The 144179-nt window shown below is 40.2% G+C and overlaps 1 protein-coding gene and 1 pseudogene across 1 annotated transcript; one reads left to right on the forward strand and one right to left on the reverse strand.

Moving 5' to 3' along the window:
• Positions 1–15496: 15496 nt before the first annotated feature.
• On the reverse strand, positions 15497–45844 carry SPTSSB (serine palmitoyltransferase small subunit B). The gene is made up of 3 exons (XM_086674657.1): positions 44942–45844; positions 34168–34263; positions 15497–17099 (listed from the first exon to the last, which is right to left on the reverse strand). The coding sequence occupies exon 3, from the start codon at positions 17064–17066 to the stop codon at positions 16836–16838; it is 231 nt and encodes a 76-aa protein (XP_086530783.1). The 5' UTR covers positions 17067–17099; positions 34168–34263; positions 44942–45844; the 3' UTR covers positions 15497–16835.
• A 45-nt stretch (positions 45845–45889) lies between these two features.
• On the forward strand, positions 45890–47218 carry LOC147577271 (uncharacterized; annotated as a pseudogene).
• The last annotated feature ends 96961 nt before the right edge of the window (positions 47219–144179 follow it).

Consider the following 144179-nt stretch of genomic DNA (forward strand, 5'->3'; position numbering starts at 1 on the left):
AAACAGGGATGACAAGGCTACATTGCAAAGATTCCATCCTCTGCCTCGGCAGACAGCTGTGAATGGGTGCTTTGGAGTTATAACCTGTAATTAGAAAACTTTCATCTTTTATAACCATCAGTTAGTGAACAACCTATAGTTATAGAGGTAGAATTTCAGACCAGCAGAACAGGGATTTTTTTTTTTTTCCATCCTACTGAAATGGCACAGTGTAAGAATCTTCCTCTGTTCCCTGGTCTATTGAGATTTGCAGGAATTGCCACGGGATGCTTCCTGCAGTCGAGTTGTCTGTATTGTGCTAGATTATTCCCTTGGAGCCAAACTACAGAACAGTGAATGTGTAGGAGTCTGGGAAGAAACAGGTGCTACATTCCAACTGCATAATTTGAAAAGAGGGTAAGAAAGGGACCATTTTACAGAGTCAGGAAAAAAAAAAAAAAAACAAAGAGTGCAGAACTCTAAGACGAGCAAATTTAGGAAGATCTGACCACCCTAGGCCTGGGAGGTAGAGCTTACCAGAACCCAGAGAGGGCTGAGGACAGAAGCTGTGGGCTTTGGTACAGTGGGCACCCAACCCGTGGTTCTCTGGTAAGGAGTGAACTGTGAGAACGAATACTGTACTTCCCCACACTCCCCACTCTGCCAGTGCACCCACTGTCAGAGCCTGTCTGGAGGCTGAAAGACACAGGGATCTGCTGATGTAGTTCATAAAGGTCATCCTTCCCAAGACACAGAGCAGGTGGAGTCCACAGAGGCATGAACCTGAAGGGGCAAATAATGGATGTCCAGCAGAAACAGAAAACCATGGCATTGGCCAAGCAGTGCATTTTGCTACTTTCAGAGTTAACATAATCTCATAAAACAGCTGTGATTAATATTAATAGTAATAATTGGTATAGTAAAAACATGCCTTTTATCTATTGGGCACTGTGCTATGCCTGCATTGTGCTTAGCACATTGCATGCTTTAATTCATTTAATTTTCACAATATTCCTACAGTCACTACCACTGGTATTTTGCAGATTAGGAAAACTGAGGCTTTAGAGGATTAGTTGATTTGTCCAAAGTACCATAGTTCAAAGGAAACACCTGAATCAAAATTTAGTCCCATGCTTTCTGAAACCAAAGTCCGTGCCCTTTTTATCACTTGAGTAATCTACTGATCCCTTTTATTTATGCATTTACTTATTTTCTACTCTCTCAGATGAATAAATTTACATATAAATTGAAACAATAGAGAAATTATAAAGTCGAGGTTCAGGTTGCTCCTTCCCATCTCTATCCCTCAAAACACCTCCTTGGATCTCAGAAGTCTGTTAATGGTGTGGTATGTCTCCTTCCAAACATTTTTGATGCATTTACAAATATACATGTACGTATGTTGCTCCTCTATTTTACATAAATAATATCATTTTGTTTATAATTTTCTTCAACTTTAAAGAAATTAATGAATTTTTTGATATATAATTAATTGACAACACAATGCTATATTAGTTGTACAACATAGTGGTTTGATATCTCTATACATTATGTGATGCTCACAAGTGTAACTGCCGTCTGTCACCATATGAAACCATTACAATACCATCGACTATATTCCCTATGCTGTACATTTCATCCCCGTGACTTACTCATTCCATAACTGGAAGATTGTACTTCCTGCTCCCCTGCACCCATTTTGGTAACTTCTTTTTTACTCTGCCTACCCCCCCACCCCAACTTTAGACCCCTTCATAACATAGTGACTTGAATTTTTTATGTAGTGGCTTCAATACATACAGATATATAATTAGGTATAAATTATATAAGCACCTTGTGCTTCTAGGTGGTACACAACTATAAAACCCAAATGAATTAAAGACCAACAAAATTTCACAAAAATAAAAAATTATCAGCATTGATATAATGCAGTTTAATGTAACTTAAATGATATAGATGTTTGGGTTTAATGTAATTTACATTATAAAGATGGTTGGGTTGAATAATAGGGAGATGTTTGATTATTTATTTATTTATTAAAGTTTATTTGGAGTGAGAGAGAGACCATGCGCACATGCACACAAGTAGGGGTGGGGGGCGGTGGAAGTGGGAAAAGAGCAGAGAGACAGGAGAGAAAGAATTGCAAGCAAGCTCTGTGCTGTCAGTGTAGAGCTCACCAGTCTCAACTTGGGCTTGATCTCAAGAACTGTGAGATCATGACCTAAGCCGAAATCAAGAGTTGGATGTTTAACTGACTGAACCACCCAGGTAACTCTTTATCTTTCAGTTGTTGAGCCTTTTGATTCTGAGTATGGTAGACTATTCTTTATGTCATCATCGTCATTATTTTTATTTTTTCTTTAAAAAAATTTTTAATGTTCATATTTATATTTGAGACAGAGAGAGACAGAGCATGAGCAGGGGAAGGGCAGATAGACAGGGAGACACAGAATCCAAAACAGGCTCCAGGCTTTGAGCTGTCAGCACAGAGCCCGATGCGGGGCTTGAACTTGTCAACCGTGAGATCATGACCTGAGTCGAAGTTGGACACTCAACCGACTGAACCACCCAGGCACACCTGTTTTTTCTTTTAAACAATAAATAATACACTCTCTTTTGATCCTATGACCAATCAATGTAATAAAGCATTACCGTTTTACAAAGGACAATTGAACAAAAATATTTTCCATGTATCTCTTCAATTACACGTTCTGACAACAAACTTCTGCAAGCAGATTGGTATAAAAGAGGATACATACAAAAAATCATCTTGCTTCTTGAGTGGTGCTAACAATCATACCATTACATCTAAACTGCTGTGGATAGTATGACTTGATTCTCCAGATGTTAAGCTTTTGCATAGCACAAGATGAGGTAATTTGACCTCCTGTTGAACTTGGTGCCTCATTTCCATTCTAGGTCTGTTTGAATTCTTTCCTCATTAGCTTGCTGCATTTGAGTATGTTACTGCACATTCATTTTCATGATGTCATATCAAAATCCCAATTTATTTTTAAAAAATTTTTAATTGTTTATTATTTTTGAGAGAGACAGAGACAGAAAGCAAGAAGGGAAGGGGCAGAGAGAGAGGGAGACACAGAATAGGAAGCAGACTCCAGGCTCTGAGCTCTCAGCACAGAGCCTGACATGGGGCTCAAACTCACAGACTGTGAGATCATGACCTGAGCTGTAGTCGGCTGCCCAACTGACTGAACCACCCAGGTGCCCCCTCAAAATCCCAATTTATTAAGTAAATTAAGAAACTCAAGTTTTAGGGGGGCCTGGGTGGCTCAGTTGGTTAAGCATCCGACTCTTGATTTTGCCTCAGGTCAAGATCTCACAGTTCTCTGTGAGATCGAGCCCCTGGTTTTGATCATTGTGCAATGGTTATACACCATATTAACAGTAAAAGAAGGTGGGTGAAGGGTATATGGAAATTCTCTGTACTGTTTTTGCAACTTTCTGGTAAATCTAAAATTATTTCAAAATAAAAAGTTAAAAACAAGAGAAAAAAAATACTCAGAACAGAGAGTCTTTCTTGAGAAGGGAAGAAAAAATTCAATCTTTAGGACCATCTTTAAAGTGTCAGGCAGGTTGAGGAGATAAAGATCTTTGAGAACACTTGTATATTTAGTTTGTGTGAAGATGTGTGAGGCATTGTACTGATTTGATTTTGTCCTCCCTTTCCCATTTTTCTGCCAAAATAGCCTGTTTTTCCTTGATAAGTGTGATTTGAAAATTGTGTTGTATTTTACAGTTGTCATTATAAAATTCTGAACACACAATTTTTCCTGTTGGGGACTCATCTCAAACTTTTATAGGGAAATAAAATGAGTTTTGCTTCCCACAGTTATCTGTGGTAGTCTGCTTTTAGTGACTATATCTCATCTTTTAAATGAGTCACAGTTGCATCCAAATCTGATAAAATTAATCAATCAGCAAATGTCCACTTACCACTTGCTGAGAACTCAGAACATAGCTGCAGTCCTCAGTAAGTTCACAATCTCCTTGGAGAAACAAGGTGAACACAGAGAAAGCAGGAAAAAACCCTCAATGAAACCCTGAGTGAGGTTGTAGTAGAGAATTTAAATGCTGTGTTAGGAGAGGTGGTCAGAGGGTTGGAATGGTCACAATAACTTTCCTACAGAAGAAATTATTTCAATATCCAAACATCAATTCGTACAGATTAAGTATATACAATTTTTATATGTCAAAGATATCTCAATAGAGCTGTTAATAAAAAGCATGATTTGATCTCAGTCTTGAATTGTGGGCAGAATTCCATAGATGGTAGAGAAGGGAAGGATTTCAGACAGGGAGAGAATAAGCCAGCAAGCCACCACTTGAGTGATCAATGACAAGCACAGCCTGTCTGGAGTGGGCAGTAGCCAACAGTAGGGGAAGGAGGAGGACTGGATTATGTAGATTCTTGAAAATCAGGTCAAGAATATTAGATTACAAGCCTATAGCAGATAATACAGAATCTTTGCACATTTGGGAACACAGAGTCTGTCGTAACGATCCAGATGGGACCTGAGGCCTTGCGAGGTTTGCATGTTGATAGTGGGGATGGAGAATGGACCTAGAATATCATAGGAAACATTCAAGATTTGATAAATGTGAGGGAAATGGAGAGGAGTCATAGAGGACTTGAAAATTAGGCTCAGGTAGGTGGATGTCAGTACTATTGACAATAGGAAATTCAGGAGGCAAAAGAATTCAGAGGCAAAGGACATCATTTTGGTGTAAAGTCTGACATATTGTAAGGGAGTCAAATGAAAATGTTTTGGTAATAGTTTTATAAACTCATTCGTTCATTCAAAAAACTATCATGTGCTTTGTGCCAGGATTTATGCAAGGTGCTGCACATTTTATTCTAAGGGAGTCTGGTAGAGACAGATATACATACATGCTGTGATTGTAGAGAGGATGAAAAGGCTCTAAGGGCATCAAGGAGGGGCAAGTTTCTCAAGGTGTTGGGAATACGGGACAACAGGTCAGACAAAATATGGAGGATCTGAAAATGTTAAAGTCATCTGCAAGAAGTGATAAGTAGAAGCCTTGATTGGCTAGATCCAATTTTAATGAGAGCCAAAAAACAGGAGGTCAAAGTGTGAGTCCTGCTGTGACACAGGGAAAATAGGAGAAAGTCGAGTGTCAGTGACAGGGAGAGAGTACTGGAAAAGTTTCCGAGAATATGTAGTGGTGTCACAGACACTAAAGAGAGAGTTTCAAGGAGTTTTCCAGTTCAGATTTTGAAACAGCTTTGAGCTTTAAGGGGATGGTTTCAGCAGAGCTCAAATGGCAGAATTTGGAGAGGAACTAGAGAAGAAGTGAAAGCATTCAGCACTTATGTGAAAAGTATGGTAATAAAAGAAACCTAAAAAATAGGGAGATAACCAGAAAGAGCACAAAGAGAGAGTGAAGTAAAAACTCCTCCGTTCATTCACTCCATTAAAAAAAAAAATGTTGATTTGGTTGCCAGGCACAGTGATGGGTGCTTCATATATATTTTCTCTTTTAGTCCTCACAACTTCTTGAGTGGGTAGTGTCTCTTCAGCAAACATTTTTTGAGGGCTACTTGGTGCCAGGTAGTGTTTCCTGTGACACGGATATAATAGTGGACAAAAATAGACAGAGTTCCTGCCCCCTTGGCACTTACTGTCTAAGGGGGAACTGACATTAAATAAATCATGTCACACGGTATGAAAAGTTGAAAAAGAAACAAGGTGTACTTGCTATGGGACTTGTAATCAAACAGGGCTGTGTTCCAGTTCACCTTTGTACTGTGAACAAAAATTTTGCTAAACAAATTAATAAAGGAAAGGCCATGACACATCTTTATGAAAAATGCTCTAACTTGCAGAGAAGTGTGCAAATGAGCACACTGGGTTTGCTGTAACTCTGATTGTGGGCACTGATGTTAGATGACTTCAAGTGGAAACTTGTTCTGCTGCCCTCCTGAATCTTCTGACTCATCTGAGGCAACGTATCAAAGTCAAGAATTAGGCTCTGTGTGTGCTCTGAAAGAGTGGAGCTGGTGTTTAGCATTGAGCCTGGGAAGCGGGATCAGGTTGACCAAATGTCCCCTCCACCCCAGCCTCCCAGGGGCAGTGTGAAATTTAGAACCCCAGACATGCCTCACCAAGAGTGGAGACCATGGGGTTTCCAGACAGCATTCCCCCTCCAGCTTCTGGTGTTTCTCACTGGGTCTTGACACCCTATTTCTGTTCTCCTGGTTCCTGATTATTATTTGTTTTTGCCCAGATCTTGATCTTGGTTTTTCACTCTGGCCCAGTAGACTGAGATCACCTCTGACTGATTTCTTGTCTTTTCTAAGTTGGTTTCTGTCTCTGGAAGAGTCTGGCTCCCACCACCCAGATAGATTGCATCCTTTTTTCTCCTGCTTCCCATCTGGGAATTTAGAGGATATATGACCATCTTTAAATCAACTTTTTAGCTCCGTTTGAGTGTCCCATTAGGATAATTAACCCAGAGTCAACCCAGGCTTTGAAGAGGTGAGAAGCAACCATGTCCTCCTTGACCTTTCTTCCCTGAGCTTCTCGATGCTTTCAGGTGCTACAGGTAAATGTATCTTATAAGGCTGGTATCTTTGCATGTCTGTGGAATAAAGTCACCATCATGGTCAGGTTGAAAGTTATTCATTATTATAATTAATCTGAAAAATATGGCTGTTAAATAAAAGGCATGATCACTAAACCAGAAATAAGTAAAAACAGGATTCCAGTGAAGTCCCTTTTTATTCTCTCTGATCAGCGTGCTTTCCTATCTGCCCAACCATCCCTAAACTAGGGCTCAGAGTGTATATGTGGAACCAATCTTTATTTGTCTGAAACTCACCAAACTATAGCATCTTTTCCTTCACGTCTTCATGGAGTTACCGGCTCATTACCTTTGATTTATTGGAGATTCTGAAGCTCTTGGCTGTAAGCGGAACAATTTTCCTCACTTTCTGGTGCCCTGAAATATTTTCTCCTTTCTGAATCAAGAATTTTATTAGATCTTTCCCTCCCTCTCTACTCTAAGAACCCAGAACATCACCTGGAAATGACATTTTAAGCCTTTTGTATGTAAAGCAAATTACCACAATTACGATAGGAATGCACTTTAGTCTTGCATGTAATTTAATGGTGTGGGTTTTCTTCTTTTTGAGTTTTGGGGAGGGGTGGTCACTCCATTTATAAAATAATGTATTTTGGGGTCCAAGCAATATAGCCAACTAGAATGGAAGAATTTTTATATTAGAAAATAAGCTGATTTTAATTGCTGATTTTAATGTGGCCCAATTGCTATTTATTCTTTAATATGTAACTCAGATATGATCTCAGGTAGACAGCCTCTGAATTTTCCCACCTCCACCCGAAGACACTGGCTGGACAAACCAGGATGTATGATTACCCTGTATAAAATTCTGCCTAAATCTCAAAGTGCTTACCACATTGATTGATCTCTGGTAATCACATGGAATCAATAAATAATAGAATGCAATATGGTGAATGGGGATGGTTGATACAGATGTTCAGAAGAAGATACCATTTCATCCAATGGTTAACCACATTTTCTCCGCTGCAGACTGCCTCAATTCAAATTCCAGCTCTCTCATTGACTGCGTAACCTTAAACAAGTCACTTAAACAGCCTGTGCACCAGTTTCATCCATCTGTAGAATGGGGATAATAATAATATCTACCTAAATGGATTGCTGGGAGGGGTAAGTGAATTAAGTGCCTGACACATAGTACATGCTGCACAAACGTTATCATTTATTATTTGGCATGCGGTTGACCTCTTCTAGTAGAAGAGATAGATTTGAACTGGAGCTGAAGGGTAAGTGTGACTGGGTAAAGACAACTATGTGCCAGTATGTGTGTACGCATTTTTATATGGCTATAAAGATTAGCAGTAAGGTGGTGTAAATAGCTGTTTTCATTTTATTTCCACTGGTTTCCATCCAGTGTATTTTTTTAATGTTTATTTATTTTTGACAGAGAAAGAGACAGAGTGTGAGTGGGAGAGGGGTAGAGAGAGAGGGAGACACAGAATCTGAAGCAGGTGCCAGACTCTGAGCTGTCAGCACAGATTCCGATGCGGGGCTTGAACTCATGAACCGTGGGATCATGACCTGAGCCGAAGTCGGATGCTTAATCGACTGAGCCACCCAGGCGCCCCTCCATCCATTGTAGAGTTGGGAAAGTAATTCTCTGGTGTTTGGCCCAGTGGAACTTTAGCTTCACTTTCCTTCTTCTGACCTTGTGATAGACACTGATATGTTGATAATGGATTTCTTTCCAGTGAGCTGATACAGCCTCAGAATGCTTCTCAATGCCCTCTCCAGGAAGGCCCTGCCAGTGCCTGAAGAACCAAAAAAGACAAAAAACATATATGCCATCCCCAGGTGAGTCCCTCATTTCACAGCAGAGAAACCTGGAGCGTAGAGGAAAGTGACCTGCCTAAGGTGACACACAGCTACCAGAGCAAGGACTAGAACTTGGGCTTTTCTACTCTCTGGTTGGTATTTATCCTTTCACCATCCACGACTCGTATTTATTTTTCAGTTACACATTTTCACTTGGTTAACTTAGTTTCTAATTAAAATGGCTTCTGTTACCACCCACACTGCTATAGCTTTAGGTGGTTTAAAAATGTGTGTGTGTATAATTGTCAAGAGCTCGTAAATAGCAGAAGTAAAACCAGGAATCACCTAAGTAGTAACCAGTAAAAGTTTATTGTGCACACACCAGAAAGACAGTCCTCAAACTGAGAACCCTCAAACCAAAATATGGAATGAGACTCAGATGTGTATCATTATAAAGCAATTTATATTGTAGAAAGGCAGTGACTATTTATTCTTCAACAGTGATTGGTTTATAATATTATAATTTTCTTAAATGATAAGGAATTGGTTAGTGGTTACCTCATATCAACTTTGGGAAACTTGTTTATGATTTCCACAGGCATAAGCAAGAAATGACCTGGTCAAGTTAGTCTTGCCAAAAAAAAAGCTAAATTAAGCTTTGCTTATATTACTCAACTGGTTTTGTCTGCTCAGAGAATTTTCAAGGCTGGTCTCTGTTTGTTTTTGATGTTTAACAACATCTTATGTGTATATTACATGAAAGACGGGTAACTACAAGTAATTGAAAACAAAAGGAAGCCAAGGTACCATCATTCATCCACATGATGCCTTGATGCCTTCCAATGTTCTGGTGAAATGTCTAAACCTTGCTCCACCCTCTGCTGCAGTGTTGATGGCACTATCTATCTGGCTTAACCAAATTCTTGTGACATGATCTTGTACTCAGGTTGCAAATGAAAAAGCTCCACCAAGCCCATCAGTGGCAGATTGAATGTACTTAGAGCTTCAAGCCTCTAAGCATAAATTGTGATCTTTTACTGCTTCTAAATTATGCATGATGAAATGATTGAAGACATCATTATGTGGAACCAAACCCGGTGGGGAGTGTGATGTTCTTAACTATTTCGCACTTCGAGCTCTAAAGGGAGTGTTAAGTACCTTTACAGAAAAACTGTAGGGAAGTAGTATTTGTTGCGATTCAAGCTGTATCTAGAGAAACAGTGGAGCCTTGACCCTATCACAGACATATTCAGGAACCCGGCAAGTGGGAGAGAGTAATGGAGAATCCGGATCTAAATTGGATTTTAGTGACTTAATTAGCACTTCATGATGACCTGGTAAAGTGGTCCTTAGTCTGGGCTGCATATGAGAATCACCTGGGGAGCTTTTTAAACTCTCAGGCTGGGGCTCCTTCCAGGGATTTTGATTTAATTTTGGGGGTGGGGCCAGATACCGGTGGTTTTTAGAGCTCCCAAATGATTCTAATGTATAGCCACAGATGAGAACCAATGGTGTAGTACTTGAGGAGGAAATTCATCAATTAACCTTTAAAAACCCTCTATCTTTTAGCAATGCGCATGCGGGGATTGCCACGAGAGGAAATGTAGGAGCAGAAGATGAGCAACAGGTAGGAGAATATAAGGAAGGGTCAGTAATTTCTCGAAAACTTCACCTCCTTATTCAGAGTTTAAAACTCTCCCTTATAGGGGCACCTGGGGTGGTTCAGTCGATTGAGCATCCGACTCTTGATTTCTGCTGGGGACATGATCCCCCAGGTCATGGGATCTAGCTGGAGTCATGGGATCCAGCCTGGGATGGAGCCTGTTTGGGATTCTTTCTTTCTCTCCCTCTGCCCTTCTCTCCTGCTCAAGTGCACATGCATGTTCTCTCTCAAAAAAAAATTTTTTTTTTTAAAAAGAAACTCTCTTTATATGTGAATCACTCAATACAAACTCTAATGACAAATCATATCTGGAATATTACTCTATGCCTTTCAACCTGGAATTGTAAAAAGGACTTATTTATTCATCAGTTCATTCAATGAGCTTTTACAAAATTACATGAGGAAAACCACAACAACATCAACAAAAACCAAACACACACGCAAAACACGTGGTCTGTGCTCTCCAGAAGCAACACCCACATACCTCTGTGGGAACTGACATAGGAGAGGCATGGAATATGCATATGTGAGTAATGGACCTTCCTTTTTCCCCTCTCCTTTGGAGCCATTTACTTTCTCTGGCTCGAAGAAATACAATTCAGGGCTAGGAGGTTGGTAGTGCCTTTGCATAATAAGGTGCACAAGATAAGCTACCAGAGGTTACACTGACAGCTGATTTTTTGGACACTTTGTCTATTGGCTAGACCAGTAGACATGAACCGCTTCTCTCTTTTTGGATTCTCCTCAGAGCCGCCCTGCCTATCCCCAGTCCGTTGTGTTCATCCAGTGGTGAAAACGGAGGTTGCTGAGAATGACAGCAAACCTTCCTGGGGCTCCAAGTAGGCGTAGGCAGGAGGACCTTGAGAAGGTCTGGGAGGTGATGGGGAAGGTCTGTGCAGTAGGGGTGGCTACTGAAATGCAAGATGCAAGCTGAATCCCCCAGGAAGGCCTCTCCCACCATCCATTCAATGAACTAGATTTTCTCAATTGAATCTAAGGTAAAGGACTGACCGATTACTCTTTGGGATTTTGTGTGTTTGTTTGCTTGTTTGTTTTTATGTATGGATTATATTACCTTTCTCCCACAACAATGATGGTCAGTGCTAAGGTTACAGAGACCATAGAATTTCAGGGAAATTCTGAATTTCCTATCAACAACCAGGGGATGAGGTGCCTGGGCGGCTCAGTCAGTTTAGTGTCCGACTTTGGCTCAGGCCGTGATCTCACAGTTTGTGGGTTCAAGCCCCACAATGGGCTCTGTGCTGACAACTTGGGGCATGGAGCCTGCTTTCGATTCTGTGTCTCTCCCTTTCTATGCCCCTCCCCTGCTTGTATTCTGTCTCTGTCTCTCTCAAAAAATAAATATTTAAAAAATTTAAAAAATAACCAGGGGAAGCTTCAAGAAGCTGAAATATTGAGAGTCACTAGAATTTCATGGACTATAGACTTTAATTTGAAGAATCCCTGGAGAGACCCAAGTCCATTCTCTAATTTTCTAAGGAGGTTATTGAACTTTGAAAAATAGTGACACAATAGGCCTGGGATAGGGTGAGGCAGAGTGAAACTTAGAAGCCAGGCGATAGAGGAGGGAAGACATAAGACCCACTGGAGGATGGAGAGAGGATCAATTGCCTGATTATTCAGAAGACTTATTTTAACTGAGGGAAAAGGAGAATTATTGTGACAAAAGAAACAAATATTAATATGAACAAGATGTAAAACATTTGGATATTGCTCATGTTAGGAAAAAATATGAGATCAGGGAAGTTCTTTGAGGAATGAGGACAGAGAAGGATTGCACTTTGCTTGGAAGTGAGACTTTCCCAGTATAAACTTAAAGAACAAAAGGATAAACTTTCTTCCCTCCCCTTCCCTCCCCCCAATCTCTCTCTCTCTCCTTCCTCTTTGTCCGTTTTGATCAGGTCAGTGCCATCCAGGGACTTTACTGGCTGCTCGGTGTGGGTGTGGCTTTGGCAGGTGGAGGCTGGGAGGGTGGAACCTGGGGTGCTCTCCTCTGTTTTGCAATCTCCCCTCCCCCATAATCAGACATCTGGGTTAAATGCTGCCTCTTTTAGGAACAAAAGTACAATAATAAAAAGCAGCAATTTGAATTTTGAATTCCATCTGGAAATGATGAGAAGTGTGAATATTGTTAATGGAATACATCATCATTTTGTTCACAAAAAAGCTACAGAAATAGGCTTTGCCATAATAGTAAAGGCAACTGTCATTTTATTTTGGAACTCCTTCTGTACCCTATTTCTTCATAATTTCCAACCAAATAGCTAAAATTAAAAATTGGTCAGCCCAGTATGATAAGACCGCCATTAAATCTTCTCAGTACTATTACTTTCACTGTTGTCAGCTTAATAATTCAGGAATGAATCAAAGAGACCCCAAGCCCTGAAGTTTTCTTTCAAAGCCTTTTCAAGCTCTAGAATTAGTGTTGGGATAATTTAATCCCTTGGAAGAACCATGCTACTGATTTTTTGGTTTTAGTCTGATGATGCAAAGTACCTAGAGAATAACATTCTGTTTCATGGTGGAAAATAGGAGTCCTTTCTTCCAATCAGAAGTACAGACTCTTGGTGTGCCTGGGTCGCTCAGTTGGTTAAGCATCTGACTCTTGGCTTCGGCGGACGTCATGATCTCATGGCTTGTGTGATTGAGCCCCGTGTTGGGCTCCATGCCAACAGCGTGGAGCCTGCTTGAGATTCTCTGTCCCTCTTTCTGCCCCTCTCCCCTGTTCATGGTCTCTCTCTCTGTCTCAAAATAAATAAACTTAAAAATAAAAAGGATAAGGATTCTTGATGAGATATAGTGAAACTTTAAAAGCTGGAAAAAATAGTAAAAATACATGAACTTGGTTTCCTTCAGTCTCTCTTAGGACAGTTTATCATTTCCTGAAATTACCAAAATGAGAAGGAAGTTTCTGTTGGGTAGGTTAGATGTTTAAAGAAAAAGGTCTTGAGGGGCACCTGGGTGGCTCAGGTTGGTTGAGCATCCAACTTTGGCTCAGGTCATGATCTCACACTGGTAGGTTCAAGCCCTGTAAGGGGCTCTGTGCTGACAGCTCAGATCCTGGAGCCTGCTTTGGATTCTGTGTCTCTGTATCTCTGCCCCTCCCCTGCTCATGCTCTGTCTCTGTCTCTCAAAAAGTAAAATTAAACATTTCAAAAATTTTTTAAAAAAGTAAGAAAAATGTCGTGAGTATTTCATGGAATTACTCCTTTGATCCAACCTATAATCAAGGCATGTTGTCTTTTTAGCTACAAAATACATGTGAAATCAGACCATCTGTCTCTCTGCTTCTGATGCTTCCACCTAGTCCAGCTCTCTCCTGCATGGGGTATCCCGGCCCTGACCCCTGCCCATCCCATCTGCCCTCACACAGCAGCCAGGTGTCCCCATCTTACAAGGTAAGATCACCTCTTTCCCACATCGTCCCTCTGCTTAACCTGCTACAGTAAGAGAAGTTTGGATTTAAGTCTCACTGGGTCCCCCAATTGCTCTACCTGCCTCGACCCTCTGTTTTCTTCCTCTCTAGCACTCTGCTGTTCCTTTCATAAGACCTTACCACAACTCGTAAATATTTTGTTTGCTTATTTTTGTCTTTGTGTCTTCTTGCCTGCCAGATTGTATGATTCATGAATTTGGGGATGTTACTGTTTCTGTCTCATTTATCTTTGTTTCCTAGTGGCAAGCTCAACAACTAGCACATGGTAGACTTGTCCTCCAATGTTTTCTCAATAAAAACTTTCAAACATGCAGTAAAGTTGAGAGAATTTTACAACAAACATGTGAATACCTACCACCTAGTTTCTACGATGCTTTCTTCATAGAATATCTATCCATCTTGCCATTCCTCTATCAGTACATGGTTGGCTTTTAATACACTTGTTGAATGAGGAAATAAACGAATGAGTGTTACTCTTTTGGTTGATAGAAGGAAATTGTCCATTCTGAGGTTGGCTCAATACAAATACTGAGTTTCCTTGTTTCTATGTGGATACAGGATATGGGAAACTGTGTAATGTTCTCTAGGAGGTGTATCTGCTAAGCTCTGTATTACACACTGGGCTAGACACTGGGCATTCAGAAAGAATAAATTTCCTGCCTTCCAGGGGACACATGCTCTACTAGTGAGATAATCTAAATATGGTAATGATGGAAGAAGAAAGAAGTAGAAAATGTGAACTAGAGATTTTTTTTTTTTTGTACACACAACTTATTAACAAAGACTGACCAGTATTATCTTGCTGTTAAAACTGCCTGATTTCTTAGCATTTCATATTTTTTTTGTTGCTCAAGTAGGTGAAAGCAATTGTCGACTTGGCCAATATCAGTGCAGGAACATTTTATGATTCCAAGTTTAGTGAGTGACAAACATAAGCCCATTTTAACCATGAAGGTTTTGGCTATTTTTTTTTTTTTTTACAGTTCTGTGACCATCATTGAAACATACATATAAAAGAAATAAAGAAAAAGCATATAAACAGTGTTTGTAAACTAGGTTAACTGTAGTCATGGTAAAGAGCATCTCTGCCTAGTCTAGAAAATTGACAAAGCAGACACGGCAGGTAGGGCTTTCTTGCCTTCTGCATGCAGATAGGTTTTTATCCAAACTGTTTGATTGTATTTGTTGGACTCTGTGTTTATCATTTTGATTGCTCAGAGGAAATGCTTACCTTCAAAGTGACATCCTGGGGCAGTGCTTTGCAATATCTTTTATTAAGCTTTGCTGTGTCTATTCACATTTATTTTAACTCTTATTTTTAGAAGGAGGATTTTAAGAAGGTCAATGCAGTATCTTTGTAATTGAATTCCAAGAGTACTTAGTAGGGGTCCATGTATATAAGGGTGTTAAATCATTGTGAACTGGGAATGTGTCCAAGTTCATGCTTAACTGAGAATCCTCTGTTAAATATTTAAAAGTGAAAGCAATCTTTCAAAATAGGCAGATGGGCCTGGACAGCATAGAAATGGGTGAACACAGCACTTGGGTAACAGCAAAGGTGGAAGCTGGGACTTGGGCCTGTTGTTCCTCTGACCTCAGCTGTCTCCTCATACCTTGCCCCTTTAAATTGATGTGGTTTTGCTTTCTGACATGTTGGTGACCGTATCCCATCAACTTTCATTTGCTCACATTATCCTCCCATGGGCTTGCATATGGCAAATATTTCAGGGCCCTGTGTGGTCCTGGATTTGCTTTCTTGCTTTGCCACTAGTAGATAAAGGATCTTAAACATGAATCTCATCTTTGCCAAGTTCTACTTTCCTTACCTGTAACTGGGAGACCTTAATACCTACTTCAACATGTAAAATGTGTTCACTATGGAGAAGGCTCTTGATAGATGTTAGTTTTATCCTACTGTTTTAAGATCAGTTGCCACAATGGATTAGTAAGAAACAGGAAGTCTGGGGACAAATGAGGACAGAAGCACCTGGATATTTAGTGTAATATGAGGAAAAAGCAAATCTGGAGGTGAATATTTTATTTACAAAATTAAACCTAATTTTATTTTGCAAAAATCAACAGTACATGTTCAGATCTGGTTTATCTTCAAAACACGTTTTTGTTTTTTAACAAACATGCATGTTAATTTGGCATGCCAAACATCTTTCTCTCTGGGCTTCCTGGGAATGTTTTCTTTTTTTTTTTCCCCCATAATACAAACATAGGTGCAAATATTGTCCAAAAACTATTTCCATTTTTACCCTCCAGAATTACTAACCTTACTGGTTATTGGAAGGAAAGACAAACTATAAGGTTTGGTCTTTGGCATTCACATCTGATTCAGCAGTATACTTAAAAACTTGTATTTGTTTTTCAGATAAACACTTTGAAGGAAATTGAATAAATCTTGTTTTTGCTCTGCAAAGGAGTCACTATATCAAAGCATTTAACTGGAGCTGTCGAGTTCCTGCTGGTAGAATATTACTTCCAGTCTATTTATTAGCGTTTCTTCCTGTAGCCCAATACGTGCTTCCCCCCAACCCTCCACTGAGTGAAATGACAGAAAGAAAGCAGTTTCTTTTCCCTCCCCCTTCTCCCCCTGGCTCCCCAGCATCACGCAAGGCCAGGCAGCATCGCAAGTCACAATATCTAAATTTACTTTGATTATGTTTTGTTCCTTACACTTAACATTTTTGTGTCATAATACTTACTGGGTTATCTAAAATCAACATTGTTGATTTTAACCTGTTATAAATCCAGACATTTAGAAGGCATTTGAAATAATTCATGAACCGTGTCTGAAAAGAGATAATTGCCTCCAGCCTATTCTTTTGCACTTGAAGTAAAAGAATTTTAGTTATCAGCAGTTTACTAGAAAATAAGACTTTAGGGGGCCCATATAATTTATTCATATCTTTTCATATGTTGTAAACAAGGATAGGATACTTTTGACAGGAGCTTATGAACAGATTTTTAAAAATAGACCCTTTAGTACAGAACAAGTATCAAGGGAGCATTTTAAATATGATTCTGGTAGGTCTCTTAGGAGCCAACTTCCCAGAAAAATTTTATATGAAATTTCTGATTAAAAAAAAAATTTGAAGTTGTAGATTTAAGTTGAGAGAATACGGCTGGTATGTGAGGTAAGGTCTTTGTGTTATCCATGGTCCGATGCACAATGCAGAATGTACAAAAGAACCTAAAGAGACACCTATCTCACATTTCAGGCAAGATACAAGAGTGCATAGAGAAGGGAGCTTTTCAGATCAGAGAGTGGAAGAAGACACAGTATTCATGTAAGTTGGTAAGTTGTAAGCAACATTTACAGAGGCAATGCTGATTCACAGAATGCAACTAAGATCAATTAGAAATTGAACTGTGATAGCCACACATTTTGGAGAAAAATTCCCAAGCCAGACGAATGTGGATTGGGATGAAAACATAGGCGGTGTATACCACCATAGCAAAAATGGTTAGTAAGATCGTATTGAACATGGATCGCTCCCAGGGTTCCAAGACAGCACAGCAGCTAATGATTTGGTACTGATAGTAGAGCCAGGAGAAATAGTCCTTCACACGTCTGAAATCCATGGTTGGCTCCTTTCAAGCTGCAGAAAGTCTGTCCTGTTAACAGATGAGAAGAGAAATAAAATAAGGAACCAAACACAGAAGCTCCTTAGGTTTTCATGGTCTCCGCACGTTAACACCTTTAAAAACATGTTAGTGATCACTGAATGGATTAATATGAGTATTATATAGAAATAATACCCAATATGTTAATCATAGGAATTCATAATTTTGCAATTATGAATAATAATTAGTACTAGGATTAATGGCAACAATATTAGTAATGATAATATTTATCTAAAAATGATAATTGCTAGTAATAGTCTAGTGAAAATATCTAAAAATTGAGGCTAACCACATTTTCTTTAGCCATGTGTACAAAGAGTGAGAAGTGTGAACTTTCTATTTCCTACAATATGTATTCTGGAAGAAGATTTAAAGAATGGTGTGCAGAAAAGAGTTAATATAGCAAGCCTGAGGCTGCTATCTTTAGAAGGATCTGCTTGCAAGTTTGGCCCTGGGCTGGCATCTGGGAACTTGGCTTTTGGAATGTTCTCTCCATTCCCTAATGGATAAGGATGATTCACTACGCCTAAACTGTGCAAGTGACATAATTCATGGTGAACACCTACTTTATTCTGGAAGTCTGGAGTTTTGGTAATTGTCAGGCAAAGGATGTCCATGGAACAAGCCCCAGTGAAGACTTCAGTGCTGTGTCTCTAATGGACTCCTCTGGGCAGAAATATTGCATGTGTATCACTGCACTTTTTGCTAGTGGAGAAAGAAGAGCACTTGGTCTGTCCACTCATGGGAGAGAGAGAGCATCAGAAGCCTCTAAATGAATTTTTTGGGATACTACCTGTATCTTTATTCCTTGCTGATACTGTTATACATCTGTTCACTGTAATAATCCTTATCTGTGAGTATAAATTATATTGACTTCTGTGAGTATTTCTGGTAGGTCACTGAACAGGTGGGTGGTCTTGGGGATCTCTAAAACAAACGGGAAGCCCAAAGTTGGATGGTCATTTGATTTTTGGGTAGAGAACTTATGAAAACCACATAAAAATGTTTCACTGTGATTAGATGGATCACAGTTACAACTATATGCATCTAAAACCTCCTAGAAAGAAGGGCATCTATCATTTCTAAAAAAGATTCTTGGGAAGATTCTATAAAGTTTCATAGACATGATAGGTGTCTATGGTAATACAAGCTGACCTTTGTGCCTCTTCTGCTTACTCCTAAGAATATAACGGTGCCACATCATCTAATTCCACTTTGAGAACGCTTCCTATTCAGATCACAGTTAAATTTTTTAAAGATCATTTCTATGTTCTGACCTGAAAATGTCTCTTTTCTTTGATTCTTTTTCGTGAAAGTATGATGTATTTGCTCCATAGGACTGTGGACTCCTCAGGCTATGGTCATAAGTAAATATGCGCTGAATGAGTGAGTAAATGAATGACAAGCAACCAACTTAAAGAAAAATAATAGTTATAGATCTCAGAGTCCCAACCTAAGTAGGATATAGTTAGCTGTTATTGACTTTCAACAGTTTGGCTTTGATAATAAGTAACTCTTTCTGATAAGTGTAATTTCTACAAAAAAAAAAAAAAAAAAGAAACACCTGAAAATGAAAAGTCTTTGTGTTACCAGGTTGCAATTATCTGTAATAATGGCCAGGGTAATTCAAATAAATGGATGATACAAACTGAAGTCATTGCACTTTCTTATGAAAAGTCAGCCTCCCATCTTTCCTAAAAGCCAAAGTAAGAACTAAGTAATTGGATTTAAATGCCTTGTCCTGGTAGGTGGACCTTGGTAAGAGCTGACTTCCACATTATTTTTCATTCCTAGCTTTGGTTGCAGAGAAAGAGCAAAGGCCAATAGAATTAGGTGTTGGAGGAAATGAATGACCGAAGAAGTGGTAATTTCAGTGAGTGATATTATCCAAACAACCAACATTTTTCACTGATAGGCTGAAATGGAGAAAATGAGGAGGTCTCACCATTTGAGCTGTTAGGGTGTCCCACTAGACAACTGTATATATTATATTTAAAACTCTATTCATGACCACCCATACTTGCTTCCTCTTCATTACCTACATAGGATTCAGGGTGGCACCAGGTAACTGTTGGGGAGTGTGAGAATACCTTCATCAGGTATCATGTTCCAGGTTGTACTGGGAGAAGGTGGGAGAACAATGACTCAGACATAGGCATAGACCTATGGCATAGATCCCTTAGGAAACTTGGTTGAGGAGACAGGTAGCAATCAAATAATATACACAAATATGTAATTTCCAACTACATTATGCCCTAAAGGAAAAGAGCAGTGTATAAGGGGCTGTGGGAAACCTGATCCAGTCTCAGCATGTCTTGGAGGAAGAGCTATTTGAGATGAGATTCAAGGGATGACTATAAGTCATACAGATAAATGGGTAGTCAGGTGGGAGAATGGCCAAGATAGGGATCAAGTTGTGTTTGTGCCAAAGTTAAGGTGGGAAGAGGGTTGATGGATGTTTGTGGGAGGCAGGGAATGGAGCCATAGAGATCTGGGGATGGAGGGTGGGAGTAGGAGAAAACTGAAGAGAAGGGAATGGCCAGAGTTAGGCAACCACTGCAGGGCCTAGGTGGATAAGCTAAATATTTTGTCTTTATCCTATGAGTGAAGGGGTCTCTAAGGGTTAACAGGGGATTGCTGTGGTAGGTTTGAGAGAATGAGGAGTTAATTTCATATGGACACATGGCCTTCCCTGCATTCTAAAGCCAAGTTGAAATGAATTTGAAGCCCAGTGATTTCAGAAAACCTGTCTCTGTTCTCCCATGGGCGTTACTCATTCAGGATCAACCTTGTACTAAAAATCTGGTTAAAATATTCTTAATACTCTTTTCACTTTTACAAATGAGATAAATTACTCATTTACAAATTATTTATAGAAATATCATTGACTTTTTCTCTCTACGTTTTAGCTTTTAAAAATACACACAAGCCATAGCTTTGTTTTCTAAAATTAAATTTCTTGCTTGAGCAGCCCCGACGGACACCTTGACTGCAGTCTTGTGAGAGACCCTGAGCCAGAGTTGCTCAGCTAAGATGTGCTCAGATTCCAGAGCCACAGAAACTGTGAGACAGTCAATGTTTATTATTTTAAGCTGTAAAAAATCAATCAACCAGTCAATCAAACAATAGATCTAAAGCATACCAAATGCATTACACCAAAGGTGGATACCTGGTAGGACATTGATTACACATTGCTAACAATTTAGAGAATTAAGATTTTAGAAGTTTTTCTTGTCTTGCTAGTTTTTCCAGTCCTCTGTATAATTTTCTAACCCTCTCGGTAGCCATTCTGACATGTAAAAAATGCTTTTATTGTCATATGTCACTTCGGTCTTCTGAAGTTCTAAAAGTCAATAAAAGGCATTGATTTCTCCCCCCACTTGGATTGTTTTTTCCCTTATTGATGAAAAGCAATTTTAAAGATTGTTTATTGTTTCTTAGGTAGAAAGATAACTATGTAAATTAGTCACGGGGATGAAAAGTACAGCATAGGAAATATGGTCAATAATAATTGCAATAACTGTATGGTGACTACACTTATGTAGTGAGTGCTGTTAGTGTGCTGAATCACCATGTTGTACATCTGAAATTAATATAACATTGTATGTCACCTATATGTTGTTTTTTAAAATGTTTATTTATTTTGAGAGAGAGGGAGTTTGAGTGTGTGCAAGGGAGGGGTAGGGGGAGAGGAGAAAGAGAACCCCAAGCTTGTGTGCTGTCAGCACAGAGCCTGACACGGGGCTCGATCCCACGACTGTGAGATCATGACCTGAGCTTAAATCGAGAGTTGGATACTGAACCAACTGAGCTACCCAGGTACTTCAGTATGTCAACAATAATTTTAAAAAATTACTAATGCAGTTGAAAAAAAATGGCATTATAGTATATTCTAGAATCTGTGTGCATTTTTACAGAATAAAATGGGATAAAATTGTGTAAAACATTTAAAAAAAGAAAAGGTGAGAAGAGAGAGTGGGTTATTATTGGTAAACCATCTGCTACAATCTATTGTTGGAATATCACTATATTTAGGTTCTAGATTTGCTTAAGTAATATATGTCTACTTCCTTTTGATTCCATTTTTAAATTTCCTATGGGACTGCATCCAAGATTTAAAAAACCCACTTTTTAAGATGAGTAATGTGGGTAGAAGAATTCACTCATTCATCAACAAATGCATTTTGAGTACTACTGTGTGATTTCTTCTGAATGGTAATGGCTTCAGAAGGAATCTTTCCCCAAAATGGACCTGCAGACAGGAGATGCTCTTACAGGCAGCACGCTGGACCATGTAACAAACACACAATGGCTGAGGGGCCAGGAATGAGTACCACATGGGGGAAAGGACATGGAAAGATGCTAAGAAGGAAACTAGGAGAATAGGCTGAATTTGGGGAAATAAGATGGCAGAAATGCAATGAAATGAATTACCCATAGGTAACATAGAACTAGATGAGAGGAAACATCTTGAAGTCTTAATTTCTCACAATGAAGGGTGGAATTAGTTTGCTCACTTCCTTAATGACCTAATGCCCTATCCCAGTAAAGCTAAACAAAGAACTTAAAATGGTAACTCTGCTCAAGCACACAGTGAATCTCCTTGTTTTTGGTTAAGCGCTTTTGAAAGATGATTTCCATATATGGAAAAGAGGGAGGCAGTAGTTTGTTACCTTTAAAATAATTTTTCCCTCGGGGCTCCTGGGTGGCTCAGTTGGTTAAGCATCTGACTTCGGCTTGGCTCCGGTCATGAGTCCATTAATTTGTGAGTTTGAGCCCTGCATCTGGCTGGCTGCTGTCAGCACAGAACCCACTATGGATTTGCTGTCCCCCTCTCTCTCTCTGCCCCTCCCCCTCACTCTCTACCTCTCCCCCGTTTGCATTCTCTCTCTCTCTCTCTCTCTCTTTCAAAAATAAACATACATTAAAACAATTTTGTTCCTCTAAACTTGATGATTTTAAAAACCTTCCTAGATCTTTAAGGAGGCTGTACTTTTAGGGGTAGCATTGCTTAAGCAGATAGTGATGTGGCTGCAGGGGCCTAGATGGGTGTGACCGACAGCTGAAGCTGAGTGATGATACCCTTGGGTCAATTGGGAGGGCTGGAAGCCCCTATGGAACACAAAGCAACTGAGGCTCCCTGTAAGAGGTAGGAGGTGAAGCAAAGGGCAGCAGTGTCACTTGGAGGAATGGACTGTGAAGCGTAAGGAAAGGCTTTCTCTGGGCCATTGTTTTAAAAACATGGGGACCAGTGTGGTACTACATTCTAAGGTGCCTAATGGATTTGATTTACCAGAGTTTCTCTAATAATAATAACAAAACAATTTGGATTATTTATAGTTTGGGAAATGCTTTTATTACATTTGCATAATGCAGAGTATGGATTTGGGAATAAAGATAGATGTTAGTTCAAGTCCTGACTCTTCCACATACTGGCTGTGCGACCTTGGCCCAGTACTTAACTGTTTTGGGCTTCAATGTCCTCAGTTGTAAACTGGAGATAATAATCCCTAGTGTTTAAGTTTGCTGTAAGGATTAGTAAAAATGAAACTGTAGCGTCAATTCAAAGGATTTGTACATGGAGAAGCATATAGATAGGAAGTTAGAATCTAACTGGAAAAAGCCTTTCCTCTTTCCCTCCCTCCCTCCCTCCCTCCCTCCCTTTTATTTACTGAAAATAATTATTGACATGCCGGAAATTGCGCTAGGAACTGGAGATTCCATGGTGACAGAGATAGTCACCATCATCTTTGAGGATTTTTTTTTTTAATTTTTTTTTTTATATTTATTTATTTTTGAGAAACAGAGTGAGACAAAGCGTGAGCGGGGGAGGGGCAGAGAGAGAAGGAGACACAGAATCTGAAGCAGGCTCCAGGCTCTGAGCAAGCGGTCAGCACAGAGCCTGACGTGGGGCTCAAACCCACAAACTGTGAGATCGTGACCTGAGCCGAAGTCGGAGGCTCAACCAACTGAGCCACCCAGGCACCCTTGAGGATTCTAATTCAGTTGAGTATATTCCACCCATATACATTATGGACAATATTTGCCACATGTGTTAGGCAGCTAAAGTGAAATCTAGAATGTTAAAATGAAATCTAGAATGTTAATGGAACTGAGATCCCCTAGACCAAATCACTCAGTTTAAAGAAAAGGGCCAAGTCTATGGGGCTAACACCAAATTGATATTAAATTTGTTGACATTTAAATTGGTTTGTCAAACTGAATGGAAGTGACTGGACCAGGCAGGGAACACCCTGTGTTTTGGGAATTAACATTGGATGAAAGAAGTGAAAAGTCCAGTGAAGGTTTTCTGTGGTCTTAGAAGACTCAGTCTTGAGCAAGGACAATGGAGCCAGGTATGTAGGGTATCTGGAAGACTTCAGCCCTATCCTGTTTCCCCAGTCTCTACTCTTCTTGCCTTACTCAGGACTCTTTCCTGAATCCCACAGTTCATATGCTCCTCTAACCAAATGTGGATCCTGATGCCTATTTAATGCAAATGTTACGTGGAACTGGCAAAAATTAAGGTTCTTGTTAGTGATGTACATCTTAGTATGGTTAAAAGACCCAAAGCAGAGTTTTACCAAGTTCAGGGGAGGAAGAGGGAGAAGGATTATTAGAGTCCTGGGAACCACAGGAAGAGACTGAATCCTACAGAGAATCCAGCAAATGAACAGGGACACTGGGGCAGTGGAAAACAGTAAGGGCTTGGAAGTCCCCTAAGAAGTTATCCTACAATTGATTGGAGAGTAAGTAACTATATTTTATTTCTGAATGTCACTGCCCTTTTTTTATCAACAGATGATGATTTTTTTCTCTCACTAGATTTGTGTCCAGTGAGGAAGGAGATAAAGTTTCACCTCTTTTCCCAGAATGAACAGGGAGGACCTGGGACTTATGACACACATTACTCAGGAGCAGGACTTTGTTCCGGCCTGAGTGGACAAGAAAGGATAAATAGAGTAACATCAACAATGAAAAACAAACAACAACATGTGTTCCCATGAACCCATGTTTGAGTCATGAAATGAGAATACTGTAAAGGGAACGTGCAGGGATGTAACAAATGTGGAGGTGGGGCTTGCTCAGAAGTTCTGTGTTGTTTTCTGTCCATGGGAATAGGAGTGGCAGAAAGTTAGGCAACTGCAGTGAGAGGTAAGTAGCAGGTGGTTTGGCAGGGTGGAATTTACCTTGCTAATATCACAGAACACGTGATCCTGCACCTAAAGAAGGTACTCCAAATTCCTGGATTTTCTCAGTATGAGATCTCCCTTTCTAAACATTAGCTAAAAATGAATCTTCTCTCTTGGGGGATTAAAAAAAACACCCTCCAACACATTTTGGGTTAAATTTACTTCTAAAACATCAGAATCTGGGGCTGAGGAGAAAAGTCAGAAGGATTTGCAATTGATTTTGGGTTAATTCCTTTCTGACTTACTTTGGAACTCTATGTCAGTCACTCAGCTTTTGTGTGTGTGCTTCATATTAGGAACCTGAAAATCTGAGATGTGAAAAAATTATTCTGCCTGCTACAGAAAGAGACACTGAATCTAAAAAGAGACTGTGTCTGTTCTCAGAAGTAGGTTTCCTTTTGGAAGGAACTCAATATGATTTACTCCAAGTTCAAGCCTCCCTTTAATTAAGTAATTCATTTTTAAAAGGAGCAGAGTGATTTCCTTCCAAAGAGTACTATTTGAAAAGGGAGATAAAAAAGTAAATTTACAGTGGAGAAGACTGATTAAGCACTACCTCAGCCAGTGGATCAAGGCCAACATCAATAGTGATAAATGATGTTAATGGTAGGTATCTATGATATCATGGCATGAAAATGGCACTTTACCTCTGTGTTTTTATCCCAAATAACTGACAACCTCAGTCTAATCATGAGAAAAAACACCAGACAAAATTCCAACAGAGTAGCATGCTGTAGAATATGTACCCCTTAAACTCTCAAGGTCATCAGAAACAAGCTAAGTGTGAAAAACTGTCATAGCTCAAAGGAGCCTATGGAAACACAACAACTAGATGCAACGTGTTATTCCGGGTGGAATCCTGGAAAGGAAAAAAGGATACTAGGTAAAAGCCAAGGAAATACGAGTAACATACTAGCTTTACTGAATAGCATATCAACATTGGCTCATTAATTGTAACACATATTCATACTAATGTAAGATATTAGTAGGGGAAACTGGGTACAGGGCATGTGGAGACTCTGTACTATCTTCTCAACTTTTCTGTAAGTCTAAAACTGTTCTAAATAATAAAGTCTATTAATTTTTGGAAGGCAAAACAGTAATTAAGAAAGTCTCGAAAGGTCCAGAGTTATCCCTATTCCCTATTCTAAACTCCAATGAACTTAAACTCTGCGCTTCTGGAAACGTTTTCCTAATAACTCTGAACATAGTTAAATCATACCCTTTCATAAAGGAATGGCTTTCAAACATTTTTAAGCAGAATGGAGAGGGAAAGTACATTTACATTGTGATCCAGGGTACACACACACACACACACACACACACACACACACACACACACAACCCAGCTACATAACCGAAACAAACATCTCTCAACAATATTACTCTGCAGTGCATGCTTTTTTTTTTATTCTATTCTCTTTGATTAGCTCTACTGTATTCTATGTTATTCTCTTTGGTGATTGAAAAATATCCCAATTGTGAGCTACACCAATTGGAAAAACCCTCCTTTAAGGCTTAACTCAAGTGCCAGCTTCTCTAAGATGCCTCTGCACTGTCCAATATGGCAGCTACTAGTCACATGTGGCAATTTAAATGTTTAGTGCTCAGTAGCCACATGTGGCTCATGGCTACCATATGGGACAGCATGGATGTAGAACATTTTCATCACTGCAGCAAATTTTATTGGGCAGTGCTATGGATTCTCTCCATCTCTTGCTTGAACTAATGAAATAGCCTACCAACTTATCTCTTTTTCACCTTAAAATCTTCCATCCTGCTGCTGGAATTAACTTTCTAAAATCACAGATTAATTTCTCTGCTTGAAACCCTTCAGTGGCTCTCCATTTCCTATGATATGAAACACTTCTCTGAGGCCCTTCAGAGTTTGATTTCTCTACCTCTCCAGTAGCATCTCTGAACTCTCCTGCTAAATTCCATTTACTCTTAAGCTTCTATGCTTTTGTTCATCTTTTTTTTTTCTTCTGGAAATGCTCTTGTGCCCTTTCTCTTCTAGACATAATCCTGATTACTTTCATAATCCTAGCTCCTATATTCTCCCTTCTATGAAACATTCCCAAGAGACTACCCTTCCCAAGGGAAATATATTGCTTTCTTTTATGTGTTACTACGAGAGCAGTGTTTTAGCACTTACACCATATTATAATTAGCCATGTACAGTCTGTTTCTCCCCTAGACTATGAGGTCTTTGAGAACTGTGAATATGCCCCAGTCAGCTCTTTATCTCCGCTGTCTGCAATGTGGGATACTTGTATGCTGGCTGATGAGCTGGATGGCTGGCTGGATGGCTGACTGGATTGTAAGTGGGGTGAGGGCAGGGATCACACCTGTACTTATTTAATATTTCCACAGCACAATGTGGGGTACATAAAAGGTAGTTATGAATTCTCATTGTCTGCTTTCAGGCAATGAGGTTTAGGCAGATTGTTTTTTATAAATTCAGTACAATCTGTCTTTTTGTAGGAAGGAAAGAAGAAGCTGGAACTAAATTTTTTTCAGTGTAACAAATGCTTTTTTTTCTTTCTTTCTCATACTGTTAAAAGTTCACAGACTCTGTGGGGAACAAAGAACTACTTGTGAAGTGGTTTTAAAGCCCATTAAAATGGCTTTTACAAGTGCTTACTCTAGGTGAGTAATAATTTAAGATTGGTAGGTAGAAAAATTGTTCTAATAGAAAAAAATCACAGGATGAGAGAACATCTGAAGACCTGAATTCTGTTTCAGCTTTACTGTTTTGTCATCATTCATTCATTAATTCATTCATTTTACTTTGTGTCCTTGAACAAGTTCCAAAATCTTCTGGGTCACAGCTTCTCTGTGTAAAATAAAGATAATTCATAATTGTCTCTAAGTCTGTCTCACTGATATAAAGAACGTAGGGATAGGTTGTGAGCTCTTTAGAAATCATAGTCATAGTAGTATTTGTTGTTGTTTCTTATGAATTGGTACCGCTTTAAACTATTTGCAAGATTTTCTTAAGTTATAAAGTCAAAGAGTCTTTGTGAAATAACGGTTATCTATAACGGAGTGCTTTGTATATTTTATGGGGAAAAGAAAACCTCAGCCCTTATTTGTGTTTGCTAGTTGGATTGCCTAGTAATGTTTTTGAAAAAATAAAAAATACAACAACACACATATATAGCGATGACCACAAACCACTACTTGAAAGGCACCGCAATCTCCAAGCACATTTTCAAATATCTTGGGCAGGGTTACCACATACCACTGTGTGGGCTGTGCCCTGCCCAACCTTAAGTAATAGTTTTTGTCTTGGGGACCTAATCAAAAGCTGCTTCTTTATATGAACATGATTTGATTCACAAAGATACAAAGTTCCTATGATTAATGGCAAAACCTCCTATCATGTCTATGTAAGAATCAGGCATAATAGCAGTTTATTGGCTTCCCGCTTTTCCAGATATCTTGCTCTAAGTTTTCTGTGGATGACGTCAATGTTTTCTGCGCCTCATAGAAAGTTCCATCCTTGCTTAACATTTTCATGTGAATTTCCCTTCCATCTTAGAATACGCTCCAGCCATCCTTTGGCAACGAATTCTTTATGCTGATACCAGGGTTAATATTGGAAGTCAGACCAGAAGTGATGGATTTGAAAAATTCTCTAGATTCCTCAGAGAGGAAGAAACAAACAATTATAAGTCAAAGGATGTTACCGCTTTGGGCAAAAGTTACTCGAAGTCTTCTACTCTCGTACTTAGAAGTGAGTTACTGAAATAGTACTAAAAGGAAAAAGTCTCACTAACAGTTTAGCCAAGTTGTTGTTGGTACAGTGTTAGTTTGAATCATACACGAAAGCAGAGTGTTTTTGTGGCTATCTGGACCAACTTTATTACCTCCAAATTTAACTGACACTAAATAAAAGCAGAACAATAGAAAACATGTGTTTCCAGTCCAACTCTCAACTGAGACCACTGGGCAGCATGGCATGTATTGAGTAACTGTAATTTCAAAGTAATCCTTATTGTTTGACATTTGCTGACAGATTCCAGAGGGATTTGTGAATTAAGGACACCTGCCTGGGAAAGAAAATTTGGAATTTGACTTTAACAGAAAATTTCAAAATAATTTAAGAAATAAACTATTCATACTAGACCAGTCTCTATGTTGGGTAGCTATCAAAAAGAAGATAAATATTTCAAAACTAAAAAAGAGCAGGAAGTACATTAATGTTGAGTAGATCAATAAGAAGAGAAATTTGCACTAGGGGAGATGATATATCTTGTCTTATTCCTGTTGTCCTTTCATTTACTCATATAGAAAAAGAGCAAGTGGGGCACCCGGGTGGGTTAATCGGTTAAATGTCTGACTCTTGGTTTTGGCTCAGGTCATGATCTCATGGTTCATGGGATTGAGCCCCACGTTGGGCTCTGCACTGACAGCATGGAGCCTGCCTGGGATTCTCTTTCTCTCCCTCTCTCTCTCCCTCCCCTCCCCTCTCAAAAATAAAAAAACATTAAAAAATAAATAATAACAAAAAGAAAAAGAGCAAGTATGCCTATTTATTTCTGCCAATACTGGAGTGGAGAGTAGGGCTTCTAAGCCAAGTTTTTAACTATAATGTCATTTCTTAAGATGAACCTCTGTATTACTATTTTATTAAAGAAGAAACCCTGTTATCCTATAAAGAAGGAAAGAGGAGGGGCGCCTGGGTGGCGCAGTCGGTTGAGCCTCCGACTTCAGCCAGGTCACGATCTCGCGGTCCGTGAGTTCGAGCCGCGCGTCAGGCTCTGGGCTGATGGCTCAGAGCCTGGAGCCTGTTTCCGATTCTGTGTCTCCCTCTCTCTCTGCCCCTCCCCCGTTCATGCTCTGTCTCTCTCTGTCCCAAAAATAAAAAAAAAAACAAATAAAAAAAAAAGTTGGAAAAAAAATTTATAAATAAATAAATAAATAAATAAATAAATAAATAAAAAGAAGGAAAGAGGAAAGACTATAGCTTCTGGGTGGCCCTTTCCTTCTGAAGATACTATTCCCAAGGTCTGCCAAGTTGTTTTCAGAGGTAAAAAGTAAACAGAGTTGCCACACAAACAGTGGCCTTAAAGTCATTAAAAATAATTAAGTCATTAAATGTACACCCATATTATTCACAAGAGCCAAAAGGTAGAAGCAACTCAAATGTCCACTGGCAGATTAATGGATGAATAAAATGCAGTATATACGTATAATGGAATATTATTCATCCCTAAAAAGTAAGGAAATTCTGGCACATGCTACCACATGGATGAAACTTGAGGACATTATGCCAAGTGAAATAAGCCAGTCACAGCAAGACAAATGTTGTATAATTTCTCTTATAGGAGATATCTAAAGTAGTCAAACTCATAGAAACAAAGTAGAATGGTGGTCTTACCAGGGGCTAGAGGAAGGGGGAAACTGAGAGTTGTTCAATGGGTATGGTTATGTTCAGTTTTGCAAGATGAAAACATTTCAGAAACTGGTTGCACAGCAATGCAAATATACCTAACACTACTGAGCTGTACATTTAAAAATAGTTAAGATAGTAAATTTTTATGTTACGTGTAGTGTATCTTATTGCAACTAATTTTAAATGTCAGGGGCACCTGGATGGCTCATTCTGTTGAGTTTCTGATTCTTGGTTTTGGCTCAGGTCATGATCTCATGGTTCATGAGCTTGAGCCCTGTGTCAGGGTCTGTACCGACAGTGTGGAGCATGCTTAGGATTCTTTCTCTCCCTCTCTCTCTCTGCCTCTCCCCCACCAAAAATAAACTTAAAAAAATTTTAAATGTCAATGAATAACTCTAAACATTATGAAGAACTGAAATTTAAAAATACACTTGGAAACAGTCTGAACAATATATGTTTTTTGTCATTAAAAGTCATTGAGGTTCTCCATTCATAGTGGGGCATGACAAGTTGAGCAAAATCACATAGATGTACTATCCACAGCTGAGTAAGTGAATAACCCCAGATGTCTTCAAATAATAATTGCAAGGTCCCAACAGGGTTCCCTTTTTCTTGACTTGCAGGGTTTAAGAGGAAAATTGGGAACTGCCAAACTACAAAGAAGCTTCTGAGAGGAGGATTGACATATTTAGGTGTATTCTTGGCATCAGTGAAATTCGGCATACAATATACAGAATATAGTACTTGTAGGAACTGTAATTATGATATGCTGATTCGTTTTTGACAATGAGCACTTACGAAGGAGTAAGAGTGGAAAAGTGGTTAAATTGTTTGATTGAAACTTTTCTACTATCATTATAAACCCCTTTCTAGGCAACTGTGTTCCACGCACATCATAACTGTCCTGCCTTTCTCTTTTCTTCCCCAGCTCTTAGCCATAAAACCCACAATTTGGTAAAGGAACTATTTGCTTACTGTTTGTTTCAAAGGACTCTGTTTTCTTAGGAGCTAGAAGTCTGACCATGAAGCCTTTATCCATCCCCACCTATCCTCATTATAATTGATGTTTCATCAGAAACAGAAAGCTTATTTCCGAGGAACAATTTGAGGCCGAAGAAGGCGAGTTACTGCAATACTGATGTGTCAAAATCATACCTGCTGAGCACTTGCTCCCAGAGTTCTGTCAAAGGAAATCTGTTTGCATAGGCAGCTGGGCAACCAAGATACTTCCGACAGTGTTTCCTAACTGTAGTTTTCTTTGCAAATTTGTTTATTTTTTTTGATAACACAATATTTGCTCATAAAACTTTGTTTTTGTTTATTTTTCTGTTCTTCCTCCTCTGCTTCCTCCTCCTTCTCATTCTTCTGGCTTACTTTTTTACTTCTTATCATACTGTCTGGAATGCTCCTGGTGATGAGTTCGGTATTTTTCTTATTTTGGTGACCACTAACACTGAATTTCCATAGGTGTAATTTTTGTGACAGTAGTAATATGGTCTGCTGCCTTTTCACTGCCCTCAACTGAGCTACTTCCGTGTCTCAGTTATTACTGCTTTTAGGCAAATGAGCGGAAAGCCAGGCTGACTCCAAGGGTCATGGAGATTGACATAGCATTGTTGAGCTATCTTCTCTGCCAACCCCCAGATCCAGGGGCATTTCCCTACTGAGTTGGTTGAGATTCTAGGTCAGCTAGTTTCTGGGATAGGAATTGGAGGGGTAAAATGAGAAGGGGAGAAAGGAAAGGCAGGTGTTTATAGAGTTATGTCAAAAAATGTTGTTGCTTTTAGTAAATTAAATTACTCTAATTAGATCTTATGATCTTGTACTTAGAATTGAGTTACTTAAATGACATACTAAAAGAAAAAATTCTCGTTGACAATTGAGCCAAGCGGATTTCTCATTCTCCTTGTATGTGGACATATTATTGCTGGCTTTATTCTCCAGGTGCACGGATGCCTTGTGTGATTCCAGTGAAAAGTGGAGAAGCACTGAGCTCCACGCTTGTTCTTTTAAATGGGTAACACTTATTTGTTTCCTAAGAACTTTGCTGATGTTCAAGTAAATGTGAGAAGGTTAGCGGCAAGTGGGTACATTAAGAAAAATATTTTCAACTGGCAGATTTTATAACCAATTTAACTATACACCTAAACTGGGTGAGATGAAATGTTCTTTTCCCTCTTTGTATAAATGAGGGCTTGTTGGTCAAGAATACCAGAGGGAATCCCCTAAGAGTGGTGGATCCCCCAAAAGATATGTCCACATCTTGGAACTTGTGAATGTGATCTTATTTGGGAAAAGGGTCTTTGTAGCTAAAATTCCAGCAAGGGAGGTACAGAGGAAAAATGTTCCCTAAAGCCGTTGGAGGGAGTGTGGCTCTGCTGACACACTGATTTCAGACTCCTAGCCTCCAGAGCTATCAGAGAATACATTTCTCTTATTTTAAGCCACCAACGTTGTAGTACTTTGTTACCACAGCCCTGGGAAACAAATTAAGAGCTCTTTAAAAACCCTAGAATTTTATAATGTGGAACTCTCTTCAGGGAACAGGAACATTTATTAAGTACCACTGCAGCAGGCACTGGCTAGATGCTTAACTTAAGTGATGAAGGATGAAGAAACTGAGGGCAAAAGTCTCACAGTGACCACACGGGGAGCTGGGTGAGAATCTCACTGAGAGGCAGTGTGGTGAGTATGGAGCTCTGGCTCTGGATCATGTCTGGCTTTGATCCTGGCTAAGTTACCCACTCCAACTCAGTTTCCTCAACTGGAAATTAGAAATCATAATAGAACATCATAAAATTTCTGGCAAGATGAAAACGTGTAAGGTATTAGAATAATACATAAGAAGGGCTAAATGAACATTAACTGTTAAGATTACTACACACTACACCACACACTATATTCTACACACTATACACTATACTAATCCTACTAATCATAGCCTTAGCTATGGACACCAGGCATAGACGAAAAGAGAATGAGCTCATCTGTAAGACAAATCATCTGAACTTTATCAGTTATCACATTGGAGGCCACTTTTAGAGAGATTCTTCTCTAGTACATTTATTCAGTTCTGGTGTGGCTGTCAAAAGGAGATAAAAAATATATCACTTCATTTTAAAGATACAAAAACCGAGGGGTGCCTGGGTGGCTCAGTCGGTTAAGCAACTGACTTCGGGTCAGGTCATGATGTCCCGGTTCATGGGTTTGAGCCCCACGTCAGGCTCTGTACTGACAGGTCAGAGCCTGGAGCCTGTTTCGGATTCTGTGTGTCCCTCTCTCTCTGTTCCTCCCCTGCTTGTTCTCTCTCTCTCTCTCTCTGTCTCTCAAAAATAAATAAACGTTAAAAAAAAAAAGAAAAAAAAAGAAAACTGAAGTTCGTTATCTTTTTGTACCTTGCTCATGGTCTAAAGCCAAGGAGGAAATGACAGTGGGATTCAGTCCTAGGATTCTCTCACTCCAAAGTGGTCTTTCTGTCACACTGCACTTGCTTCCTGTGACAATGCTCTGCACATGCTAATGTCCAAGGAGTGTTTTTTGAATTTTGAAATCAGGCCTCATTATCCATAACTTTAAAGTAATATTGGAACTTCCCAAATTATTTTGAAATGAAGAAATTGTGGCCAACCATTTCAGGATCATCAATCTCTGAAAACATTATGGCAAAGGGAAGGATTAAGAAACAATCAATTTAGAAGATAAATCTATTTCTTTTTGTCCCCACCCCTACTCTTTTTCCCATTTACCATAGATTTCATAAAAGTGGCCAGGCAACTAGTCGAAATCTAGGTTTATTTTTCTTTTCTTACTTTCTTAAAAATTAAAGAAACAGAAGGGAAATGAATGTCCTATTATAAGCACGGATCATCCTCACTTTCACAGTTAACATTTTGGAAAGAAAATGTTTTCATTTTATATTTCTCAATTTGTCCCATCTAGTTAATTAGATACTAAGACATTTACTCCTCTCTTGTATCAAAGGTCTTCAGGATGGGATGCGGCTCCATTTAAATAAAAGATGAAGGATACTGAAACAGAAGCAGCCTTTAACCAGCAGACCCATAAATAAGAAAGTAGTTGGAGCTATACAGTCCTGACCCTGGCACTTGTACTGAGCTAGCGAGAGGCTCCTCACCTGGAGGTTAAGCACTCGGTGGTGGGGTGCATCTATAAACCCCTTAAAATGTTTGCAAATTTTGCATAAACATTTTCTACCTACACTTCAAAGGGGCCTCGGTATCTGTAAGCTGAGAACGGCTGCTTCAAGGCCTTATTATTAAAGCTAATTGCCACATTTTGTTCCTTTATATTATCTTAAATGCCATTGTAATGTCAAGTGTATAATAAATGTTTGTTGGTTGCTTATGTGAGAACCAGAAGCTCCATGTTATTAAAGATGTCATATCGTTTCAAAAGGGTCAGATTTCTAAAAGGGCGATTCCATGCTCTAATTGGAAGAATTTACCTGCCAGGGAGGGTCCAGATTGGGTTCTTGCCCTTGTGCCTCTGTGGAATGATCCTGTGTGGGTTACTTCTCTTCTCTGGGTTGCTGTTTCTTCATCTGTGAAATAAAGATGGGAATTAACCCAAAGTTGCCTTCAAACTTTAAAACAATTCTGTTCCATGTTGGTGTGCCTGGGTGGCTCAGTTAGTTGTGTGTCCAACTCTTAATTTTGGCTCAGTTCATGATCCCAGGGTCACGGGGTCAAGCCCTGCGAAAGGCTCTGCGCGGAGCATGGAGCCTGCTTGAGATTTTCTCTCTCCCTCCCTCTGCCCCTCTCCTCCACATGCGTATGCTCTCTCTCTCTTTAAAATAAATTTAAAAAAATGAATAAAATCTAAAAATAAATAAGACAATTCTGTTCCATGTCAAAACAATTCTGTTCCATCCTGCTAAATGATTTCCCACAAAATTCTAGATTGTATTATAAAAACAAGGCATGAAAATTTAGCCATACTTTAAAAATTATTCTTAGAGAAGGTTACAGTTTGAGAACATGCCATTGGCTAGTGACATCTGAATGTACTTGGAGGACTATAAGGTGCCACATTACCACCCATAGCAGGGTTTAGGGGAGGTCCCAACTGGGACAGAGTTAGAGGCTAAGAGGCTTATACCTCTCTTCTATCAGAACAACTGGCTTGTAATCTGCTTTATGTAGTGGGTTTCTGAGCGAGATTTTGTTTGTAGAGAATGTTTTTTGATTTTAATTAGTCTCTGTTGATATCCATGTTGGGGGGCAGGGAGGTTGTAGAAAAAGGAAAGAGGTGAAGTTAATTATTGTATTTAAAATCAGGTTTTGAAAAGTCACTGGAAACAGAGTCAGAAGGCCTAAGGCTTGTTTCTTAATTTCTTATTTATTAGCTGTGTCACATTTGGCAAGTCAGACAGTCTTTCTGAATCTTTGTCCTCACATATAGAATGACAAAAGTATCTCATTTACAGGGTAGTTGTAAGAATCATATGAAATGTTTGTGAAAGAGCTTCATAATTGGTAAAGTAACATAAATTTGGGGTTCAAGCCCTGTGTTGGGCTCTATGCTGACAGCTTATAGCCTGGAGCCTGTTTGGGATTCTGTCTCTCTCTCTCTCTCTCTGTTTCCCCCTCCCCCACTCATGCTCTGTCTGTCTGTCTCTCAAAAATAAATAGACATGAAAGCAAGAAAGCAAAAGAAGGAAAGAAAGAGAGAGAGAGAAAGAAAGGAAGAAAAAGACAATTTGCAGATAAGTCCAAGTTATGGGATGGAGTTGTAAAATACAGCAGATTACAGAGTTCCAAGTATGGTCAAACTTTGGGGGAAATATAAAGTCGTGTTCTTCAGTTCGAAAAGTCAGTTGGGGGTACCTGGGTGGCTCAGTCAGTTAAGCGTCTGATTCTTGCTTTCAGCTCAGATCATGATCTCACAGTTCGTGGGATCAAGCCCCATGTCAGTCTCCATGCTGACAGTTCAGAGCCTGCTGGGGATTCTCTCTCTCTTCTCTCTCTGCCCCCTCCCCCTGCTCATGTACAGGAGTTCTTGCTCTCAAAATAAATAAATAAACTTAAAAAAAAAACCCTGAAAAAAATAGTTACTTGTCCAAGGGTAGGATGGAGGGAAATGTGGCCTATGATCAGTTCAAGTAAAAAACACTAAAGAATTTAAATTGACTTCAAGTTCATTATGAGCCATTAGTGTTGTGGAAAGGTTGGCAAATAAAAGTGATCTAATTGTCTCAGTCCATTTGGGCTTTTATAGAATGCCACAATCTGGGTAGCTTATAAACAATAGTGATTTATTTCTTATAGTTCTGGAGACTAAGTCCAAGATCAAGGTGCCAGCATCACTGTCTTTCTGGTGAAGGCCCTCTTCCCGGTTCATAGCTGGCACTTTCTAACATGTCCTTACATGGTGGAAGGGGCAAGAGATCCCTTTGGAGCCTCTTTTATATGATCACTAATCCCATTCATGAGGGGGCTCCATTCTTATGACCTAAGCACCTCTGAAGGGCCCCTACCTCCTAATCACTTTGGGGGTTCCGATTCAACATGGATTTTGGGGAGATACATTCAGACTGCAGTGCCAATATTCTTCTGTATCTACAGAAGTACTGTGCCGTGGATGACAAGAGGGGGCTGCAACTCTTTGCTTTGATTAGCATCTTTTTTCCAGCTGGTATGAGTGGTTACTGCGGCAGGTTGAGCACAGCCAAAGAAAGTTAGATAGAGAACGTCTGGAAGGTTTTCAAGGGCAACATTGAGAGAAGATTTGGAGAGAGAGAAACTTGTGTTTTAAATGTGTTACAGGCTATCATGGAGGTGAAGGTTTGGAATTGTTTTATTGTTTTCAGAGGTGAATCTCAGGAAAAACTTTAAACAATAAGAGCTATCTAAAGGGGAAACGATTGCCTGGTTGAAGGAGTGAGATTTCCATTAGGGAAACTTCAAGCAGAGACTGAACCACATCTTCTGAGGGTTGTTACCAATCAGCAGGAAGGTTTTAAGAAGAAATTACTAAGATTTCATCAAATCTAAGATCTTATTTCTACAACAGAATTCAATATCCCACTAGAGAATGATTTGCTTCATTAAGTTGTTTTTTTGCCATAACAAAAGTGTGGGTTTTGAAATTGGCAAACTGGAGTTTGCTATTGTACGATATTCAGAATGTTGTTTAACCTCTGGGAACATCGGTTAGGTTGTCAGTAGCACAAAAATGATTATCTCTGCGTTGCTGTGAAGGTGATACAACAAACACAACATTGGTAGAGGATCCTTCAGGGAGCTCAGAGAGTAAGGGCTCAGAGAGAATAATTTTTGTCACATTTATTACCTGTTCTTCTTATTTTCTACATGCATCTTATTTCCAGTCCGAAGAGATTCCTTTCAAGTGACTCTACTGGACCCTTCAGAGACATACGAGCTAAGTGGGTCAAATGGTGACTCCTATGAGTCTAGGAGAAAGACTTCACTCCGGAAGTTCACAGGGGTACCATATCACCTTTTTTGTGTTTGCATCAATGTTTGTTTTCTCCTAAATGGAGGAAACCTGTGGAACAACTCCTTTGTCCTAAATTATAACCTGATTTTCCTGCCCTTCGAAACCAGAACAAGGGCAACCTGATTGATTTATTTTCTTTGTTTAAAATTTTAGTCAATAAAATATCTTATTAAAAATTTAAGGACCAAGTTCTCCCTTGTGGAGTAAAGTATCTGCAACCTCGAGGAATAAAGAGTTGGTAACTGAAGTATTTGGGTCAGTTATGTATTCTTTCTATGCCTATTATTTTCCATCAATAAAGCAATTCTAAGCTGATTTTACTTAAAAACGACTCCCCAGTTGATGAGTTAGTAAGGGGCAAGCAGTTTACTATTCTTAACAGAAGATGAAAAACATGACATTCCTCCATGGTTAGGAAAGAGACCGTGTGAATTCTCTCTGACAGAAGTAGAAGGAGGCAGTAAAGACGCTGGGTTTCCATAGGTTGGTCATAGGCCGGCCTTTGGCCTCAGTTAGAAGGTAAGAGAGAACTGTCTATGAGGAGATACTATGATAATTCTGACTAAAGATCTCACACAAAAAGCGGATTATTCGATTTTCAAAAGAAATGAAAAAGATACTATAACACTCTTTAGGTTTATTTATTTATTTTTAAAAATTTTTCATTTATTATTTCTGATAGAGAGCATGAGTGAGCACAAGCTGGGGAGGGTCAGAGAGAGAGGGAGATGCAGAATCAGAAGCAGGCTCCACACTCTGAGCTATCAGCACAGAGCCTGATGCGGGGCTTGAACCCACGAACTGTGAGATCATGATCTAAGCCGAAGACAGATGCTTAACCAATTGAGCCACCCAGGTACCCCATAATCTCTAGGTTTAGATAAGACTCAACTTCAAATTTTGTTTTCACTTTTCTTTCTTCTGCATGAGCAAACATTTATTGATGCCTGTGGGGCATGACATTCTATGAGGCACAAGCATGTTGCAGAACAGGGATGAGCTGGCACTTTGGTCACCTAAAGAAGAGGTCTGGGTGTGAGGACAGTAGAGTTATTATTGCTCCAGAAAAATTGCCATGGAAGTAACATTTTGAGCTTGTTTCCTTCTTTCTTCTGCTAGTCCTTTTAATTTATTTGTTCAATATTCTACTTCTATTAATTCCCAAATTCTCTTTTGTATCTTTTCAGAGATCTGGAACTCAAAATGATCACATTAGCTTGGAATTCCTACTTGACAACCTTTGATCTTCTAATGGAGCTGAAAAGGCAGGGATGCCATGTTTAAATAGCAAACTGTCACCCAGGAAACTACCATTCTATTTTGGTAACAATCGCAGAGAATATTTATTGAACAACTTATGTCCCAGAACTTTGCTAACCACTTTATATGTATTGCCTTATGTAGTTCGCCTAATAACACTATAATGGAGGCACTATTTCTATAACTGTTTAACAAATGAGGAAACTGAGACACTGGGAAATTTAAAAGCTGGTGCAAAGTCTCACAACTAATGTAGAGAACACAACTCTTAACCACTCTTGCTATACTGTCTCTTTGTGCAAACACCTTTGATCTTAACCTGGCAGATCATTAATCTACATATCCGTCCATCCAATCAACTGTTCATCAAGAGTATGCTGGAGATATAAACTATGAATAAGACTGACACGGTCACTCTCCTCTGGCCACTTTCTACAGAGAGAGAGCGTGCAAGTGAGGGAGAGGGGCAGAGGGAGAGGGATTAAGGAGGCTCCATGGTCAGCAAGGAGCCCGACTCGGGGCTTGAGACCCGGGGATCATGACCTGAGCTGAAATCAAGAGTTGGCCATTCAACCGACTGAACCACCCATGCACCCCAACAGGGATTCTTTTGACTTATTTCTAACTTGACTCTGAACATGCTTAAATTCTTCTCCTGTAAGCCTGAAATAAATGCTCTTTTTTTGACTTAAAAAAAATCAAGTCCCTGCTCTCTTTTAAGCCATTTTCCAAAAGCTCTATTCCAGGAAAGCTGCCACACCCATTGTATTTTACTGAACAATGTGTCCTCAGGTATCTTTTAAAACAGGTGACTTGAGTAGAGATTCTGGGACAGTCCAGCTAAGTGGACACTCTGGTTACTTTCCCCCACCTTTTATCAAGTGATCTGTGGGATTCCATGCTCTGTTCTCTAATTTTGAAAGATCTGTTCTCCTTTCACCTTTCCAAGTTGGCCTGAAAATTTTCTTCCCCTCAACCTCTCCCCTACCCTCTCACTCTTCAAAAAGATGTTAACTTTGGGAGAGCAGTTCTTAATTATTTACCACACAGTCCTCTGGCAGACTACAAGAATCCAGGGCAAAGCAAAAGAGAAAGGCAAAAGAAAACCGAAACCCTGGGCTAATGATTTCCTTCAATGAGAATTTTTGTTATCATAAGGCGGTGTTTTATTTAGGTTATAGTTCTTTAGAGCAGGTATTAGCTATGTCTTCCTTGTACCTGCTTGGAATTTGTTGAGGCTAATATTTTCCTTATTGAAACAGCAGCAAATCTAAGGTAGCAAAATAATGCTGATGGGAAGGGGAAACCAAGACTCCCAGGGGGCATCTTCATGGTCTATCTCAGAGACATGTGGCCAAGTTTGTACACAATCTTTATGTTATCTAATTATATAATTTTACTTCCTAGCTTGATGCCACAGTTTAAAACTGCACCTCATTCCCTTCCCTGGTTAATTGTTTTCCAGAGCCCTTTTCTCCGCTCATATGCTATAAAATTCACTTATTATAATAATTATTATTTTTAAATAATTCTTTAAATGGCTGATGTCCCCTCTAGAATTTAAGCTCCTCAAGGGAGCTTAGTTTATTACTCATTCAGGGCCTAGAGTTGTTCTGGCACAGGATAGGTGCACGATAAATATCTGTTGGATAAATGAATTATTAATCCTGATCAAAGTAATATTAATAAATAATAACTGTGATCAAGGGTTTTTTTTTACATATATTTAATTTATAGACAACTGGTTGGACATTTACAATTACAATTATTTTATATAAATCTTCTAATTGGCAGGGTGCCTGGGTGGTTCAGTCAGTTAAGCGTCTGACTTCAGCTCAGGTCATGATCTCATGGTTCGTGAGTTTGAGCCCTGCGTTGGGCTCTGTGCTGACAGCTCAGAGCCTGGAGCCTGCTTTGGATTCTGTGTCTCCCTCTCTCTCTCGCCTCCTCCCCTGCGCATGCTCTGTCTCTCTCTGTTTCTCAGAAGCAAATAAACATTAAAAAAATTTTTTTTTTAAATTCTAATTGGCTAAAATATTGCAAAAGGACCTCTACAAAACTTTGATGGTCAAAAGTCACATAGAACCCATTTTTATCAGCATGATAGGCTCTTCTAAACATACATGGCATGGGGCGCCTGGGTGGCTCATGTGGTTAAGCGTCTGACTTTTGATTTCAGCTCAGGTCATGATCTCATGTTTCATGAGATCGAGCCCTGTGTCAGGCTGTGCACTGACAGGGCGAAGCCTACTTGGGATTCTCTGTTTCCCTCTCTCTCTGCCCGTCTCCTGTGCATGCGCACTCTCTCTCTCTCAAATAAATAAACACTTAAAAAAGGTAAAAAAAATAAACATACATGGAAGGATCAGTCTGTGCTGATGAGAATGGAAAATCTTGAGTTTTCCTGAAGCAGGCAGACTTACTTGAGTCCCTACAGCTACGGGTAAGGGTGTGGTTTGTCTGAGTGTACTTACAACTGTTTCTAGCAGCAAGTTGAGGTGCTGCTTACCAGCCACACGAAACTCAGACTCACCAATTTTATATTCTTATTTCTGGACAAAACACTGTCATCCAATTCCATGGTTCTTAGGACCAGATCAGGCAGTCCATTAACTATTTGAGAGCTTCTCCTGTATTTGAGACTGTCCCAATCACAGGAGATGCTTCCCAGCAGTGACATGTCAGTGTGCTTTGAGGACCCTAGTGGCTGCCCCAGCTTGTCTTTTCCTCCCAAGACTCCTACTTCCGGGCCCAATCTAGTGTAAGCGACACTGGGCTAATCTGAGTAACAAAGTTCACTTTTGACTGAGATTTAGTAACCTCCTCTCACTTAGTGTGGCCTCTTTCAATAAGTGGCCTGAAGAACGGATAAAGGACTAGATTTATCTAGAAGTGGCAGGAACAACTGGCTTCACTGGGCTTAAATTAAGAGAGTAGGTTGGTGAGTCCAAAAAGGTAGGGGATTTGCAAGCCAATTCTCTCTAGGCCTGCCTTAATGACATTTGACTTATTTCTTTTTTTTTTTTTTTTTTTTTTTTTAACGTTTATTTATTTTTGAGACAGAGAGAGACAGAGCATGAACAGGGGAGGGTCAGAGAGAGAGGGAGACACAGAATCCGAGACAGGCTCCAGACTCTGAGCTGTCAGCACGGAGCCCGACGCGGGGCTCGAACTCACTGACCGTGAGATCATGACCTGAGCCGAAGTTGGCCACTTAACCCACTGAGCCACCGAGGCGCCCCTTGACTTCTTTCTTTTTTTTTTTTTTTTTTTTAACGTTTATTTATTTTTGGGACAGAGAGAGACAGAGCATGAACGGGGGAGGGGCAGAGAGAGAGGGAGACACAGAATCGGAAACAGGCTCCAGGCTCTGAGCCATCAGCCCAGAGCCCGACGCGGGGCTCGAACTCACGGACCGCGAGATCGTGACCTGGCTGAAGTCGGACGCTTAACCGACTGCGCCACCCAGGTGCCCCTCCCTTGACTTATTTCTAAACAGAGGAAAGCTTGGTGGGTTTGCAAACATACGCAAATCACATAGCCGTGTAACACCTGTGCCACTCTTAATTATGTCATCTATTTCAGTGTGGTCCTTGGGAGAAAGCCTCATATAAACTATACATCTACTGGTACGTGGGGATTCATGAAGTCCAAATTCTAAATCCATCTGTTCTTTTAATATCTTGGCTAGTTTATTAAAAAAAAAGTCTTATTAACATGTAATTCACCCATTTAATGTATATAATTCAATGGTTTTTAGTATGCTCACAGTTATATAAACATCACCAGTCAATTTTAGACCATTTTCATCACCCCAACAAGATACCTGTATCCTTTAGCAGTTGTCCCCTATTCTTTAAAAAATTTTTTTTTAATGTTTATTTATTTTTGAGAGAGACAGAGACAGGGTGTAAGCGGGGGAGGGACAGAGAGAAAGGGAGACAGAATCCAGAGCAGCCTCCAGGCTCTGAGAAAGCTGTCAGCACAGAGCCTGATGCAGGGCTTGAACTCACAAACTGCGAGATCATGACCTGAGCCGAAGTCGGACACTTAACCAATTGAGCCACCCAGGCGCCCCAGTTGTCCTCTATTCTTTTCCAATTCCACCCTTTCTTTCTGGCTACAGGATTGCCTATTGTGGATATGGAACACAGATGGAATCATACAATATATGGTCTTCTTCCACTTAGCGTAATCTTTTCAATGTTCACCCATGCTGTAACAAGTATCAGTACTTCATTCCTTTTTATTGCTGGATGATATTCCGTTGTTCCATTCTGTACCATACTTTATCCATTTTTCAGTCAATGAACACTTAGATTGTTTTCATTTTGGGCTATTTTGAGTCATGGTGCTGCAAACATTTGTGTATACGTTCTTACGTGGACACACATTCTAATTCTCTTGGATATACAGCTAGGAGTGGAATGGGGCTGGATTATATGGTTACTCTATGTTGAACTTTTTGAGGAGCTACCAAACTACCTGCCATAGCAGCTCACCATTTTACATTCCCACTAGCAGTGTATGATGATTCCAATTTCTCTACCTCCTTTCCAACAACTGTTATTATCTGGTTTTTGTTTGTTTGTTTGTTTCTTATTATGGCACTTTGGTTGGTGTGAAATGGTATCTTATGCTTTTGATCTTCGTTTCCCTAATGACTACTGATAGTAAGCACTTTTTCATGTGTTGATTGGCTGTTCGTACGTCCTTTGGAGAAATGTCTATTCAATTCCCTTGCCCATTTTTAAATGGCTTATTTGTCTTTTAGATGTTGAGTTTTTCCTCACAGGCCTTAAGAATCGGGGATAGTTGGAGGAAGAGCCTCAGACCTCTTGCCTGCTCCAGTCTAGAAAAGAACTTTTGCAACACAAAGCTGGGGTGGTAAGATGCCGGCAGCCTGCTTTTCTCAGGGATATACCATAGCCCTAGACTAGGATCCAAGTTGAGAGGGAGTCCTGTGTTCTCAGCGGCACCCATCCAGAGTGGAACATGGTCCCATAGCTGGAGGTGGGCAGGGACTGGGTTGTGGCTCAAATGCCTCACACTCTTGCTGCTCTTATTGAATTTTAGTAGACTGTCTTGAACAAAGTTTTCTTCATCCGTTATATTTCCTCAGGACAATTTCTAGAGACTAACTAGTTGCTGATGTATACTCTTTACCAATTGATGTTTTGCTAAGGAGTGGGTTCATGGAGCTCCTTACACACCATTCTGGAAGTTGAGTTCCATTTGGATAATTTTTTAGAGAAAGTGTTTCACCTTGTATACTTGGTGGTAAAATAGTTTATGCTGACATAGTAGATACAGAATTATGAGGGGCAGTTTTTATAAAAGTATTTGCAAGTTTATAAACAGTGGATTAAGAAAACTGAAGTTGAGGACTGGTTGACTTTTAACTTTGTATCCAAATGTATTTGGTCTGACAAACCATTTTTAATTTATTGCTATTAAATAGTTGAATGGGAAACAATGAGGGTGATAGTGCATTTCAGATGAAAGCTCATTGTCGCTCTAGTAATCTGTGTAGAAGGCCATCACCGCCATTGAAATTTATCAAAATGATGCCTGTTTTTAAAAGCATAGGAATAGTTACAATGTACAAATCAAGTTATGAAAACCTCATTAGTTCTATGCATTAATCTGAAAAGTTCATAGGCAAAAATGACCATACATTTCTTCATTAATTCAAAAGAACTACCACACCACTCTATGTCTTTTTGAAAAACAACTTTCCCAATTTCCCTGATGAATTAATTTGTAGTTTTACGGCTAAGATTTACATTTAATAATTCTTCAAATTCTTTATTGAATCAAGGGCTGATCTCCTATATATTAATCGCCAACCAGTTGAATATCACTTTAGTTGAGACTCTGCTCATATCTAAAACCCTTTTCTTCCTATTCCTCACACCCCCACCTCCATGGTGAAGTTGACTATTCCTTTCTCTTGGGGTTTAGAAGTCTGGTTAGTTATAAATAATCACATCAGCATCTTTGAGAGAATACGTATTGCTTAATAATCGTGAGAAAACGTTAAAATGTATTCCTTATTGGAAATTGGTCACTTTTTGGCCAGTTGGCTTGTGTGTATTACTGCCTAAAGTAGCTTTATGGGCAAAAAAAGTATTGTATAAGAACATAAAACTAGAATACTTAAGAATGAAACCAAGCATCTCCCAATGATATTTCCCTGAACAGTTACTGAACTACACAAAGATAAATCCTGAAAGTAATTAACGAAGTAATTTTCTCCTCTTTTGGCTGGGGAAGTTTCAGTAATAAAGTTTGGCTTCTGTTGAGTTGAAACCTCTTAGTTTCTAACACAGTTCAAGGCAAATGGAAAAACCCATTCAATCCTTAATTTTTTAATGCAGTTAAATAATAAACTGATAAATTGCATTAAAGCTAGGATTAATTTTTCCCCTGCAAAGGCAGGAATTCTATCTTACTAAATCTGCTTTAGCGTTCAAGCATATATTTTGGAAGATGCTTACCTCCCGGTTGGGTGTATCTCCCTGCGGCTTAGGTGAGCACCCAGGCTTTGGCTCCTCCCCAGCTGCTGCCAGCTTCCCACTGCGCCGGGTGGCTCGGAGCGTCCTGGAGTTAGGTGTTCGGCCCCGCCCTCTGCACTATTGCTAAAACTCCAATTCTGCCAGACTGATTCCGGTGATTAATTATTGACAAAAGGAAAACACTCCCACGCAAACTTGTGTCCAACAGCACTGCTCCCAGCGATTCCTTCCAGAAGAGAATGCCGGCTGCACCACTCCCCTCCCCCCTTGCTCTACGGTCCCAACTTCCCACACACTGCCACTCAGTCCTGGGCGATCAGGCTCGTCCTCGGAGGAATGCAGCCCAGCGACTTCTACATTTTTAAATTTGGTTTTCTGCAGCTCGTTAGCACTTCTCCGGGGGACCAGCCTCTCTGGAGGGGGCGCTTTCCGGATGCAGGGGAAGCCGGGGCTCTGAGAGCAACGGAGGAGGCTAAGGCGTCGCTGTCACCTCCGGCTGCTGCAGTAAAACCCCGAGCCGCCGCGCGGATGGGGAGGAGGGGATAGGGAGGTGTCCTCCCCCTCGCTTGGGCTGGGAGCCCCGACACTACCAAAGGGGCACGTCCTTTGGTAGTGGTGGTGGGGGCGGGCTGATAAACAGGAGGCCCAACGTGGGAGCTTTGGGGCTTTAGCCTAAGCCGGCGTTAACCCGACCAGGGGAAGGAAGCCTGCCCAGCATCCATCCATCTGCAGACCTGGGCAAGGGGGCGAAGCTCGGCGGATGCCGCGCAGGACTGCGGAGCGAAACTCGGCAGCAGGCTGAGGAGTGAGCCCGGGGCTCGGGGCCGGGGCGGCAGTCGGCCGAGCAGGCATCCCACTGCATTTGTTTGTCAAAAACCGAGGAAAGTAAACCCGTTTAGCGTCGGCAGCTAATTTTGGTGCCTTTGAACGTGCAAAACGCCTCTCCCCGCCCCACTCCCTCCATCCCGCCACCTTCCTTCCGCCCCTTGGGTGGGAGGTTAATCGTTGAAAAACTGGACTCCCCTGGGGAAACAGATGGAAGGATCGTGCCCGGGGAACTTGTGTGTGCTCACTCACAAGTGAAGAGAATTAATGTGGGCCCGGACTGCGGCAGGAAAGCAAACTGGGGAAAGAGGGCTGGGAGGCGGCTCGCCGGTGCAGACACGCGCGGCGCGGGCTCCCGCGGATCCGGGGCCCGCGTGCCCAGCGCTCGGGCTCCGCTCTCAATTATCTTCCCGAGGAGGCGCGGGACCGGCGAAATGCATCTTCCCTGGGAGCCAGCAACCAGAACACCATCGATCCCTTCTCTACCGAGAGCAAGGTGCTTAGATTTAACGTGGCGGCTGCTTTGCCGAGAGCGCCGAGGCCCTAGAGGCTCCCAGCCCTGATAACTCCGCACCTGAGACGATCTGCCCAAGACCCAGGGGCGTCCGGGGCCCAGAGCCTCCTTTGACTGATGAGCATTTGGGCAACATCTGCCAGTCAGCCCCCAGGGCTTGAGGAGGCACTGCACATGCTCGGCCCGGGCTGGTTGTGCTGGAGCGCGAATTTCAGCTGCTGGCAGGTTTCTGCTCATCTCACAACACACTTCCAGCAGGTTCCAAGCTGCGGGTGCCGCGAAGAGGGAGACTTAACGTTATCGGGCGGGATTTTCTCCACGCAGGAGGGAGTGTGTCCCCAAAGGAAGCTGGAGGTGGTTGGGACCTGGGGAAGGAAACCACTAGGAGGAACTGAGCACTTTGGAGCCTGTATTGGCCGTTTTTACATGTTACCTTGTTCTCCTGTACGGCATCTAAATATTTGCACACGTTGCTAGTATTTTTTATTTCATCATCACTGTGTATTGTTCGCATTCCTAACCTCCCTGCTTTTCCTGACAAACCTCGTTATTTGGGCAGAGCAAGTAAGACTCCACCATTGGGGTAATGAGGAAAGAGAAAACCTGAAAAGTGACTTGTCCAGGGTCACCAAGCCTGTTGTATAGTACAGCCAATACTATTTACACTAGTTTTTAGGTCTCATTATTCATTATCTAGTTTTCTTCCTAGATCTTGACTCACCCCCCCTCCCCCCCGCCCATGTGATTATACCTTTGTGGAAGCATAGAAACAGGTCTCACTTCTCCCTGCCAAAGGTTTGTGAAATGGATACGAGACCTTGTGATTACTTCAACTGCAGTTGGGGAGAAACTGGTACAGTTGGCAGAAGCGTCCAGACCATTAAAAATAATCTTGGGGCGCCTGGGTGGCTCAGTCAGTTAAGCGGTCGACTGCGGCTCAGGTCATGATCTCGCGGTCCGTGAGTTCGAGCCCGAGCCCCGCGTCAGGCTCTGGGCTGATGGCTCAGAGCCTGGAGCCTGCTTCCAATTCTGTGTCTCCCTCTCTCTCTGACCCTCCCCCGTTCATGATCTGTCTCTCTCTGTCTCAAAAATAAATAAACGTTAAAAAAAATTTAAAAATAACCTTAAATGACATGTGTGTAATATAACCACACCCAGATAAACCTTTATGTGTATCTTTTCACTTTCAAGTGGAAAAAAGATATTTTTTTTCTATCTAAACATAGAACATTCTCAAAACTTTAGGTTGGGAAATAAAAATCAATACATTTTAGGGGCGCCTGGGTGGCTCAGTCAGTTAAGCGTCCGACTTCGGCTCAGGTCATGATCTCACAGTCCGTGAGTTCAAGCCCAGCGTCCGGCTCTGTGCTGACAGCTCAGAGCTTGGAGCCTGCTTCACATCCTGTGTCTCCCTCTCTCTCTGCCCCTTCCCTGCTCATGCTCTGTGTCTCAAAAATAAATAAACATTAAAAAAATAAAAAAAGAAAAATCAATACATTTTATATTATTTAATATTTATTTTTGAGAGAGAGAGAGAGACAGCAGGAGCAGGGAAGGGGCAGAGAGAGAGGGAGCCACAGACTCAAAGCAGGTTCCAGGCTCTGAGCTGTCAGCACAGAGCCAGATGCAGGGTTCAAATCCACAAACTGTGAGCTCATGACCCAAGTCAAAGTCACAGGCTTCACCGTCTGAGCCACCCAGGTGCTCTCAAAATCAACACATTTTAAAAGGCAGAAATCATACAGATCACATCATCTATCAAAGCACAATGAGGATAAAATTAACAAGAAAAATTCCCCCTCGTTGATATACAACTAGACATTTAAAAATACTTTAAATATAGATTAAAGAGAAGAACAAATGAGATTACAAAATCTTTTTTTAAAGTTTATTTATTTTGAGAGAGAGAGAGAGAGAGAGCTGCACATGCCCAAGCAGGGGAGGGGCAGAGAGAGAAAGAGAGAGAGAATTACAAGCAGGCTCCGTGCTGTTGGTGCACAGCTCACCTGGGGCTCAATCCCACGAATTGTGAGATTATGTCCTGAGCTGAAATCAAGAGTAGGACGCTTAACCGACTAAGCCATCAGGCTCCCACAAAATCTTTAAAAACAGAAGAAAAAAAAATCATACGTAACAAAGTCATGAGAGTATAGATAAGCAGAAATCATGAACCTTAAGTGTATTTTTTGCAAAACAATGTACAAACCAAGAAACTTAGGAAAAAGTTACAAAAGAATTATGTTAACTAGTAAAGATTAGAGCAGAAATTAATGAAATAGAAAAGTAAAAATCCAGGAGAATTGATCAATAAAAGAAAAACTTATTCACTGAGAAAATCAAGAAACAAAGACACAAGTAACATTAGGAAGGGAAGATGAAATATAGCCACAGATAAGGAGGATATTAAAAAAAAATTCTCAAATGATGTGCTTTCCCCACGAAGAGGATTCTCCCTTGATGCTGATAATACAAATTGTGAGATAAGAAATGGTTAAGACACCCCACAGCTTACGGAAAGGGGAATAAAATTTAAAGAACCAGAAAGAATTGTTAGAATATAATAGTAGAAGAATCTGAAGTAATGATAATTGTATCAACTGAACATTTTGAACCAGGCCTTTTGTCATCATTATCATAAAGCAACTGTTGCATAACTGAAGAGCCCATGTTTGCTGAGGTAGAAATCTTTTAGAGGCAATAAAAGTTAAAAGTAATAAAAGAGTATATTCCCTTTGGTAACCTGGGAGGTTTGGGGACAAATATTACAAGGAAGGGAATGGGATCACTTGGTAAAAGCTGTACTGATTGATCCAGAAAGGTTGTTAGGAATATATCTGGAGTTCAGCATACCAGGGAGGAGAGAGGACCTGATGTGAGATTTTACTTAAAACAGACAGCTGTCAGGTGCGAGATCTGGTGTGCATCTGCTGAGGATAGTCTTACTTCTGGGGGAGCAAGATTAACAGTTTGAAACGTGAGTTTTCTCAGGCTTCCAAACTTAACCACCGTGGCATGGTGGAAAGGGTTATGGACTTTGGGACCAAATGCTCCTGGGTTCAAATCCCAGCTTTTCTACCAACAGACTATATTCTGAGACAAATGATCTAGTATCTCTATATTTTAGTTTTCTCATCTGTGACGTGGGAATAGTACTAGCTTCATAGGGTTCTTCTGAAGAATAAAATGAACCACCATTTACAAAGTACTCATATAGTTCTCCATCTCTCCCTCCCCCCCTTCTCCTCTTGGCTTCCTTCCTCCATTCTGCCTTCTCTAAATACTCATCTTTCAGAACTTCTCTTATGTGCTATGACATTTCTCCTATTTTGTTAGTGGGACTGTATGTTCCTTCCCTTCCTTTCAGTGACTCAGCCACCTCCTTCATGACTCTTTAGCATTCAGAAATCCAAGCATCATGACTGAGAACCTTTGGAATACTTTAGAAAGAGCCCTCTGAATTAAAAACTAAACGAGCTGCTCTCTTATAAGGTGCATGTCAAAAGCAGGATTGCCTCCATGCCTGCCTTTCCTCCCTCCCCTCCTTCCTTCCTTTACTTTCTTCTTAATTTAATGCATTTTCTGAGTACCTGTGGAGCTATGTTCTAGCAGCATGAGCGACGCTGCTCCAGCTTACTGATTCCAAGTTTACAGATATGTATATGCTTAAGCTGAAGTCTTTCATTGTCAGAAGATCCTAACCCTTAAACATTCTCAATTTTAATATTAGAATAAAAGTCATGTTAATAATGAGAGTCAGTAGTTTGTTCTAAAAACTGGAAAAGGAGTATTTCATTAAGGAATGAATGTGGCTGTCCCATTAATTGTCATAAACATATGAAATGTATCATAATAGGCTTCTTCTTAAAAGGATACTTCTTAGCAATAAAGAGACCCCAGAAGAACAATACATAAACCCCCAGAGCTGCTGTAAGAGCAGCTTAACAAAAGATTTCCTACAGGATCTATTCTAAAGCAGTTTCAAACACTGTCTTTACATAACACTATCCAATGTGTATCTACAACCATGTGGACAAGGCAAAGAGGACAACGGAAAGCCAATGAAATTAAGACAAAAAAATAAAGTTCCAGCCAACTACATCAGCAACATCTCCCTTTAACTATTAACCCCTATTCTCTTATATTCATCTTATTATCAGGAGGAGAATAAGCAGGAAACCCAGTAACAGATGTGGGTATTTAAAAGCAAAAAATGGGTGCACATGGGTGGCTCAGTCACTTAAGTGTCTGACTCTTGATTTTTGGTTCAGGTCATAATCTCATGGTTGTGAGATTGAGCCCCACATAGGGCCCTGCGCTGGGATTCTGTCTCCTGTCTCTCTGTCCCTCCCCTGCGTGCACTCTTTCTTTCTGTGTCTCAAAAATAAATAAGAATAAATAAATAAATAAATAAATGCAAAAACAGAAATTTGAGACAAATTTTATTGACTTCTTTCTGGTTTGCTTTCACAGTGTGCAGGTTAACCCTTATTTTTTTAAAAACAGTGTTAGATTAGCATCACTTATTTTTATGATGACATAAAATGCTCTTACTGTCCCAGAGTAGAACTCTTTGGAACACTTAGTAGAATTCTAAAGGTTTGTGAAGCTTGCATAGAGTCACCAACTAGCCTTGTACCGACTCTGCACTTTTGGCTAGGCCAGCTACTGTTTCCAGAACCATATCATGGTTAAACCCAGGTGCGTGGATAAATTACTGGAATATATTAATCAATTAAAGGAACAATCTCAGTTTCCATCTGCTTAGTATAAGGAACGTCATTAGTGATTGTATAGTTATCCTTGTGTTCTCGGAACAAGTGGGTAATTCTGTTTTTCTGTTAAATGAAAACATTTTTCCCCGTCCTGGTTATGTGATTATAAAGATGTACCTGCTATCCTCCATTACTATCAATTCTTGTGTTTCCCTCTATCTACATAGAATTTTATTTTCTTCATTAATTAGAACTTTTAGGTTGAAAACCAACCAACCAACAACCAACCAACCAGGAAAGTCGTATGGCTTGGGTCTTTGAGCTCTCTGTCAAGCTTCAAAAGAATAATAATAATGATAAAGATAATAATAATGATGATAATGACTATAATTTATTGAACTATGATTACCAAGGTTTCCATAAATCATCTTTGTCTTGCCACAAGTCTGCAGGATAGGAGGTTTTAGTTCCTTTTCATAGATGGTAAAGCAAGAATCAGAGAGGTTGTGCCTCTTCTGAAGTGACAGAACTTTAAGAGCTGGATTTCAAAACCTGTCTTTTGCCCTATACTCTGTTGGCTCAGTGTAAACAATCTTCCCATGACTTTGTATATATCACTTTTCTCGGAGAAGGTGGCCATGTTGTGCTGGTTAGGAGAACAGATATTGGAGCCAGACCTCCCATATTTAAATCCCAACATGACCACGTAACTTGTGAATGAGAACAGCTTACTTAACCCTCAAAGCCTCAATTTCCTCATCTGCCATAAAGGATAATAAACATATTAAATTACTTAAGTTAATACTCAGAAAGCACTCAAAATTGTGCCTGGCCCCGAGTAAATGTCTCATAAGTGTTCCCTACCATTATTTTGAGAGCTTAATGAGATTATAATACATATATAAAGCAGTTAGCTAAGTATCTGGACCTTAGAAAATGCTTAATACATCTATTTTACTTATTAAAATCTTTTCTTTTATAACACATACAGCTTGAACCTAGTCTTTTAGGAATATGATTGGTTTCTCCTTCTTCTCTCCTTCCCTCCATCCCTCCTTTTCTCTCCTACCTCCCTATCTTCTTCCCTTCCTCTCCTTTTGTGCCAACTATGACTTACTCAACTGTGTTTTCTATGAACCACTTTTTCAGGGAAACCCATTGCTTACCTTAATGTAACAGACCAACATAAGACGTATTTTAATTCAGTATCATATATTCAAACACAGAGCACTTCACTTCCTCATCTGTTTAAAAGACCTTTAGTAAAACAGTAGTTAATTTAAAAAAAATTAAATAATTCAGATTTCAAAAGTAGAAATTAACTTAAAGAGAACAATTTCCTGTTTTATGAGAGAGATTGATTCATCAGTTAAGGATAGTAATGATGGAACTCTCAATGTCTGAAATACATATTGGTCTAAAGTGACTGTGTTAGGGTTCTCTAGGGAAACACAACCAATTATAGAGAGAGTGAGAACAGAAGAGAGAGAGAGTGGGGGTGGGAGAGGAGGAGAGAGGGAGAAAGTTTATAAGGATTTGGCTTACTTTCATATGGAGGTTGACAAGTCTCAAGCTCTGAAGTTGGAAATCTGGAGACCCAGGAGAGCAAATGATGCAAATTCCAGTCCAAAAGCTGACAGTCTCCAGACTCAAGAAGAGTTGACCTCTTGATTTGAATCTAAGGCAGGAAAAGACCAACATCCTGCTCAAGCAGTCAGACGGGAGGAGTTACCTCACCTTTTTGTTCTATGTGGGTATTCAACTGATTTCATGAGGCCCACTCACATTGGGGAGGGCAATCATGTTTATTCAGTCTACAGATTCTAATGATAATTTCCTATGGAAACACTCTCACAGACACATTCATAATAATGTTTGCATAAACTTCTGGGCACCCCATGGCCCAGTCAAGTTGACCATTAATCAGCACAGTGGCCAAAATGTTTGAATGATCCAACTATTTTACTTTGGGTTTTGACGTGTAACTGCAACTCTGCCCAGAACAAACTTACTTTGCCTGTCTTTTGCTAAGAGATTCATTGCCTTCTTTTTTTTTTTTTTTTTTTTTTGAGGCTTTTGATTTAACATCAATTTTCTCAGACTTATCCTTAATTAGTTGGAGTAAGACTCTTCAGCTGTAATTAATAGCTGTGTAATGAGAAAAGGAGAGCTCCAACCCCATCACTGCCCCATTCCCCACTGAGTGAATTGTCACCCTTCTTCAACAAAACATCTTTCTCTGACTTTTATGTACTATGAAAATTCATAGCTGCTCTAGGGTTGTGAGATTTTTCTGTGGCGAATTTGGCATTCATTGTAAAGATATTATTTTAGTTACCATCAAATTTAATTTTGGGGTCAGGGTTGCTGTTAGGTATAAAAAGAACAAACCCAGAGTGAAAATAAGAAACAAGAAACTAAGGCAATAAGAAAATTCAGGTGTCAAGAGTAAACAACAATAGGCAAAGAAGCTCATGCAAACATAATGGCAACTGAAAATGAAGCCAAGGTCCTTTTGTGGGCAGTTTGTCCCACTCTTCAGTATTTGGTCTAGTGACCTAGTGACCTGTATTTTAAATTTATATGACAGCTTTATGGGAGGCATTGGGGGAATTTGGTGAAGCATCTCACAAACCATGTAATAATCACCTAAGAAATTCTTCCCAGCAAGACTAGACTTTTTAAAATCAGGCAGGTCACAACATGCTATTGGCTGTGTAAATTAAAACAGAATCTTACCATAAATAGGAACCAAAAGTTTATATTGATGTCCATCATTTTATTTTTTAAATGGCTGTCCTACTCTTCTTTTATTTTTAAAAAACAGCATTATTGGATATAATTCACATACCGTACAACTCACTCATTTATAAGGTACACGTCAGTGGTTTTTAGTATGTTCACAGAGTTGTGCAACCATCATCGCTATCTAATTCTGGAATATTTTCATGACCCCAAAAATAAATCTCATATTCATTAGCACTTTTTTAAAAGTTCATTTTATTTTTTGAGAGAGAGAGAGAGAGAGAGAATGAGCAGGGGAGGGGCAGAGAGAGAGGGAGACACAGAAACCAAAGCAGGCTCCAAGCTCCAAGCGGTCAGCACAGAGCCTGACGTAGGCCTTGAACCCACCAACTGTGAGATCATGACCTGAGCCAATGTCGGTGGCTTAACTGAGCCATCCAGGCGCCCCTAGCAGTCACTTTCTATTCTCTCACACCCACCTCCTCCCTAGCCAACCACTAACCAGCACTCTATCTCTATGGATTTGCCTATTCTGGAAATTTCATATAAATGAAATCATACAATATGTGGTCTTTTATGATTGGTTTCTTTTATTTAGCATAGCTTTTTCTTTTTTTTAAATTTTTTAATTAATTATTTTCAATATATGAAATTTATTGTCAAATTGGTTTCCATACAACACCCAGTGCTCATCCCAAAAGGTGCCCTCCTCAATACCCATCACCCACCCTCCCCTCCCTCCCACCCCCCATCAACCCTCAGTTTAGCATAGCTTTTTCAATGTTCATTCATGTTGTAGTATGTGTCAGTTATCCATTCATTTTTATTGTTGAATAATATTCTATTGTGTGGCCATACCACATTTTATTCGTTCATCATTTGATGGGCATTTCAGTTGCTTCCCCTTTTGAATTTTTATGTATAATGCTGCTATAAACATTTGTGTACATTCTTTGTATCAACATGTGTTTTCATTTCTCTTGGGTACATACCTAGAGTGGAATGGCTGGGTCATATACCAATTCTGTGTTTAACTTTTGAGGTACTGCCTCCATCACGGTACTGCCAGAATCACAAAGTGATTTCTGAGGTAGTTGCACCATTTTGCATTCTGACCAGGAATATATGAGGGTTCCAATTTCTTCACATCCTGGCCAATACTTGTTATTGTTTGTCTTTGTGATTTTAGCCATTCTGGGAGGTGTCAAGTGGTATCTCATTTTGGTTTTGATTTGCATTTCTTTAATGGATCATGATGTTGCACATCTTTTCATGTACTTACTGGTTATTTGTACATCTTTGGAGAAATGTCTATTCAATTTCTTTGCCCATTTTTAATTTTTTTTTAATTAGGTATTTGTATTGTTGAGTTGTAAGAACTCTTTATGTATTCTGTACACAAGTCCCTTATCAGATACATGATTTGCAAACATTTTCTCCCATCCTATGGGTTGTTTTTTCACTTTCTTGATGGTGTTCTTTGAAGCACAAAAGTTTGTGTTTTTTAAATATTTATTTATTTATTTTGAGAGAGACAGACAGAGAGCATGAGGGGAGGAGGTGCAGAGAGACAGGGAGAGAGAGAATCTTAAGCAGGCTCTGTGGTGTCAGCACAGAGCCTGATGCAGGGCTCCGTCCCACAAATCATGAGATCATGACCTGAGCCAAAATCAAGAGTTGGACACTTAACCGACCGAACCACCCAGGTGCCCCTGAAGCATAACATTTTTAAACAAATTTTTATGAAGTCTCATTTATTTTTTTTCTTTGATCTCTTGTGCTTTTGGTGTGTAAGTAAGAAACCATTGCTAATCCAAGGTCATGCAGATTTATTCATATTTTCTTCTAGGAGTTTTAGATTTTACATTTAGGTGTATGATCTGTTTTATGTTAATTTTTGTGTGTGGTGTGAAGTAGGTATCCACATTCTTTCATTTGCATATGGATATCAAGCTGGTCCAGCACCATTTGTTGAATAGAGTATTTTTTGCCCATTGAATTTTCATAGCACTCTTGTCAAAATCAATTGACCGTTGTTATGGACTTAATATTTGTGTCCCCCCCATCCCCACCAAATTCATATGTTGAAATCTAATCCCTAAAATAGTGGTATTTGGAGTTGAGGTCTTTGGAAAGTAATTGGGTCAAGAGGGTGGAGCTTCCATGGATAGGATTAGTTCTTTTGTAAGCAGAGGCCAGAGAGCTAGGTATCTCTCTTTCCACCCTTTGAGAACACAAAAAGTCATCAGTCTATAACCTGAAAGAGGACTCTTACTAAAACCCCACCATACTGGCACCCTGATCTTGGACTTACAGCCATTGGAATTGTGAGAAATAAATTGCTGTCAATTATATGCCATCTAGTTTATGATATTTTGTTATAGCAGCCCAAGTTGACAACCATAAATGTAAGGGATTATTTCTAGACACTCAATTCTATTTCATTAATCAATATATTGAGCCTTATGCCATACCATACTCTTTTGATTACTATAGCTTTACTGTACTAAGTTTTGAAAATTTGAAATGTTTTTCCAATTTTGTTCTTCTCTTTTAAGATTGTTTTGACTATTCTGGATCCCTCGCATTTTTATATTCATGTAATTTAATTTTTTAATTTTTATTTTTTTAGAGAGAGAGAGAGCATGTGAGTGGGAGAGGGGCAGAGGAGAGAGAGAGAAAGAGAGATGGGGTAGAGAGAGAGAGAGAGAGAGAGAGAGAACCCCAAGCAGGCTCCATGCCCAGAGTGTAGTGGATTGACCATGGAGCTCAATCCCATAACTCTGGGATCCTGACCTGAGCTGAAATCAAGAGTTGGATGCTCAACTGACTGAGCCACCCAGGTTCCCCTTTCATATGAATTTTAGAATCAGCTTGCCAACATCTGGAAAACAACAACTGCAATTTTGATAGGGATTTCTATCCCTTTCTACAGATTGAATCTGTAGATCAGTTTGGAGATTATGCCATCCTAACAATATTAAGTCTTCTGATCCATGACCATGGGATGTCTTTCCATTTATTTAGATCTTAGTTAATTTTTTTCAACAGTGTTTTGTAGTTTTCAGTGTACGAGTATTGTACCTTTGTTGTTGTTGTTAAACTCTTGATATTAAACCCCAAGTATGAATGATATTTAGCAATGTTTGGGAACTATGTCTTGGTCAACTCTGCTCTGTATCCCTCCTTCCTGGCTTAGTGTCTTGAATTGTGGTTGGCAATCCCTGTGCTTATTGAAGTGAATTGAGAAAATATATTTTATATTTTTAGAAACTTTATGAATATTGGTTCTTTTTTATTATAGCATCTCATTTAAAAAAAGAATATGTATTAACCCTATTTAATAAGAAAGTTAAATAATAGATAATATATGAAGGCCAAGAAGATTAATTGGCATGGCCAAACATACTTGGACCATGTCAAATATAAAATTAGAGCAACATTCAACATTTCCCCCCACTATTGTATTAATACTGTAAGTTTTTATTTTTTTAATAAAACAATTTTTTTTAATGTTTACTTATTTTTGAGAGCGATAGAGTCAGAGCACAAGCAGGGGAGGGGCAGAGAGAAAGACACAGAATCCAAAGCAGGCTCCAGGCTCTGAGCTGTCAGCACAGAGCCTGACGCGAGGCTCAAACTCACGAACCACGAGATCGTGACCTGAGCCGAAGCCCGATACTTAACCAAATGAGCCACCCAGGTATCCTTGAAAGCTTTTAAACCAGGAAGCACATGGAAAAGATCAGGGGGAAAAAGAGGATGGCAGTATGTGACTTTTACTGAATTACATAAAAAATGTATATTGTCATATCATCCGGATCCTTTAGGGCTAAAAGAAGGGTTGCATTCATAAGACGTATTTCTTTTTTGAGCTTTTCAATTAGCAAAGTGGAGAAAAGGCTTACAGTTATCACCACGTCACATTTCAGTGACTCATTGATGTGAAGATATAAGTCTCTTGACTTAATTAAAGTCTGACTACCAGAGATGGAGTTAAACATACAGCAAACCTTCTAGACGCTCTTTTCTACTTGTGTTTCAGAGTGGAGGGATCTCTATTACCAGTTAACATCTCCTAGAATGTTGTGTCTCTTCATTAGACTTGTGCATCCAGTTAAGCGTTTGGTTGAGCATCCAATAGAGAAGTGCATGAGATAAAACAGGTATTAAATTATTATGACTAAATGAGTGATGGGTATATTAAGGAGGGCACTTGTGATGAGTGCTGAGTGTTATGTAAGTGATGAATCACTGAATTCTACTTCAGAAACTAACTTTACACTATATGTTAACTAAATAGACTTTAAATAAGAACTTGAAACAAAAGTAAAATAATAACAAAAGGATAAAAATAAATTACAGTGACTGAAAGGAGAGCAGGGTATCTAGCATTTATAGACCAGGAAGACGTTGTCAAGGCGAGGCAACCAAATGGACAAAAAGTAAAGTGTTAGACCTGGCTAGATATTACTAATTACACAATTCTCATTACACTTAGAGTTTCCGACGCTGGAAACAGGAGGTGAATTAAGAGAAATGCCTGTCATCAAGGATATCAGACATTGTGGCATAGGGAGGAACTGCCATCATTGACTGATGCCTTTCAGGTCTAAACTTGATTGGGGCGCCTGGGTGGCACAGTCGGTTAAGCGTCCGACTTCAGCCAGGTCACGATCTCGCGGTCCGTGAGTTCGAGCCCCGCGTCGGGCTCTGGGCTGATGGCTCGGAGCCTGGAGCCTGTTTCCGATTCTGTGTCTCCCTCTCTCTCTGCCCCTCCCCCGTTCATGCTTTGTCTCTCTCTGTTCCAAAAATAAATAAAAAACGTTGAAAAAAAAATTTTAAACTTGATGAACGATGATGGCTGCCTGGACCCAAGATGAAGAAATTTTCAATTGTAAGTGGTTCAAAAAGAAATGACCTCAGGAAGTATTCCCAAAGGAATAGTTCCCCAAGGAAGTAATACCTCAGGAAGTATTCCCCAAGGAAGCCACATTAAAACCTGTGATATTTCTTCTCTGTAGAAAAATGTAAGTAGATTTTCAGATTTTTCCCTGAAAAAGAATTTTCAGATAAAGAAGTAAGTTGAACTGCTGTTTCTCACATATTTATTATCTTATTGATTGTTTGAAAATCTAACCAATGAAATAAAGAAGTAAACGTTTTAATGAAGGCTACAGAATAGACCCTGGGCATAACATGTGGATGCAACATTTTTTAAATTTCACTATATTTAAATCATTTTAGAGGTCTTTAAAACTTGTGCTTTTGCTGAGCCACAAGCTTGAATTCTGAATTTGAGGTTGGAATGAGAGAGCAAGTTCCTTAGTTGGGAAGTGACCTAGCTAGTGAGTAAGAAGAGGTAGTCTTTAAAAAGTCGTTTTGTTTTATTGTGTTTTTGTTTTTAATTTGCCATCAGCTCTGGTAAAAACAGGTGGGAGGTAGGGGCGCCTGGGTGGCTCAGTCGGTTGAGCGGCCAACTTCGGCTCAGGTCATGATCTCGCACTCCGTGAGTTCAAGCCCCACGTCGGGCTCTGTGCTGACCGCTCGGAGCCTGCAGCCTGTTTCAGATTCTGTGTCTCCCTCTCTCTGGCCCTCCCCCGTTCATGCTATGTCTCTCTCTGTCTCAAAAATAAATAAACATTAAAAAAAAATTAAAAAAAAACAGGTGGGAGGTAGCATGAATATTTACAGTAAAATATTTGAATTACTGGAGTCGTATTTTGCAATATCCCCATCTTCTATTAGCATAGATAATAGAGTTTATTTAGAGGAGATAGGGCAGTCCCGCATTTCTATTAAAAAATTTCTGAGGCTCCTAGGTGACTCAGTCAGTTAAGCGTCCAACTTCAGCTCACGTAATGATCTCAAGGTTCATGAGTTCAAGCCCCCCCATAGGGCTCTGTGATGACAGCTGGGAGCCTGGAGCCTGCTTTGGATTCTGTTTCTCCCTCTCTCTCTCTCTCTCTCAAAAATAAATAAACATTAAAAAATTAAAAAAAAAGAAAATTCTTAGACATGGCAAATAGTATGAAGATGAAGCTTTCATCATGAAGCTACATATTTCTATGGTAAGTATCCAAATTTAAGTGAGGAGAATATTAAATAAAAACTGCAAGAGTTTATTTTTTCATCTTAATTTCAAGGAGGCTTATAGTTTTTTAAAAAGAAAAGATTCATATTGCTGTTATTGCTAAGGAAAGTTGAGATACAATTTTGAGTAAGAGGTTACCTAGGCATTCTCCTCAAACTGTTGTGTGAGTAATACACCATCAATTCCAGGTTATAAGGGTAAAGTTATTTTTACTGCGGTCGTTGTTTAGATGCAACACAGTTTTGTGGAGGGCTTACTCAGAAGTCTCTTTGACAGGTCTTTGGAAAATACGAACTCAAACTTAAGCCCTTCTAAGGACTAAGGATCTTTCAAGTCCCAGGAGAAGGGAGCCAGACTTGGGTTCATTGGACTTAGCAACAACAAAAGACCTGCTTTTGAGGAAGAAATAACAGAGCTGTGAATTTGGACCCATGGTAGGACCTGACAGTAACTCTGAAGCTGCAAGGAGTCTTGGAGCACAGATTTTTGTTCTTTGTTTTTTATAAGCTGGACAAGTTTCAGTCAACAATACATCAACCTTTGTGTCCTCCTTTTTGAGACATTGGGCTCCGAGGCGGGGTCTCTTAAGTTCAGAAGCTGCTGGGCAGGGAGATACTATCCCTTCTGTCAGCAGCTTTTCTCCCCACAGGCATTTGAGGGATAAACAAATGAATATATAAGCTAAGCCCTCCTTCTGATTTTGAAATCAATAATAGCAAAGGAAGGAGCAATTAAGAGGTAGATCAATAGCTGAAACAAAATGAGCACTAGGAATTTCCCTCTATTTGAGAAAATTGTCTTATATTAAGATAAACTGGTTTTTTTTTTTAAATAATTTTTTTTTCTGTTTCAGGTTTTCATTCTTTACACGGAAACAGTGTAATAGTTTGAGTCAATATACCTCAGAGATAGTACATTTTATTTGCCTCAAGCCTTTTATACTAGAATTTTTTTTTATGATGACTTTTATTTTTGTTTTTAAGTCAATGGTTGGCTTTATAAGAGGTCGAGCACTCGTAGATACATACCCTCCTGCAGTGTGTATGTATTCCTTCTCCGGATCTGCAGAAATGCTGCTTTTCCTGAATTCATCTTAAAATTATCTTTCATGGAGGCGTAGAACAAGGTTTTCTGGATTTAGCAGATTTCAAGACAATTTTAGTAATTATAAACCTTGAAGTTTTAAATAAGACTGGAGCTCATTTAAAAAAAGCTGAGCCATTCTTAAGGGAGAACTATAAAAATTTCCAATCAAGGGCTATAAAATTGAAGACTTCAATTCTATACCACGGCCACTAGGGGAGAGACGGAGGGAAGACGATGAGGATGGGGTGTCACCAAGATGGGGAGAGACACACACAGACGGTTCTTCCCCCAAATGACAAGAGAATGAAAAGTGGCTCAGCTAGAGAGATTGACAGATAGAGAATGAGAGACAGGAGAGGATATTTACTGCAAATGCTCTGAGAAGACACTCTGCTTTCTCACCATCTTAGTAAATAATCCACTTTTGAGCCCTCCTTTGCTTAGGGGAGGTTTTTGACCTCCTATACCTCTTACGAAGGACGGGATGATAATCTTTACCCTCCCTGTATCCTTTTAAAAATATCACTTGGAGCCCTTTTGGCTGACTTTATTTCTTTGTTCATGAGGAAATAATCAATGTCCCTTGAAATGCCTGTCCTTTCCAGTGATATCAAATAGTATTCCTGACTTAATCGGGAAATACCTTCCCTACTCTTGTTTACTAAAGCTAATGTTTCTTCTCTCCAAGTCTAGTTAGTCATTTAATGCATGGGTAAGGCATTAGAAATTTACTTTTCAACTTAGTTGTTGGATCATTTAATTTAAATTTGACACAAAAGTTGCCTGATTGGCTTACTGTTGGTTTCAGTGGATATCTAGATATCTACATTACCTGGCTATGTGAAAGTTAGTACCTACTGATGTGGTGAATAAAATGATATTAAAAAAATATTTTTTTAAATTTATTCATTTTTGAGGAGGAGAGGAGGGGCAGAAAGAGAGGGAGACACAGAATCTGAAGCACACTCCAGGCTCCAAGCCATCAGCACAGAGCCTGACACAGGGCTTGAACTCATGAACCGTGAGATCATGACCTGAACCAAAGTTGGACGCTTAGTAGGCTGAGCCACCGAGGTGCCCCAATAAGATGATATTTGTGAAAACTGAAAACAAACTGAGCGTTCATGGGGGGTGGGAGGGAGGGGAGGGTGGGTGATGGGTATTGAGCAGGGCACCTGTTGGGATGAGCACTGGGTGTTGTATGGGAACCAATTTGACAATACATTTCATATTAAAAAAAAAAAAGAGTTTCCCATTGCCTTGCACATAGCAGGTACTCCTTGGTTATTAGTTTTCTTACTTCCTTAATATGAAGTTTAGGGGCGCCTGGGTGGCGCAGTCGGTTAAACGTCCGACTTCAGCCAGGTCACGATCTCGCGGTCCGTGAGTTCGAGCCCCGCGTCAGGCTCTGGGCTGATGGCTCGGAGCCTGGAGCCTGTTTCCGATTCTGTGTCTTCCTCTCTCTCTGCCCCTCCCCTGTTCATGCTCTGTCTCTCTCTGTCCCAAAAATAAATAAAACCGTTGAAAAAAAAATTAAAAAAAAAAATATATGAAGTTTATGAAAGATTTTTTTTTTAAGTAGCAAAATTATGATTTAGGATTAAATGGGTTAATAAAAGCTTTAATTTCCTTTTTTGAGTAGGTTTCATGTTCATATATACAGAAAGCCTTGCTAGGATCAAACTAAAATTAAAATTTTTTTAAATTTCACAACACTAATATTTAATTTAATGTTTCATATCTGCATTTATGGCTTAACACACTAAATTTCCTCTATTTTAACATGTCTCTTTGGTATCACTAACTAGGATTTAAAATTTTTTTTTTCAACGTTTTTATTTATTTTTGGGACAGAGAGAGACAGAGCATGAACGGGGGAGGGGCAGAGAGAGAGGGAGACACAGAATCGGAAACAGGCTCCAGGCTCCGAGCCATCAGCCCAGAGCCTGACGCGGGGCTCGAACTCACGGACCGCGAGATCGTGACCTGGCTGAAGTCGGACGCTTAACCGACTGCGCCACCCAAGCGCCCCACTAACTAGGATTTTAGATATAAAACACAGATCCTTCTTCTATGAAGCTAAAACTTGTGTCTTTGCAGTCTTGTAGGAACCTTAGCAATAGAACAAGTCATTTAGGGTTATTCTGGAAAGTTACAAAGTATTGTTACAGCTATGGGTGCCTATGATGGTTTCATTCATTCATTCATTCATTACTTTATCCAATGAACACTGATTGAGCACCCAGGTCCAGCTGTGCCCATTCTAGCCTACAGTGGTGACAAACACAAGGTGACTTCCTCCTTTCATGGAGCTTTTCATTGTTGTGATTGTAAATTAGCTGAGCAGTCTGGAGGTTTTGGTTTTGGAGGATTTATTTTAAACAACAATCATATCATGTGAATAGGTCAGGGATGAGGTAAAGCTACTCTGAAAGTTACTTGTGTAGATCTCGGTCTTCCTCTTTAAAAAAAAAAAAAAGTTTTGGAGAGGAGGCGAGGGGCAGAGAGAGGGGGACAGAGGATCCAAAGAGGGCTCTGCACTGATAGCAGTGAGCCCAATGTGGGGCTCAGACTCACAAACCATGAGATTATGACCTGAGCTGAAGTCAGACACTCAATGGCCTGAGCCACCCAGGCACTCTCTGTCTTCATCTTTTTGGAGACTGTCATATTTGCATCTCCTAAGAATCTTGTAGGAAAGTTTCTTGCAATATAGGCTGATGGGAAGTTAAGCCAAAAGATTTATTTATTTTATTTTATTTATTTATTTATTTTTTCAACGTTTATTTTATTTTTGGGACAGAGAGAGACAGAGCATGAACGGGGGAGGGGCAGAGAGAGAGGGAGACACAGAATCGGAAACAGGCTCCAGGCTCTGAGCCATCAGCCCAGAGCCCGACGCAGGGCTCGAACTCACGGACCGCGAGATCGTGACCTGGCTGAAGTCGGACACTTAACCGACTGCGCCACCCAGGCGCCCCAAGATTTATTTATTTTAAAAAATTTTTTAGTGTTTATTTTTGAGAGAGAGAGAGAGAGCGAGCACGTGTGCACATGTGAATGGGGGAAGTGCAAAGAGCAAGAGAGAGACACACAGAATCTGAAGCAGGCTCCAGGCTCCACTGAGCTACCTGGGCGCCCCCTAAGCCAAAAGATTTCTAAAGTCCCTTTCCTACCTAGGATTTGGTGAATTGATAAACCAAGGGGAGGGGATCTCTCCAAAGTGACCCCAGAAAAACACAGAAACCCCCTTAAAAAGTGCTATTTGACTCAATGTAACTGTAGTGAGCTCTAATGAGTCTACAGGGATGGGCTATGTCTATTGCACTATTGACCCTTGCTCATCTTTTATCATTTCGTGCAAAGAAAGTCTGGAGACTAACGGACAAGCATTATGGAGCTTTATTGATCTCTGCTTCTGACTGTGAACTGGAGCTAGAGACTTGTTAAGCTCAATGAGCTCAACTGAGACTCGGGCTGCCCATGTTTATGCAGAAGCTGCACCTTAGCTTCTGTGTCTGCAGAGGTTTCATATGTAAACAGTTTTGAGCTGGGCTTTTTGGTGTTTGTAAAACAAAAAAAGAAGAAGTGTGCCCTCTTAGTTTTTGGTGAAATATGGAAATTTCTGTTGTTTTTATTTCAGAAGTATATGTGTTTAGAATTTGTTACTACAAAATGCTTTTCAATTTAACATTTTGAAAAGTAAATAAAATTCTAACTTCCTGAAGCTTTGCTGAGTGGGCAGTGTTAATTTCACTTCAGTGTCCATTGTGGTTGGAGATATTTAAACAGAGGATCTATAGCAATGAATATTATAGGGCAGTGGTTAGCGATGAATATTATAGGTCAGTGGTTCTCAGAGTGTGGTCTTTGGCCCAGTGGCATTAGCCTCACCTGGGGACTTGTTAGAACTTTCCCTTGCTCTGGGTGGTTCTGCTGCATGCTAACATTTGGCAGCCCTGTGATAGGAATAGAAGACTTAGGTCAATAATTCTCCAGGAGGAGAAAGAGGAAGGAGAGTATCAGAAACATTTGGGTTTCTTCTTAAGCTCACAGTCTCTCTTCCCTTTCTCATACTCTTCCTTCTATCTTCCATTACTGCACAGTGAGCCATTACTCTGAGAATCTGAACACAAGTTTGGGAGGTGTTGGGGTGAACCATTAGACTGGATAAATGTAATTTGCCAAGAGATGGTCAATCCTGGTGAGCTTTTTACAATACTTGTTGATAAAGAGTTATAAAGTTCTGTTGTCATTGCATCTACTATAGAAATACTGATAGCCCCCACTACTCTTAGGAGTTAGAAGTAGGAGATGCGCAATTGTTTCATAGTCTAGGACTAGCACCTGGTTGCAGATCTTTCCTAGCAAACTTGAAAAACTTGTTACTCTTTTCCAAAATAAAAGTTTTAATCCTACTGTATTATGCCTTGCACTTTGGGTTTCTCAGAGATAAGCCACCCTTTAACTGGCATTGAGAAAAGATAATGCAATGGCCGGAATATGCATGAGCCCTTTCCCAGGCTGTCTGGGCACAAATCCTGGCTACATATGTGATCTTCAGAAAGTTCCTTTAGTTCCCATGGTCAGTTGTTTTCATTTGTAAAATCAAGCTAGTAATGTCTACCTCTTACTCTGTTTCAAGCATTTAGTGAGATAATACATGTTAAATGTGAGATTTACACAAATATTTAGTGAGGTAATATATTTACCTAATAAATATTAAGTACTCCTATTCTGACTGTTACATAATGATATAAAATTACACACACACACACACACATATATATAATCTGATAATCTGTCAGGATAGAGTGAAGAAGCTATGGAATTAGACACACATAGGTTTGACTTCTTGGTATGTGTCTTACTGTAAGTAACTGCCATTCTTGAGCCTTGATTTTCTTAGTTGTGAAATGGAGACAATGCTATCTGCTTTGCAAGGCTGTTGTGAGCAGAAACAGTAACACTCTAAAGGAGGCTGGTGGTATACTCGATACAAATGGCTATTATTCTTTTCATTGCTGCTTGCTATCTTGACTAAATTTTAAACAGAGACTTCCCTTTCCTATGGAAATCTAGGAGTCTGATTTAGAGGAAATGTGTATATGCTGTGGAATGGCCCATATGCCACCACGTTGCTATTAGAATGTGACTCATTATTTCTAAACTTAGTGTTCCTTTATTTGTATGCTATTTGCTTTTCTCAGAAATCCCTGTGTTCTGATCCAATCATGAACTTTGGGTATTAAAAGAAAGCAACCTCAATTAAATGCATTTTTGTTGGGAGCAACCACAAGTCACTCAGATGTGGTTGTCTGACCAAGAAGTGATGTAAAGAGGACTGTGGCATTTTATATTTGTACACAGCTTTTCTTTTCTTTTTTTTTTTTTTTTTAATATATGAAATTTATTGTCAAATTGGTTTCCATACAACACTCAGTGCTCATCCCAAAACGTGCCCTCCTCAGTACCCATCACCCACCCTCTCCTCCCTCCCACCCCCCATCAACCCTTAGTTTGTTCTCAGTTCTCAACAGTCTCTTATGCTTTGGCTCTCTCCCACTCTAACCTCTTTTTTTTTTTTTTTTTGTTCCCCTCCCCCATGGGTTTTTCTTAAGTTTCTCAGGATCCACATAAGAGTGAAACCATATGGTATCTGTCTTTCTCTGTATGGCTTATTTCACTTAGCATCACACTCTCCAGTTCCATCCACGTTGCTACAAAAGGCCATATTTCATTTTTTCTCATTGCCACATAGTACTCCATTGTGTATATAAACCACAATTTCTTTATCCATTCATCAGTTGATGGACATTTAGGCTCTTTCCATAATTTGGCTATTGTTGAGAGTGCTGCTATGGACATTGGGGTACAAGTGCCCCTATGCATCAGTACTCCTGTGTCCCTTGGATAAATTCCTAGCAGTGCTATTGCTGGGTCATAGGGTAGGTCTATTTTTAATTTTCTGAGGAACCTCCACACTGCTTTCCAGAGCGGCTGCACCACTTTGCATTCCCACCAACAGTGCAAGAGGGTTCCTGTTTCTCCACATCCTCTCCAGCATCTATAGTCTCCTGATTTGTTCATTTTGGCCACTCTGACTGGCGTGAGGTGATACCTGAGTGTGGTTTTGATTTGTATTTCCCTGATAAGGAGCGACGCTGAACATCTTTTCATGTGCCTGTTGGCCATCCGGGTGTCTTCTTTAGAGAAGTGTCTATTCATGTTTTCTGCCCATTTCTTCACTGGGTTATTTGCTTTTCGGGTGTGGAGTTTGGTGAGCTCTTTATAGATTTTGGATACTAGCCCTTTGTCCGATATGTCATTTGCAAATATCTTTTCCCATTCCGTTGGTTGCCTTTTAGTTTTGTTGGTTGTTTCCTTTGCTGTGCAGAAGCTTTTTATCTTCATAAGGTCCCAGTAATTCACTTTTGCTTTTAATTCCCTTGCCTTTGGGGATGTGTCGAGTAAGAGATTGCTACGGCTGAGGTCAGAGAGGTCTTTTCCTGCTTTCTCCTCTAAGGTTTTGATGGTTTCCTGTCTCACATTCAGGTCCTTTATCCATTTTGAGTTTATTTTGGTGAATGGTGTGAGAAAGTGGTCTAGTTTCAACCTTCTGCATGTTGCTGTCCAGTTCTCCCAGCACCATTTGTTAAAGAGACTGTCTTTTTTCCATTGGATGTTCTTTCCTGCTTTGTCAAAGATGAGTTGGCCATACGTTTGTGGGTCTAGTTCTGGGGTTTCTATTCCATTCCATTGGTCTATGTGTCTGTTTTTGTGCCAATACCATGCTGTCTTGATGATGACAGCTTTGTAGTAGAGGCTAAAGTCTGGGATTGTGATGCCTCCTGCTTTGGTCTTCTTCTTCAAAATTACTTTGGCTATTCGGGGCCTTTTGTGGTTCCATATGAATTTTAGGATTGCTTGTTCTAGTTTCGAGAAGAATGCTGGTGCAATTTTGATTGGGATTGCATTGAATGTGTAGATAGCTTTGGTTAGTATTGACATTTTGACAATATTTATTCTTCCAATCCATGAGCAGGGAATGTCTTTCCATTTCTTTAAATCTTCTTCAATTACCTTCATAAGCTTTCTATAGTTTTCAGCATACAGATCCTTTACATCTTTGGTTAGATTTATTCCTAGGTATTTTATGCTTCTTGGTGCAATTGTGAATGGGATCAGTTTCTTTACTTGTCTTTCTGTTGCTTCATTGTTAGTGTATAAGAATGCAACTGATTTCTGTACATTGATTTTGTATCCTGCAACTTTGCTGAATTCATGTATCAGTTCTAGCAGACTTTTGGTGGAGTCTATCGGATTTTCCATGTATAATATCATGTCATCTGCAAAGAGCGAAAGCTTGACTTCATCTTTGCCAATTTTGACGCCTTTGATTTCCTTTTGTTGTCTGATTGCTGATGCTAGAACTTCCAGCACTATGTTAAACAACAGCGGTGAGAGTGGGCATCCCTGTCGTGTTCCTGATCTCAGGGAAAAAGCTCTCAGTTTTTCCCCGTTAAGGATGATGTTAGCTGTGGGCTTTTCATAAATGGCTTTTATGATCTTTAAGTATGTTCCTTCTATCCCGACTTTCTCAAGAGTTTTTATTAAGAAAGGGTGCTGGATTTTATCAAAGGCCTTTTCTGCATCGATTGACAGGATCATATGGTTTTTCTCTTTTTTTTTGTTAATGTGATGTATCACGTTGATTGATTTGCGAATGTTGAACCAGCCCTGCATCCCAGGAATGAATCCCACTTGATCATGGTGAATAATTCTTTTTATATGCCGTTGAATTCGATTTGCTAGTATCTTATTGAGAATTTTTGCATCCATATTCATCAGGGATATTGGCCTGTAGTTCTCTTTTTTTACTGGGTCTCTGTCTGGTTTAGGAATCAAAGTAATACTGGCTTCATAGAATGAGTCTGGAAGTTTTCCTTCCCTTTCTATTTCTTGGAATAGCTTGAGAAGGATAGGTATTATCTCTGCTTTAAACGTCTGGTAGAACTCCCCTGGGAAGCCATCTGGTCCTGGACTCTTATTTGTTGGGAGATTTTTGATAACCGATTCAATTTCTTCGCTGGTGATGGGTCTGTTCAAGCTTTCTATTTCCTCCTGATTGAGTTTTGGAAGAGTGTGGGTGTTCAGGAATTTGTCCATTTCTTCCAGGTTGTCCAATTTGTTGGCATATAATTTTTCATAGTATTCCCTGATAATTGTTTGTATCTCTGAGGGATTGGTTGTAATAATTCCATTTTCATTCATGATTTTATCTATTTGGGTCATCTCCCTTTTCTTTTTGAGAAGCCTGGCTAGAGGTTTGTCAATTTTGTTTATTTTTTCAAAAAACCAACTCTTGGTTTCGTTGATCTGCTCTACAGTTTTTTTAGATTCTATATTGTTTATTTCTGCTCTGATCTTTATTATTTCTCTTCTTCTGCTGGGTTTAGGCTGCCTTTGCTGTTCTGCTTCTAGTTCCTTTAGGTGTGCTGTTAGATTTTGTATTTGGGATTTTTCTTGTTTCTTGAGATAGGCCTGGATTGCAATGTATTTTCCTCTCAGGACTGCCTTTGCTGCGTCCCAAAGCGTTTGGATTGTTGTATTTTCATTTTCGTTTGTTTCCATATATTTTTTAATTTCTTCTCTAATTGCCTGGTTGACCCACTCATTCGTTAGTAGGGTGTTCTTTAACCTCCATGCTTTTGGAGGTTTTCCAGACTTTTTTCTGTGGTTGATTTCAAGCTTCATAGCATTGTGGTCTGAAAGTATGCATGGTATGATTTCAATTCTTGTAAACTTATGAAGGGCTGTTTTGTGACCCAGTATATGATCTATCTTGGAGAATGTTCCATGTGCACTCGAGAAGAAAGTATATTCTGTTGCTTTGGGATGCAGAGTTCTAAATATATCTGTCAAGTCCATCTGATCCAATGTCTCATTCAGGGCCCTTGTTTCTTTATTGACCGGGTGTCTAGATGATCTATCCATTTCTGTAAGTGGGGTGTTAAAGTCCCCTGCAATGACCACATTCTTCTCAATAAGGTTGCTTATGTTTATGAGTAATTGTTTTATATATTTGGGCGCTCCGGTATTTGGTGCATAGACATTTATAATTGTTAGCTCTTCCTGATGGATAGACCCTGTCACTATTATATAATGTCCTTCTTCATCTCTTGTTACAGCCTTTAATTTAAAGTCTAGTTTGTCTGATATAAGGATGGCTACTCCAGCTTTCTTTTGGCTTCCAGTAGCATGATAAATAGTTCTCCATCCCCTCACTCTCAATCTACAGGTGTCCTCAGGTCTAAAATGAGTCTCTTGTAGACAGCAAATAGATGGGTCTTGTTTTTTTATCCATTCTGATACCCTATGTCTTTTGGTTGGCGCGTTTAATCCATTTACATTCAGTGTTATTATAGAAAGATATGGGTTTAGAGTCATTGTGATGTCTGTATGTTTTATGCTTGTAGTGATGTCTCTGGTACTTTGTCTCACAGGGTCCCCCTTAGGATCTCTTGTAGGGCTGGTTTAGTGGTGACAAATTCCTTCAGTTTTTGTTTGTTTGGGAAGACCTTTATCTCTCCTTCTATTCTAAATGACAGACTTGCTGGATAAAGGATTCTCGGCTGCATATTTTTTCTGTCTAGCACACTGAAAATCTCGTGCCAATTCTTTCTGGCCTGCCAAGTTTCAAAAGAGAGATCAGTCACGAGTCTTATAGGTCTCCCTTTATATGTGAGGGCACGTTTACCCCTTGCTGCTTTCAGAATTTTCTCTTTATCCTTGTATTTTGCCAGTTTCACTATGATATGTCGTGCAGAAGATCGATTCAAGTTCCGTCTGAAGGGAGTTCTCTGTGCCTCTTGGATTTCAATGCCTTTTTCCTTCCCCACTTCAGGGAAGTTCTCAGCTATTATTTCTTCAAGTACCCCTTCAGCACCTTTCCCTCTCTCTTCCTCCTCTGGGATACCAATTATGCGTATATTATTTCTTTTTAGTGTATCACTTAGTTCTCTAATTTTCCCCTCATATTCCTGGATATTTTTATCTCTCTTTTTCTCAGCTTCCTCTTTTTCCATAACTTTATCTTCTAGTTCACCTATTCTCTCCTCTGCCTCTTCAATCCGAGCCGTGGTGGTTTCCATTTTGTTATGCATTTCGTTTAAAGCGTTTTTCAGCTCCTCGTGACTGTTCCTTAGTCCCTTGATCTCTGTAGCAAGAGATTCTCTGCTGTCAGCTATACTGTTTTCAAGCCCAGCGATTAATTTTATGACTATTATTCTAAATTCACTTTCTGTTATATTATTTAAATCCTTTTTGATCAGCTCATTAGCTGTTGTTATTTCCTGGAGATTCTTCTGAGGGGAATTCTTCCGCTTGGTCATTTTGGATAGTCCCTGGCGTGGTGAGGACCTGCAGGGCACTTCCCCTGTGCTGTGGTGTATAACTGGAGTTGGTGGGCAGAGCCGCAGTCAGACCTGATGTCTGCCCCCAGCCCACCGCTGGGGCCACAGTCAGACTGGTGCGTGCCTTCTCTTCCCCTCTCCTAGGGGCAGGATTCACTGTGGGGTGGGGTGGCCTCTCTGGGCTACTTGCACACTGCCAGGCTTGTGATGCTGGGGATCTGGCGTCTTAGCTGGGGTGGGTAGGCAAGGTGCACAGGGGCAGGAGGGGCAGGCTTAGCTTGCTTCTCCTTAGGTGATCCACTTCAGGAGGGGCCCTGTGGCAGCAGGAGGGAGTCAGATCCGCTGCCGGAGGTTTGGCTCCGCAGAAGCGCAGAGTTGGGTGTTTGCGCGGAGCGAGCAAGTTCCCTGGCAGGAACTGGTTCTCTTTGGGATTTTGGCTGGGGGATGGGCGGGGGAGATGGCGCTGGCGAGCGCCTTTGTTCCCCACCAAACTGAGCTCTGTCGTCCGGGGGCTCAGCAGCTCTCCTTCCCTTTGTCCTCCAGCCTTCCCGCTTTCTGAGCAGAGCTGTTAACTTATGACCTCCCAGCCGCTAAGTCGCGCTTGCTGTCGGAACACAGTCCGTCAGGCCCCTCCGCTTTTTGCAAGCCAGACTCGGGGGCTCTGCTTGGCCGGCGAGCCGCCCCTCCGCCCCGGCTCCCTCCCGCCAGTCCGTGGAGCGCGCACCGCCTCGCCGCCCTTCCTACCCTCTTCCGTGGGCCTCTGGTCTGCGCTTGGCTCCGGCGACTCCGTTCTGCTAATCCTCTGGTGGTTTTCTGGGTTATTTAGGCAGGTGTAGGTGGAATCTAAGTGATCAGCAGGACGCGCGGTGAGCCCAGCGTCCTCCTACGCCGCCATCTTCCCTCTCTCCACAGCTTTTCTATTTATAGAATTTTAAATGCTATTATCCTTTTTATTGAGCCACAATTTACATATGGTGAAATGCATGGGTCTTAAGTGTGCATTCTATCAGTCTTAACAAACGCATATACTCTGTTAAGGGACAGAACATTTCCATCACCCCAGAAAGTTTCCTCATGTCCCTTCTCAGTCAGTTCCCCCCACCCAGCCCCATGCAACCACTGTCCTGATTTTTGTCATCACTTGTTAGCTTTTCTTGCTAGAAAACTTCATATAAATTGGGTCATTCAGGCTTTTGTGTCTGGCTCCCCCCTCCCCCACCCGCTTAGTGTAATGCTTTTGACAGTCATCTGTGTTGTTGCAGGTATCAGTAATTTGTTTCTTTCTGTTAATGAGTAATATTCTATTGTGTGGATACACCATAGTTTTTTTTTTTCTTTTATCCTTTTTCTTATTGAGGGACACCTGGGCTATTTCCATTACTTTTTTGATTCTCAGTGTAATAATGTGGGATAGGCAGAGGTTTTACTATCTCCATTTCCCAGATTAGGAAACTTGGACTCAGAGCAGTGGGGCAATATGTTTTCACTGCCAGCAAATGATGATTCCAGGCAGAAAACTTGGCCTTCTGCTTCCAGGACCTCTGTTTCCCTCCCATTAAAAAAAAAATGTTTATTTATTTAATCTTTTTTGAGAGAGAGAGAGAGAGAGATTGAGCAGGGGAGGGGCAGAGAGAGAGGGAGACAGAGGATCCGAAGCAGACTCTGTGCTGACAGCAGAGAGCCCGATGTGGGGCTCTAACTAATGAATGTGAGATCGTGACCTGAGTTGAAGTCAGACACTTAACTGACTGAGCCACCCAGGTGCCACCGCCCTCCATTTTCGAAGACCAGTTTGCTTTGATTTGACCCTGACTCATATTTGATTGAGAAAGACTCAAAACATCAAAATTCAGGAATTCAGCCTAATCTGGGGTAGCCCTTGGCAAAGCCTTAGTGTCTCAGAAGGAGCAAATGGATTTCCGAGGCTGGCCCAAGGGTTGGACCAGAACAGGGGATCTGGATGGGTTAGATTATAGATCTCCAGATGTCCCTCCCAAAGATGCTCCAGGAGAGCAGCTTTGTCTTCTATGGTGCAGAGGGGAAGGGGGATGGATGTGGAATAGGACCGGCCTCGGTTACAATTCAGCTCTGCCACGTGCTGGCTGTGAGCGCTCAGGCAAGTCAACCTCCCTGAGTCTGTTCCCTTCTATAAGGGAGGTAGTCTGGTGCTTTTCTCCCAGGTCCTGATGAAGAAGTTTCTGACACATGACCTGCCCTTTCTATGCTCTATCAAGGGTGGGCTTAAGGGAGCATTACAATGTGCTGTTGACCTTGCTGTGAACTAATCCTTCCTTTTATCTCTGAAGACAGTAATTCATTATTTATAGACTCCGAACAGAGACAAGAAAGTTTACTTGTCAGTAAGGTCTTCACCAAAATAAATCAAAGGAGGGGCACAGAGGCACTCATTTGCTTTAAGAGGGCTGGGAAAGTGAATAAAGCTAAATGTAGCCTTTGGAGACACTTTGTCGTCCCGTCTCAAGAAAAATGCGAACATCTTCAGGAGGCTGCCCCTTGTTTAGGGTGCTGACTAGGCATATGGTTAAAGAAGGCCTGTAGGAAAAACAAAAGGAGAAAGCGTTTTATTTCGGCTTCCATCATCCCATTCCTGCCCTGTTATGGATTTAGTAATGTCTCTGGGTTTCAGTTTCTCTCCTGTAACCCTTAAATAGCACTCTTTATCACTCATCAGGATTTAATGTGAAATTTGAGGAGTTCAATTTGCCAATAATTTACATGCCTGCAAAGATTTTGGTAAAGAAAAAATAGTACTCATGTGCATACTATGTAATTTAAGGTTAAGTGTGCTTCCAAGAAAACCTTACAACCTATAAGACTGAGATGTGGATGACTTAAGTATGGGATACATTAAACTCTAGCAAAAATTGGAACAAGGCATAGAAGAAACTACGGTTGAATAATTAGCTTGGTTGGTAAGAGCATCTAAAGGAATTTTCAAACAGCTCATGACATTACTGAGCTTTTTTCAACCAGGATTGAAAATAGCTCATCTCAAGTGACTGAACACGTACCACTGCTCTGTAGAACAACCCTGTTTCACAGCATTTACCTGTAATGTCTCCCTCAGTGTTCCCAAAGAAAGGACACACTTCTAAAGACTCAGTGCCTGTGGTTGGGGAGCAAGAACAATCCTAATGTGTGGAAACTGGAGTGCCTGCAAAGTACTTATGCAGGAAGTGAAATGATATGGTTCATTTATGGTTCTCCATAATTGCTGTTTGAACACCATCACTCTGTTGCCTCAGATTTTTAACGTAACAGATCCCTCGCGTGTAGGAGGAAGAAAGAACATGCCTCTCAATATGGGCTGCCTTTTAATTTAATTTTTTATAACGTTTTTTTATTTATTTTTGAGATAGAGAGAGACAGAGCATGAATGGGGGAGGGCCAGAGAGAGAGGGAGACACAGAATCTGAAACAGGCTCCAGGCTCTGAGCTGTCAGCACAGAGCCCGACGCGGGGCTCGAACTCCCGGACCGCGAGATCATGACCTGAGCTGAAGTTGGACGCTTAACCGACTGAGCCACCCGGGTGCCCCTGGCCTGCCTTTTTAAATGAAAAACACTTGAGAGGGAAGAGATGACCAGAAGACAAAGATGAATAAGTTAAAGGGAAAAGCATAGAGAAAAAGGTGTCCTATGCGGTGGATGTTTATGTAGCAATTGTTTGGTTTGGGCTTTTTGTTGGAGGACATTTTCTTTCAGAATTTATACTCAGGTATTACTCTCAAGTGGATTACATAATTTCCATATTTCTTTATATGTCTGTCTCCCTTTGAGGCATAAAGAGAAGGATACTTTGAATCTCAGGAGACAACAGGACATATATGCTTTTAGTTACTTTTTAAAAAGGTATCCTTTATTGAGTGCCTTTCATGTGCCAGACACTGGAAAAATCACTTTTATTTGTAGTATTTTATTTGGTTCACATAATGATCATATGAAAAAAGTATAATTATTATTTTTATTATTATTATGCTACAGATGAGGAAAACCCAAGGCAAGAAGTTGCCAAGTTTAGACAACTGGTAAGTAGCAATGGCTATATACTATATTGAGTTTCTCAACAGTGGAGATCCTTGTCTCATCCCTCTTGGATCTTCAGCACTCAGCTCCGTGTCTAAAATATAATATTTGTTGAATGATTTACAGAACCTAAATATTTTTGTTTATTTATTTAAAAAATGTTTGTAATGTTTATTTATTTTTGAGAGAGAGAGAGAGACAGAGTGTGAGCGGGGGAGGGGTAGAGAGAGAGGGAGACAGAATCCCAAGCAGGCTCCAGGCTCTGAGCTGTCAGCACAGAGCCTGACGCAGGGCTTGAACTCACGAACCGCGAGATCATGGCCTGAGCCGAAGTTGGGTGTTTAACCGACTGAGCCACCCAGGTGCCCCAAACCTAATTATTTTTATAGTGACTTTTGCAAAACAACTGGTGTCCTTAGATCTTTTTCCCCTCTATGCTCATAATCAAGAGGTGGGGCTTAGGTAAAATTTGGAGTCTCTTTTGGAAATGTTAGCTTTTTTTTTTTTTTTCTTCTCAACGTTTTTATTTATTTTTGGGACAGAGAGAGACAGCGCATGAACGGGGGAGGGGCAGAGAGAGAGGGAGACACAGAATCGGAAACAGGCTCCAGGCTCCGAGCCATCAGCCCAGAGCCTGACGCGGGGCTGGAACTCACGGACCGCGAGATCGTGACCTGGCTGAAGCCGGACGCTTAACCGACTGCGCCACCCAGGCGCCCCTGGAAATGTTAGCTTTGAGATGCCAATTAGACACCCAAATGTGGAGTGGATGTTATTTAAATAATTGTATTTGTGGAAAGGAACAAAGAAAAAAAGAGACAAACAAAGACCCCAGACTCTTAAATACAGAGAACTAGTGGTTGCATGGTGCGGGGTGGGGGGGGGGGTGGGGGGGTGGGGGGGGTGGGGGGGGGGTGGGGGGGTGGGGGGGGTGGGGGGGTGGTCAGGGAATGGGTGAAATAGGTAAAAGGGATTAAGAGCACGCTTATTTGTGATGAGCACTGAGAAATGTATAGAATTGTTGAATCACTATATTGTACACCTGAAACTTATATAACACTATGTTAATTATACTTGAATTTAAAAAGATGTATATATGGGATCAGAACTTAAGGAGGAGAGAAGTCAGGACTGGAGATAAAAATAAGGTTGTCATTAGTGAATAGATAACATTTAAAATCATGGGCCTAGAAAAGATCCATGGTGGGGTTGGGGTTGGGGTGGGGGGCTGGTGGGAGCAGAAAGGCTGGAAGAGAAGAAGGCTGAAGACTTAGGCCTGGGATCTACGATTAGCAGCTGGGTATAGAAGAAGGAAAAGGAGGTTGGAATAGGGAAAGAGTGAAGAGCTTCAGGTCCTAAGAGAAAAAAGCTTATCAGGAGGAGGAATGTGGACAACGGCATCAAAATGCAGTGAGAGGTCAGTTCGGATGAAGACCCAGTCTTTGGGTTGAGTGTGACAGAAAGTCCTTGACAAGACTTGTTTCTTGGGAGTGGTGGGGATGAAAGATGATTAGAGGGGTTGGCCAGGGAGTGGAGAGAGAGAGAGAGAGGACTTTAGAATTTTGCTCTAAAGAAAGCCAAAGAATGTGGCAGAGGCTGAATGGGGTCCTAGGGTCAAGGGACCGTTGGGTTCTTTAAATAGATGTTATCATTTGTATTTTATCCAGTAGTGAGGGAGAAACAGAAGACGCTGAGGAGAGAAGGGAAAATCATGGAGTCATGTCCTTGAGGAGACAAAGAGGAGAGGGAAGCCGAACTGCAGTGGAGGGATGGGGCTTCCATGGAGAAGGGACGCTTCTCCCATGTTCCAGGAGGGGAGGCAGGGTGTGGGGGGTTAATGATAAATACTCCTCCTTTACATTTGTTCTTTACACTCCCAAGAGCTGATGAATTTTGCATATGCCAACCGACAAAATTTATTCTTATGGATAAGTATATACGCAGAAAATATTCAGTCAGAAGCTGGTGTAAGAATAAGGCAAAATGTGATGGTCAAAGACAATTTCATTATCAGATCAACATTTAATATTGAACTTTAAACTGCTTGCTGTTTTCTATAGTTGCTATCTCAGACTAAAAGGAAGAGTTAGTCATACATATAAATGCAACAAAACCTTTAATAAAATGGTGAACTGTGGAAGTTTTAAAACCAAGAATTCTGTCTTCTGTTTCACAGAATTTAAACCTTCGCAGAAATGATAAAAGCAACAGTGTCTATAATCAATTGTAAACTCTGTGTGCTAAGAACCTATCACATTCCTGGTACTTTTCAAACATTCTTGCTGATCTTCACAACAAAGCAAACAAAGTGGTTTTATTACCGGTTGATAAGTGAGAAAACTGCCAGGGAGGTTCTGCAAGGTTTAATGATTTGCTCAAGGTCGCCCAGCTGGTAAGGTGAGATTTAAATTAAAGCTCATTCTGGATTCAGAGTTGCTTTCTCTCATACACTGTCTTGATACAGCAAATGTTTTGATATAGGTAATGCCTCCATTTAACATGTGGAAAGCATTTGACTCGAAAGATTGAGTTCCTCAAATATCAAAAGACGTTGCATTTATTCGCACAAAGTGCTCCTATTTTACTTTTAGTCTCATGTATAGACATGGCTGGAGGAAAGGAAGGAGGGAGGGAAGAAGGGAAACCTACGTACAACTAGAGACAGTCGTATCAGGAACTGTCATATCTCATGATCCAGCCTCAACAGGGGTCAATTTCTGGCCAGAGTTCATCTCTATCCCCCCCCCCCCTCCCCCCCGCTTCCTCTCCCGGCCACTAGATTATTTGAAATCCCAGATGTCATATCATGTCATCCATTCACATTTCAATATATATTTCTAAAAGATAATTTTTAAAATGTCACCTTGATATTATTACCACATATTTAAAAAGTTAACAATAGGGGTGCCTGGGTGGCGCAGTCGGTTAAGCGCCCGACTTCAGCCAGGTCACGATCTCGCGGTCCGTGAGTTCGAGCCCCGCGTCGGGCTCTGGGCTGATGGCTCAGAGCCTGGAGCCTGTTTCCGATTCTGGGTCTCCCTCTCTCTCTGCCCCTCCCCCGTTCATGCTCCGTCTCTCTCTGTCCCAAAAATAAATAAACGTTGAAAAAAAAAAAAAAAAAAAAAAAAAGAATCGGACTCATGATTTCAGCTCAGCTCATGATCTCACCGTTTAAAAAAAAAAGTTAACAATAATACCTTAGATTTGCCAAATATCGAGTCAGTATTAAAATCACCTCGAGCGGCTCATGAATGACTGTAACAGTCAGCTCCCTCCGTTTCTGAAGGGCTGCACAGGGTAGCTGGTTGAATGTGGTTTCTCAAGTCTCTTTTTTTTTTTTTTTAATTTTTTTTTTTTTTCAACGTTTATTTATTTTTGGGACAGAGAGAGACAGAGCACGAACGGGGGAGGGGCAGAGAGAGAGGGAGACACAGAATCGGAAACAGGCTCCAGGCTCTGAGCCATCAGCCCAGAGCCTGACGCGGGGCTCGAACTCACGGACCGCGAGATCGTGACCTGGCTGAAGTCGGACGCCTAACCGACTGCGCCACCCAGGCGCCCCATCAAGTCTCTTTTAATCTATAGTTTCTGTGGCCTTTTTTCCCCCTCCCTCTTGCAATTTGTTTGTTATTTGTCCTGTAGAGTTTCCATTTTTTGGATTTTTGCTGCTTGCATCACTGGGCTTTGGTTTAACATGTTTCCCTGACTTGGTATTTCTTAGAAATTGATTACTGATCAGATTCAGCAGCATGAAAGCAGGCTGCATAGCATATATCTCAATATTTTAAAGTTATAAACTAAGCCGTGTCCACAGTCAGCCTACCATTCCCACCCATGGTCCTTCTTTTTCGGGAGCAGAAGGAGATTTGCACTCCTAGAGACCAGCCTTGCCGGAATGACTGCCAGGATCCCCTGGGGCAGGACAGGGTGGAGTCAGGGACTAGACCTGAAACTTCTGAGACTGGATCTCTCTGCACCCATGTGGGGACCTACGAGAGCAAGCTCCCCAGGGAGCCAAGGGATCAGGTTATACTGCCCCACACCTTACTTTTCTAACTCAAGATTTCCAGGGAGTTAAAGCAGCTTCTAAAATTTGGCCTTCTAGTAGACGGATAGGAAGGAGTGCAGACGTCTGGGAAAACCAGTCTTCTGAGACCCTTACTTTTTGCCAGTGCTCGTTTCTCTTCCTGTTCATTGTGGGCACTGAAGGCTGTTGCTCTCTTCTCTACCCTGCAAATGTTTCTAAATGGAGGATTAAGGCTTGCTCTGCTCTAAACCTCACTAGGGGGGTCCTTTCTCACCTGTGTGATGTTTTAGCTGTTGCCTGATGAAGACACCCAGGGTGCTGCATCCAAGCCACAAAAAATCTCAGCCATCAGTCACAAGAGCTGACAAACTCTGGGAAAACCATACGTCCACTTGTCCACTTTATTTAGATGCCACAGAGGACAGACTTAAATAATTTTGTCTTATCTTTTGAGTTCATCATCTTTAGAATCAAAAGTCAGGCAGTTTGAACCAAATTTTCTCATTTCTGTCTAAGGGATCAAAGCCACTCTGATGTCTAGATTTATCTAGGGTTACTATGGAGATGACTCCCTTGTGTCAAGATTTACATAGACAACCTAAAAGGGCAAGGAATTTGGGCTCCTGAGTTCTTTAAAGGCCTTGCAAGGTGGGGGGAGACCAAAAGCAGACAGAGTGTACAAACCTTGAATTTGACATTTTGACTGGTACACGCCAGTGAACCATCACTGGTTGGGGGAGGGGGGTTGGCTATGGTCTGCAGACAATGGTGTCCATATTCACAATTGTTTTCACCCCACACACACCAGTATCAGCTCTGACGCTGTCATTGGTTCACAGCTTGCTCCTTCGTTTCGGTTACTGAGTTTGTGACTTCTAGCCTATATAGCCTCAGAATTATAAAGCACATGTAAGTTCTACTGAAAGTGAAAATAGGGGAAAAGGAAGGACATTTTAGTAATGTACTGATGCCTAGGAAGACTGAGTTTTGGGTCTCATTGAGTGGTCCTAAATTGTTTTTTTTTTTTTCATCCTAGGGTGCATAAGCCAGGATTCCCAAGCTTTACCCTGGACTGTATCCAAGAGTCAATTTATTTACCTTCCTCTCCCTTCCCCTAGGTCTCTTTCACATGCTCCCAACAGCCCAGCATTAAATTTATTTTTATTTTTTAAAAAAATGTTTATTTACTTTTGAGGGGGTGGGGTAGGAAGCATGAGTGGAAAGGGGCAGAGAGAGGGAGAGAGAGACTCCCAAGCAGGCTTCACACTGTCAGCACAGAGCCTGATGGGGGACTCAATGTCACGAGCCTTAAGATCATGACCTGGGGTGAAACCAAGAGTTGGATGCTTAGACGCCCCAACCACCAGGTGCCCCAGCATTAAATTTAAGTCTCTCCTGTTTACAATGAAAAATTTGTGCAAAATTTATATTGAATTGCATAGTGCTTTTGGTGTTTCAATATAAGCTACTTCCGGTCAATAAAATTGCCCCAAAGCTTCAAGTAAAATAGATGTTCCAGAATAACGTGCCCTGTTACCCGTGGCTCCAAGTACAGCCTAGTGTACTGCCCATGCTCCTGCTGGAGCACAGAATTCCATTTGAGAAAGAGCAGAGAAGGATACTTTTTGCTAAAAGCTGTGAAGGACCATTGCCTCTGGTCCTCTGTGATGTTTGAAATTCCATTTGAAATGGTGTTCTTTAAGCTCTGTGTTCTCCTTGACAATGCAACTAGAAAGGGGAGCATAATAAATTATTCACATCTTAGCAGTGGCTAGTGATACCTCCAAGAGAGCATGCATTTAAATCATGATAGCTGCATAATAATTGGTTATGGGGGGAATCATGGATGAAAATTGAGTGGCAGTTCTATATTTGAGAGATGAGGAAACCAAAATAATTACTTGTAAGTCATGGAACTGGTTGATAAATTCCTAGGAGGTCTGGACCTCATTTAATTATGTCTGATTAAAAAAAATTTTTTTTAATGTTTATTTTTTGAGAGAGAGAGAGAGAGAGAGAGAGAGAGACAGAGACAGAACAGGACCAGGGGTGGGGCAGAGTGAGAGGGAGACACAGAATCTGAAGCAGGTTCCAGGCTTCAAACTGTCAGCACAGAGCCTGACATGGGGCTCGTACTCATGGAGGTGAGATCATGACCTGAACCGAAGTTGGACGCTTAACTGACTGAGCCACTCAGGTGCCCCTATTTCTGACTTTTTAATGCCTTGCACATAAGAAGTACTAAATCAGTGATTGTTGAATGAACAGCTGGGGAAAATAGGGTTCACATCTCTGGCCACTATGATTTCTATTTGGGAAAACCAGAGGGTCTCAGTCTCTTGCGAACAAATTTATGTAACTCAAAAAGGATTTCTGCTCCCGGTACCACTCCTCTCCCTGGAACCAGGGGTTGAAGTCTTGTTTTTACTGCATTTAACCATTCTGTGTCCTGTTCCAGGGGCTTCTTCCTTTGCAAGTTCTTTTTTATTTCTTAATCTCCTCTGCTCTTCTCTGGTTTAGGCCTTCGTGTTTTCCCTGCTGGAGGATTATACTAGGCTTCCAGCTGTTTTTTCTGCCTTTAGACACTTGCCCTCCAGATATTCTGGTAGTATTAGAACTCACACATCATTTGTGTTTACTCACTGCTCCAAAACCTTTATCGATGGCCTGTGACCCATCACATCCAATTGAACTTCTTTCCTTGGCTTTGAAAACCTTCCTGCTCTCACCTAACCTAACTTTGGGGGCTTATCTACAAAGCTACTGACATAAAACCTACATTCGTGACAATCTAGTTGTTTTATAACATTTCCTCACGCTGGAAAACATTTTGTTGAATTGTGAGGTTGCCATCGACACTTGATGGTAATCAGTTTGAGGATGGGGTATATCCTGTACTTCTTTGAGTTCATTTTCTGACACAGCAAATCCCCTTGTGATGATGTCCATCAGAGATGCCAATTTCAGCTTCTCCGTGGGGTCCTACAGCAGGACTAGGGTGCAGAGGGGTTGTCCCTGGTGCTGGGGCACAGGTGAGGGTACATGAAAGAGTGAGTGAAGAACTGAAAGTGGTGGGTGAGATTGGGGAGCTGGTGCTGAAGGCACATTTTATATTTTTAAACTTCCTGGAAGGGTTGGATCATTGTGGGCAATCCTGACGTTTTCTGGTGTGGTGAAATCGACTTTCAGCCTGGCATGTGATGAGAAAAAAATGTACTGAGAAGGGGTTCACACTAATGTCAGGGAGAGGGCTCAGGTGGTTGGAAACCCCAATGGAAACTAGCACACAGGTCACTAAATGGGGATCTGGGAGGCATGAACCAAGTTGATGACCAGCTTTCCCAGATTGAGGACAAGTATGCCTTTTTTTGGGAAAGACTGGCTTAGCAGGGATTGTAGGCAGCTAAGCCCTATCTACATGCAAAAACTGTCCTGAAAATTTTGGTATGCATTAAATTCAGATGCCCCAGTGTTTGAGGGAAGTTGGCCATTTGTGTGTGTGTGTGTGTGTGTGTGTGTGTGTGTGTGTAGCCTAAGCAAAGGAGGCTGTACATGACACTAGGACTTCCTCTAACCATAAACCCAAGAGCCTTGTGAAAAGGTCTGTAAACTCCTGGGTTAACAGAACCTGGGTCTAGGACACCTCTGATTTCATACGTTGTATTAACTCTTCCCCAAATAGCATTCATATTTATCATACTCCATGCCTTTATTTCTGGTGTCCAAACACAGCTCTTTTCTATCCCAACACCACTGTCATGGAATTTTCTTTGACTACAAGTAGAATATTTCCCTTTGCCTTCTCTTACTTTCCCTCTTCCACTTTGCTTTCTTCCACTGCTTCTTGAGAACTTTCTTTTGCACTTTGCAAGAGGGTCAGCTTTCAGAATTCTACAGTCTGCAGTGAAGCTTTGTGGAGCTGTGTGGGACCCAGAGACATGAGTATTCTTTTGTTTCTAGCTATGTGTTTTCAGCACAATAGTAAAAATACTTAAAGTTGTAAAAATTAAAATTTCTCTTGAGACATCTTCATGTGTGGTAGAACAAAAGTCAGGAGATGTCAAATGGTTGTCACTAAGAGTAAACTATTTCCTGGCTCCAAAAATTCTCTTCAAAACAAATATGTGTATACCTGCAAGTGATACCTGCAAGTTTTGAATGTGCAAATGTTGACTCCGTAGATGGATGAACCCAGGTTGAACAGGCTCTGGTTTTTTTCCAATGGTTGGCCCTATTATGACTCTAACAAAGGGTTATGTTTTTCCTCCCCACCTGATGAATTTTTTAGAACAGGATCATTTCCTGCCTAGAATATATAACATCTATGGAGAATACTAAACAGATTTTTATCACCCTGTGTCTTCCTTTGAAAATTCATTTAATGGTTTAGGTTAGATACCTGGTCTCACCTAATCACTTCTCCCCCTCCCCTCCCCCCCCCTCCTCCTCCCCTTCCTCCTCCTCCTCTTCCTCTAATATAATTTATTGTCAAGTTGGCTAATATACAATGTATACAGTGTGCTCTTGGTTTTAGGGGTAGATTCCTGTGATTAATCACTTCCATACAACACCCAGTGCTCATACCAACAAGTGCCCTCCTCAATGCCCCTCACGCATTTTCCCCTCTCTTCCCCCCACCCCCATCAACCCTCAGTTTGTTCTCTGTATTTAAGAGTCTTTTATGGTTTGTCTCCTCTGTTTGAAACTATTTTTTCCCCTTCCCTTCCCCCATGGTCTTCTGTTAAGTTTCTCAAGTTCCACATATTAGAGAAAACATACGATATCTGTCTTTCTCTGACTTATTTTACTTAGCATAATACCCTCCAGTTCCATCCATGTTGTTGCAAATCACTTCTTTAGTGACCTCTGCTGGTGACCTACATCAGGTCACTAGAGAATTTGGTGGGGATTGCTGAGTTGTTTTATTCATTCTCTTTTAACTGCTTTTAATCAAATCTTACATGTGCAGGCATAAAGTTTCATTGGAAATTAGCATCTGCCCTCTGTAGTAAGCAGTGTAGGTGATTTTAGCCCTACTTAACAAATATTGGACTTGAAGACCTAAAGTGGGCAAAGAATTTACCTAAGGTCCAACTTCAGTTCTTATCCTCCTAAACTCTATTTCCCTCCCACTTCCATTGGGAAGGTTTCACAGAATTTTCAATTCCTGGCAATAATTTTTAAAATCAATTCACAGAATATTATTTTTGGAGTAAGCTTGGGCTCTGGAAATGTTTGAGGTTAAAAAGAAGAATCAGATTTTTTTGGTGAAATAATGTCTTAGTTATGTGATGGCCCTATGTTGCCCCCTAATGGAACTTCCAATATTTGCAAAACTCTTTACTGATTTAGTCTTTCACTAAACTGAGGCAAATAAAAGAAGAAGCTTTAGCTTCTCTTAGGATAACATGTTATCTTACCATTTTCATATATTAAATCAATTGCTACTGAAATCTTGCCATATTTACAGAGAATGTGATCGGGGTAAGTCTACAGAGAACTTTGTACAAATTTCTAACTATATATCATAGACCCCTTTACCTGCATCCTCAAAACTGATCATTTTGCACACATCTCTCTCTTTTTTTTTAATGTAAAGCTTTTCAATTTTTATAAAGTTTATTGTTTGTTTTGAGGGAGAGAGCAGAAGAGACATAGAGAGAGAGGGAGAGAGAGAATCCCAAGCAGGCTCTTCACTGACAGTGCAGAGCCCCACATAGGGATCCATCTCATGAACTGTGATATCATGACCTGAGCCAAAGTCAAGAGTTGGGCAGTTAACCAACTGAGCTGCCCACGTGCCCCTACACATCTCTTTCTAAACAGTGCATTTAGGGGCACCCAGATAGCTCAGTTGGTTAAGCATCCGAGTTTGGCTCAGGTCATGATCTTGAGGTCTATGGGTTCCAGCCCTGTGTCAGACCCTGTGCTGACAGCTCAGAGCCTGGAGCCTGCTTCCGATTCTGTGTCTCCCTCTCTCTGTCCCTCTCTTGCTCATGTTCTTTTTCTCTCTCAAAAATAAATAAACATTAAAAAAAATCTTTTTTAATGCATCTAACGAGGGGCACCTGGGTGGCTCAGTCAGTTAAGCGTCTGACTTCAGCTCAGGTCATGATCTCACGGTTCGTGGGTTTAAGCCCCGCATCAGGCTCTGTGCTGACAGCTGAGAGTCTGGAGCCTGCTTCAGATTCTGTTGCCTGTCTCCTTCTCTCTCTCTTTCTCTCAAAAGTAAATAAGTAAACTTAAAAAAATTTTTTTAAATGCATCTTACAAAATGCGGTGGCGGACTTACTATTTTACTTAAGTTTGAGGGACAAGAGTGTGGCTAATTTTAGTTGCATATTTGTGAGACATTTAGAAAAAAAATCTTTAAAGTGGGTTTGAATTCTAGCTCTGCCCCTTTCGTTGGCTGCATAAACTCAGGTAAGACTCTTCATTTTCTCAAGCCTCGGTGTCTTCCTCTGCAGATGCGGGGAGAAGGATGTGCAATTTGTGAAGGATTTGAAACAATTCCTGGTGCAGAGTATGCTTGCAAAAAGAAAGTAGGAGTGGCAGTGGAAGTAGCAGCAACCCCGGGATCTTATTCTCCTCTGTTATTACATGAGAAGATTGTAGAAATGGAACTCCATAGAGTCTTTATATCTCTGGTCCTGCCTACAGATGCCAGGATAAGAGGGGGAGGAGGACCCCTGAAGAGCAGTTTTCACTTCTGCCCACCTGGGAAAGCCCTTCCGTCCCACCACACCTGGGAGGAGCAGGGATTTCAGTTAATTTGCCAGCAGGGGCTCCTGGTGTGGGCCACAGTTTCTGAGTACTTCCTGGAGTTAGATGCAACCAGAGCTACCTCAGATACTAGACCCCCTCCGGGGGTGTGCCATCAGTCTGCCCCAGGACCACACTCCCCAGATGCTGCCACTGGCTGGGGAAAGACGCGACAGGTAAATGGGACCCGGTGGTGGGCGGCGACAGTGGCTGTGGGGAGGTTGGCACGTCTGTGAAATGGACCGAGAGAAGGGCCCAAAGAGATTGAGGACCAGGGAATTCTGCCCGTCGTCCTAGTCTCGACGTCACCATTTCAGAGATAAACAGAGGAGGCCATTAGAGAAAGCAGTGAAAACAGATTTTATTCAGAACTACTGACAGGAGGGGAAAGAGCTGAGCTCCATTCTGATTTGCGTGGAGGTGACTGGGCCTTGTAGCCGGAGGAAGCATGGGGGAAGAGAGTGGGGCTCCTGTGGAAAAGGACAAAGGCTGGGCAGTATCAATGTGTTGAGGCCAGCTGTGAGTGCTAGCTGGTGGTGATGGAAGTGAGAATTCTCTCCTTAGGCCCAGGCTGGGAGGCAGAGGCCCTACACTTCCATACCGTTACATTTCAAAGGCTCTCAGGTCATTAAGGACACTCCCGAGTTGTAAGAGATACAATACATCTCAAGGGGAGAGAGGAAGGATTCACAATTATAAGTTCCTTTTAGCAGATGCTCTAAGAAACGGAGGTTGGGCTTATCCTGGGGTGTTGGCTAAAAAAAGCGGCCAATTTTCCTGGCAGCCGTGAGCTTTCTCAGGCAGGTGTTTTGATGGGGTGGAGGGGGGAGGGGGCTGCGGTCATCCTAGGGACACGACCTTATGCTGCTAAAAGCTAACCTAGAGTTTGGTCATCTCTTAGCGCAGAGGTACAGGTGGAGGTCTGCAGTTCTCACCGGTGAAAACTTCTCTGACCAGTATAATTCCTTGTGGGTCCCCATCTGTCAACTCTGATGGTGTTTGGAAACTGGAGCGTTAGTGGTTCATCCACTCACTCCACAAAGATCAGTTGGGAGTCTTCTATCTGCTGGGCGTCGTTCAGGAGTCAGGGAGTCTTACAACGGTTTGTATTGTTCACTTGACATTTATTTGTGTTAGTCTTCCCTTACCTAAATAGATAACTTCTTTGAGATGAGAAATACTGTTTTATTTATTTATTTTTTGTCTTCCACACATTTTGTAATTTAGTAGAGCCCAATAAATGTTCAATTAAATTTATTCAATATAATTGAACAACACGGAATAAATAAAGAAGGTAAAGGAAAATATTTTGAACCAGACTTTGAGCAGTTGGGGAGTTACGTGGTGAAGAAAATGACAACATTGAAATGATGCAAGAGATTATTTTACTGGCCTTTTTGACAGGAAGGAAAAACTGAAATTCACCCTAAAGGCCACGCTAACTTCTCCTGTTTTCTGAAATAGTCTAGAAAATATTTGCTATTTTCTTCCTTAAATGCAAGGAAGGAGTGAATCTCTGAGATGCATTGTGTAGGTGATATTAAAACTACATTTTAGTGTATCTGAAATAGTGAAAATTTCTACTAGTTTAACACTTAACTAAACCCTAAAAATAGGTACGACGGATTTTATTTCTTCTGGATGCTAGGAATATGCTCGGATCTTGCCAGCTCTGCAGCAAATGGCGGGGGTGGTTCTTGGATGGCAGATCTCCCTGGAGGGGGCCAGGCTGCAGTTGGCCGAGTCGTAATGTTTTCATCTGAGGTGTTGGCATGAAGGCTTCCACCACTGTTTCCTCCCCTGTGGTTCCTAAAGGAAGGCCAAGGTTGGCTAAGGGTCAGGACTGCCAAAGAACTGAAAGAGAAGGCAGCTTTGATCAAAATGCATGCGTTTTACATAGCAGCCTTTCCCCTGTAACAGCCCCAAAATGTCATTGATTTCAGTGGATCTCAGCTAGGGTGATTTGCCTCCCAGGGAACACGGAGCAGTCTCTAGAGGCATGTCTGATTGTCCTAACTCAAGGATTTGCTACTGGCATCTAGTGGCAGAGGACAGGGATGCTGCTAAACACCCTCCAGTGTAGGACATGGGACAGTCTACAGGGTGGCACCCACAACAAGGACCCATCCAGCCCCAAGGGACAAAGGTGCCAAAATTGAGGAACCACATTCTGTACTTTAAGACCAGAAAACCAGTTTCTTGCTTAGTGTGCCAGCTAACACCTTACTAGTCAAAGGCTGGTCCCCATGTGACAGCGGCATCGCCTGGAAGTTGGTGAGAAATACAGACTCTCAGGACGGACTCCAGGCTCACTAACTTCGAATATACATTTTCATAGGATCCCCAGGCAATTTACATGCATGCTCAAAACTGAGCATTTGAAAAGCATGACTAACATTCTCTGAGAACTACAGAGGGCATGGCAGTGTGATTAAGTGCTTGGGGTAACCAAGTCAAGAAGAGACCTAGTCCTGGCCCTGCCTAGGTAGTGTCTTTAAATTCATAACAACTCATTTCTCCGCCTATTTTTGTTTTTCATTTTCACTGGACTACCTTTCACTTCTTTGCTCCCGTTCCCTCCCTCCCCCTTCCTTCCCTCTCTCCCTCCTGTCTTTCCTTCTCTTTTAGTTACTCTGCTTCATCAAAACTGTATCTGTTTGCCTTTATCCCATGTGTGTGCATTGGTTGTCCTAGGACTTAAATCTTGAGCCACTCTTGATACAAAAAAGAGAAAAGGAAAGCAGACACTTATCTCTTTAATTAAAGGAAATTGTCCTAGCGGGAGAAGTGGGCAGAACCTGGAAGGACAGCCATTCTTCCTGAAACTTGATCTAACAATTAAATTCAGCCTCCTGCACTGAGCCTTCACTGGTGAGAAAGTAAAAAAGGCAGGGAATCTCATCCAGCACTAATTTAATCAGAAGCCAGTGCACTCAATCTCTATGATATACCTTTTGTCAACACAGCTTTCGGTTTTGAATAGACCATCTAAAACCCTGGGAATTTATCGTATTGACTTACAAGCAAATTTTCTGCTGAACCGAGGTATAACAGAATTGATGAAAAACCATGTTAGTCTGCACACCATGCCAGTGTACCATGAAATTATGGCGTTTTAAAGGATCTTATTTAGGGGCACCTGGGTGGTTCAATCAGTTAAACATCTGACTCTTGATCTCAGCTCAGGTCCTGATCTCATGTCTGGTGAGACTGAGCCCACATCGGGCTGGTTGGGCTTGCTGACAGCATAGAGCCTGGTTGGGATTCTCTCTCTCTCCCTCTCTCTCTGCCCCTCCTCAGCTTTCTCTCCTTTTCAAATCAGGTAAATAAACTTTAAAATAAAAATAAAATATCTTATTTAGAAATTCTCCCTTTTTTGAAAGCTTTTGACTGTATCAGTTTCACCATCTATTAGCTCCATGTTTCTCTATAGAAAATATCAGCTAAAATTTTAAACCATTAAAGCAAACTCCAGTTCAAGTTGATAAATACTAAGTACCTATTGTCTACAAGAATGAGAATAAGAATTGTGGAAGATTAAAAAAGATTAAGACATAATCCTTGCTCTAGTTTTTAATCTGGGGTGTGTATGTGTGAGGAAGCAGACAAGCACATGCAGAAGTTTGTGGATGATAAGTGTATTGACGTGCGTACCAACAAAGAACTGCAGTAGTTCACAAATATTTATTATTTTGTTGTTATAGAAAAGTGGATTTTGAAATTAGGGGAAGAGAAAAAGGCTGAAGGGGCTCCAGTTCCTAAAAAGCTGTGGTTTTCTCAGTGACATCTTATATCCTGGTTAACAATGACATTACGTTTCAGGGAAGTTTAGGGAGCTTGAGTAGACTTGACATTCTCGGTTTATTACCCTATTTATGCCTGTTTTTCCAAGAGTTTCTTCATAGCTACATTTTCCAATGGCTCTCATCACTTTTCCATGACTCTTTCTGTTTTTCCCCTTCAAAATGACAGTGGTTCCAAAGCAGAGACTTATTCTTTTTGATTGAAGTCATACACGGAAGACAGTGAACTATTGTGTAAATATTGAAGAGAACACGCCAAAAACAATAGGTAGTGGGTATTTTATCCATTTAATTGACTAAAATTTGTCTTGCTTAGGAAGGACTTTTTAAAAATAATGCTTATATTAGTCACTATGCAAATTTCTTTACTTGGCATCTGTTTGAGTCTTCAATAATAAGGCTCTAAAAATGATCTTCAACTTTCCCCTGAGATCCATTCAATTTTCAAATGGACATACACTATCTGGAAATGATAAGTAATGAGAAATTTAGTCTTTTTGATCGAACCCCACCCCCCTCCCCCCGACCTTGCAAATGACTGTGCCAACAGTGACATCAGTATTTGGACTGAATTCCTAAAGAAACTGAAATAAGATTGGGTCATACTAAAGCTTTATTCAATTAGGCAATCCCATTAGAAGATTAATTTTTAAAAGAGGCCAGATGAAACTGGTTTTATATGATGAGTTTCAGAGGGCAGTGCTCCCCTTTTAAAACTTGCAGGTGTGTCCTATGTGATGTTGAAGATCATTAAAGTAATTATGGATGTGTGTTCACTGCCATATGAAGCAAGTCTACCTCATTAATAATGCGGGCCTTGATTTTCCAAACATGCGTTTATGTGCGCCAAATTCTGTGAGTCATTTGTTTTCTGAGTTGAATATATATTTCATTCTTACACATGGCTTTTCTGCAGCCTCCAGCCCTTTGGCTGCTTTGTCTTGACATCAAAGCTCACAGAACTGGTTAGGTGGGTTTGTTTTGTTTTGTTTTTTTTTAAGATGAGATAGTAAGAAGTCTTCTTTGGAATGCTGAAGGCACATTGGCAACTTAGGGAGCTAAAAGCTGATGAAGAAGCTCTAGAAAGGAGTTAAAAAATTCTGCTTCTGAGAAAATAGATATGAGGAAGTCACATTTTGAAAAATGGTGAAGTATTTTTGTTTTGTCCCACAATATTTTTTTTTCTTCGCTTTCAAACTTGAACCTTGAACTCAAAGGCTACAAGGAAGGGTAGGGTGGGTTCCATCTGGAACTCTTTGGATTGAGGGCCTGACAGGTACGTCCCGGTCAGGACCAAAGAGAAAAAGAGGAGCCTATCCTTGTGGGAAGAAGGAGGTAACAGAGGCAGAGGGAACCAATGGTGATACAGAATGTGTCTGAGGGACTCTGTCTAGGCCAGAGTGTTGAATGTAGAGATATTTTAGGTAGGGTGAGAGCAGAGGTGAAGGAAGAGCAGTCTTCCTTCTTGCCAGGAGGAAATCTCACAGACTTATTCTTCCCAAAACAATGCGGGCAACTGCAGGGTCAGGTAAGTGGAGTGTGGGTGGTAGGTGAAGGGGAAGGGTATAAACATGGTTGGGGCAAAGTGACTCTAAGCAAGGGTAGGGTGGCTCAGCTGGACAGGAGGTAGAATGGAAGTTGAAGATTAGACCTCATCAGACCCAGCTGAGAAAGACTGATGGTTTCTCAGGCCCAGGTTTGAAGAGTAGATGCCAGGTAGGGGCTCCAGTGACCAGGAATGGGAAATAGAAGGCAAAAAGAATGGTGTGTTTGTATGGAGGACCCACCACCACTTCTGAGCTGCCATCTTGGAGAGGAGAAGGGGAAGTGGAGTAAACTTACAGTGCTCAGCCTTCTTCTCAGAAAGCCCAAGCTACTCAAAGACACTGTTTGTCTAATGGAGTTTACCAATTGGATTATATTTGCATCTTTCTCTCCTGGTGGGGTGCCCAAAAGGAATATCAAGAATCATAGGACGCAAATAAGCAGAGGGGTTTCTGTGTCCAAACGTGTGCAGAATGATACAGTTTGCAAGGCTGGCCCACACACATGGGGGCCTATGAATGTAATTCATAAACTGATGGGCAGGTTGGGCTCAGTGACCTTAGAACAAACACCTCACCGATGAACCTTCAAACACTCGGATAACACTCAGAGGACTGCACAGATCATGAAGCCGTTTCCTATGAGGAGAGTACCTCTCTTTTATAATACCTGCCCCAAGAGTCAGAACAATAGGATGGCCAAAATCTGACCACGTAGTTTTGGTTTGTTCATTTTCAATTTGTTCTTCGATGCAGCATAGGAGAGCAACATTCCTAGTTGGTTTTTTTTTGTTTTTTGTTTTGCTTTTTTATTTTTTAGGAAACTATCATTTCTTCCTTCTTTCACGTTATTTTTATGAATCTTATCATCTTCACTGTCAAGTCTGAGGTCAAAAGTATAGTCCTCCACCGATGGATGTCAGACGATATTAGTCTTGTGGGAGACCACTAATGAATTTATGCTGCTCAAACATTACACCCTCTCTTTTCCCCTGTGAAAGACACAGGACCTGGAGCAGGCAGTTTGTAGAGCCTGAAGTAATCCAGTGTTAACTAAATGCTGCTAATTGAACACATAAAAAAGGCCCAGATAAGAAAGAAAAATCAGCCGTGTTGAAAAATGCCCCTTTGAAAACTCAAGAGGGAAAGACTCACTATTTGTCATGGGACCTGGTAGCAGTGGGAATATACATATTTTGAATAACAAATTATGTTGCTGATGAAGGTAATAGGATATACAGTAAATAACACATGTTGTTGAGCCTGTGGTCTTAAATTAGGGTGAGGGGGTTATGAAAAAGGTGGAGAAAAATCCTTCAGATAGAGTTGGACTGAAACACTCATTTTGTGTGTAAGTAAATCCTGTCTATAGAATCATCTTTCCTTCAGCAAAAGAACTGACTTCTTTCATGGTTCTGGGCAAAAATGAGTGAATTGAATTTTTGAGAAGGTAATTACTCTACAAGATGTTGTCAATAAAGCAAAAGGATCAAGTAAAATGTAGGAAAATTTGTCTCACGTGCAATGACTTTTATGTGCTAGTCCAGTGCTTGGCACACAGTACTTATTGAGCAAATGACTCAATCGTATTTCTTTATAGCATATAAGAAAGTAAGTTTTCTAAAACCAATATTTAACAGGCACATGATCTCAGGGCTACCTGACCGTAATTTCACCATAACTCTTTCCCACCATATCATGCCACCTCCTGATTATGCTGTTTAAGCACCTACTTTGGATGTGTCATAATTGGATAAAACCCTGCTGTTCTCATGGGGAGGTTTTTTCTGAGAAAGTCCCCGCTGGCCGGGAGGCAGTGCCTTCTGAAGGCTTTATCAACTCATTGCTTTCTTGTGAAACCTAAGCCCCGGCCACTGTGGGCCCATAGACTTGGCCTTCTATTAAAAGTGGTTGCCCCCACGTTTTGTATTAGATCCCATCCCCTTTGTTACTCAAGGACATTGCTGTGGAAACTTTCATCCCTTTCTTGTAACCTCCAGTTTTCCCTCTCTCTGGTAGCATACAATCATGTTATCATTTCTCCCATCTTTTGAAAACCTTCTCTTGATCTCATATCACTCTCCAGCCATCACTTCATTTTTAGGTTCCCTTTTTATGAAAATTCCTTGAAATAACTATTATACTCTCCATCTCATGTGTCACCCTTTACCTTGTAATCCTCTCTGATCACACTTCCAGCCCCTGGACCTCAGGACCACTGCTCTTGTCAGGGCCACCATGATCTGCCCTGCTAACATCAAGGGTCAGTCCTTGCCCTCAGCTTTTAGCAATGGAGGTGGATTATTTTGTGCTCCTGGAGACCATTGGCTTGTGGACACCTCATTCTTGGTTTGTCTCCTACTTTGCTTGACTCTCTTTCTGAACCTTCTTTGCTGGGTCCTCTGATTGCCAGAACTTCTAAACGCTGGATGTCCTGGGGGTGTTTTCAGACTTCATTTCTGCTCTTTCTACGCTTGTTCTCTTTACGATCTCGTTCCTCTACACTGATGTCTCTCAAATTTCTATTTCCAACCCAGACTCTGCCTTGAATGCTGGTCTCCTGTATGCAGCTACCTATTCAGTAGCTCATAGGCACTTCAAACATCATCTGCCCCCAGCCTTCTGCTGTTGTTATCAATCTGGTCCAAATCACCATTGTTTCTTACCTAATTAATGCCAGTAGCTTCCCAACTAGTCTTTCTGTTTCTACTCCTGTCCCTCTACAGTCTATTCTTAAAGTAGTGTTGCCTGAAACTCACCTCTTGGTGGGTGTTGAGCCAGGACACAACCAAGTCAAGGAATAGGAAAAGCAAAGATTTTACTTGAAACAACTAAAGGAGAACACTGGAGATATTTCCCAAAGCTGTGTCTCCTCAAACAGCAAAATTGAGGAAATTTCAAGCTAAGGGTTCATGCATATTTATGAAGGGGCTTGTGCAATGGGGATTTCAGCATGGCATTGGGGCAAAGTCATCCTAAGGTGACAGAGTCCAGGTCGAAGTCATGAGGGCTGGCAAGGGTCAAGACATCATCAGTTCTCTGGATTTAGTTGTCTGGTATCTGAGTGCTTAAAGGGGTTTAGATCCTGCAAGATAACTCAAGAATGCACTTCAGGTCAATCTTCACTTTTGAGCCAGCACTGGGAGATTTACCACTGATTTATTGCTCCTGATATGATTAGGCTATCTCCTGGGCTATCTGTTAGTGGCTATTTGTTCTTGCATTCTTTTGTTCCCTTAGAATCTAATCTACTGGGGTCAATTCTTCTGCAATTTCAACATATCCCAGGAAGTTCCGCAAGAAATCTGCTTTGGGCAAGTAGTGCCTGTCAGGCATAGATGGTGAGATGGCTGGGGGCCTAAAATGACTTTTCCTTTGGTGGGGGAGCTATGCCTGTCTTTCTTTTTCAGGGGACCCCCAACTATTTCTGCTTACCATAGTAGTCAGAGTGATTCTTTTTATGCATATAGCTTATATCTTGGCTGTGGCTGACACCCCAACTTTTCTTCGTCTCGAAGTAAAACTCCCAGTTTGACGCTGCTGCCAAGGCCCTGTCCCCCTCCCTGGGTCACTTCTCTCCGGCCACACTGGCTTCCTTGCTGTTTCTCACCAGGCAGATCCGTTCCTGCCTCAACACCCTTGCACCCTTGCACCTCACAATTCCCTTCTCCTCATGGAATGATCTTTTTTCAGATCCACAGAACTGAGCTCCCTAAGTTGTCTGCTTAGATGTTACTTCGTGTGTGAAGCCTCCACCCGCTGCCTCCATTTCCCCGGTGGTATGGTATAAGTCCCTTCCCAGCTTTATTTCCCTCCTTAGCCCCTCTAACATTTGTCAAAAAGAAAACCAGGCCCAAAATGGAGTCACTTATGCTAGGCCAAGTCACCAAACTGGGACTTAATATCTAACCCAATTGTAGTTTCAACCATCCCCAGAAACGAAGTCTTAACAGGTCACTTAAGGAATTTAAGGTCAGCAACAGTGAGGTAATCAGTTGTGTGGTCCTCTTCATCACCCAGCAGGAGATGAGATAATCTTCTCAATAAGAACTCCATTCCTCTTAGGGAGAAAGTGACCTTGCCTAAAGCAATCCTTTCTTTTCTTTTGTTAATAACTTCCTTGCCCCACCCTCCTTCCTATAAAAACCTTCTGCTTTGTACAACACCTTACAGCTCCTTTCTATTTGCTGGATGGGATGCTTAATAGATGAATGGCTTAATAAAGTCCATTAGATCTTCAAATACACTCAAATTCAGAGGCATTTTGTTAACACCTTCAAGCGTGTATATAAGACTACATATTTGTGTATCCTCTCTGCCTTAACCTTCTAGTGTGATAACTCCTTGAGGTCAGAGATTTCTGTTTTCTTCATGACTGTATTTGTAGGCCCCAGAAGAATGTCCTGCAAATGTAGCTGATCAGTAAATTGTATCTATCTATCTATCTATCTATCTATCTATCTATCTATCTATCTATGAGAGATAGAGAACCTGTGTGCGAGCAGGAGAGAGGGGTAAAGGGGAAGAAAGAGAGAATGTTAAGCAGGTTCCCTGCTCAGCGCCCATCTCAGTGTGTAGCCAGACAAGGGGCTCGAATCCCAAACTGGCTCCATGCTCAGTGCGGCTCCGTGCGGCTCCATGCTCAGTGTGGAGCGTGACAGGAGGATTGATCCCACGACCCTGGGATCGTGCCAAGTGAGACATTCAACCAACTGAGGCACGCATGTGCCCCAAGTAAATATTTATTGAATTACAAGAACAAATCAGGCTATGTCTAGTAGTACGTGGCCAGCCAAATTGTAATAAATATTTGGAATCAAGAATTAATCTGGTTGCCTTTTAAGAATGGCTTTTCAGGAGTCACTTGCTTTTCTTCAGTTTTTTATACTAATGATTAATGAAGTTACAATTCTAAATCATGCTGTAAATACCATTCTATAAATTATGATAATTTTAGTAAATCTGTGTGATAGTAAATACTAATACAGGCATAGTTTTCATCTGAAGCACTGATTATGATAATCGAAATTCCATTTGTACATTTTCTTGTGTTGTAACAAATTAAATAGAATATTTAAAATGTTATTTTTATATAATAATGTATATTATGCATAATGAAGTATTTATAACTTTTTATTTTTATAATTTTTTATTTTTTATTTTATTAAAACAATTTTTTTAATATGAAATTTATTGTCAAATTGGTTTCCATACAACACCCAGTGCTCATCCCAACAGGTGCCCTCCTCAATGCCCATCACCCACCCTCTCTCCCTCCCATCACCCATCAACCCTCAGTTTATTTTCAGTTTTTAAAACTCTCTTATGGTTTGGCTCCCTCCCTCTCTAACTTTTTTTTTCCTCCCCCTCCCCCATGGTCTTCTGTTAAGTTTCTCAGGATCCACATAAGAGTGGAAATGTATGGTATCTGTCTTTCTCTGTATGACTTATTTCACTTAGCATAACACTCCATCCACATTGCTACGAAAGGCCATATTTCATTCTTTCTCATTTCCAAGTAGTATTCCATTGTGTATATAAACCACAATTTCTTTATCCATTCATCAGTTGACAGACATTTAGGCTCTTTCCATAATTTGGCTATTGTTGAAAGTGCTGCTATAAACATTGGGCTACAAGTGCCCCTATGCATCAGCACTCTTGTATCCCTTGGGTCAATTCCTAGCAGTGCTATTGCTGGGTCATAGGATAGATCTATTTTTAATTTTTTGAGGAACCTCCGCACTGTTTTCCAGAGTGGCTGCACCAGTTTGCATTCCCACCAACAGTGCAAGAGGGTTCCCATTTCTCCACATCCTCTCCAGCATCGATAGTCTCCTGATTTGTTCATTTTAGCGACTCTGACTGGCGTGAGGTGATATCTCAATGTGGTTTTGATTTGTATTTCTCTGATGAGGAGTGATGTTGAGCATCTTTTCTTGTGCCTGTTGGCCATCTGGATGTCTTCTTTAGAGAAGTGTCTATCATGTTTTCTGCCCATTTCTACACTGGATTATTTGTTTTTCGGGTGTGGAGTTTGGTGAGTTCTTTATAGATTTTGGAAATTAGCCCTTTGTCCAATAATGTCATTTGCAAATATCTTTTCCCATTCTGTTGGTTGCCTTTTAGTTTTGTTGTTTCCTTTGCAGTGCAGAAGCTTAAGGATGAGGTCCCAATAGTTCACTTTTGTTTTTAATTCCCTTGCCTTTGGGGATGTGTCAAGTAAGAAATTGCTGCGGCTGAGGTCAGAGAGGTTTTTTCCTGCTTTCTCCTCTAGGGTTTTGATGGTTCCCTGTCTCACATTCATGTCCTTTATCCATTTTGAGTTTATTTTTGTGAATGGTGTAAGGAAGTGGTCTAGTTTCATTCTTCTGCATGTTGCTGTCCAGTTCTCCCAGCACCATTTGTTAAAGAGACTGTCTTTTTTCCATTGGATATTCTTTCCTGCTTTGTCAAAGAGTAGTTGGCCATACTTTTGTGGGTTCAATTCTGGAGTCTCTATTTTATCCCATTGGTCTATGTGTCTGTTTTTGTGCCAATACCATGTCTTGATGATTATAGCTTTGTAGTAGAGGCTAAAGTCTGGAATTGTGATGCTTCCTGCTTTGGTCTTCTTCTTCAATATTACTTTGGCTATTCCGGGTCTTTTGTGGTTCCATACAAATTTTAGGATTGCTTGTTCTAGCTTTGAGAATGCTGGTACAATTTTGATTGGGATTGCATTGAATGTGTAGATAGCTTTGGGTAGTATTGACATTTTAACAATATTTATTCTTCCAACCCATGAGCACGGAATGTTTTTCCATTTCTTTGTATCTTCTTCAATTTCCTTCATAAGCTTTCTAGAGTTTTCAGCATACAGATCTTTTACATCTCTGGTTAGGTTTATTCCTAGGTATTCTATGATTCTTGGTGCAATTGTGAATGGGGTCAGTTTCTTTATTTGTCTTTCTGTTGCTTCATTATTAGTGTATAAGAATGCAACTGATTTCTGTATATTAATTTTGTATCCTGCAACTTTGCTGAATTCATGTATCAGTTCTAGCAGACTTTTGGTGGAGTCTGTCGGATTTTCCATGTATAATATCATGTCATCTGCAAAAAGCGAAAGCTTGACTTCATCTTTGCCAATTTTGATGCCTTTGATTTCCGTTTGTTGTCTGATTGCTGATGCTAGCACTTCCAACACTATGTTAAACAACAGTGGTGAGAGTGGACATCCCTGTCGTGTTCCTGATCTCAGGGGGAACGTTCTCAGTTTTTCCCCATTGAGGATGATATTAGCTGTGGGCTTTTCATAAATGGCTTTTATGATGTTTAAGTATGTTCCTTCTATCCCGACTTTCTCAAGGGTTTTTGTTAAATTAATTAATTTACATAAAATTAAATAGAATATTTAAAATGTTATTTTTCTATAATAATGTATATTATGCATAATGAAGTATTTATAACTTTTTATTTTTTATACATTTTTTTTAGAAAAATTCTCTTTAGGAAACAAATGCAGCAGTCTTGAGGGCCGCAGAAGCCAGAGAATAGACAAGCTAATATCGCCCTCTAGTGGAAAACATGAAACATGCAACATTGGAATCTGACACTCTTAGATGAAAGATTCCATTATTTTAGTCCAGGCAATGCCTAGGGCTTGGATGTTTCCATTTTATCATCTGTTTTTATAGTGTTGAGCTAAAAATTTTTATTTAATATTTAAAATGCAAGTTATTATATAAAAGACTTGAATAAGTAATAGACAAAAACAATATATGACCAAATCAACTTTTAAAAAAGGTGTTCACATTTTATTATCATTTAGCAATAAAAAAAATTAAGGGTGGTACACTTTTTTCATCTATCAAATCAGTAAAAAGTTTGAGAAGAAAGTGAAGGTGTGAGCAAAGAAGCATTTACATTGTTGGTTGGAGCATAATTTAATACTAAGTTCTTAACCTGGGGTCAGTTGAGGGGCAGGGAAGTTTCCCTAAAATTGCATGCAAATTTCGGTGTGTATTTGTCTTTTTTTTTTCTGAAGAGAGGTGAAAGTTCCATCAGATTCTCAAAGGGACCCATGCTCTCAAATGTTAAAAACAAATGCTTAGTTGATTTCTGAGAGTCAAATTGGCAATTTGTGCCCTCCCAGAAATGTCGAGGGTAAGTGAATTTCAGCATTGTTTTGAATGCTTAACAAGTACAAACCACCTAAATGTTCAACAATAGAGGAATTTCAAATAAATCATATTCCAGCCCTAGGATGGAGTCGCTGTGGCTGTTAGCAATGGTGGTGTGGAATTAATGACTCCTTCACTTGCAAATTACGTTGGTAAAGGAGCTAGTAAGGGAGGCTGGGTAGGGAAGCAACAATTCCTGAACCTGATTTTTAATGTTTTTCTTAAACTGCAAGTTACCAGAGTTTTTCCAGTACAATGGTGCCATTGAAAGCCTTGATTAGGTCTGTCCATCTTTCCATGTGATACTGTGTTTTAGGCACAAACCTGCCCTCTCTGTCCTTCACAGGAGTGGGGGATGGAGAGGGGGCGTACTATAGTACTGTGAGAACACAGCATTACTTGTGGAGATAAAATTCCTACCCTGGAGGAATCCTGACTTCAGAACACAATGAATGCAGCTGTTACAACTGATGAAACAGCTACTGATAGGGCAGGAGCTTCAAGATACAAGGTAAAGAGAAAAAAAAAAAAAAAAAAGCCAGGTGCAGGACAGTCCACAGCACTATCTTTGGTGTGAGTTTACAGGCGTCTTTGTTTCTAATTGTGGACACTAAAAACCTTGGCAGCCGGGGTTTCCTCTGGGGAGCGGAAGTGGGTAGCTGGGAGGCACAGAGGGAAGACTCCTTTATTATTACTGCAGACCTTTTGTGCATGCAGCTCTTACCCGTTAAAAAAAATTGTGTCTGGATCACTTCTTCAAGTAACAGACCGAGAAAACTGCAATTAAGAAAAACCTACCTGAAGAAAATTTTGTCATAACAAAAATACTTCCCAGGCTCAGAGTTTTGGCTCCTTTGTTTTGAGCAACATCAAAATGTTCATGTATTTAGGTGAAGTTCTTTGTTAGGCTTTTGGTCAAGTTGTGTCCTGTTTTTTATTTCCTATTACAGGGTTTCTGAAATCTCACCTTGTCAATGGAGTGACTGTTAGCTGAAGTATTAATTGCAATAGATGAAAGTGAAAAATAAATTCAGGACATTAATTGTGGCGTTTCTATTAAAAAAAAAAAAGGATAGGGGCGCCTGGGTGGCGCAGTCGGTTGGGCGTCCGACTTCAGCCAGGTCATGATCTCGCGGTCCGTGGGTTCGGGCCCCGCGTCGGGCTCTGGGCTGATGGCTCGGAGCCTGGAGCCTGTTTCCGATTCTGTGTCTCCCTCTCTCTCTGCCCCTCGCCCGTTCATGCTCTGTCTCTCTCTGTCCCAGAAATAAATAAACGTTGAAAAAAAAAAAAAATTTAAAAAAAAAAAAAAAAAAAAAAGGATAGAATTCTAGAAAGATCTGCCATTCTGTAGGAAGGTCAGATCCTTTCTGTTCTGTATATCATGTTACACATTTGTGCCCAGCACAGACGGCTTGCATTGTGAAAAGGCTGACAACCAGAGTTATAATTAGGTCCTGCTTATTTCCTTTGGAGTTTATGGTCCAGAAAGTTCATGGAAATGATGAGAGCCTTATAACCTTCTGTTCTGGGTTGAATTGTACAACTTCCCCCCCACCCAACTCATATGTTGAGGTCCTAAGTGTCCTTGTAGATGTAATTAAAGATGAAGTCATACTGGAATCGTGTGGGCTCTAGTCCAGTGTTACTGTGTCCTTGTAAAACGGGAAAACTGGACACAGACATGCACACAGAAAGAACACCACGTGAAGGCAGAGACTGGGGTGATGATCCTGCAAGCCAAGGGATGCCAAAAATTGCCAGCAAAACACCAGAAGCTGGGGAAGAGACCTGGAACAGATTCTTTCTCACACCCTCAGAAAGAACCAGTTCTGCTGGTACTTTGGACTTCGAGCCTCCAGAACTGTGAGATGGCAAGTTTCTGTTTAAGCTATTTGTTTGTGCTGCTTGGTTGGAGCACCCCTAGCCAATGAATATACTTTCCAATCCAAATGGAATCAAACAGTGAAATAAACCTGGAGAAGAGAAGGCAGACCATTCAAGAGTGGCCAGAGCATCCCCTCATTTTAAAAATGTGTAACTTTATTTATTTATTTATTTTTTTTTTTAAATTTTTTTTTTCAACGTTTATTTATTTTTGGGACAGAGAGAGACAGAGCATGAACGGGCGCGGGGCAGAGAGAGAGGGAGACACAGAATCGGAAACAGGCTCCAGGCTCCGAGCCATCAGCTCAGAGCCCGACGCGGGGCTCGAACTCATGGACCGCGAGATCGTGACCTGGCTGAAGTCGGACGCTTAACCGACTGCGCCACCCAGGCGCCCCTGTGTAACTTTTTTTAATGGTACAGAAGACTCGGTGCAAATAGCGAATCGGGTTCTAGAGAGAATCTGATTCCCAAAGCATCAGGAGCTTCCCAAGTGTTAAGTGACCCAGCAGTAGCCACGCCCTCCAGCCCTGGGCGCCCGGCGCTGTACTTCCAGTATCAGTAATCCTCCCACCAACGCCCACAGTTGATATAATTCTATTTTACAGACCAGGAAATGGAACCCCAGAGGAATAAGTGATGATTCTAAGGTGCAGAGGCAGGAAGTCATTGGAGTTCAAGAATTGGACACAGGTTTGATAGATACCGTCAGATTCAGAATTGTTAGCCTGTAAATTCATCAACTTGATTTCGAGATGCTTATTCCAACTCTTTTTTTTAAGTGTGCAGGGTTTTCCTACTGTTTTAGATAAAATGTGGGGTGGTAAGGATGGCACGGGGGACAGGTTGAATGGTGGGTTAGTGTCTAGAACATTGACAAAGAAAATATTGACTCTGTGAATGTGAGTGTGTGTACCCAGTGGATGGTGGCAGCCTGAACTTACAGTAACAGGGAGAGGCACCTCTAATAAAACTGAAGTTTTGTTTTGTTTTTGTTTTTGTTAGACTAAAGAATATAGTCACAACTCTATAATCTTATTTTTTCATCATTTTAAGGATGAAAGGAAGGTTCTACTTGAGGGCATCCTCAGTGACATCTGGTGATTTTGTAACCTGAAGTCAGTTCATCAGATCAAGCGGACTCTCCTGGATGAGAAATATTATTTTCTTCTCCATTCACTTGTACAAAATCTGTGGATTACTTGAAACTTCTAAAAATTTTATGGTAGCAAGCAAATTGAAACCTTACACTTTCCCACAAAATTCTCACATAATGTTAACATTTATAATTTAATCAGATCCATCTATGACATTTGACTATATGAAAATGATATATAAATTATAATACTTAGTGAATGTTTGAGGAGTAGAATAAATAGTTCTTCATCTGGGCACATCTGTCCCCCTCCACAAGATAAGAGAAAACTTGCTTTCCATTTTTTTTTTTTAACATATGCTGTATTTTAAGGTAGAATTTCATTTAAATGCAAAAGATTGTTATTTTAAATATGAAATGAAATCTCATTTACTTTCATCTTCTGTTATACTTCCTAATTTAATTTGGTAATCTATTGGTAACTTTCTCTTATTTGTGGATAGTTAGTAAGGTTAAAAACAAAAGAAACATAGATTCATTTAAAGTTTTTTCACTTCGGGGTGCCTGGGTGGCGCAGTCGGTTAAGCGTCCGACTTCAGCCAGGTCACGATCTCGCACTCTGTGAGTTCGAGCCCCGCGTCGGGCTCTGGGCTGATGGCTCAGAGCCTGGAGCCTGTTTCCGATTCTGTGTCTCCCTCTCTCTCTGCCCCGCGCCCGTTAATGCTCTGTCTCTCTCTGTCCCAAAAATAAATAAACGTTGAAAAAAAAAATTTAATAAATAAAGTTTTTTCACTTCTACATACATTGAAGTCTAGCAACTTTGTATAACACCCCGTAACAGTGGAATATTTACTCACAAGCTTTCTCACATATTTTGAGAGATTTCTTAAGTGTTTTTGCCCCCAAAACATAACTTCTGGGCATTATTTTTTCTTTGTTTTTATTATATAACAGCTTATGTGAATAAAAATGAGATGCCATTTCTCTGGGGAGCAGAGGGTTTCTTTATATCACTTTAACAATAGCATTTCTTGCCCTGTTTCTTTTTTTTTTTTTCTCCAGGTGTGCAATTTCCAATTTACTAATACAAGTTCTCTGATGAACTGTCTAGGGGCCTATAACCCTGTCCTATCTTCAGCCTGCCCAGCTAGTTATTGGCCTTGCAGCATGACAAAGTGTTTTAAACAAACCTCCTCTGTTCACCCAGGCTCGCTTTAAAAGAGCTCTGAAACCGATCCAGGCCCAGATGGCCGGGTTTCACCAGCCTTCCCAGCCTGCTGTAACTTCCACCCCTGCCGCCATTTTCCACAGTGAGATAGATGGAGCGGAAAATAATATTAATCTTCAAGAGGAGGATGCATGCCTTATTGATCTCAGAACCTATCATTTAAAAACAATTTACCACCACAAACTGGGCGCCATTTTAGAGAAACATGAAACAAAACAGAAGAAATCTGTTTTCTAATGATTCAACCAGCTGGTTCCAGCAAAGGCACTGTATTGAGCTATCAGTTTGCTTGTGTTTTAGAAACACCATTAAACCATGCTTTGTCTGAAAACAGGAAAAAACCAGAAGACCAGTGTCAAGATCCTTTTCTCTTTAGATGGTTGGCATTTATTGCCTAACTCCCAGTTTTCTTTACTAAAGCAGGTTACTATTATTGAATTGTGTGCTTCAATAAAAATAGAAACTGGGATAGAAATGATTAAGTTAACTGTATGAACTATTTCTTAATTTCCTACTGATAAAAGCTATGCCCAGCAACCTTGAACATGAGCACAGGTTTTGGTAAAGTAACTCAAAAAACCGTTCAGGGACAAAGTGGATATATGTCCAGTATCTTTGCAATGAGAAGTTTCAGTCTCTGCAAGACAGAAACCACCATGGAGTTGTAGGGGCTGAGGGCAGGCCACCATAAGATGGGCCACTCTGGAATAAAGATTATTTTGAGCTGAAGACAATCACAATCCTGTGGGCTCAAGAGAAACTTTTGCCCCTTTTTTCTCTACGTAGAAGAATGTTGTTTCTTTGTTTCTTTCTTTCCTTTTTTTTGTTTTTGTTTTTGTTTTTTTTTTTTTTTTGAGACCAAGGTGGAGAGAGCCCATGTGAGCAGGGGATGGGCAGAGGGGAGGGAGAGAGAATCCCAAGTAGGCTCCATACCCAGTGTGAAGTCTGAGGTGGGGCTTGATCTTACAATCCTGAAATAATGACATGAGCAGAAATCAGGAGTCAGATGCTTAACTGACTGAGCCACCCATTACAAAGAAGAATCTAAATTTGGGTCTTTCCCAGAATAAAGGTAATCAGCAGAGATAAATTTCATCTGAGTGACACATCTATATGGCAAGACAAACATTCTAATTACCAAACATCTGCTTCTCTTACTGCCCTATGAAGTGTTTTCCTTTCCTCTGAAATTCCAGACCCCTGCCCCTGTCTCTTTAGTTCAGCATGACATCTATACCTCATTTTGTCTGTCTTTGGAATTTCCATGTCTGTGTGGATTCCCTGTATGTACACCATTACATTTGATTTTTACCTGTTAATCTGTCTCATGTCCATTTGATTCTTAGTCCACCTAGAGGGACCCTTGAAGGGGACAGGAACTCCTGCTCCTGGACAGAGTTAAGAAAGAAGAATCTATCATCTCATTTTTGTTTTCTGTTGGTAGAGGTTATCACATCATTAATAATATTTATTACCAAGTTCAGTCCACAAAAGTATTATGTGGAGTACAGGAATATTAGGAATTAGGAATATGCTAGGAGTTTTATAGAATTTGTAGTGTTTTTTTCCAAGAAGATAGATAACTGAGCCACATGGGGTTTAGGCATACTGTCTATTCTTTTGACTACAAACGGAGTATGTACCCATTAAGAGGTTTAAGAAGGGTTTTATTAACCATGCTTTTTCTTTCTTTATAGCCTCCTAAAGCATTATTATAACAAGGGTATTTTATCACAGTTCCTACTTGTCCCTGGGAGTCTACCGTCCACAGTCTTCACTGGGCGGCTTGTGAGTATCCTGCATGGTGACGGTGAGGCTGCACTGAAGAGTCATTCAGATATGGACTGGGCAAAGTCTCAAGGTACCTTGTGTATGAGTCTTGCCAAAAGGTCAGTGGGCAGGCTGTTTTATAGGTGAACTCTAGAAGGAAGCAGCAGGACCACAGATCTCATTGGTGAGACTTAAAAAGAGACCTTGAATTAGAGGATGGATGCTCATATACCTGCAAGACCAAAACGCATCCTCATATAAGATCTTGGAAGGTAAGAGACATAACCGTCTCTTTGGTTGAGGTAGAAGATACTCAAGACCATGACTCTCTTGATTTGGGGCAGGAGGAGAACCCAGGAGATGAGAATTCTTCCTGTGGGAAGGAAGGTATTTGGAATGAAGAGGCTTAAAGAAGCGTCTGCACCAACTCAATGGTAACATCTCCCCTCCCTTGTTCCGATGGCTTTCTGAGGTGTCTGGACAGGCTTGTAATGACTGGTGAGCTAGTCCTGGGCCACCAAATAGTGGTAAAGGGGAGGGGAGACCTGTCCATCCACCCCCTCCGAGCCTCCAGGGAGGAGAGGGCTGTAACCTTTCCAGGGGATTATGTCAGAGTTTTGTAGGGGTGGCTGGAGGAATTATAAGAAGCAAGGAAAGCCCACCCTAAAGCCGTAGCAGGTACTATCAGACTGTCCCTTGGTGCGGAGAGAGACTGGAGAGGACTATGGGAGATGTCACCAACAACTAATTTCCTAGTAGCCCTGCTGACATCTAGAGGGGCAGGGGGCAGTGAGAAGTCCTATGTGACCTTAGTAAGGGAGGAAGGTGGGGGACAGTGTCAAAGAGAGACTGTGAGTGTGCCCAACCGTAGTCTTTCTTGAATCTTTAGAAAGATCAAAACTTCATCTGCTACTAATGATCAAACTCTGTTAGTTGTTTTATGAATGGAAACAAAGGATTCTTAAGGAAATGGTGGTGAATGTGCTTTTTTAATTTAAATATTACTTTAATCTCTTCTCACAAACTAGGCTGTAGTCATGTAGGCCTTTTGTCAATTCCTAGACCCTTCCAGCCCCAAGGTTTTGAGGCTCAGAACACTTGCCCTACTGGAACACTCTTTCCCCCACTTTGTACAACTGGCTCTTTTTCATCTAATATGATGATATAAATGGCATATCTTCAGAGAGTATCTCCTTAGCTACCTTATCTGATTAAACTCTTTGCCTCTGTGGTAGTCCTCCTGTTCATCTCCTTTCCAGCATTTCTCAAAATCTGTAAGTCTTGTATCTATGTATTGCTTTTCTTGCTTCCTGTCTTCTTCCGTTGGAATGTAATATTCATGAGGGCAAGGATCTTGTCTGTCTTATTTAACTTTTGTCTTTACTAAGCACAGTGCTTAGCATGTGGAAAAAGAAACATTGTTACTTGACAGCCAAATGTAAGTCTGGTACACTTATATATTTATTTGTGTTATAAATGTTAGCAGGCAATTCTTCAAAATGTAGTATCTCAGTGGTTTCAAGAAACCCACTTCCTACCTGAATAGACATTTTTCTAAAGAAGACCTACAGAGAGCCAACAGATAAACAAAACGATGCTCAACATCACTAGTCATCAGGGAAACACAAATCAAAACCACAATGAGAAATTACGTTATACCTGTCAGAATGGCAGATGGCAAGATCAAAAAGACAAGAAATAACAAGTGTTGGCAAGGATTTGGAGAAAAAGGAACCCTTGTACACTATTGGTAGGAATATAAATTGGTGTAGCCACTGTGGAAAACACTATGGAGGTTTCTTAAAAAATTAAAAATAGAAATACTTTTTAATTATCCAGTAATTTTACTACTGGGTATTTACCCAAAGAAAATGAAAACATTAATTAAAAAAAATATGTGCTCCCTTATATTTATTGCAGCATCATTTACAATAGCCAAGATATGGAAGCAACCTGAGTATCTATCGATAGATAAAGAAGATGTGATATAAATGTATGATGGAATATTACTCAGCCAAACAAAAGGATGAGATCTTGCCATTTGTGACAACATGGATGGACCTAGGGGGCATTACATTAAGTGAAATAAGTCAGACTGAGAAAGACGAATGCCATATGGTTTTACTCATATGTGGAATCTAAAAAACAAATGAATAAGCAAACAAATGAAAAACAGAATCAGACCTATAAATACAGAGAACAAATTGATGGTTGCCAGAGGGAAGTGGTGTGTGAGGCTAGGCAAAATGAGTGAAGGGGAGTGGGAAATATAGGCTCCCAGTTATGGAATGAGTAAGTCACAGGAATAAAAGGCACAGCATAGGGAATATAGTCAATGATGTTGTAATAGCGTCCTATGGTGATAGATGGTAGCTACCATAAATATGGTGAGTAGAGCACAATGTATAAACATGTTAAATCACTATGTTGAACACCTGAAACTAACATAACATTGTGTGTCGACTATACAGAAAAAAAAAGCACCCCACCTCTTAATACAAAATTGTTAGATTCTGCAGTCATTCTTCTGGTGCACTTCCTTGCCAAATGCATGAATCAATTATGAAGAAAACTCTCATTCATGTCCAGACATTTTTTCATTGCCCTTCTTGACTATTTGCTAATGATTTTAAAGAGATGTTGCATTGTAGGGTAATTCAACCAACAAAAGGAGGTAATATGTTCTAACATCTGTTACCCCAGTGATTATTAGCACTGATCTCTTGATTTGGCTGGATGGGAGGATAGCTGCTCCCTCAGTAAAGCGGCAACTTTCACAGGCGAAGGAAGCTTCTTCTTGGTTATAGGAAGTGCTTCCCTAATATTTTGCCTGGTGATGTTTCAAAAATCTAATGGCTGACTTTGTGGAAGACAGTTTCTTGTGCTTCTGCTTGTTTCACACGAGGTTTTGTTCCCAACTATTTTCTCAAATAGTCTTGGAAGGTAGTGATGGCATCTATCTTAGGGGAGAAGGCAGATTTGTCTGCTCTTCAGGATAATAAAGATAATTTCTCCCCTCTGGAACAAAGGGGCAGGTTTGCTAGCAGTCTCCTTTAAACTCTGGGATTTGCAGAGGTGTGGGGCTCCTAAGCTGAGATCCAAACCCATTGCGTTGGCCACTGGACCTTGACCTGTAGCACTTGCAGGGTGGTAAGGACAACTGATATGAACGTCCACATCATGCTCCCTGGGGCATTGCAAGTAATAAAGTCCTTTAGCTTGGACCCACAAGGCGTATGTCTTATTATCTGGGAGCACTCAACCTGTACTTGTCCTGTCCCCCTGGGGAGAAAGCTTGGGAACTACAGTTCCCAGACTCCTTTACAGCTGGTTTCTGGTTAGATTCTTCTAATATGAGGGAGTCTTCTGCGATGAGAAGGGGGACGTAAGCAGAAGCCCTCTGACTTGGGCTCCAGCAGGAGTGCTGATGTGCAGGTGTGGGGGCCTGCAGGTGTCGTGGCAGTGGCAGCAGCAGCATCCAGTGCAAATGTCCTTCCACGGCTTGGAGCAGAGCTGTGTGGCCTTCTGGACATCCTGATGTGCTCAATACCTCCTTCCCCTCTGATCTCCTCTAGGCCTTCCAACGATGTTCATTTCTTTTCTGTTCTTTTTTTTTTCTTTTAAGTTTATTTACTTATTTATTTTGAGAGAGAGCATGCACATAAGTGGGAGAGGGGCAGAGAGAGAGAGAGAGAGTCCCAAGTAGGCTCTGCACTGACAGTGGATCAATGTGGGGCTCGAACCCACGAACCGTGAGATCATGACCTCAGCCAAAGTCTGATGCTTAACCAACTGAACCACCCAGATGCCCCATTTCTTTTGTGTTTTAAGAATGCGTTCTATTTTTTCTGCCTGAACCCTGACTGCTTCACGCACAACCCCACCCCACCCCCGCCCATTTAAGGCTCTTCTGGCAAGGTCTTGTAGAGGACAGCAGAAATACCAAGGGCTGGAGGTTCAATAGCTTTTTTGAAACTAAGATGGGTGGATCTGAGGGGAAGGTTTTGGCCAGACTTAGCTTTCCAGTCTCAGGAAGAGATGCTGGAACACAGAGAATGTTGGGGAGTTGCTCCAAAGAACCAGGGCCACACAAATGTACCAATTAGATTAGAGAAGCAGAATGGAAGAGGAGCTTCGGAATGTGGCTGCAGGCCTTTTAAGAAAAAGCAGCCTGGGGTGTCTGGGTGGCTCAGTTGGTTAAGTGTCCGACTTCAGCTCAGGTCATGATCTCACTGTCTGTGAGTTCCAGCCCCACGTCGGGCTCTGTGCTGACAGCTCAGAGCCTGGAGGCTGCTTCAGGTTCTGTGTCTCCCTCTCTCTCTGCCCCTTCCCTGCTCACGCTCTGTCCCTCAAAAATAAAAAAAAAGAAAAAAAAAAGAAAAAAAGCAGCCTTATCTGCTAATAAAATGTGGGCCAATGACCAGTTCTTAATTATCTTCCCCTCCTTATAGGAGGAAATAGTGAGGGGAATGTACGGGAGAACCCAGAGTGCTTGGGGAACTGGACACGTCTGCTGCTCAGTGAGCAGTGGCAGAAACTGGGGAGTCAGGAGAGGTGGTCCTTGTTCCACAACAAAAAACCTCAACTCACTCTGTCAGCCAAGCAGGAATGAGGAGAAGCCCATAGTTTGTAACTGAGACACTCACCTGAGTACGATGAGATGTGTATTTCATTTGCTTTCCCTTTTATCACCAGCACAAAAGCTGGTGTGCTTCTCGTGCGACTGAGTTCCTGCCAATGAGATCCCAAATCTAGTACAACCTGGGGACGCTTCGTGTTTGTCCGTTCCGAAACTCACTGGAAGCTTTCGGGAAGAAATCTTGATTTGAAAAGGTTAAGAGTTGATGAACACTTGGATTTGACCTCAGACAAAAACCTTTTAAATCCTACTGGATTTATACATACAACCAGAGAGGTCTTGATGAAAGTTTGTGCCCTGGGAATGGTCAAGTTGAGTGTGGCTTGAAGCACTGTCTCTCCTAGATTATGTGACTCACTATGTAACTGTTGACATTTCTCCCGGGATTTCACAGCTGATCATGGAGCTGACACACTAGTTTCTTCAATAAGACTAATGATGTTTTCCAGTGCAGCCAGCTCCTGTGTTTTGTCTGCTATGTGCATGCTGATGCCATCAAAGGAAAAGTCCCATTTCTTTTTTTGGAAACTGGAAAGGTTGTCAGCAGTTTCAAAATGATGCAGTGTTTCTCAGCCAAGCAAAACTTGGCCTGAAAGAAAAATTGGGATACTCTGTGTACAGATGGGGTTTGTGGATGCTTGGCCCCACACGTGACTTTACTGCCTGCTGACATGTCAGAGTCACTCGCTGTTTTTGACACGGCCATGTGTTGGCAATCAATACCCTGTCAAGAATTCTGAAAGAAGTCGTGCTCATGGCTGTGAAGAGTGTTAAGTTCACAACTAGCATCTTTTCAAGAGGGTTTGTCAAGAAAATGGGAGCCAGATACAAAGTTTGGGCCGATTTCACAATTTACTGGTTTTCCAAAAGCGTATTTTGAAACACGGGGTTGGATGGAAGTTTCCCTTTGTTGAGAGAAAAAGAAAGCAAACCTACTCTTAGAATAGTTTTGACATGGGAGCTGCTCTTTCATGGCCTGACTTACCTGGCAGATATTTTTAGTCACATACTTGAGTAAATATTTTGATTCAAGGTTCTGCAATGACAATTGTGGGTGCTACTGGAAAATTACAAACTCTTTGGCCAAGCCGCTGCTGGAGTTGGCCAAATATGTATGTGAATTTTCCGATGCTAGATAAAGACGTCTGGCAATGGGGATGCTGAGGAGGTAGCATTGTATAGATTTCTGGTAATACAGTACAGTTTGTTTGACAGCTACTTTGTTTTGATAACCTTAAAATAGGAATTTGGATTTGCAATTCCTTCCTTGCTGACAAAGATAGCATCAGTGATTCGGACTTTGCTGAAGATACTATGATGGTTAATTTATGTGTCAATTTGACCGGACAATGGTGTACCCAATATTTGGCCAAACATCGTTCTGGGTGTTTCTGTGAGGGTGTTTTCGGATGAGAGTAGCATTTATTTTTTTTTTAATTTTTTTTTCAACATTTATTTATTTTTGGGACAGAGAGAGACAGAGCATGAACGGGGGAGGGGCAGAGAGAGAGGGAGACACAGAATCGGAAACAGGCTCCAGGCTCTGAGCCATCAGCCCAGAGCCTGACGCGGGGCTCGAACTCCCGGACCGCGAGATTGTGACCTGGCTGAAGTCGGACGCTTAACCGACTGCGCCACCCAGGCGCCCCGAGAGTAGCATTTAAATTGGCAGATTAAGTAAAACAGATTGCCCTCCCTGATGTGGGTGGGCCTTATTCAATCAGTTGAAGGACTGAATAGAGCAAAAATGCTGACTGTCCCTTCAGCAAGACAGAATTCTTCCTGTTTGACTGTCTTTGAACTGGGATATTGGCTTTTGCCTGCCTTTGAACTTGAATTGAAACATTGCTACTTCCTGGGTCTCAAACCTGCTAGCCTTTGAATTGGAACCACACCATTGGGCCTCCTGGGACATGCCAGTCTTTGCGATCATGTCAGCCAATTTCTTTCTTTCTTTCTTTCTTTCTTTCTTTCTTTCTTTCTTTCTTTCTTTCTTTCCTTCTTTCTTTCTTTCTTTCTTTCTTTCTTTCTTTCTTTCTTTCTTTCTTTCCTAATGTTTATTTACTTCTGAGAGAGAGAGAGAGATTGAGAGAGAATGAGTGGGGCAGGGAGAGTGAGAGAGAGAGACTCCCAAGAAGGCTCTTCACTGTTAGCAGTAAGCCTGATGCAGGGCTTGAACTCACAAGCTATGAGATCATGACCTGAGCTGAAATCAAGAGTCGGCCGCTTAACTGACTGAGCCACCCAGGTGCCCCTGAGCCAATTTCTTATGATCTCTATCCCTATTGCTCTCTCAGTGTCTATATCCTTTTGGTTTTGTTTCTCTGGAGAACCTTGGCTAATATAGACGCCTTTATTGATGTGAGGATAAAAGAGATAATTTGACTTCTAGTCAGTTCACAGTCCTTGAGAATCCTGGTGTTGCTTGACACAATTATCTTAATTTGGCAAACCAAGTGATGGTAGTTTTGATTTCCTTTACTGCAGAGAAAATAGTGTAATATTAAGGGCTGCCTCCCAATTCCTTTTAGAACTGGCTCTGTTGGGAAGCATACTTTAATAAATGTGTAACTGGGATTGGATTTTGTCACTACTCAGTTTTGCCCAGATGCTGAACTGGTGGCTTGCCCCTCCATACTTTGGCAAATCCTGGGCTTCTGAAAAATAAAGTATCTATATGACATGTTTTGGAGGTGGGGAGAGTTCAGGTAGATGTCCTGCTGGTGGGTGATCCATGGGTGGCGAGCCTCCCCCATCAGCATGAGAGGAGAGCTAACATAGCCCCTGGGGTGGTTACTGAGCTGGCTGTGACTATCAACTGGGATGGCCATAGGTGGTGGTTGGGCATCCACACAGCTTCCATTGGGCCCCCTGTAGACAGTGCTTTAGAGATCTGGCTGCCCTTGGTGGTGGCTTTGCCCCGCTCCCAACCCCATCCCCTTTGTGATTCATCCCTTCCCGCCTCCTGTCAGGTGATGTGCTAGTACAGGGCTTGTCCCTGTCGCCTCTTTACCCAGGCAACCCTCATTTAGTTCCCACGGAGATTTGAGGGAAAAATTGTCTCCTTCAGTTTTCTTTCTAATAAATGATTATAAATAAATTCCATGTCCTGATTCCCCGCAAGGCTTTCCTGCTTCTCACTTAACATTTTTTTTTTAACATTTATTCATTTTTGAGAGACAGAGAAAGACAGAACACCAGTGGGGGAGGGGCAGAGAGAGAGGGAGACCCAGGACTGGAAGAAGGCTCCAGGCTCTGAGCTGTCAGCACAGAGCCCGACATGGGGGTCCAACTCAGAAACCGTGACATCATGACCTGAGCCGAAGTCAGACGCTTGACCGACTGAGCCACCCGGGTACCTCTCCTGTTTCCCACTTAACAGCCCATTGCAGATTTAAAACAGGACTCAAAAAAGGTGAACCCAAAAATCCACCAAAAATTGAAACCCTCCATTGGATTTTTTGCTTTTTGTATGCCTGCCTTTATGATTCTAATTATTTTCACAGCAACTTGGCTGCCTGTTACAGACTGGGAAGAGTCAGTACAAAGAAGTGGTATAAAAATAACAGAAACAAGGTACAGAGATTATCACTGGGTAAAAGGGAAACCCCCTTAGGGCCTGGACATCAGTGGGTCTCAAAGCTTCAGAGAATGGCCATAACTGCTTTGTCTGATAGAAAGAAAAATTTAGAGTCAGTAAAATAGTACAACATTGCTTGATGTGACCTTTCTGCCTGCCCCTCTCAAAAATAAGATTCAGTCAAATCTATTACTGTCACAAAAGCTTGTGTGTGAGAAGGGCCTCAGACAGAGTCAGTGTTGGGTGAGATAAGGCAGAATATAAGGACATCTGAGCTTAGAAGTGAGGCCAGGCAGATGCCAGTTGGAGCAGGATTAACAGCAACCTTGAGAGAGAGCTTTGGATTTCACGAGCTGCAGAATTATTGACTACAAGGACATTTTACCTAGAGATCAAGGGGCCAATGAGGCCTCCAGCTGCCTTGAGGGTTATCCTAATTTACAGCTTTGTGATTAAGCAAAATGGAAATAAGTTGACTACAAAAGCCGACAAGTGTGTTATGTCAAAGATCACGGTGATTTTGCCTCCTTCTTCTTGCCAAATAACTTCAGAATTCTCATTTCTGAGCAGTCATCAAATCATTTTCATTTCCTTTGAACAATTTTAACTCATTTCGCATTTTTCAGGACGTTGCCATTAATTTCAGTAAGAAAACAAAAGAAAGTGTACCAGCCAGGGCTGATAAAGCAGGAAAAGATTTTACTGAAAGACTATGGGATTGGTCCCAGAGTTACCAGGAGGGCTGGCAAACAAGCCTCGTGAAACCAGAAGGAACAGTGGCAGACTAGGAGTCAGAGCCATGGTCAAGATTGTACTACAGAACCAGACTCAGGGAGGTACACTGCTGCCTTTACAGGGCGGGGGATGCCTCAGTTTTTATCACTGCCACAGAAAGCACTGAACATTGCACCTAGCTGCTACTGCCCTTGACATCATAACGGATTCTCTCTCGCTCCTGCCTCTTTGTCTGGGTTCAGAATGCCAAGCGGCTGCATTTAAGTAACCAGACCTGTGCCAGTAGTCCATGTCCTAAGTCAGAGGCGATGGGGAACAGGCTTCTGGGTTTTGTGGCTCCCATGGTGGGAAGTAAGTTTGAGCAGTGAATAGGGTTAATATGGGGATAATATGCCAGGAAGTCAAAATGATTTTTTTATAAAAATGGGGTCTTTTTCTATGTTACCTGTGTGAAAGTAATAAACACTCAAAGCAGTAATATAAATTGTATGTAAAAATGAATTCAGGGTTTTGTTTTATTGAGATAGAGTTAACATACAATGTTATATTCGTTTCAGGTTTACAACACAGCGATTTGACAACTCGGTAGGTTACGCAACGCTCACCACGGTAAGTGTAGTTACCATCTGTCACCGTGCAAAGTTATTACGGTATTAGTGACTATATTCTCTATGCTGTGCTTTTCATCCCTGTGACTTATTTCTTTTATAATTAAAAGCTTGTAACTTTTAAGCCCCTTCACTTCATTTGCCCATCCCTCCACCCCCTTTCCTCTGGCAACCATCGGTTTTTAAATCTGTATTAGGGGTGCCTGGGTGGCTCAGTCGGTTGGGCGTCCGACTTCGGCCCAGGTCATGATCTCACAGTTCGTGAGTTCGCGCCCCGCATCGGGCTCTGTGCTGACAGTGCAGAGCCTGGAGCCTGTTTCAGATTCTGTGTCTCCCTCTCTCTCTGACCCTCCCGCATTCATGCTCTGTCTCTCTGTCTCAAAAATAAATAAACGTTAAAAAAAAAATCTGTATTAATGAGTCTACTTCCATTTTGTTTTGCTTCTTAGATTCCACATATAAGTGAAATCATATGGTATTTGTCTTTGTCTGACTCATTTCACTTAGCATAAAATACCCCCTAGGTCCATCCATGTTGTCTCAAATGGCAAGATCTCATTCTTTTTTATAGCTGAGTAATATTCTGTTGTATATAGCATTGATCCTTGAGCAATGTGGATTTGAACTGCATGTGTTCAGGGGCGCCTGGGTGGCGCAGTCGGTTAAGCGTCCGACTTCAGCCAGGTCACAATCTCGCGGTCCGTGAGTTCGAGCCCCGCGTCAGGCTCTGGGCTGATGGCCCAGAGCCTGGAGCCTGTTTCCCGTTCTGTGTCTCCCTCTCTCTCTGCCCCTCCCCCGTTCATGCTCTGTCTCTCTCTATCCCAAAAATAAATAAACGTTGAAAAAAAAAATTAAAAAAAAAAAATGAACTGCATGTGTTCAGTTATAGGTTAATTTTTTTTCAGCGAATACAGTGTAGTACTATAAATGTATTTTCTTTTTTATGACTTTCTTAAAACAATTTTCTTTTCTCCAGCTTACTGTACTATATAAATACAGTAGATAATATGTCTAACATACAAAATATGTGTTCATTATCTGTTTATATCATCAGGAAGGCTTCTGGTGGACAACCTCTGTGTTGTTCAAGGGTCTACTGTATATACGACCTCTCCTTTATCTGTTCTTCTATAATGGACACTTAGGTTGCTTTAACGTCTTGGCTATTCCGAATAATGCTGCAATAAATATAGGGTACCATATATATTTTTGGGTTAATGTTCTCATTCTCTTTGGGTAAATACCCAGAAATGGAATTACTGGGAAATATAGTCTTTCTGTTTTTAATTTTTTGAGGAAACTCCATACTGTTTTTCATGGTGGCTGCACCCATTTACACTCCCACCAACAGGGCACGGGGTTTCCCTTTCTTCATATCCTCACCAACACTTGTAATTTCTTGTCTTTGTGCTACTAGCCATTCTGACTGGTGTGAGGTGATACCTCACTGTGGTTTTAATTTGCATTTCTTTGGTGACTAGTGATGTTGAACATCTTTTCATGTGTTTTTTGGTCATCTGTGTATTTTCTTTGGAAAAATGTCTATTCAGGTCTTCTCACTTTTAATTGGATAATTATTATTGGTGTTACATTGTATGAATTCTTTATAGATTTTGGATCTATATTGGGTATATTATTTGCAAATATCTTCTATTCAGTAGGTTGGCTTTTCCTTTTGTTGATGGTTCCTTCACTGTGCAAAACACTCAGGTATTTAATTAATTAATTAACTTTTAAAAGTTTATTTATTTTAATGTTTTTATTTATTTTTGAGGCAGAGAGAGACAGAGCATGAGCAGGGGAGGGGCAGAGCGAGAGGGAGACACAGAATCTAAAGCAGGCTCCAGGCTCTGAGCTGTTAGCACAGAGCCCGACACAGGGCTCGAGCTCACAGACTGTGAGAGCATGACCTGAGCTGAAGTTGGACGCTTAACTGACTGAGCCACCCAGGTGCCCCAAAGTTTATTTATTTTGGAGAGACAGAGAGAGAGAGAGAGAGAGAACACTGCAGAGAGAGAGAGAGAGAGGGAAACAGAGAATCCCAAGCAGGCCCTGTGCTGTCAGTGCAGAGCCCAACGTGGGGCTAAATCTCATGAACCACAAGATCATGACCTGAACTGAAACCAAGAGTCAGATACTTAACTGAATGAGCCACCCAGGCGCCCTAGATTCTGTTTGCTTATATACCAATTCTTATATTTTAAAAAACGGTGAAGTGATTAACCACAGTAAGCAAAAATGGTTATTTAGAGGGGACCTCAGGGGATGAGGAGGAGACAGAACTGATAAGAGTCTTTTGTGAATGTACCTTGTTCTATTTTTTGAGTTTGCCACATTGGTTTACATAATTTAAAAGAAAATTGAATAATAAAAAGGAACCCTTGAACATTAAAAACTAGTAGAAATAAATAAATCTAGCTGTGTGCATATTAGTTTGGTAGCATAATCACATGCATAAATGAATTATTTAAAGATACTTTAAAGCTCAGTATTATGACTGTTCCTTACTAGTGGGGCAGATTGTGTCCCATCCAGGTAGCATAAACACAAAGAGGTCCGCACCCAGACACATCTTAGTAAAAATGATGAAAGCCAAATCAAAAAAATATCTCGAAACAAGTGAGAGAAAAATGACTCTTCACATACAGGGGAACTCCAGGAAGATTAATAGATGAGTTCTCATCAGAAACAATGTAGGCTGGGAAACAATGTAGTGTGGAGTGACCTATTCAAAACTGAGTGGAGTGACCTAAACAAAAACTGAGAGAATTAGTTGCTAGGAGATCCACCTTACCTGAAATGCCAATGGAAGTTCTTCTGGCTGAAGCCAAGTGATCCCAGACCTTAACTCATTTGTACGCTAGAAAACAAAAAGGACTGGTAAACGTAAGTATGTAATATTAAAAGATAATATAAATGCACACTTCTTCTCTTAACTACAATTTAAAAACAATTATATGGGGGCGCCTGCATGGCTAACTCGGTTGAGTGTCCGACTTTGGCTCAGGTCATGATCTCGCTGTTTGTGAGCTCCAAGCCCCATGTCAGGCTCTGTGCTGTCAGCTCAGGGCCTGGAGGCTGCTTCAGATTCTGTGTCTCCCTCTCTCTGCCCCTTGCCCACTCACACTCTGTCTGTCTCTCTCTCCGAAGTAAAGAAACATTAAAAAAATTTTTTTTAAAGCAATTCTATGAAACTATGTATAGAACTGAATTATTGGTCCTATAACACATAGGAATACAATATATTTGACAAAAACAGCACAAAGGAAGTGGGTGGGAACAAAGCTGTGTTGGAGTAAGGAAATGACACCTGATGGTAACTTGAATCTATAGGAACAAAGGAAGAGAACCAGAAATGAAAAATAAAGATATTAATTTAACAAACTCTAGATATATACTTGCTCTTCTTTATTCTTTTCTTTAAACGACAACATTTTATAAAGTAATGATTAGAACATGTTTTGTTGGGTTTGTAACATATATAGATGTAGTACATATAATGATTATAGGCCAAAAAAGGGAAAGAAGGAATAGAGCTCTACCCATGAGAATTGAAAACATATATTCACATAAAAACTTGTCCACAAATATTCATGGCAGCATTATTTCATAATATCCCCAAACTGGAATAAAATGTTCATCATCTGAGCAACAAGTGTGGTATATCCATAGAATGGAATATTATTCAGCCATTAAAAGGAATGAAGTACTCATATGTGTTTAATAGGGATGAACCTTGAAAACATACTAAGTGATGAGGTGCCTGGGTGGCTTAGTTGTTTAAGCATCTGACCTTGGCTCAGGTCATGATCTTGTGGTTCATGGGTTCGAGTCCTGTGTCAGGCTCTGTGCTGACAGCTCAGAGCCTAGAGCCTGCTTTAGATTCTGTGTCTCCCTCTCTCTCTGCCCCTCCCCTGCTTGTGCTCTGTCTCTCAAAAGTTAATAAACTTTAAAACAAAATAATAAAAAAAAAAGGAAACATGTTAAGTGAAAGAAGGCAGACAGAAAAGACTGCCTATTGCATGATTCCATTTATATGAAATGTCCTTAATAGATAAATCAATAGAGACAGAAAGTAGACTAGTAGTTGCCTAGGGCAGGGGGTGGGCGAATTGGGGAGTTACTGCTGATGGGTGTGGGATTTCTTTTTAGGGGAATGAAGATGTTCTAAAATTCATTGTGGTGATAGTTGTACAATTCTGTGGATATAATAAAAATGGAATTGTATACCTTAAAAGGGTGAGTTGCATAATATGTGGGTTATACTTAACAAAGATGTTTAAAAAAAAGTCTAATATGAAATCATGTCAACGGGGCATAGGAGCCAGTGCAAAGGATCTCCCCGTGCATGGGGCGGTAACATCAAGAAGACTGGCTACATTGAATTGAAACACAGCATATATATAAAAGCCAGTGAGTTTGCAATGACAACAAAACAAAACAAAACAAAATGTCTCACCATTCACCACTGGAGGTTGCCAGAGCACCAATCATTGCTCTGAAAAAGGGAAAGAACGAAGCACATCCTGTGTTGCCTCTATGAATTGTATATTTATGTAATGCATAGCTGATGAGGGAAAATTCTTCTTTATAGAAGAAGTACAGTTAATAGATGCAGAAAGAATGGTAGAACTAGAAAATCACAGTTTTTCAACTTCTAACAAAATAATGCTTTTAGGCAACAAGTATGGATAAATGATAAAAGCATGAGGTAAATTGTGATGGGGAATTTTGTAGTGGAGGGATCCGGCTGATACAACCTGAACTCTCTGATTTCATATTAAAGAAATAGCTTTATTGAGAAATAATTTACGTATAATAAAGTTCACCCTAAAAGTGTACAATTCAGTGGTTCTTAGTATGGTCACTTAGTATAGAGTGGTACAACCATCACCACTGTCTAATTCCAGAACAAGTTTCTTCACTTCTAAAAGAATCCCCATGGCTATTAGCAATAGTTCTCTATTTCTTCTTCCCACCTGCCTTTGGAAACCACTAATCTACTTTCTCTTTCCATAGATTTGCTTATTCTGGACATTTCACTTAAACAGAATAATATAATATGGCTTCTTTCATTTACCATAATGTTTTTATGTTCATCTACATTGTAGTATATAACAGCATTCATTCTTTTTTTTTTTAAGTGTATTTATTTTGAGAGAGAGATAGCATGAGTGGAGGGAGGGCAGAGAGAGAGAGGGCGAGAGGGAGAGAGAGAATCCCAAGCAGGTTCTGTGCTGTCAGCGTGTAGCCTAAGGCGGGGCTTGAACTCACGAACTGTGAGATAATGACCTGAGCTGAAATCAAGAGTTGGATGCTTAACTGACTGAGCCACTCAGGTGCCCTAGCATTCATTCTTTTAATGGTTGAATAATACTCTATTATATGGTTATACCACATTTTGTTTATGCATTCATTAGTTGATGGACATTGGGTTGTTTCCTTTCTTTGGCCATTGTGAATCATGCTGCTAAGAGCATTTGTGTACAAGCCTTTGAACATAGGTTTTCAGTTCTCTTGTGTATACCTAGTATGAAATTGCTGGGCCATATGGTAACTTATGTTTAACTTTTTAAGGCGATTACATCTTATCACTGAGAGTAGGACAATCAAATATTATGCCCCTCATAATGTGATGCAAAATAATTTTACAACATACCTATAAAGCATTCTGGTCTAAACAATTGAATCTGAATGTAATCAAGCATCTAGATGAAGAGCTTTAAACTTTTTCCATTAAGGACCAGGCAGTAAATATTTTAGTCTTTGTGGACCACACAATCTCTGTCACAACTTCTCAACATTCCTGTTCTGGCACAAAAGGTGAAGACAATATGTAAATGAATTGTATGGCTTTGCCCCACTAATTTTTTTTCCCCCGAAGCAAGTAGCAGGTCATATCTGGCCCAGAAGCCACACTGTGCCACAAGATTTTATAGGAAACTTGGTGGTTATAGAAACACCTTAAATCACCCAAACCCAGAAAGCGAGACAAATGACTAAGTTTTTGCAAAAAAAAAAAAAACAAAAAAAAAAAAACCACTGATGGCTTAAAGAAGGCTCAAATTCTACTTTTCCCATAAATTCTTTCTTTTTCATCTCATGTTGCATGTTTCTTGAATGAGTAATAAACAGGAAGCGTGGGTGTATTGAAAAGAACACTCCGGAATTACAATGTATCTTCCAGGGACTTTACTGTGCTTCCCTTTCTGTTAGTGGTAAAGGAACCTTTGTCTGGACCAATTGTAGTTCTTTGTCCCTATGGCAACAATCATCTCTCCAAGACATGAACATTTGATCTAAGACCAGTTAGAAATTTTCCCTCAGATTTTTTTTTTTTTTTTTCAAAGTAAAGCTGGGGGAGAAAAGCTATCTTTTCTCTCTGGTGTAGGAGAGACTCTGGTCAGAATTTCAGGTTTGGGTAGCCATTGATCTTTAGTGCATGAAGCCAACGTAAAAGGAGAAGGAAAAATGTGAGTGAAAGAGAGGGAGAGAGAGAGACAGAGAGACAGAGAATGGGGAAGGAAGGGAGAGATGTTACTTGCAACCAAAGAGTTCTGTTTCATATGCCCATCTTAAATAATTTTTGAGACGATTAGATAGATTATGTGTAAAATTGCTGACATTTTAGAATTTTAATAAATGGCATCATTTTTAACTAAATCACAAAGTGCTTATTAAATCGCCTGCATTATTTAATTTCCTATGTTTATATGCCTTGCCTTGCAACCAGATGGTCAGTTACCTGAGGACAGGAAACATGCATATTATACTTCCTTGCTTTCCACAAAGTCTAGCATGAGTTAAGTTCATTTCTGTAAAAAAGATATGCTTCATTGATAAATAAGAACATGAAATTGAATTATTTGATTATAACCTAGAACGACCTTAGTATCTTCTAATGAAGATAGACTTGTTTTCTGTCAGTTTATCCTATGTTACAAGTGGCATTTTAATGTAAGCTCTTCTGGGGAGTATTACTATTTTTTTCAGTTAGTGTAAGAAGTATGGTTAATCAGTTAAATTCTAAAAAATGTTTTTCCTGGAAATTCATGGATGAGATGTTATTGCCCATGTAATTTAGGTTCTAATGTTGAATATTTAAGGCACAGTTTTAGCTTAATTGCTGGAAAGCAATATCACCACAAGTTGAAATAGTTTTTAAAATAGAGGAAGACTTAAAATTATAGTGAACATGTCATTTAGAATAATTGGCATTCTAAACAAAATCTGAAAGAAGTCATTAGAGGTATTCAGAGCAATTAGCTGATTCTTAAAAGACTCATGTAACTGGATTTATTTACTCTATACATTTAAAGGCTTTAAATATATAACACTATAATTGCTGTCCTAGTTTTTAAATAAGTAAGTGAAACTCTTTTATTTTTTCTAAAACCCAAGTTGCTTAGAACCCTAAAAATATCTATTGCTAGACATATTAAATATGACGTCAGGCCCATTTTCCAAAATTTTTAACTATGACTGTGTCTTAGTCACAACATCTAGGTGATGCGTATCCTATAGCTTGCTCTTTTTAGCTAATGGTAATTTTTTTTTTTTTTTTAATTTTTTTTTTTTTCAACGTTTATTTATTTTTGGGATAGAGAGAGACAGAGCATGAACGGGGGAGGGGCAGAGAGAGAGAGGGAGACACAGAATCGGAAACAGGCTCCAGGCTCCGAGCCATCAGCCCAGAGCCCGACGCGGGGCTCGAACTCACGGACCGCGAGATCGTGACCTGGCTGAAGTCAGACGCTTAACCGACTGCGCCACCCAGGCGCCCCAACTAATGGTAATTTTTAACAACTATCTCATTCTCAGGAAATAGTACAATTAAATAAAAAATTTGTCATCTTTATAGTATTTCCTTATTTTTATTCACATGTAAAATGTCTTTTCCAAAAATGCTGTCATGAGAAAGTATTTTCTTCATGTGGTTTGTGTAATATATAAGCATAATTTTATTTACATAAGTTATAGGAAAAAACTGTGATGCTTTTGTTTGAGCTTAAATTAATATTCAATTTTATGTAAATATTTAAAAATTATATTCTTGACTGCCATTTTGTTCATGATGAATTTAACCATGGACAAGATTTATCTTAAACAATAACAAAAGATATGAAACAATGGTTTTCAGATATCGGACAACAGGCAGTATAGGAAAATGATCTTTGTTTTTTAATGTTTATTTATTTTTGAAGGAGAGAGAGAGAGAGTGTGAGCAGGGGAGGGGCAGAGAGAGAGAGAGGGAAACGCAGAATCTGAAGCAGGATCCAGCTCTGAGCTGTCAAGCACAGAGCCTGACACAGGGCTTGAACTCATAAGCCATGAGATCATGACCTGAGTCGAAGTCTCTTAACTGGCTGAGCCACCCAGGTGCCTCAGGAAAGTGATCTGTGAGAGAAGGGCACAAACCAGGTGAGCCTTACGACTGCCCAAGCTACAGGCTAATGGGAGTCTCCAGGCTTCAGTGCAGGGAGGAGAGCCCAACCAGGACCTGGCACTCTCCTTTAGTTGAGGAGACAGAGGGCAGAATTCATGGAGGCCAAGGCACTTACAGTGGAAAGGGCAGAGTACTGGAGAGGAGAGAGGGCATAGGGAGAGAGTTTTGGAGACCTGGATCTCAGATATTTCTTCACAAAGGATCAGGTGGAATAGCCAGTGGAGCTCACATGGTGCCAGGAATAGTTTGTGCTTCTACCAGAATGGAAAAGCCTCTTTATTCCCAAGGAATTGAGTAGAAAGTCAACTTAGCCCCAGATGAAGGGTAGAAAACTATGGTGAGCAGCTGAAATCTGGCCTTTTTTGTCCAACCCACAAACTAGGAATGGTTTTACTTTTTTTTTTTAATGAGAGAGAGAGAGGAAGCGAGCATGCAAGAGAGGGAGGGGCTGAGGGGGAGACAGAGAGAGAGAGAGAGAGAATCCTAAGAAGTCTCCATCCTCAGTGTGGAGCCTGAAGTGGGACTTGATCCCATGACTCGTCCATCATGACCTGAACTGAAGTCATGAGTTGGCTCAACCAACTCAACCACCCAGGTGCCCCTGTCTAGTTTGTTGTTTTTATTTTATTTTTTAAAGTTTGTATTTAAATTCTAGTTAGTTAACATACAACATAATATTAGTTTCAGGCGTACAGTTTAGTGATTCAACACTTAATAACATCTGCTGCTCATCACAGCAAGTGGATCCTTAATCCCTATCACCTATTTAACACCTGCCCCCACTTCCCTGGCTTTACTTTTTTTTTTAAGCTTATTTATTTATTTTGAGAGAAGAGAGAGAGTGGCGGATGGGCAGAGAGAGATGGAGAGAGAGAGAGAGAGAGAGAGAGAGAGAGAGAATCCCAAGCAAGCTCTGCACTGTCAGTGGGACTCAAACTCACAAACCATGGGATCATAACCTGAGCTGAAGTTGGATGCTTAACTGACTGAGACACCTAGGCAGCCCTCCCCTGGGGTTTTATTTTTTTTAAAAAGTTGTTAAAGGCAAATAAAGAAGAGTATGCAACAGGTTATATGTGGTCCATAAAGCCTAGCTGTTAACTATGTTGTCCTTTACAAAAACAAGTTTGCTGAGCCCTACCCTAGATTAATGGCTGTTCCAAACCTGCCTAATAAAGCTTAAAAGCAAATGTCAAAATATCTTTCTCCAAGTAAATTAACTACGTCTTAGAACAGAGTCTAAAAATATGTAAACAAAAAAAAGTAGTATCCATTTCCAAGAAATTTTCTGCATCCCTGAAAAATGTCCAAAAATATTTAAAGGAATACAAAACATCCAGTACCTGACAATGTAAAAACCATAATGTCTGGCATCTAATAAAAAATTGCTAGGCATTCAGAGATATAGTAAATTATAATCCATAATGAAGACAAAAATCAATTAATAGAAAAAAGTCAATAGAAACATAAATGGTGGAATTAGTTGATAGAATTAGTAGAAAAGGACAATAAATCCATTATTATAAATATATTCCATATGTTGAAAAAGTCAGAGAAAAACATAAGCATGATGAAGAGAGAAACAAAAGATACAAAAAGACCTAAATTGAATTTCTAGAGATGAAACATATGGTCTTTGAGATTAAAATGCACTGAATAGAATTAAACAGGTGATTGATTATACACTATAGAAGGAAAAATTAGTGAATTTGAAGACACAGTAATGGAAACTATCCTAAATGAACACTGCAGGAAAAAAGACACAGAAAAATGAACGGAGCACAAACTGTTGGGGACCTTCAGTATCTTCATATATTTGCCATTGGAGTCTCTGAAGGAGAAAAGAGATGGGAGGAAGGCAGCAAAAATGTCTGAAGTAATAATGGCTGAAATGTTGCCAAATTCGAGAAGACTGTAAACCCCATAGATATAAAAAGCTCAACAAACTTTGATCAGAAGACACATGAAGAACACCACACAAGGCAGATGATTAAATTGCTTAAAAGCAGGAATAGAAAAAATAATTAAATCAGTCAAAGGAAAATGACATACAGAAAAACAGAAATCCATATGACACAGAAAGAATGCACATCAGAAAATAGTAGGGTATCAAATTTAAAGTACCAAATGACATAATCTCTATTATTTTATTTTATTTTTTATTTAAAAGAACTTAATGTTCATTTATTTTTGAGAGAGACAGAGAGAGTGGGAGACAGAACCCAAAGCAGGCTCCAGGCTCTGAGCTGTCAGCACAGAGCCTGACGGGCGGCTCAGTGTCACAAACTGAGAGATCATGACCTGAGCCAAAGTTGGATGCTTAACTGACTGAGCCACCCAGGTACCCCCATAATCCCTATTATTTTAGACATCTATACTCAACTGAAATATATTTAAAAATGGAGGTGCAATTGGGGCGCCTGGGTGGCGCAGTCGGTTAAGCGTCCGACTTCAGCCAGGTCACGATCTCGCGGTCCGTGAGTTCGAGCCCCGTGTCGGGCTCTGGGCTGATGGCTCAGAGCCTGGAGCCTGTTTCCGATTCTGTGTCTCCCTCTCTCTCTGCCCCTCCCCCGTTCATGCTCTGTCTCTCTCTGTCCCAAAAATAAATAAACGTTGAAAAAAAAATTAAAAAAAAAAAATGGAGGTGCAATAAAAGTATTTTCCAGACATATAAAAGTTGATAGAATTTATTACCAGCAGAGCAGTACTATAAGAAGTGTCATAGAAAGTTTTTCCAGAAAAAGAAAAGTGATGTCAGATGGAAATTTGTATTTATTCAAAGAAATAAAGAGAAGCGGAGGTAAAAAATATTTGTGTAAATGTAAGAGTTTTTTTCTTACTTAAAAAATCCCTTTAAAGGATAATGGTTTAAAGCAAAACTAGTAACAATGTATTTAATAGTTTATAACATATACAGAGGTAGACTGCAATAGTACTACAAGGTCCAGGATGGGGGAAATGGAAGTAGATTGTTAAAGAGTTCTATTGGTATATGTAAAGTAGTATAATATTAGTTGAAGGTAGACTGTAACAGCTCATACATACTGTGCTCCTAGAGCAGGGGTGAGTGAATCCTACAGATATTAAAAAGATGTATATCATGAACAATTTTATGCTAATTAATTCAACAACTTTGTCGAATAGATCAATTCCTTGAAAGATACAAAATACTGTAGCTCAAATAAGAGAAAGAGATAAGCTGTGTAGTCCTGTATCTATGAAATAAATTGAATTTAGGGGAGTCTGGATGGCTTAGTTGGTTAAGCTCTGACTCTTGGTTTTGACTCGGGTCATGATCTTATGGTATCATGAGTTCGAGCCCTGCATCGGCTCTGTGCTGGTAGTGGGGAGCTTGCTTGGGATTCTCTCTTTTCCCTCTTTCTGGCCCTCATCCAATCATACTCTCTGTGTCTCTTTCAAAATAAATAAATAAACTTTACAAAGAAAAGAAAGAAAGAAAGAAAGAAAGAAAGAAAGAAAGAAAGAAAGAAAGAAAAGAATTTGTAGCTAAAAGTCTTCTCACAAAGAAAAATTCTGGTGCAGAAGATTTCATGTGAATTCTACCACATATTTGAGGAAGAAATACAAGTTTTACGCTTTTTTCCCCCCAGAAAATAGAAGAGGAGAGAAAAAGTTCCAACTTATTTTATGACATCGGCATAACCCGATACCAAAACTAGATAAGGACATGCCCATAAAACTGGAGATCAGTATCTCTTATAAACATGAATGCAGAAATTCATTTAAAAAATTACCAATTTGATTCTGGCAATATAGTAAGAGGATAATATATTATGACCAAATAGGATTTATCCCAGGAGTGCAAGATTGGTTTAACATCTTAAAAATCAATAATGTAATGTAAAATATTAACAAAGAAGGAAAAGCATATAGAAAAAGCATTTGATGAAATTCAGCATAGCTTCCTGGTAGAAACTCTCAGAAAAATAAGAATACAAGGGAATTTCCCCAACCTGATAAAGAGTAGCTATGAAAAACTTACAGCTAACATCATATTTAATGATTAAAGACTGATAATTTCCTTTTAACTTTGGCATCAAGAATGTTTACTTTCACTGCTTATGGTTAGCATTAGAATAAATGCCCTGGCCAGCAAAATAAGGCAAGAAAAATAAAAGTCATACAGACTGGGAAAAGTAAAGTAAAACTGTCTTTATTCACAGAAAATATAATAGTTTATGCAGAAAATCCCAGTGAGTCTATAAAAAGCAACTAGAAGTGATAAGTGTTAGCAGATTGTAGGATACTAAATCAATATACATAATAAAATAATTTAAATTAAATAAACAATATTCTTTACATTAGCACCAGCGTATGAAATATTTAGGGATATATTTGACAAATATATCAAGACCTATGTACTAAATACCATAAAACATTGTTGAGAAAATTATAAAAAAGATAAATAAGTGGAGGGATAGTCCAGGTACACAGATTAGAAGTGTCAATATTGTTAAAATGTCAATTCTACACAAAGAAAATGATATTTAACTTAATCCCAGTCAAAATCTTTGAAGAAATTTTTAGTAGAAATTGATAAGCCGATTCTAAAATTCTAAAATGCAATGGACCCAGATAGCCAAAATAATTGTGAAAACAAATAAAGCTTTTTTTTTTAATGCTAGTAGATTTCAAGAGTTTTTATATGGCTTCAGTAATCCCATAGTGTCCAATACTGTCTTGTTAACTATTCTATACAGTAAATCTCCAGGATTTATTCATCTTGAATAGCTGAAACTTTGTATTCCTTGACTAATCCTCTTGTTTCCCCCTCCTCCCAGGCCCTGGCAGCCATTAATCTATTCTCTGCTTCCGTGAGTTGTACTATTTTAGATTCATCATTAATAATATTGTCTTGTATACTTAAAACTGCTGAGAGGATAGATCTTATGTTAACATCACACACACACAATAAATAAAGAAGGCAAGAGGAAACTTTTGTAGGTGACAAATTAAAAAAAATTATAGATGGATATGTTTAAAGCCTAGATTGTGGTTATGGTTTCATGGATGTATACTTACATCCAAAATTTTCAAGTTGTGTGCATTAAATATGTACCGATTTTGTTTCCCAAACATCAACCTTTCTTTTATTTTTCACGGAATTCTCCACTTATGGTTTTACTCCCAGGTTTATTGAGGTATAATTGACAAAACAAATAAATAAACAAACAAACATAAAAACTCATAAAAACATAAATAAAGCTGTAAGATATTTAAAGTATAATAAGTACTGGGGGGGCGCCTGGGTGGCGCAGTCGGTTAAGCGTCCGACTTCAGCCAGGTCACGATCTCGCGGTCCGTGAGTTCGAGCCCCGCGTCAGGCTCTGGGCTGATGGCTCAGAGCCTGGAGCCTGTTTCCGATTCTGTGTCTCCCTCTCTCTCTGCCCCTCCCCCGTTCATGCTCTGTCTCTCTCTGTCCCAAAAATAAATAAACGTTGAAAAAAAAAAAAATAAGTACTGGGGCTCCTGGGTGGCTCAGTCAGTTAAGCGTCTGACTTTGGCTCAGGTCGTGATCTCACAGTTTGAGCCCTGCGTTGGGCTCTGTGCTGACAGCTCAGAGCCTGGTGCCTGCTTCAGATTCTGTGTCTCCCTCTCTCTGTTCCTTCCCCGCTCGTGCTCTCTCTTTCCCTTTCTCTCAAAAATAAACATTAAAAATCAAAAAATATTAAAATAAAATATGTACATATTTTTGTATGTCAGTCATACCTCCCTCAATAAAATACTTAAAAAGAAGGACAGTGTCATATTGGCATAATGATAGATACACATCTGGATCAAGGGAACAGACTAGAGAGTCCAGAAATAGACCCATCCATATGTATACAGTGGATTTTTTTGCTTTATCCTTTTACCCTGGGTTTTATTTTTCTTCATAGAATTCATCCTTGCTAGACATTTCAGATATTTATTTGGTAATTGTCCCTCCCTGCTAAATTTTTTTTTATTGTAGTAAAAAAATCACATGAAATCTCCCCTCTTCAAAAATTTTAAGTATAGAGCACAATGTCATTAACTAGAAACACAGTGTTTGTGCAGCAGACCTCTAGAACTTTTTTATCCTGCATGACTGTAACTCTACCCAATGAATAACACCTCCCCATTTCCCCCTCCCCTCAGCCCTTGACAACCATTCTTCTGCTTCTGCTCTGTTTCTACGAGTTTGACTACTTTAGAAACCTCAGTAGAATCTTACAGCATTTGTCCTTTTGTTACTGGCTTATTTCATTTGGCATAGTAAAATTATGTCCTTGAGGTTCATTCTTGCAGCATATAACAGGATTTCTTTCCTCTTTTTATGGTTGAATAGTTTTCCATTGTGTGTGTATACATATATACCACATATCTTCTTTTTAAAAAATTTTTTAATGTATATTTATTTTAAGAGAGAGAAAGAGAGCACGATCAAGGGAGGAGAAGAGAGAGGGAGAGAGAGCATCTCAAGCAGGCTCCGTGCTGTCAGCACAAACTGTGAAATCATGAGCTCAGCTGAAGTCAAGAGTTGGACGCTTAACCAACTCAGCCACCCAGGTACCCCACCACATTTTCTTTATTTATTAATCTGTTGATGCACATTTAGGTTGCTTCTACCCATTGGCTATTGAATAATGCTGTCATGAATATGAGTATGCAAATATCTCTTTGAGATTCTGATTTCAATTCTATAGGATAAATACCCAGAAGTGGGATTTTTGGATCATATGGTAGTTCTATTTTATAATTTTGGGGGGAACCTGCATAGTGTCTTCTATAGCAGTTGCTCCATTTTATATTCCCATCAACAGTACCCAAGGATTTAAATTTCTCCACGTCCTCTGCATCACTTGTTATTTGGATTTTTTTTTTTTTTTTTTTTGATAATGGTCATCCTAACAGATATGAGGTGATATCTCATGGTACTTTTGATTTGCATTTTCTTGATGATCGGTGAAGTTGCATACACTTGTTGGCCATTTTATGTCTTATTTGGAGAAATACCTATTTGAGTCCTTTGCCTATTTTTAAATTTGTTTGTTTGTTTATTTATTTATTTATTTATTTATTTATTTATTTATTATTGCTATTGGGTTTTAGGAGTTCCTTATGTATTTTGGCTATTAACCCTTTATCAGGTATTGATTTGCAAATATTATCTCCGATTCCATAGGTTGTCTTTTCACTCTGCTGGAGGCAGAATTACACAGGGGCACATGCAAACTTTTGGGGTGAATGTTTGTTATCTTGACTGTGGTGATGATATTATGGATATATCCATATGTTAAAACTCTTCAAGTTGTACACTTTAACTGTGTGCAGTTTTCTGCATGCCAATTATATTTCAAAGAGTTGTGAGATAAATAAATAAACAACAACAACAAAAGACCCCAGAAATTTACATTCTCTTACCTAAAGTGGTTTTTTTTGGTGTTACATAAACTATATATTATATATTAATTTGCAAAATAGTTGATTTCTTTATCTTGAAAATTTTGTTTCATGAATATAAAAAGTATTCAGAGTAACCAATACTTTCTTATTCATTACATAACACACCATAATTAAATATACACCATGCCAAATTCTGAATAAGCAAAATGGATTAACTCAAATTAGAAAGCACTCAAGTGGAACAATCTTTGGCTTAACATTTTTAACTGTGCTTCAATATTGTGTGATTTCATAACTGAGAATTTTTGCAGTTTTGAGTTCCAAGCTAATACGTTTCTGTCTTCATCCTTTTATGAATGGAGGGGACTGAATGCCCCAGGAAAACTGGCTATGAATAGAGAGAACCCTGTTCTGTGTAGAAGAAGCCAGGGCTCTGAGGCTTTAGGACTCTGTCTCCTTAGATAAACCCCTGTTGTGGAATTAAAGCCCAATATAGACGTTGGAAGATAACCTGCAAAAAAATGGACATATATGTCATCTCTACTATTGGCAAATACTAAAAAGATAGTTCGACTATGGTAATAGGAAAAATAACTCACATTTGTCTCCCACGGTTCAAAAAATTCCTCCACATACATTATTTTATTTAATGGACACTGGTCATGGCCCCTGGAACAAAGTAAGTGCTCAATAAAAACTTGCAGAATGAAGGAATTGAAATTCTTACCAGTACCTAGCAGATTGTAGGCACTGAATGTTTGGAGGTAATTCTAATCTCTCACATCTGTACATCGTGTGAGCAGTGGAACTGATTATGTTTATTATGAACTATCTTTTCAAGGATGTTTGTATAGTAAACAGCCTTGGAAGATAGAGATAGTATCTCCCTGGAAAGCAGCGGGCAAGTTTGCTTTCTGACCAGTATAATAAAGATGTCTCTTTTTTGGAGCAGAAGTCAGACAACTTTACTTCCCATTATAAATGGTTTGGGATCATTATACTGAGGTTTCTTCTCCTGTAATTCATTGTACTTCATACGTAGGTATGTTTTCATCTTCTTGATGTCACACTGTGGGAATTGAAGTTTGGGGAACTGTCACAAATGATAGGACTCTGGCTATTGCTATGAGTAATAAACCATCCTTTGTCTCTGACTCAGGAGTCTCATGTCTTCTGCCAGCATCTATCAGAATGTGGGAGGCTAAGTTTTATTTGCAAGTAGGTTAAAATTTCAGACCCTTCTCAGTTCTTGACATGCTATACATGTTTTTTTTTTTCCCACTTAAATTTATAATATCAGGAAAGCTTAAAATATCAGAATAAGTAATCAACTATACTGGGTAAGAAAAACAATAAGCAAAATCTAACCAAAATTATAACTTCCTCACTCTTCAGAACAATGTTACCAGTAAAGGGGTAAAATAGCCACTACCTCACTCTCTTGTATTGGGGAAAAAGAAGAAAAGTGAAAGAGCCTATTTGATGTGAAGGTAGCAGTTCAAAATAATTATAGGGACTGGAAAAAATACAGAAACTGGAACACGATAGAACGTCAACATGGGGAAAGTTGCAAAATAAGTAGTTGACTCAGGAAGCTTCCAAAGAAGTATTATGTCATTATGCTGGCATTGATTCTTTTACAATCTCTAGAAGGAAGTATAAAATATTACACAGAATGGTTATTTTTGAGAATGCAAATGGGATGAGAGAGAAATATACTTTGTAAAATTTGAATTTTGTACCATCTGCAGGTAGTACTTATTAAAAAAACACGTGTATCAAATTTGATTTAAAAAGCTCTTAAATGGTTTTTTTTTTCTTTTAGGTAAGAAAGCATGAGTTGTTTTTAGATTAAAAAAAAACTACACAGAAAGACTTTACCTTTTAAAAGATTTACTGAAGAAACTGTTCTTTTCATGGTGACTGGCAATTTGGCTTTATAGAGGTAAAAATGTCTTTGCCTTTGGAAGGAACTACTTTTGTTAAGGAAATTCTTCAGAATAGGCTCTTTCATTCTGGGTCAGTAAGATCAGAAAACACCCACCCCTTGCTCTTAGGTAAAGGTATGAGGTTACCTCGAATCTAAGAATGCACATATTGTGTTCTATTTAGTAAATGTCAATTAGATGTACATATTTTGCTTCTCAAAGAGGGTGCAGAATTAGTTTTCCTAAAAGGTATTCAATAAGGATTATTAGTGTCCTCTCTTGGGTTTGTTAAGGATTGAATAACTAAGAATTTGAGATGGTCTCTTCAGGAGCACAGAGTTTGCTTTTTTACTTATGCTTCTGAAAAGTCAAGAGAGTGAGACTGGCCAGGCTTACAGCAATCCTGAGAGGCTGGTTTTAGGGGTGCCTGGGTGGCTCAGTTGGTTAAGCATCTGACTCTTGATTTTGGCTCAGGTCATGATCTCACAGTTCGTGAGATTAAGCCCTGAGTGGGGCTCGATGCTGACAGCACAGGCCTGCTTAGGATTCCCTGTCTCCTCTGTCTGCCTGTTCCCTGCCAACGCCGCACCCCCCCCCCCCGCCCCCCCGGCAACTGCTCACATGCTTACTCTCTCATAATAAATAAATAAACTTAAAAAAAAAAAAAAGACGGAGACTTCTCTGGGCACAAAAGTGTGGCTCATACTTGAATGTCTGTGGCCCAGTACCAACAGAACTACAATAGCAACAGCAAATGGGGCATTTGTCTGGGTGGCTCAGAGTGCCATTGGAAGAAAAGTACTGGGGCTTTTGGGCTATCTGATGAGGCTCAGATAATTATATGTGGGAATTAACACTTTATTTTGTTTTTTAAGTTTATTTATTTATTTTGAGAGAGCATCCCAAGCAGGCTCGTCACCTGCAGTGTGGAGCCCAATTCAGGACTCGAACTCATGAACTGTGAGATTGTGGTCTAAGATGAAGTCAAGAGTCCGATGCTTAACTGACTGAGCCACCCAGGCACACTGCAATTAACTCTTTAAGTTAAGTAAACAATACTAAAGGTCCTTGGGAATCTCAGAAGAACCCTGGGAAAAGATGGGGCCTCTTGCAATTGTAGAGTGGGGGCTTGGAATTGTACTAGTAGATTTTTGTTACTCTATAATGTTGAAATGGAACATTTTGATTATTTGATTATTTACTTAAACATGTTTCAATTTATTAGAACATGCTCATTCTTTGATAACTTAATCATTTAAGAGATTAATAAAGTAGGGACTCCAGCTTGAGTCTAAGTGGGGTTTGAGTGTGACTAGAGTGAAATTATGGATTAGGCCACCACATATGTGTAAGAGGCTTGAGGAACCTTATTTGGGGAAGAAGAATAAGCCAATTTTGCTGAAAATACTCAGTGAAAAAAGGTTAGTCATCAGTCAGGAAGACATACTATGAATAGAGTGTAGTCACTGTTGGGCTCAATAGAGTGTAGTCACTGTTGGGCTCATGTTTGAGTCCTGTGTAATTCAGAAAGTCTGTGAGAAACTTTCACTGAAACAGCTCTTCCTAATTTCTCACAGCCTTTCTGGAATCCTGTTAACAAAGGCAAACAAAAAAAAAGACTGTCTCTCACTTTGTCATAGATCCCTGCATAGGTGAAGTCTCTGAGGAAGCTGGGCAGTTCTGGTGGAAGCCTTCCCAACATGTTGGGTTGTACGCAGAGCCTCTTTTCTCAACCTGCTCACTTCCAAATCAAAGACTCATTGTGAACACCATATTGGTAAAGTCTAGGTCATATGTTTGAGTCCTAGCTATGAGGGAGGCTGAGTTTCCTGGCTTCTACCTTGAAGATGCAGGACTCTGAAGCTTAAAAATTTGCCAAACAAAAAAAGGAAGGCTTTCAGTCAGAAAAACCACAAATGTCTATCACAACACGTATCTCCAAAGTTAAGCTATGGGAGTTGAAAGTTTTTATTTTGCTGTGCAAATAGAAGTAGTTTTGAAAATGTTTTAGTTATATCTACATGTTACTTTATATGTAGGTAATTACCTGGACCACGGGTCTTGTATTTAAAATGGGATCCAGATATTTCTGGAGTCATGTGGAAATGTTGGGTTAGCATTAAGGAATGAGAAAGCTGATAAGCATAAGAACTGAGAACTCTTCCTGGGAGAGGATTTCATTCTTGCCATATACGTTTGCCACCTGGAAAGGGGAATTCTAATGAAACCATCCATTTTATTTATATTTATGTCTCAGGCTAGCCCTCTTTGGTCTCATATTTGAGATCTATGTGGACCAGGAGAAACAGGAAATGATTCAAAACATTCAAGTAGGCATATACAAGACGTGTCTCCCCAACTTCATAATGTACTGTCACCCTCTATTGCTGGAGAAGGAGCAGAGGTAGAGTCCTGCAGAGGCTTGAGGAGAAGTGGGGCACAGTGGACCATGCAGGGCTTGTGGGGCCACACCCATGGGGAACCCTAGAAATACTTAGGGGAGGGTCTTAGGACATAGATGAAAAAGTGAGTAAAATTTGAGTGATTACTTTTTAGGTGACCCGGAACTTGGAGAAAAATCAAGTCATACACATATTTCAGGTTTAATCAATATATTGTCGGGGTTGTTTTGTGGCTAACCAGGACTGTTCCCAAATGCATAGAGTCACTGCTCTGACAGGATTTGAATAATTGGAAAAGGATTTCATTATAATTGGCACCTTACCATGTATTTAAAACAAACACTTAGTGGGACGCCTGGGTGGCGCAGTCGGTTAAGCGTCCGACTTCAGCCAGGTCACGATCTCGCGGTCCGTGAGTTCGAGCCCCGCGTCGGGCTCTGGGCTGATGGCTCAGAGCCTGGAGCCTGTTTCCGATTCTGTGTCTCCCTGTCTCTCTGCCCCTTCCCCGTTCATGCTCTGTCTCTCTCTGTCCGAAAAATAAATAAACGTTGAAAAAAAAATTAAAAAAAAATAAATAAAACAAACACTTAGATATTAATGTATACTAGTGATGGATGCCTATTAGCAAAAATTAATTGGTTTCATAGAGGGAAGTATAAATCTATCAGACCTTAAGAAAATGTATGATATAAAAGGAACTATTTTTAGTGTTCCAATTGAATTGCTGCTATATTGCAATATTTCAAAGGTCCCTGGTGAGAGATTTGCTTATATTCTTGAACTCCACTTTATTGAAAAAAATCCCAATGTTATAAAACTTGAATATTTTCAGGAAGCAAAAAGCATTTTCAAATACAAGTTGTTCAAGGAACATTAGGTCTCTTATTGCTTGAATCAATGAGAACAAAGCTAAATGGTTTTAGAAAAAGGTTTGAAGCAGCCAAAAAGATAATCTCTCTTTTCTTCTGGTAGTCAATTTGAAAGATGAACAAGCATAGTACAACATCTAGCTGTTAAAATTTGACTTTATTTACACATTAAATTACAAAATAGAAGGAAGCTCTCTCCCATTTAAATTATCTACTGTAAGGTTTATGATTGTACCAGAGCTGAAAACAAATGAATATTTTTGCAATTAGATTTTCAACAAGAGGAAGGATGAACTAAAACATCATAGCAATTAAAATCGTATAAAGTATAAAATTAATTTCAAACTGTTTGGAACTTTCCGAACTCCATGCTACTGGTGAAACTAAGTTTTAAATAGGTAAGTTTCAGAGAAAATTATATTATTAGAAACAGAAGGCTCTGAAACATGAAGATTTTTTGCTGTTTGCTTAGAAAGGGAAGCTTTCTCCTTTAACTCCTTTCTCTTCTGTGTTTGATCAAAGTGGTCAGGGTCAAGTGTACAGACCTGTTACATGAGATACACATCTGGGGAATAAAGGTCAGTAAGAGATAAAGTGAGCTAAAAGAGAAGCTTTCTGGACGGAAGCCTGACAGGGCTGATGTCCTTGGAAAGAAAGCTGACAAACTTCTTCAATTCAGGGTCAGAAATGTAATCTGCTTGGTGATGTAGCTTTTTTTTTTTTTTTTTAATAAAAAGAGCTTTATTCTGAGCCTTCATTGTTTTCCTCTTAATAAATTGAGTACAAATGCAACCCTGAAGGGAACACAAAACATTTTATGAATTAATTTGGTTGTGTGTGTGTTCATGTGTATGTGTGTATACTCATACTTCATTTGATTTTATACTGCTCATAATTTGAATTTCACCTTGACACATGACATATTTCTATTTCAAAATTTAATATACAGAAAAGACTCTCTTAAGTGATTATAATGATCATTAAAGGAAAGTTAGTATTTAGAGCCTGCATTAGTACAAAAAAATGCTAATTTTCAGGGTAATTTGCTCAGTGACAGGGAAAGCACACTTTACTGTGAAATAAGAAGTCAAAAGCACGGCTGAAGATTGAATTTTATCCCAGAGTTCCTCATGGATACGTGACTGCAGGGATAGTGAATTAGGGCAGCTGCCTTGGGCAATTCTCTGGTATCTTGAATGGCTGGAAATCTGGAGGTATTCAAAAAGGCACCTCTTTGGGGCGCCTGGGTGGCTTAGTGGGTTGAGTGTCTGACTTCGGCTTGGGTCATGGTCTCACAGTTTGTAAGTCAAGCATTGGGCTCGTTGCTGTCAGCACCAAGCCCCTTTGGATCCTCTGTTCCTCTCTCTGCTCGTCTCCCCCTCTCAAAAATAAACATTTTTTTAAAAGTTGCAAGAAGACATCTCCTTGCTTTGTAACATGACTTCTTCAGTGAAGCTTCCTTTGATCTTTAAAATTGACTTAAAAAAATAACTTTATGTTGTAAATACTCTCTTCATCTTCTTCCTTCTTGATGTTTGTCCCCATTGAGACTTTTGATATTTGAGAAATGCTTCTTCTGTGATAGATTGTATTGCTTGTCAACAATTCTTCCCCTCTCCCCATACTTGCTATATTCATGTGGATATAATATACTTTCTAGATCTATCAGTGTTGGACTTGATCATGTCTCAATATGACTAGTGGAATACAGGAAGAAATGACTGTTCTGATTTTAATCTGAACAGACAATATGTTTCTCTCTTTCTGTCTCTCTCTTTTTTTAGGTAGACTTCAGCCAGCACAGAACCCAGTGTGGGGCTTGAGCTCATGACCCTGAGGTCAAGACCTGACTGAGATCAAGAATTGGATGCTTAACAGGCTGAGCCACACAGGTGCCCCATGATGTATGTTTCTTTTAACCTCTTGGACTCCATCATCTGCTACAAGATGAGCATACACTGGGTAGCTACTGGTATCAGTACGGGGATATGTTGAACAGAAATAAACCTGACCTACATTTTAAAGCTGAGCTGCTTACCCAATCTGTAAAGCTGTGAATGAGAAATCAGTGAATGCTTTTTGTTGTAAACCGCTGAGATTTTAGGGATGTTTGTTATACAACATCATCATAGCAGAATCTGACTTAACACACTGTCAACTTTTCATTTTTCAAACTTTGAAACCTATAGAAAAATGAAAGAAGAATAGAGTGAGTACCTGTATGCCCTTGACTTAAATTTAATAATTAACATTTTGGAATTTTTATCTCTCTATACATGAGTTTTTGGGGACCATTGAGAATAAGTTGTAGGCATCATGATATTTCACTAAAGCTAAATGCTTTAACTTTTAGCTCTAAGTACATTCTTTCACTCAACTAAGTTTGAACTAGGTTATAAATATAAAAAATTGTGTTAATTTTACCCTAAGAGAAATGCATAGAAATCACCAAAACAGTGATATAATACCATTGTCTTTGTCAACTTGGGCTGCTATAACAAAATATTATAGAGTGGGGAGGAATACACAATAGAAATTTATTTTTTTACGGTTCTGGAGTTTGGAAGGCTGAGATCATGGTGCCAGGACATGGCAGGGTTCTGGTGAAAGCTCTTTTCCTGGTTTGCAGGTGGATGCCTTTTTGCTGTGTCTTCACATGATAGACAGAGAGCTCCCTGGTGTCTTTTCTTATACAGGGACTAGTTTCATCATGCAGGCCAAACCCTCATGACCTCATCTAAGTCTAATTACCTCCCAAATTTCCAAATATCATCACATTAGGGGTTAGGGCTTCAACATATGAATTTGGGGGGAGGGTGGGACATAATTCAGTCCATAATAACTACATAAAAGGTGATCTAGTATGGAGATACAGGGCATAAAAAGCAACTGTAGCCCATCTATAGTGAGTTGCAACTGTCCAACAACTTCTTGGAAAACATTATTTTCAATTTTTAAAATGTAAATAAAAATAATGATTTAAAAGTGCAGCTACGTATATTTTATAAGCATTACTGAGGGCTTAGGCAATGAGGTGTTTTAAGCTATCTAAGTTTAGTGGTACATAAATCCATCCAGGGCTAGCATGCCAGAGAGTGTAAAGAATTATAGCCTGGCATGAATTCCTAATGTGACTCAGCATAATGTGTGATGCCTGCTGAGCACTTTCAAATGAAGTGATGAAGATTTCTGTAGGCCACACTCCTTTAAACTTCACGCTCAAGGTTGTTTCTTATACTTCAGCAATGAAGTCCTACAATAATGCCCAGGACGGGGGAAGGATAAAAATCACAGATACATGTAGACTAGAGACAAAACAGCATCATGCAGACTTATGAGTTGTGCTTTGGCACCAATCAGACCTGGGTTTGAATGCTGGGTCTACCCTTCCCTGGTTAGTTATCTGGGGTAAATTTCTTAACTTTTCTGTGCTCATTTTTCTCATCTATAAATGCAGATGATAGTACCTACCTTACAAGGTTTCATTTAATGGTAAATTCTTAACTAAATACAAGTATTAATAAGTTAATATTCTTCTGGCTTTCTCTGTAATCTTCTAAACACAGTGGATATGGATCTTTGTTCATTTAGCTTCTCTTCCTGTAGTCTAAGGAAAGAGGCTTCTCAGGCAGATCTGGTAGTAATGGAGGGAAAAAAAGAGGAAAACCAAACTGTCAGGACAGCAGGCCAATCACACTCTGGCACACATTAGGGAGACAGACCTCATCAGAGCACATCCTGGGAGGGAGTGGTGGGGAAACAGACATACGTTGGAAGGGATAGTCACAGGGGTGGAATGTTGGGGTGAAAGGTACACTCTTCTGGGGGTGTACTTGCAAGTGAAGCGCTGTGTCTGTGAGTTCTCATATATTTTATTAGACATAGCTCTGGATTGGAATCCAGATTTAATTGCAACCCAGCTCTGGTCCTGGACTATGGGAGTTACAGTTCAACAGAAAATATGTGTGAAACTCTTCATGCAGTGCCTTGCGCATGGAGGTGATTGGCAGGTGAACATTTTTGTACATTTTTAGAGACAGTACCAGAGCCACCTGGTCTAGTAGTTCCCCCACTTTACTGTGAAAACCACCCACAGTGTTTAAAACATTGCTTCCGGTTCCCACATCTGTGAATTCTGGCTCAGAAGGTCTGAGGTGGAACCAAGAAAGCTGCCTTCTACTTTCTTACGTATTTATTTACTTTGAATAAACTCTCCTATGATTCAGGTGGTCTGTGGACTATAATAAGTTGAGTTTACACTCAGTTGCCATCATTTGCTAGTTCCTCTTTCTGGAGCTATTCTAGCTACTCTTTATGTGCACAATAAAGGATGTACAAGGGTATTACAGCAACGTTTCGTGGAGTATAAACGTGAGAAAAAGTCTAACTAGTCCCCATTTGAAGAACGGTGAACAGATGTGTGGTGTAGTCACCTATGTTGTACTACACAACAGTGAAAGACATGAAGGGGGAGCTGTATGTTCTGATGTGGAAGAATCTCCAAGATCTGTTGCTTAGTGAAAACAAGTTACAGAGCAGGATGTGCAGTGTGGAACCATTTATTCAAGACAAAGTGAACGCTACTGTCTATATTTTATATGTAGATATAGATGTGTAGACATATATAAATGCTTAAAAAGGTTTGGGAGGATTCATGTGTGATAACAGTGCTCACCTTGGGACACTAGAAGCAGGAGGCAGTAATTGGGGTGTTGTTCCCTGTCATGTTTTATGCATTTACAGAGAAAATGTATTTACTTATTACTTGTGTCATTAAACGTCTATGAAAAAAGACCTAGCCCAACTCCCCCATTTTACAGATGAGGAAACTGATATTTGTTTGCCAAGGATCTCAGATAGCAAGATAATCTCAAAGATAGACTTCAACGAGCTTGGTTGCTGGTTCCAGGGCATTAGCTTTCTTCATCATGCCTAGTTGACCTTACCAGGCATTTTAGATGAAGAGGGGGTAGCCATAGCTATATGCATATCTCCTCAGCATCAGGAGAGAGTGGCTGCTAAGGAAAGACCAGCTAGAGCTTGGCTGGGACACTCTAGGTAGAGGCTTGATTAATTTTGCATTTTTAGACCCCAGAAACACTAAACCGAGGAGAAGGCAGGTAGCTTTCATAAAGCTCATTAGTGTACAATGAGAAATGTAACCACATGGGCTACTATACTTGTATCAGCCTGACCATAGCATTTTCTCCATGCCAGCAAGCTACAGGGAAGCCAAATGATAATTAGAAGCCCACTTTGTAACTTACCATGAGCAATCACTGTGTCAAATTATTTGAAGTCTTATGACAGCATATTCTCTCTGAGGCAGAATCAGGAAGCACTTGGTAAGTGTGGCATCAGAATGAGAGGATTTACATTAATCAAATACTTCATGGCTTCTGGTTAAGCTAATCAGCTGTATCCAGTTCATAATGGGGATCAACTTACTAATGGGACTGTAATATGTAAGTCCCATTGGCTTAGGCTCCTTGGGACTGTCTGGATGGGTTCTAATTCTTCCTGTGCTTCGCAGACTCCTTTTTCTCTATTTTGATGATTGAGCAGTGAGTGCTCTTCCATAGGTCCGGTCTTAGATCTGTAAATATACTTAATCATATCCATATACCATTTTGCTTGTCTGGGATTTAATTTGGTTTTCTTTGGGTCTGTGTTCTGATACATTTTATGTTGCTCTTCCAGTCTAATACTTGTTGCCATCTCAGCGTCTCTCTATTTGGGATGCTCTTGTCTATCCTCTGACTTCCTGCACTTCCATGGTTGTCATTCAGATTGCAGCAGTTTAAATATCAGCTTGTTAGAAAGATCTTCCCTGAGCATCCAGTTTAAAGAAGTCACTGAGTCATTCTCCATGACTTCATTTTTAGTTTGAGCATAATGCTTATTCGCTTAGTAGTATCTGATATGTACTGTTTGCATCTTTTTGTTTTAATTTTTGGTTGTCTCTCCCATTAGTATATAAACTCCTGAAAGTAGGAATCTTGTCAATCTTTCTCCTGCTCTGTGCCCAGCATCTAGAGCAGGCGCATGTCAGGTTCTCATGAATGCTCGTTTGTTTGCATGCTTGCTTGCTAAATGAATGATCTGTCAAGAGGCCTACAGTGGTTTTGTTATGTATTATTATTTTTTTATTTGAGAGAGAGAAAGAGAGAGAAAGAATGGGGGGAGAGGGGCAGAGAGAAAGAGAGAGAATCTCAGGCAGGCTCCATGATGACTGTGGAGTCCAGTGTGGGGTTTGATCCCACCATTTTGGGATCATGACCTGAGCAGAAATCAGGAATTGGGTGCTCAACCTACTGAGCCACCCAGGCACCCCTGCTTTTGTAATTTATAAGTTCTTGGGAACATCTTATTGTAGTCCCAAATAAGATGACAAGGATATTGTCTTAGAAATGAACCTGGCCAAGAATCTACAAGTCTTGATCAATTCGCAATGGGTGGCAGGCCTGTGCAGTAAAAGAGAGGGTGGTGGGAGTGTGTTCACAAATGTCACCCAAGTGGTTGTTCTCCTCCAGGGAGGGCTCACTCAGCAATGGAAACAGATATACCCAAATACTGCCTGAATAACAGATTCCAGTGGAGATCCTTCAGAAAAATATAGTATTTCCCAAAGTGGAGAGTTGTTTGACATTATGGTGTCATGACCTGAAAGTATTAGGATGAAGGTAATTCCTTAAACCGAGGGGATTGGCAGACAAAGTCAGGCCAGTGAGCAGCTAAGACCTCAGTATTCCTGAGGCATTTGCCGTTCATCAGATTTCAGAGCCTTTCTTCAGAGTCAGAAAAAGTCACCACTCCCCTCATCAAGGGCACTCACCTCTCATTGGGTAGGGGCAAATCTTGAAAGAAATAAAACAGACCCCTATCTCATGATAAATGAAATTGAACTTTCCAATGTGCCTTCCAGGAGAGGGATTCCTGATAAGGAAACATCCATAAGGTAGGCGATGATTACAAACATTGATTTATTTTATCTTCCATCAAGTCTTTTGCAGTAAGATCCCAGGCTTACAAAAGTCCTGTTGATATAATTTGCCTCAAGGAAATAAGAATACGAATAGAAATGATAAAAGCATGCAATTGATAGAAAGCAGTCTTTCCTCTGTGGTGTTAAATCTATTTCTGTATTGATTTTTGAAATGTGGAAGGTTGTGGTATAGAGTATAGAATCATTTTTAATTTTAAAGTCACTAAGTTTATGAATATCTGTGAGATAAGCAGAATGACTAAATTCTAAAGGGAGACTGTAATATATTGAGATTACTGGGATAGAACTACGTATTTTTGGTTCCATGCAATATTTAATCCCTTTGCAGAGACGATGTGCAATGAAAGTCTTAAAAATCAGGTTTTGTTTAGATTATAATGGTGTGGTATATTTTCAGTTAAGATGATGTAGGCAGTTGCATTAAAAATATGTTTTCTATCACAACAATTATCTGGTAAGGAGAAAAGACATTTTGCTTTAAAAATTTGATATGCCTGTGGTATTTTACAGAACAATTATAAATAAAGACACAAATTTAACATGCATTTGGCTTTCTATGATAGAATTAGTGGAACATTACATTTCTAGATCTATTAGTTATTTTATTTTCACTCCCTTCTCTAAAGGACTTATAATTCATGAATAAAAATTAACTACTGGTTTAAACCTGACTGGAGGGGTTTAGGACAGAAACAAATTTTTATATATCGTGTTCTTTCTACCAGTGTTTAGGAAAAATAATTATAGACATCTATTTGGATGCCAAATGCTATTTCAATTTTTGAAATTTCATAAAGAACTCTATCATTTATTGTCGATTTTGAAGAAGTCAATTTTTCTGATGACATATCTGCACATACACATAAAAAGAAATGCTATGCTTCTGTGAGAATGAAGTCAGA

The sequence above is a fragment of the Puma concolor genome, chromosome C2 (assembly GCF_028749965.1).
Source record: "Puma concolor isolate L17-30 chromosome C2, mPumCon1.1.hap2, whole genome shotgun sequence".
NCBI classification, from domain to species: Eukaryota; Metazoa; Chordata; class Mammalia; order Carnivora; family Felidae; genus Puma; species Puma concolor.

Excerpts from the sequence above, each read along its gene's own strand:
- SPTSSB (XM_086674657.1), bottom strand. The coding sequence starts at position 17,066 with ATGGATTTCAGACGTGTGAAGGACTATTTCTCCTGGCTCTACTATCAG.